This window comes from Tachypleus tridentatus, chromosome 11 (assembly GCF_004210375.1).
Source record: "Tachypleus tridentatus isolate NWPU-2018 chromosome 11, ASM421037v1, whole genome shotgun sequence".
NCBI classification, from domain to species: domain Eukaryota; kingdom Metazoa; phylum Arthropoda; class Merostomata; order Xiphosura; family Limulidae; genus Tachypleus; species Tachypleus tridentatus.
The window spans coordinates 46,445,551-46,548,220 of record NC_134835.1 but is presented as its reverse complement, the minus strand read 5'-3'; the positions used below and the strand labels follow the sequence as shown (position 1 = coordinate 46,548,220).

Sequence of the window (102,670 nt, the reverse complement as noted above, 5' to 3'; positions counted from 1 at the left end):
AAAATCCAGAGAAAAACACATCCTCTGTGAACAGACACACTTTAAAATCCTATGAAACTAAGGATACATCAAACAAAAAACACAAATGCTCAGGATATTGCATCTGAAGGCAGTGTGTTTGTTTTTTTATAGCAAAGCCACATCAGGCTATCTGCTGTGTCCATTGAACGAAATTGAACTAACGATTTTAGCATTGTAAATCCGAATATTTACCACTGTCTCACTGGGAAACGATGGCAGAGAAATAATGGTCGTATGGAGACAGTCAAAAGGAAAAAGAAGGTTTTCACATACTTTGGTCTGTTGCTTGGAATGTTTCAGTAAAAGCCATTAACAATATTTACTATTTTGGCAGTAAAATAAAATTTCACTAGGTAATTTTTATAGAGGTTTTTCTTCCCTTTTGCATGTGAAAAAAATGTTCAAAATATATTTTTGTTCTTTTCGATTTCAAAGTATTACATAATTTTCTTTCATAAAATACATTATTTTCTACAATGTTGGACATGGAATAAAATATTGTTATTTTTATTTCATTTTCAAATTTTTTGTTTCATGAAAAGCAGCAAAATCACAATGTTATTTCGTAAACGAGAATTTCCTCAAAGTACCAACAAGCAGTCACAATGTCATAGAGATGCTACAAAGAAAGTTTGTATTTTAAATTTTGTGGTCTATGAAACATCAAGATGTCATGGAATACATGGTGGCCAATATGATAAGGTATTTTGTAGTTGATGGTAAATATATATATATATAATAAAACCCATTTCCATTTTTATTTTATTTTGTATTAAGGTTATCATTTGCTAATTGACATTGTACAGGCTGACAACTCAGGCGATCGCTCTAATTTTCATGGGCTCAAATCCCCGTCACACCAAACATGCTCTCTCTTGCAGCCGTGGTGGCATTATACGTTTTATGGTAAATCCGACTATTAATTGGTAAAAGAGTAGCCCAAGAGTTGGCAGTGGGTGGTTGTTATCATTTCCTTTCTCTCTAGTTTTTCATTACTAAACTAGGGATGACTAATGCAGATATATCTTGTGTAACTTTGTGTGAAATTAAAATAAAACAAACCTAATTAACAGAATAAGATGTAAACAGATATTAAGACATAACATTCACTGTAAGCTTCTTTTATACTTTAAGAAAAATCTACAAAATTAATATTAATTGCTTTTAGATTAAAAATAATTTATTTTGTTTGCTTTTTAATTTTGCACAAAGCTACACAAGGGCTATCTGCACTAGCCCTCCATAATTTAGCAGTCTAAGACTAAAGGGTAGGTATCTAGTCATCACCAATGCCACAGCTGAAAGAGGGAGCATGTTTGATGCGACAGGGATTCGAATCCCCAACCCATCTGATTACGAGTCGAGTGCCTTAACCACCTGATCATACCAATCCAATTTATTTTGTCCATTGCAGATTAAAAATTAGAAGCGTATAAAAATAGTATTTAAAAGATTTCTTTTCTTCCCAGAAAAATGTAAGGGGTAAACAACAGTTAAAACGATTTTTTCATCACAAATTTTAGGCATGTTTTATAATGTCTTGCCAGCTTTTTGCATTGTTTAAACATGAGAGTTTTAAAGTATTCTACTACATAAACTGGACTGTTTGTGTCACAAAACTAGTCATACATTTTTGTTATTATTTTAGTTTTTTCCTGCTGTCTGGCTTCTGGAGCTGAGTACAAGAAAAAAGAACTATGAATGAAGAGACAGGAGAGAGAAAATGCAAGAGATGCAATACAGAATTGCAGATATCTATCCACTTTTGTACTTAATGATAGCCTCACATTTGATATACTGGAAGTTCTTAGATTTCATGATCAATCAAAAGTTTACATACACTTCTAAGCTGTCAAAAATTAGTTTGTTGAAGTTTTCTACTACTTGTTTGAATAGTCGACCTTTCCAAAAGTTCAAACAGTGACACTTACTCGTATATGCCAGCTTAATGACAAAGAAATGAGAAGAAAAGTATCAAATAAAGATAAATTAAAAGTAGTGTGTGCAGATACGAGGGAAATTTAGGGATGCTTCAAAGTAACTAAAATAAAGCAATCTCAGCTATGTTTTGGACCATATCTTTCTATAAAACTACATATAAAGTAAACAAATTATTTAAAAATTCTTATATTGCTGATGCTTTTTCTTTGCTTGTAATTAAGCACAAAGCTACACAATAGGCTGCATATGCTATGCCTACCACAGGTATCAAAGTTTGGTTTTTAGCTCATAGAGGTGATTACTAAAGCAGGTAGAAAACACAATATTCATTCAAAACATATCTGGGCACAATAAGACTGGAACTGTATAATGATTGTATAATATATAACATATGAGTGTTATCTCTACTTCAGTACGTGGTTTTCTCAAATCTCTGATCATTCCATGGTTGCCATGCCTTAATATCTGCTAAAACTTGTTAGAAAAGTTAACAGCTGCTAAGAAAAATGCTGGAATTTTTTTTTGCTATAAATTAAATTGCTGATGCCAACAACCATTTTTAAAATTGATTAGTATACCATATCTTTTTCAATCACCCTCCAGGTGTTATCTTTATTTTATTTAAACACCAAAGTATATTTTTCAAAAATACACATACGTTTCGCCATTTCAAAATTAAAATATCACTAATACCTTTTCACACACTCTCTTGCCATTGGCTACACTGCACTGGAAACAGGGCCAGATTAAGGGCAACTAATGTCCTAAGCACAGCCCAACAATGGTGCCCTCCTCAGCCCCTCTGTTGCTTAACTGACAAGACATTAAGACTTAATAAATACTGAAAGTGAAATAAAAGTTTCAAAATTTATAGTCCTTCTTCAGTTTTCTTCGAGGCCAGACCCCACAACTACATTAAATAAAACCTTTTTTATTTTATTTAACAGATTGAGCATGGGTCAAAATCAAGCAATGACTGAGGCCTTTTATTTAGAAATGATGAGGTAAATCATTTCTTTGATTACTGACAATTAAAAAATTATTTTCACTCTGAGTTGGCCCGATATGGCCAGGTGGGTTAAGGGGTTCAACTCTTAATCTGGGGGTCGTGGGTTCGAATCCCCGTTGCACTAAACATGCTTGCCCTTTCAGCCGTGGGAGCATTATAATGTGACGGTCAATCCCACTATTCGTTGGTAAATAAGTAGCCCAAGAGCTGGCGGTGAGTAGTGATGACTAGCTGCCTTCGCTCTAGTATTACACTGCTAAATTAGGGATGGCTAGTGCAGATAGCTCTCGTGTAGCTTTGCGTAAAATTCAAAAAACAAACATGATGTTAAAATTTTCACTTTGATGTTCACAAATTCACACTTTGATGTTAACAGTTTCTCACTTTGAACCTAAAACCCTGTAAGCAAATTATTTACTTATACCTTTTATATTTTTTTTAAATTTTAAAAAGTTTTCTTCTAGATTTCTTAATTGCAAGATCTTTGATCAAGTCCTCAAAACTAATTTGGGGTAACAAATCTCCTTCTATACTTATGAGAGACAAGGCATCCAGCCTTTCTTGTCAAACAGTTGTTCTGTTGGGATTTTTAATATGCTTGAGATAGTAAAATGAATGCTCAGCTGTGCAATTTGTGACCATTAATGTTAAAAATATACGTAATGCAATATCAACATTTGGAAACACACACTCAATTTTGTCTTCTGAAATTATTTTATAAAGTTCAGCATGACTGAATCTGGTTTTTACAGTTTTTGTTGCACTGAACTTAAGGCACACATACGAGTGAAACTGCTGAAGCTAAGCAAAGAGATTAGTGTCCAAGTCCTCTTGGTAAGCATCTATTAGCTTTTGGTAACACTGAGAGCACCTTTCAGTTTCAGCAGATGAAGTGACATAATTTAACACATCACTAAGGAAAGAAAATCTGTTTGCTATTTCTTTATACACCTCTCCTCTTCTTCTCATCTTGGTTTCTAGTTTGTCAACAATTGTGTAGAAAGTGGTGATACGAAATTTATCTCTGGCATTCAGATCTACTTCTTTTGCATCCCAGTCATTGAGTACCTTCTTTCTGACACGTTTGCAAGTTTGAGCTGCATAATAATCAACATCTGGTAGTATTTCCTTTGCAACTGCTTCAAATACTTTAAAGTCATCCCTTAAAGTCAGTAGTTGGTCAGTTAATGACCCGTACAGATCTGCACAGGTTTTTATGTTCACATCCTCATTTTGCACATCCTAACTTACTTTATGAAACTTTTGCAAAATTTCACCCCACATTATCAACATAAAAACAAATTCTAGCTCTTGCATTTTATTTGTAGTATTGTCTGCTTTTCTTATAGCGTCTCCCTTTTGTGACTGGTCTTGAACGAGACATTATGAAGCTTCCAAAATCTTAAGGAAAGATTTCAAAATTGCCATAACATGCGCCTCCCATCTGGTATCAGAGAAATATTTTAACACACTTTCATTTTCAAGACAAGCTTTAAGAATTTTCACCAGCTTGTTGAGGCTGGGAAAAATGTATAAACAAATGCATTGTAGAGAAAAAATTAACTGCCACTTGACAGCATTCAACAGCACTTTGGCTTACTAGATTTAGTAAGTTGGCTGCACAGGGCACATATATGACAAACTTATTTTCTTCTAAAATCTTTCGTTGCATCCCCTTATGATGTCCAGACTTGTTAACAGCATTGTCATCAGACTAACTTCTACATTTTGAAAAATTAAGTTTGCAAACTTCCCGTCAGTACTGCAATACCTAGTTTGCCAATTCCTCACTGGTATGGCTTTTCAGTTCCAGAAAAGTAAAAAGCATTCAGTACGCTGCCCATCTTTTAAGTATCGAAATACAACACTTAACTGGTCTATATGTGATAGATCTGGCATCAAGTCAACTGACAAGCTAAAATAACCAGAAGAATTTACTTCATCAACGATGAACGAACGTACCTTCTAAGCCATTGGTTCAATGAGTTTTTCACAGGTGGTTTTAAACAAGTAAGAAGGAATTCCTTTTTCAGAACTTCCGTATTTTGAAATGTGCTCTGCTAGAAATGGATCAAACTGACTTATGAGCTCAAACAGCCCTAAAAAATTCCCATTCTGCAGTGAACCAAATTTTTAATCTGTTCCTCAAAAAGCCAGGCCACGTTCTGCTAACGTATGAATAACAGCTATTACACGCTCCAAGACGTTCCCAGTAATTTCACTCTTCTTTAATTTGTTTTTCCAACTCTTCTTGCAAGCCTAAACCTTGTCTGCAAGTTAAGTATGTTAGCATTGAGTCTCAGAAGTAGCGCTTCTTTCATGATGATCAATTACAATAGTATTTCGCCTGTCATTAAACCCTTCTTGTTCAACAAAATGCGAGGAAAATTTAGGGCAAAGAGTTTACAAACAAAGCAGTAAACTGACCCTTTTGATGGTGAATAAGAAAACCACTCTTTGTTGTATTGCTCACCATTGGCTTTTACCCCAAAGAAAAGTTTTTGCAAAAAGTATCTAATTAGTTTGCCACTTTTGAAAGTCTAGCAAGATTTGCCAAATGGCCCATTGTGGTTTTGACAGACAGTGGGTCCACAAACCATCCAATAAGCCACATCACCAGCAGAGAAATCAAGCCACAACCTTGGATATTTTGCTTTAGTTTATTCATCTTTTGTAGACAAGCATTTTACCATAGTCCAGTAGATTTTCATTTTCATCAATTATTTCAACTTCAGACTATCTTGTAGAGCAACTTGTATCTACAGTAACGCCAGAGATATCAAAAGAATTTACATGCAAAGTGAAATCAGTTGAGCCAGCCTGTGACACCTAAATGTCATTAATGTTCTGACCTTGAAGTGGGCAAAGTTGTATTTTTAGGTGTGGAGCTTCATTCAACTTTAATCTTGTCAGAGTCAGATGCAGTACAAGTGACTTCTGATGGCAGAGATGGGTTTTGATTTTGAAGATCATGTTGTGTCAGTTGAGTGAAAAAAATTAATCAACTTTCCAGTCTTGGCCACTAAATCCAAAGCCTTTTGTTGGTTCTTTTTTGTCAGTTTTCTCTTTTGTGCACCACTTAATTGAGCATGTTTCATCTTGCAGTCTGAAAAATACAGAAACAAAATAATAAAAAAAACGCAAAAGAATGTGGATCTCATGCAGTTATAATGATTAGAAAAACGTTGGTAAGACAATCAAACTTACTAAACTCTAGGTCTAGATTTAGACAAAGATTATGAGAAAGTTATCCTAGGACCAAGGTCCATCAGTACATAAACATGAATTCATATATCCCTTTATTGATTTGCTGCATTCTGATTGGTTGAAAACCATTCGAGACTTGCTTCAATCCGTTTTAGGATAATTAGTTTTCAGTCATTGCAAAAGTTTAATTAAGGTTGTTGCTATGCTAGCTATATGCAAGAAGCAATGTCAATGGAAAAAAGCAAATCAATTGTGAGCCATAAAGAATTCCAAAACAATTTGTGATCAACAACACATATTGTAGCAGCCTATATACACAGCGATCAGTCTGTACTGGTACACATTCATAACATTATCGCCTTTAGATTGCTTCGATCAGTCAGTTGTTTTCCCAGATTTCAGAAATGTAATAGAACACATACTGATCTAAATTTATAGTCGCAAAATAGTTGTATTATACCCGATAGTTTGTAGTCGTTGTCTCTGTGTTTCTGTCTCGGATAATTCGTTCGTCTAATAAAAAATATCGTCAGAGGGCCGGGTCGAGGTATTATAAGATCGGAACAGGATTAAGGAAGAAGAAGAATATAATTGAGATATCTATTTTTGAGTCTAAAAATGGCCTGTTTGACAAAATTTTGTTAGCTATTTCTAAATGGGGATAAATATAAGGGTGCCCGGTCTTAAATGTGATTTGAGTAAGTCTCAGCTTCAGATCTGTTTACATTATTACATAATCACAAGGGAATACATACATGCTAAAATACTTTTATAGGTTACAAATAATCTATGAACGGTGGCATTATTACAGTTGCATTCCTTTCTAAGTTTTTTTTGTTGGTATGATAAATTTAAAAATGTGTACTCACACACAAAGGAGGTTTGTTTTTTTTTAACAGCAAGTTGTTTGAAGCCAAAAAAGTTACGGCTCAGAAAAGCTTCAGTGAGAAACACACTTATAAAATATGACAAAACACACATGAATAATGCAATACCAACGTAAATAAAACTAAAACGAACGAGACAATAACCCAAATATAACGATCGAAAACAGAAACCGAAAAAACATAAAACTAGCCGCATCTCTGTACACAACTGTCAACATTGCCCGGCATGGCCAGGTGGGTAAAGGCATTCGACTCGTAATCTGAGGGTCGCAGGTTCGAATCCTGGTCGCACCAAACATGCTCGCCATTTCAGCTGTGGGGGCATTATAAAGTTATGGTCAATCCCACTATTCGTTGGTAAAAGAGTAGCCCAAGAGTTGGCGGTTGGTGGTGATGACCAGCTGCCTTCCCTCTAGTCTTGCACTGCTAAATTAGGGACGACTAGCGCAGACAGACCTCGTGTAGCTTTGCTCGAAATACAAAAACTGTCACCATTTAGTTTGACTTATGTTTCTGTGGTATTATACTATTATTTTTCTGTAGATGTGACTGAATAAAGCAGTAAAAGGTAAAACAAAACAGTTCCACTGCCTATAGTTTCTTATAAATAGGCACAGCAGAAGGAATGATTGAGAAAAATATTTCATCTTCAAGGTTAGACATCATAACATACGATTATTTTTTACCTGAAGTTTCATCAACATTTTGTACTGCTCTTTACAGTAACGTTTCACAAATCAATGACTTCTTACTTCGACAGCATAGTTTAGTAGTTTCTCGAAATATAAGTCACTCATCGGACGCGGCAGATTAGGACAATTACAAAAAAAAAAAAAAAAAGACTAAAGTTGAATGTTTCAGTAAAAAGAATTAAGGGGATTGTAGCTGGGGACAAAACTCTGTGGTGCTGTAAGCACTTGTTTATTCTACTTAATGGTTAATCCAGGGCTGACCGGAAATGAGATGCTCACAACAGTACACAGAGAAAAAACAATTCCCGGAAAACCGGATGGTCCCCAATGCTGTCACCAAAAACACATGGCTAGCTGGTCAAGGAACTCGACTAATTAAGAGCAATTAAGTAAATATATAGAATTCCTTAAACATTTACATAGTTTTTAAATTTTATTATTACCAGCTGCAATATTAGATGGCCCGGCATGGCCTAGCGCGTAAGGCGTGCGACTCGTAATCCGAGGGTCGCGAGATCAAATCCCCGTCACCCCAAACATGATTGCCCCTTCAGCTGTGAGGGCGTTATAATGTGACGGTCAACCCCACTATTTGTTGGTAAAAAGGTAGCATAAGAGTTAGCGGTAATGACTAGTTATCTTCCCTCTACTCTTACACTGTTAAGTTAGATGGCGAGGGAAGGTAACCAGTCATCACCACCCACCACCAATTTTTAAGAGTACTCTTTTACTAACGAATCGGCGGATTGACCGTTATATTACAAATCCGCACGACTAAAAGGGCCAACGTATTTCGTGTGACGGGGATTCTAACCCGTGACTCTCAGATTACAAGTCGAGCGCCTTAACCACCTGGCCATGACGGATTTTATGAATTTTCTATTGACCTAATATTGCTTGTTTGTTTGTTTTGGAATTTCGCACAAAGCTACTCGAGAGCTATCTGTGCTAGCCGTCCCTAATTTAGCAGTGTAAGACTAGAGGGAAGGCAGCTAGTCATCACCACCCACCGCCAACTCTTGGGCTACTCTTTTACCAACGAATAGTGGGATTGATCGTCACAGTATAACGCCCCCACGGCTGGGATGGCGAGCATGTTTAGCGCGACGCGGGCGCGAACCCGCGACCCTCGGATTACGAGTCGCACGCCTTACGCGCTAGGCCATGCCGGGCCATCTAATATTGCAGCTGGTAATAATAAAATTTAAAAACTATGTAAATGTTTAAGGAATTCTATATATTTACTTAATTGCTCTTAATAATTAAGAATTTCAATTAATTTATTTCCACGGAGATTTATATCACTCAATTTCACCACAAGTATTATGAAATCACATGTAATGAGTTAGTTAATCTAAATATTTTATTAGAAATTTAAAACACATGGTATTAGTATCATTGAGCACGTGGCTTTTCTCTCTCAACGAAGGTATTGAAATGCAACGGATTGTGGGATTACAATGTTGAGATGACGAAAATGGCTGACAAAGATGAAAATGAACCAACAATTGCTCAGGATTTGGTTGTTACAAAATACAAAATGGCAGGAGATATGGTGAACCGTAAGTTTGTGTTTTCATTTCATGTATTATTACTGTAGTTGTTGCTTTCAAAGTTGTATGTTGTATTCTCGTTTTGTTATTAAAGTAGTTAAAATGATAGTATTGATACGTTATCCTTCACTATAGTCTACAATACTCAATATGGTCTATAGCTGCAGTTGGTGTTATTGCTACAGGTCTTTTAGTACTTTTACTAATACTACTGTTACCACTTTTGTTTGTAGGGTGTACTAATAATAATATTAGTAGTATTAACTAGTTGAAATACTCTTTATCTAAACGGAAGTTATGTTAATTCGTAATTAATGAAAAGTTATCTTAAAATGTTAAAAACTGTATCCCTTATGCATAATTGTAAAAGACGCAAAACGCCCATATGGACTCAACAAACCTACGTACAGAATTTAGTGAAGATCTATTAAGAGGAGCCTAGTAGTGGTAAAATTGCAAAATTAAAGACTGAAAATTTGTATGCATCTTCCTATGGACTCCGTGAACTTCCATATCAATTTTGTTGAAGATCCATACACACCCTGTAAAATAATTACATATACGTACAACAAAGAATACTATTATATTTATATAGATGTTATATTGTTGCTATTAGTTTTAGTGCTACTGCTACTACTAGTTGGAATAGGAAGTATAAGCTAAAGATGTAAAGTATTCCAGTTTTAAGAGTTTTGAACTTTCTAACATGTAAAGTTATATCGTTAATGAGAAAAAAAAAGTGTAATTTTTGTTATTCCACTCTGTGACTCAGTGGTTAGTGTGAGCCAGAGTGGAAGTCTTAATATTTACAATACTAAACCTTGGGTTTCAATCCCTGAATTGTTGGTAACTTTATACATAAAGGACTTTTCTTTTAATCAGTAATGTAATATAATGTACTTATAATGTTATACTTCATATGAAATAACAAGTTTTTTTTAAATATTTATTTTAAAATGCAGGTTAAAATAAGTACATATGATTGTTCTTTCCCATTAAAATAATTAAACTAGATGTATTTGATTCCCTACCCAAATTTCAGTAATGGTATAACCTAACCTAACCTATGTACAAGGGATAACCTGGTCTTTCCAAAATATCCCTGTATATTAATTCTTGGAAAATTTAAAAATGTAAACTCTTTACTTTTCTGGAATTCACTGATTCCTCTCTCAAACTCCTGTGAAGTGCTGGCTTCCACTACTTCTAATGAAAGCTCCTTACATAAAGTCAGTCACTAATTATAACCGTTATTTTAATTGAAGTCTAGCCTGCCTTTTCTAAATCCTGAACTTGTGTTCTGTTGTTCTGATGTCCATTATAGTACAAAGGAATCAAGAGGCCTTCATCTTATGAACCTCCTAGGTAATCTTGTAAACTTGAATTAGATATACTCTTTTCTCAAGAGAAAATATACCAAGATGATCTTAACATTTCCTTATAAGATAATCATTCTTTACTCTGAATCATCCTGCTACTAGTAGGCTTTCTATGAACTTTCTAGTTAGTCACTGTCTTACGTAAATAGGGATATCAAATCTGTATGCAGGTTTCTAAATTCTACCAAATGTCAAATGTAAAGGAAGCAAATAGAGGGTAACCTGAATTATGTGTTGCAGATCCATGTTCTTCTTCTAGTACACTCAGCTTCCATGAAAGTTATATTTGAATTAGATAAAAAAATGATTAAGTAATCCCATCTCTAATGTGTACAATGGTGATTGTTAATCTGAAATACAAGTTTTGTGCTTTGGTTAGTCTTCATCTGCAGGTCGAAGTATATGATAGACATAAATGCATCATGTGAGACATGAATTTTATGCTATATTAAATACACAGTCTGTTTCATTCCACTTGATGTCATTTAACCCGATAGAGCTTCTGTGCTTATGCATTGATACATTTTTTCTAGATTTTTGATCTGATAAGTTATTCCTAAAATAAATTTTTAGAACCATTATAGAATAACTACTCATAAATCGAAAATAAATAAGAGACTACTGTAGATGGGGTACATATGATAACAAAGTAAAGGTTAATGTAATTATAATGTTATTAGGCTACTGTTAATGATACTGAGAGTACAAGCATGCTACTGCTGTAACATTGATGTATATAGCATTTACTAAACCATTATTGTTTTATATATATATATATAATTAATCTTTAACATATGTCATTACTCTCTCAATTTTATTTATTTTAATTATGTCTACTTCCAGTGAAATTGTAGAAAAACATGATAAACTACATTTGATAATATAATTTAGATTAGTACACGGTGTATCAGAATAAAGTAAAACATGTTATACAACCATGATATTATTTGCAAAGCTTCTGAATTAATATTTATGCAACATTCATTAAATGTTTATTGTTTAGATATCAATTAGAATAAGTTAGTTGTGATCCAGTGCAGATAATTTTTGTACAAATGAGTGTGCCATTCAGTGTCAAATATTGTCCATCAAATTGTGCAGTTTTATATTTTAAGGTGACATGTATTTCCTGTCATTTTCCAATCATTGGACACAGCACAGATAGTCCATAGTGCAGTTCTGAGCCTTACAATGAAAAAGTAAACAGTTTGAACACTGAATGTGATGGACTACTGTCCATCAACAGCAACAAAAACTTCAGTTTTCCTTCCATCCTGCACATGTTCCAACAACCTTTAAATTTGATATCAAACATTAAAAATGGTACTCCGAGGTATAAAGTATATTTTATAGCGAGTGAAGGGCTTGATATCAAAACCTCCAAGATACTAAAACTTGTTTGTCTCTCGTCACATCCAAGGAGTATTCCTACAGATAGTCCATAGTGCAGTTCTGAGCCTTACAATGAAAAAGTAAACAGTTTGAACACTGAATGTGATGGACTACTGTCCATCAACAGCAACAAAAACTTCAGTTTTCCTTCCATCCTGCACATGTTCCAACAACCTTTAAATTTGATATCAAACATTAAAAATGGTACTCCGAGGTATAAAGTATATTTTATAGCGAGTGAAGGGCTTGATATCAAAACCTCCAAGATACTAAAACTTGTTTGTCTCTCGTCACATCCAAGGAGTATTCCTACTTTGAACTCGAATAACATTCTGGAAGAGTGATCATTAAAAGACCCCACTTCATAACCCACCTCTACCCTTAACACTGGTTATTCGAGCCAATAAAGTGACCAATAAAGACAAATACTTTCTGACCACATTCACATTGACCACTGACTGACCAGTTCGTAATGTCCTCAAGTTCTTACAAAATGGGCTACATCACATCTGTTTTAGAGAGTACTCCACCTAATGCTGTGATTTTGACTGTCCAGACATCAAAACCCATTCATGGTACATCCATGGGCTGTGAAGAATTTTCTGGTGGATGGAGGCCAAATGTGTTGAGAATTTATATTTTTTTGATAAAAAGGTATTTTTTGAGACAAAGCGATTTTCTGCAGAACTGTGATTTTTCCTTATATATAATATGAAAATGAGAATACATTATTCTTTATCCCATAATTCTCTGGACCCCCATAATTGATCCAGGGACTGTAGCCCCATGACTCTCTTTCCTCTTGTCTGACCTGAACACAGTTTCTAAAAATTAATTAACACTATGTAACACAAGTTTTGTTCCTGGATAGTATGTTTTATTTCTTAATTGCTTATGTTGTAAAAGTACAGAAAATGGCCATTATTCCGTTCAAACTTTGCTTTTGTGACCTGAATAATGAAATTTAGAAATTAACCTATTTTCTATGTAGAAACGGGTAAATTTACACATTTTCATTTACATAAGGTCAGAATAAAACAACATATAAATCAAGATTTACATGTATTTATACTAAAGTTATCCAAAAATGAACAAAAATGCTTAGAAGTGAGTAGTTTTTCGACTGTAATGTGAATTTTACGTATCAGCCCCCAAATATAGTCTCCCATCATGTTTTCGTTATATGCTCCTTGGTAGCAGCATTCAAAGTCCAGTATATCTTGGTGGAAGCGCTCACCTTGCTCCTCTGAGTATGCTCCCATGTTCTCCTTGAATTTATCAAGATGAATGTCAAGGATATGGACTTTCAGGGACATCCTGCAGCTCATTTTGCTGTAGTTGTTCACTAGAGCCTCAACCAGTTCCATATAATTTTCAGCCTTGTGATTGCCCAAGAAACCTCGAACCACTGTGACAAAGGTGCCCCAAGCTTTTTTTTTCCTTCCTACTGAGTTTCTTGGGAAATTCTGTGCATTCCAGGATCTTCTTTATATGTGGTTCAATGAAGATATCAGCTTTGACCTTTACCTCGGAGAGCTTAGGGAAGAAGTCTCGAAGGTACTTGAAGGCTGCAGACTCCTTATGAAGAGCCGTGACAAATTGTTTCATAAGACCCAATTTTACGTGCAATGGTGGAACAACACCTTCTGGAGGTCTACTAGTAACTCACACTTCACAATGTGCTTTTCCAACAGCTCAGTCTGTTGTGGCCAGTGCTTCCTATTGTAGTGTGCTGTGGTGTGTCTGCTATCCCAAAGGCAAAGATAACGGGGAAACATGGTAAAGCCTCCTTGGAGATCCATCAGGAATTCCACCATTTTGAAGTCTCCAAGAACCTCCCAGCCATTACTCATTATACTTCAAGGCTTATAGCTGGGTCTTGATGCTGTTGTATTCCTCTTTGAGGTGCACCAAATGAGCCAGATGCAGAGATGGATACTTATTTCCTTTATCCTGGAGCAGCACAGCTTTGAGGCTTCTGGATGAGCTATCAATGAAGAGGTGCCACTTGTTAGGGTTACAGGCAACTCCAGTTGCCTCGCATAGACCGGATGAATTGTGGCAGAAGCAGAGCCCGTCTTGACGAGTGAAGAAGCTTGAAAAATGTCGGTGACGCTTCCTCTGACTTGCGACCTGCACTTGAAGATTCTTGTAAGCTCTACAACATTCTAGAAAGTTCTTGAAAATTCTTTATCATTTACTCAGCACTGAATCTACCTGAAATGTTCTGGAAAAATGGGTAAATTTGAAAATTTCATTACCAAGGTCACAAAAGCAAAGTTTGAAGAGAAAAATAGGTCTTTTCCATTTACTTTAGGCATAAGCAACTGGAAAATAACACTTTCTGCCCAGGAACAAGAAAAAGTGAAAATTTTGTTACATAGTGTAAGTAAATGAATGTTGTCCTAAAACATGATGTTATGTTAACCTGGGCATTACTTATCTTACAGGAAAGTTAAGTGTAATACTGTAAAAAGATTAAAGTAGTATACTGTTCTAACCTATTACACTTATATGAACAGTTAAGGGTACTATAAGGTGTGTTATAACATAACTATAAATTACTGAATCATGATTCTCAAGATATATAATGTCAGTAGGAAATACATCATATTTTGCAAAGTGTTAGAAATAGAGAACAACAGGATGTATTTCACTTTTGTGATATTCTGCAGAAATGGGTTTCTTATCACATCCTATTTGATACATTGACCAATGATGTAAATATTGTAGTGTGTAATGCCAAAATGAAGAACCAGTGGCACCAGGATTCTGGAATAGAACTATGGGTTCTTTGTTATGTTCAATATAATAAATTATTACAGTTAATTGTTGATGTGTTAAATTAATAGAAGGTATCAAGATTTGGTGAACAAGGAGAAATTCATATTGACACTGGAGCTAATTTCAACAGCCAGTTATTCTTTGTATTGTGTAAAGTGTTGGATTCAACACTATATGCAATATAGCTCAGATGTACAGTTCACTGTTTCATTTAGATTGTTTTTTTTTTTCAAAATGAATAAGAGAGATTTGTTAATTCCAATGACACTGACAGGAGTGAGCACATACTATATGTAATGAAACTAAAAGCTACAGTGATAAACTGTAGGCAAAAGCCAAACAAACACATTGATAAGTTAAAACCACATGTTACCAATGGGCCTACATATGTACTAGTTAGATTATAAATGAGGAGTAAAAGATCCAGATTACGTAACAGGTGCAATGTATTGTGATAATTCCAACTCAGCTGATGATGGTGAATGTTCTTCTAAAGCTAACATGGCTACCAAAGAAACAATTAGACACAAAAGTGTCAGTGAAAGAGAGAAAAGACAGGTTTTGATAACTGGCTCAGACATTGACAATTTTATCCTTATCAGTATGGTTAGAACTATCTGTTTGAAAGTTTATGTTGATATGTCTACAGGTGATCATGTTTCTTGATTAGGACAGTTAGTTGATTTGAAAAAAATAAGTGTCAAGCAGTGATGCTGATGCATCATTAGTGATTACTGAGTAGAAAATAGACAATATTCTTGTTTCTCAGAAGGCTGGTATGGATATTAACACTTTTATTGATAAGGAGAGAACAACGTTTTAACCTAGGAAGGTCGAAATGTTGTTCTCTCCTTATCAATTAGTGTTAATACCCATACCAGCCATTCTGAGATACATTTTTATTTCAAGTGGGTTTCTCATTATGAAGAATATTTTTGTTTACCATATGTTCCTTACGGGTTCATAACGTGAACTAACCTTTACATGTTCTTTATGTTGTATAACTGCTTCTCTTCCTCATAGAACTTCACAAAGGATAGATCACAATAGTGGCCATATTTGGTCCTCCTAATCCAGTGAACAATGAGGTACTGATACAGAAAACAATAAATGGTGCTCTCTATAGTCTCAGTACTACTCTAACTCTCAGCAAGTGAGAATGAAGATATAAGGAATGTATTTGTTTATATGGGCATAGTATCAACTCAAGTTAAAAATAAATCATTTACATGTAAGATGACTAACATTGGAAATGTATATTTACTGCCATATATTTGCTCAGTATAGGTAACAAGTGGAAAGGAATATCACATAAAAAAAACAAATAAATTACCGTTAAATATTGCTAGCACAACACATACTTTGACTTCTAATATTTACAGTTTTTGTTTTTCAAGACTGAACAACAGACATGCCTGAATATGGAAATTTCGACAACTGTCTTCTGTCACTTGCAAGAATTCTCATTATCTTTACTATGATATCACTGACATGGCTGGAAAAAGCAACAGTTCTCATGGCATTAGGAATTAAGGTTCTAATGAAAGCGTAACATGGACATTGTAGATCTGAGCATTTTACATGTCTAACAGTTCTTTCACATCATGTCCATGCAATATACTAACTATAGTTGTACTGTTTTGCAGGTTGCAGGAATATTATTGTGATATGGTGCATGTTTATTCTTTAGTACCTTTGTTAGTAGGTCCCAGACAAAGTGAAAAAATTATTTTTATAGTTGTTATCAGGCTGTTACGTGTGTCCTAGTGACTGAAATTCATCGTAGAGACAAAATAAACTGTTGCAGTAAGGTAGGAAGAGGCAAGAGACAATAATCTTCTCTGTTACAGTCATGTTTGTTATGCCTTTCATTCATTAAAATCCTTGCTTGTTTTATTTGAATTTTTGACCAAAGCTACATAAGGGTTATCTGCTCTAGCCATCCATAATTTAGCAGTGATAGACAAGAGGGAAGGCAGCTAGTTATCACCATCCACTGCCAACTCTTGGGCTAATATTTTTCTAACAAAGAGTTGGAATGACCATCACAGTATAACGCCTCCATGGCTAATAGGGTGAACGTGTTTGATGGGATGGGAAATTTGAACCTGCAACCCTCAGATTGCGAGTCATGTGCCCCTAACCACCTGGCCATTAATATCCTTTATTAGACAGATATATTTAAAATAGTACTGCTAACACCATGAGTTTGGGTTTAGAAACACACAATTAGTCACAATCAAGTTTTAAGTGATAGTAGGTTTGGTTCTCTTATGTTATTGAAAGTAGACTGAAAGTGGGTACAATTAGTTTGTTTTGTTTTGTCTTTTACTATATGCATTAGCCATTCCTAATTTAGCAGCAATAGACTAAAGGAAAAGCAGCTAGCCAACACCACCCACTGCTAAATCTTGTATCAATAGTTTACTAATGAACAGTGGGACTTGCCACTATGTTATGATGTCCCCATAGCTCAAAGAGCGAGCATGTTCAGCGACAGAGATTCGAACCTGCGACCCTCAGACTCTACTGAAGATTATAACATAATGTAAGATTTTAATGGCTCTGTTAAAACACTGATAAAGTGAAAAAGTATGAATTCACGTGGGAGTGTTTTTGTACATTGTGACAAGTAATATATAATTTTCCTTTAGGCCACTTGTGATTTACACATCTTTTGTTTTTCCTTTTTCTTTTTTGCTTGTAGTGAAGCACAAAGCTGCACAATAGGCTATCTGTGCTCTACCCACCACAAGAGGTTTGCAAGTTTGCAGACACTTTGCTGTGCCACTGGGAAGTGGGGGAACAAATTCATTGAGAATACAGAGAAAAACAACATATGCACACTCAGTAACTCAGTATTTCCTGGACTTTTCTGAACTAATTACTTTGAAAACAAGAGGGAATACTCAATAGCCATAGCATTTGAAATTCATTTGGGGAGGATTAGAGTAAATTAACCTACAAGATCTTTCTTTCCTTTAATAATAGCTGTACTTTTGTGTATCAGTATTAAAATTGAATTTTTGTTTTTTAATTTTTTGCAATAATTAGACACAAGTTTAATAGCTTTCTTAAAAGAAAAAACTGGAAATGACTTTATTTCAGATATAACTTATTGTGGTATTTAGGTGTACTAGTAACCATAACATAAGAAAAATAACTACAATACTAAAATGAATGGCAGAAAATGTATTTCATGGAGATAAACCAAATCTCTGGTATGATTGAGTTGAGGAAAAGATTGGATAGAGAGTAAACTGACTTGAAGAGTAAAATTTTGATAAGAAAGTGCACAACATGACTTGGAAGTAGTCACTATCACTAGTGGCTGATGCACTGAATACAGGACAGCACTATTCTTTGTCAGTTGGGAGCTCTAGGTAAGACTGAGAGAACAAAGCAATATATTTGTATTAGAGTAATTTCAATCTTTCCAGAGTTTATGTAGATTGGTTGTCACATAAGTTAAAATATAGAGGACATAATCCCCAAGTACTCCTGAACTTCTGCACAGTAATTTTTTCCAAGGAACATATAGTAATAATAATGGGGAATGATGTTACGACTAAACTAGATAAAGCAAGCTATCATCACAAGATGTCACACTTATCTCTTGGTACCAAATGTCACTCAGTGGATTTGAAGGTAAGGGCCACAACAGATGTTTATGTTTCTACTAATCAGATGTCCTAAATGTGTAATGCTCAAGTGTTTATAAAATGACATCTTGATGTAAACCACAGTCAATAGCTCTAAAAGTAAGGAACACTACTTCCTTTCAAACAGCTGATCATACTAACTTCTTGGTCAAGCCATAATTAGTAATTAGGTCATCTCAACATCTGGCCAGTTATCAGCATTAATTATTCATTGCCGATAATGTAAATCTCACAACCGCAAACTTTTTAAGACGTGACTTGGAATATAATAAATCTGGTAGAAGTGATGTGTTAAGTTCAGCCTGAAACATAACTCATTTTTTTCTGTCAGTGTCCAATCATAGAAACTGATTACTGTTCCATGGGATAGGTTATATTCTGTTTTAAATGTTACAAGTTACATTCTACTTTACTTTGTGACTTCCACAGAGCAGAGAAAGTTCCAGATTTTTGTGATTCATTGGTCAGCTACAGAGACTGTGAATACAGTTTTTGAGAATCTTACTTTGTCTTTACAGAAAGTGCAGATTCACTTCTGTCCTGAAGGAATTAAGATTTGCTGTTGAAGTTTTTGTTGTATTTTAATCTTTCAATCTCTTAATTTTGCTGATCTTTTATTGCCTTTGCCTAACCATTAAATACAATTTATTTTACTTTTCAACTAAGTGAAGCATGATACAAAAGCAATTTCTACATATATGGTCAAACATTCTTCTGTTTTTCTTTAATAGTTTTTATATTTGCTTCAGCTACACGGTGAGTCTTATTTCTCTGTTTCCACCACAAAAATCACATTTTCAGTTGCTTTAAGTATTGCTTAATAAGCATTTTGATTTCTGTTTATTTTGAAGTTACTTTCAAATGTTCTTCATGATAAATCCTTAAAGATTGAAACATGCAAAAAGACAACAACTGATTCTCAAAGACATATACCAATTTGGTCAACTGTATGACCCTGCAAGTTATTAGTTGTGATGGTAAAGGCATAGAATTCTATTGTGAATTTCAGGGTATTGTCTTTGGGCTGTCTTGGTTTTGGCTTTGTTAGTTTTCTGAGCCGAAGAAGCGCACTTTAATCTAGGAAATTCTCAAACCTGAAATGAGCTGTGGGTAAACCATGTCTGTTATTATAACTGAAGAAAATTAGATAATATTGTATCAGTATATCTCCTTGCTAACCAATCAAATGTAATGGGGAATTTCAGTCAATGATTTGTTTATTTGTTTAAAGTTCAGCACAAAGCTACACATTGGGTTATGTGTGCTTTGCCTGCAACGAGTATTGAAAACCGGTTTCTAGTGTTATAAATCTGCAAACTGGGAAGCCCAGCTAATGATTGTGGTTTTCATGCACCAACAATACCAAATGTGGAGTGCCTATCAGTAGTGTCTTTAAGTAGGGGGCTCAGCCCCAGATCCCATGGTCTTAATGGAGGCTCATTGATAATTTTATTCTATGAAAAATTACATGGGTTGTGAGGCCCCCACAACTTTAAATTTGCCACTGGCTCACTTGTACTTTAAGCTATCCCAAATCTACTTACATGACTATAGTAGCACATTGTCAGCTATATATACGTGACTGGAATAATTTTAGAAACACAAACCTGCTTGTGATAACAGAAAGTGCCATTGTTTCATGCATGTTGCATGTTTATTGGAACTGCAATGGCAGAGATATGGGTGTGACAGATGTATGACTTTCCACTTTATATAGTGTATTGTATATACATTAAACTTTGCTCTCTCTCTACATTACCTCGTAATCCGAGGATCACGGGTTCAAATTCCTGTCACACCAAACTTGCTCACCATTTCAGCCATTGGGGCATTATGTGTTTTGGTCAATCTCACTATTTGTTGGTAAAAGAGTAGCCCAAGAGTTGGGAGTGATGACTAGTGCCTTCCCTCTAGTCTTACACTGCTAAATTTGGGACAGTGCAAATAGCTCTCGTGTTGCTTTGTGAGAAATTCCAAACAAACCAAACCTCTGCATCACTAACTACCTGGAATTGACAAGAGGTGTGATTGACAACAGACACTTTTGAACAGGCTGAGACAATAATATTGTTTATTGGTAGGCGGGAAAGGGGCTGAAAAGTATGGTCGGCCCATTTTCAACAAAACAAGCCAGTAATGGTAGACATGATTTTTTTTTTTCCTTTTTGTTTCTGCTAATAATAGGTTTATCTTACTGTTTTCTATAATTTGTTAAATTCTGTGAAGCTGCGACACTAGAAAATCCTAATTTTTTACAAGAATTGAAAATTAGGGTTTAGATATCTGTCATTACCATTACTGTGGTAACAGGAAAGACATATCTATGTATGCATTTATACATTATGATGTAATCTGTAACAGAATATAGGTTAGAATTAATGAACTGATGCTAAGTTTGTAGGTAAATACCGGGGTAGATGATTTTTAAAAATTTGTATCAAGTACATACTATCCAAGTATTGGAGAAATACAACTGAAAGCATCAGAAATATTATGAATACTTTTAATTTAAACAAAAATCAAGTATGGTGAATAAGAAACCAACAATATTAAAAACATTAGAAAATATCAGAAAATGTAAAACAAAAAAAATTAGAATGGCTCACATTATACAAATTAAAACGAGAATTTTATTAAATCAACTTGTGAACAGTATCTAATTGTAAACAGGAATTAATACTGGTTCATGAATAGCAAGATCTTGTGCAACCACATTGAAATGAAAATCATTGGTCCCTCATGTAAGTGGTGTAATAAGCTTATACATTGTGTTAGAACTTCACAACAGACAAAAAATTATTAAACTCTAGCCATAATGGTCTTAATTGTAGTCACTTGTTCCATATTTTAGTCCCTGGAATATCACCTCCTTTAGTATGAATTTCTTATCAACATTGATGACAAAATCATTTCATCTTGGCCAGTTGAAAATGTACTGGGAATGAACACCAATCTGTTCAAGGAATTTCATTTTAATGCTTTCTAAATCAATTGAGTGACCAATGTAAAATGATTTTTTCACACTCCTGGTGAATAACACAGCATAATACTTATGTGTCTGCAGAACTGGTTTGAGGCGAGCTTGTGTTTTCTAAACCTTCCATAGAAGGTACTCCTTTTTTCATCAGGTAAGAGGGCCTCAAGATGAAGAATTTCTACATCATAGCCTTCAGCTAATCTTCTTTCAAAAAGATTTACTTGTTGCAATGTCAAATTATTATTGTGGGCATGGATTCTGTTTTTGGGGAATAACAATTACATTTATGACCTGATCCCTTGCAATAACATGACAATGTTCGATGAGGCAATGAACCTGGTTCATTGACTAAAATTTGATGTACTTTCATGGTACCCTTTATAGATTTTGATGGAACCATATTTAAATGTGGCTCAATATCTGCTAGTGCATCATCTGATATCCATTGTTACATTGATATTCCCCTGTAATTTTTCAAGTCATCAATAGTCCAGATGTCCCCTGCACGTTCCACTATCTGATCAGCTGAATTTTTAAGGGCTGCTCCAATACTATCAGCTGGCTCTTTGCAATGGCCACTTCCAAGAAAGTTCCAAATCACACTTTTAAACCCCAAACTGAATGAAATGTTGACCAGGAGGAAGAAATTATATTTGTTTCTGTATTGGCTTGTTGGCCCATCAGAAACAATGTGAACCTTGTTTACACCATTTTCTTTGAGGTCTTCAAGTGGGTTTATACTGACCTGGCTCCATGTCTTGTATCTTTTAGACAGAGTACAGTAACACTTTGTAAAAATCACTGCAACTGAACATGTGTATAATGTTAACTGATGCTTTGATGCTCCAAAATGCATTGACATAATTTCGGTACTCAGCTTACATTCATAATTTTGGCTAAAGTCAATCTGCAATACATTCATCATTTGCTAATCCATTTTTAAGCTTTCTAATCTCATGGTACTGATGAATTAACCTGTACTGGTGTGGCAACATCTCTTGTAATTGAGATTCAAACAGGTTACAAACATTTTTTAACTGAATCATTTAACGATTCTTTGGCATTTATGTTTACTGAAAGACCTCATCTTTGATACTAGTGCATGTTTCAAATTTATTTTGCCACTAGTAGTATTTGATGAGCTCTCTGAATGACTCAATATCTGTACCAGTGACATGTATGTTACTCATACTACCACTGCATTTGGTACATGTTAAATACATACAGGACATATTTGTTCTTCAACAAACAATAGAGTTGATAATATCTTTGACATTTTTGCTCTTTATAACCCCAAGAAGGTTCAGCTTTGAAGCAAGCAATTCACAATTTGTATGCAGTTTGCATACTGTGGTATTTGTCCCTGTTATTTACATTTGGACAAACACCATAAAAGCGACAAAGCCTTGTAAAGGAAGTATCAGAAATGAAAACCTGCAAAATTTCAGCCAGAAATTTCATTCTCAAGTTCTTTAATGTGTCACATAGATATCTCTTCAGTCTCTTCTCTTTTTTTCCGAATAATAGTTTCTTTCTTCCTACAAGCAGGTCTGCTAACATCATTCCTATGATAAAAGCCATTCACTAGTTTTCACACTGCTGTTGGAATTTTGTTGAGCATTCCATCCTCATCCATTTCCAGTGTTCTGTTGATTTCATTCTGTTTATCCTTTGTCTCCTTGAGATGGCCAGGTCTGTTTTAGCTTTCTTCTTTAATCTATATTTATCAAAATGATCTCTTCTTTTTTATAGCCATTGCATTGCCCTTGAGTTTTTGTTGTATTTCATCTTAGAGTGCAAAGTCAAATGTGAGCTGCTTTTGAATATCTTTTATGTTGCCAGATCTAACCATTAATCTTGCATTTTTTGCTGGTAATGGATCTGCATGCTGAACATTTGTGCCACTGGTGTTCAGACCTGTGTTGTCCTTGGGTATATTTGTTTGCTGTTGTAATAATTTCTTGGTTTTTCTTTTCACTTTTTTCAGTTCATTCCTCAAGTTCTTAATTGTTTTTTCCCAGCTCCTGATTTTCCTGTAAGTACGCTTCACCTCTCTTCGTAGCTTCTTTCTTCCCACTACTTTTTGATGAGATGGAAGATGCTCAGAACTTTGAGGATTTTTAAGAGATTTTAGGTCAGAGACTTAAATCTGACTGAGGCTCTGGTTCTACTTGTACAGTTGCCATTGTCTTCTTTTCTCCCGTTTCCATATACACCGTTGAGTGAGCTGTTCTCTTTTACTGAGACTATGTATAGTTTTTATTTTCCTTTGAGCTATCCATTGCTGATACCTGAGATATAATGTTTGAAATTCCTTTAACAGTGATGAAAGAATAATGATTGTACATGTACACACTACAAAACTTGTCAACTCAGCCCAAGTCATATGTCTATAAAAAAGGATAAGAACACAAGTACAGAGAGACCTCATTAATTTATGCTTAAATAATTTATGGATTTCTTCTTATAGTTTTTGCTTCTGATACCAAAACTTTACAAGTAGATTTTTCCATGAAAGCCACCATCTTTGCCAACATGCAGCACCCTGATTGTCGACTGCTTGTATGATTGAAAAGTTCAAGCAAAAATAAAGTTTGTAAGCAATAAAATACCCACAAAGAATTTGTACGGTATAAAACTGTAAAATGTATTTCACATAAAATGCAGTGTTTTGGACCCGTCTTACTGTGAATTAATGAGGTACGACTGTACAATGGTTGATGGTACCAGTTTTAATGATAGGGTATTGGGCAATCTTGGCCAACAGATTTGTCTCAGAACAGTTTAAATCAAACTTACTATGTTGATCATATCGTGTAATCAGGCAAAGAAGCATTATGATTTTTCAGTTTCAGTGAAACCGTGCAAAGGACCAATCAACAATTTTGATTTACTTCTCTCTCTCTTTTGCTAGGTAAACAGCATGTGCTTCGCTATCTTCCTTCCTTCTCGCCTGCATAGCTCTCATAATTTCTGCTTTTGTTTTAGGCATCTTGCATCACTGGAATAGAAAACGCAGCAGAATTTTCACTTTGTTCACCATGTAAACATTATTTGTCGGTGAATAATGAATTAAAGGCCTATTTCACCTCAGCTTATGAGTGGGTTGAAGTATTTTGCAGTAGATAGAAAGAGACAGGAACTTTATGAAGCTTACAAAGCTTTAAATGGATTTAGAGAAATGGAAGAAAGGTAGTTGTTGAGATTTTTTTCTCACCAGACTCAAACATTTCCCCAACCGGACCAAAAGACATGCCAATAGCTGTTGGGGAAACTGACCTGATGAGGTAACATCCTTATACAGGATTTAGAAACCTCTATTTAGGAATACAAAGACAGGCCTGTCCATGTGATATTAACTATAATTAAGAAGAAGAAGTCAAGGTTACCCATTATTGAAATTGATATGATATGCATAAGAATCATAAACATTTAAGTTTGGGGGAATTCAGTATTTAACTTAAGTTTAACATGTCTATACTGTTACCATCTTATCTTTACCATTACCTCACAAAAGTAATGGTAAAGACACCATTAAAGATATATTTAAATAACCTTTTGCCATGAGGCACCTACATTTCTCTTCTGATTGAGGAAATAACAAATGCTCTTTATATATATATATATATATATATATATACAATGCTTTTGTATGTTTTCATACATGTTTTGGCAGTGACGGTAAAGACATTGTATTTATGAGACAACTTTAGTTGAGCAACTTGCCCGACAGATTCTTGTCCACTTCAAAGTCCTGTTTGATTTTGGAGCCAATATGGCTGATTCCTACATCCTGATCTTTCATATGAGCTAAGGTGCTGCCATCTCTGTGGATGTTGGTGATCATTCCTTGGGAAACGTTGTCCATGGTAACAGTAAAGACGCACTCATTTCAGAAATGTGGGCCATGTATTTTTCTTGGATAAATTATCTAACATAAGCTAATCTAGAATTATTAATCCTTTTTCAGAAACCTGAAATAATTTTTTTAATAGTCATATAAAATACACTTTCACCATTTGTGTCATTTGAGATTGTACAACTTTTTTATTGTATTCTCCACTTTTGCTTGAAAAAATGAAAATCTGTTGGGAAAAGATCTGGGGAGTAAGTGGATGAGGCAGAACCTTGATTCCAAATTAGTTCAATTTTTGGAGCATCATCCTTGACAGGTCTTATAATGCCAATTTTGTTGATCATCAATGCAGAACCCACTAATCCAATGTTTACATCTTTCCAGTCACACTCAAGTGGTTGGCAATGCTTGATTTGCTTGTGCCTAGTTTTTTTGCAAGCAGTATGGACATTTTTTGTTGCATTTAAATCCAGTGTTTTATTTGATATGACAAAAGAACTTTAAACAGTTTTTTTCCTTGAGGGAATAAATACGTTTTGCAAATGTAAACTAAAATACAAGGTTTGATCGTAGAGAAGACAGAAAAAAGCATAGACATCATTTAGTCTTAATTGTCACATTTTGTTGAAAGTGGCCCATATAGCCTTCCTATTATTACTTATTCGTGTTTTATCAATGCCAAAAATTATGATGATGTTCTTATGTGATTACTGTAGCTTTCTCTTTAGTGTTATTATTACCAAATACGGCAACTTTTGGTTTTTGAGTCACCAGTTTTGTCATTTCTTCTGAAATATTTTCTGTCCTCATTGTCCTTTTCAGTTTCTTGATTAGGATATTATAGTGGTTCTCCATGCTTTAGTCTGTCCACTTTTTGAACCTTTGAAGCCATGTTTTCTATATAATTTTTCAATTAAGACTTGTTTTCTTCAGTTATTAACTTGTGAACATTGATGTTCAAAAGCATTTGTGCTTCATATTCACAGGACTTTTTACCATTCCATTTATGTTCTGTTTTTTCTCGATAGTTTTTTTTCTTCCTGAAACTTCAGCAGCTAGAGAAAGAGATATATCTTTCTCTTCTGTGTATTCCCTCCCATTTCACATTTATAAGACCAGTTAGATCTAGGTTGTCTTTCATATTCAGCATTTTGGGGTTCATGTTACAGTTTGTTCCATTGAATCCTACTGTGTCACATGACTTACTCCCCTGTCACTTTGATATATTGGATTTATTTGGATCATATTAATTATAACAGGTTTTCACTGAAGAAGTGCATCTAATGCCATTATTTACATGGTTTAGCACTTTCCACCTCAGATGTATTTTGCCTAACACCATGGCTATTCCACCTGCCTCTGTTTGTGTGTGTCAGTGAGTAACTTCTTTTTTTATAATGTATTCTATCATTTCTTTCTTTCTTATCATTATCATTTTGATCCCACTCAGTGGTGAATGTTGTCTGGTCAGGTATGTTTTGTCCAACATTGCACTAGCTATCAGTAGACTAATAAATAAAATACCTGGTAGCAATGAGCACTCTTCAGATGGGGTGTTTCATTAAGACCACCTTTGAGCTTTCTTAGTGGTACAGAATTATTCAGTGCCATAAATAATAATATACATGAACTTTCATGAATAAAGTACAGAAGGATTTTGCCTATCCCTGCTAAACCCTGGATTGAATAAATCAGGGTTGGTTTTTCTTTTCAAAAGAGGGAACATGGTTCACCCATTATACTGTGTCCAGAACATTGTTCCTTGAAACTCCCCAAACATAAATTCTCCCCTCATTTCTACATTACAGAGCAGTGAAGAAGTTTCCAGCCACTCCCAGTTTCCAGTTGCTGAAGTGGTGGAAGGAAGTTGAGCTTGGCTCTTGTTTTTGGTCATGAAAGAGGGTTCTTGAGTCCTTGTAATTACACATACAGACCATTATGTCCTTAGCCACAGTTGAACTTTGTTAATTTCACATCCTCCTCATAATTCTGGGGGCAGGAGGCATTGTCTTTCTTCTAAGGTTGGAGAGTTAGGATTTATGCTTGTAATTTTGAGCAGAAGGATCTCTTTTTTTCTTCTGTTGGAGTAAGGTGTGAAAGGATCCACAGTTTAAAAGTTTAGTTTGTTGTGTTTGTGCTTCTCAGGTTGGGGTGAGGGTTTATCAACTTTTTGTGTTTCTTTTCTTTTCTTTGTTATTGTGGTGACTTCATGTGCAACATTCTGTAACTTTTAGGTTGGGTTCCCTTAATATCATATGTCACACAGTCATATCACATTGTTGTTTCCATGCCTTAGCCACAACACCTTGGATTAGTTTAGGTTCACAGGCCTATAATTCCAACAATGAGAAGTGAAACCTCATCTATGTGGTTGAAGTCTGGATGCATCTTATGGGCATGTGCAACATTTATAGACCAGGTGCATCTGGTATTGTACAAGGAACCAGTCTAGGAATAAATGTCCTTACTTGCATGTTTTCTCATGATGCTTTGCTTTTTACACTGTGGCTGGTTGGCCTTTACCACCTGTATTTTAGATTTTACACTATCTGGATGAATAGCATGCCTGTTAAGTAGTGCAGACCCAATTAGTGTGCTCTTCTGTATTTCAGTTTGCACACCAGTTTTCCTGCACTGCTGGCGTACTTGGAGAGAGATGTACAAGTTTATAAATCACTTGGAACAATACAGTGTGGTATAAACACTGTAGCAAGTAAGGTATAATTCATATCAATTCGTAGATGGGTAAAGAAGAGAAAGTTTTGTTGGGATAAAGCTAAAGTTGAGAGGAGGTAAGTATTATCATAAATACTTGTTTAGAATAAGAAAATGTAAACTTGCACTGAATCTATCAGGGAATTTTGCAAAAGGCTGCTTAAACTTTATGATGAATTATGCTTCTCAGTTTTGTTCCTGCTAAATTAGAAAAGTGTACATCAAGTCCCTTCTGTTTACCATGCTGTTCCTGAACACCTTTAATGTGAAATTTGTGTTATGTATTACTATTTTACAATTGCAGGATCTTTTAAATATTCTGCAAGCTAATATATTGAAGAATCTGGAAACTTGCTCAGATTTTAATTAAATCACATTGCTGTGTCTTCAGGTTTGAAATTTTATTTGTTCTAGTTGTGATTCATTAAGCCAAATGGAGTCACTAGCAGGTGAATCATTCTCTGTTACCTGTGTAATTACCACTTGGAACCATGCCTGTTGTGTACATGGAAGTCTTAACAAGGTGTAATTATAGTGATTGATACCCCCAATTAATAATTACAGGAGCATCTGAAGTTAAGGAATCATTTTATGAAATACAAAAACTGACTCATCCTTATCAGGTTTCATGTTTGAATGTATTTGTCTAGTCAAGATATGTTACTTGAATGTCTACAGTTGTTCTAGACAAAACTTCATCAAACAGAACCAGCTTTTATTCTGCTTCTGTATTCTACTCAAACTTTGCTTGATATATCTTTCATTTTATGTGGTTTTGATTTACCTTTCTGCTAAAGAGCCCAACCTGTAAAGTTCAAATCAAATATGTCAGTGCAAGTATTTTGACATTTAACATTTCAGAGGAAACCCTCAACTGATTTGAGCTGTGTATTTTAAGAAATAAAATGAATTTAAAAAACGTACCTATATCTTTTTACCTCTACACATCCATGAGTTTTGTGGTTTCTATCATAACTGTAACTAAGAAATCTGGATTGTTGTGAAGAATTGGAGCTTGTGTACATTCTTTTGATGCACACGCAAGAAGTCATGAGGGTGGAGAATTCTGGGGGGTGTTGATTCATGCTGTATGTTGTGTTAGGGCACTCAAAACCTAAAGTCACAATTGTTGAAAACATAAAAGTAAACTCAACAAGCAAATAAGTATCTGCATGAAATTTATTTTAATTGTAAAATTTCAGAAATTATGAATCCCAATTGTGTAAGTTCAGTTACAGTTTGCATATTTAGTGTTTCAAGGACAACTGTTTTCCTAAACAAGCATTTAAATTATTACGTAAGAGTGATGTTAAAAATCATTTTAGCTAAAACCTTTTTACTTAGTTATTTATCATTTTATTTAGTCACACCTAATTTTGAGATAATTTAAACCTCATGTCTACCGATAGAATATTTTGATAGGTGGCAAACCAAACCAGTTTACATTATGGTAGCGTAATGATGACACTGAACATATTTATATTTTTCTCACTTTCCATCTTTTTAAGTTTGTGAAATATTCTTGATCAGTATTACTGAAACAGAAATGAAATTTATTAATAAAAACTTCTGAATTAAAATTAAGAAGAGTATATAATTTGTCAATCATATTGTACGTGCTTTATACTGTGTTGACTAGGCCTTTTACCTAACATTAGTAATCTTGAGGCTGGGTGGAATATGAAAGATGTAGTAATGGCTTAGATTCTATTTATATTAGTAAACCACTTAACAACAACTCAATCTCAATGTGTAAAGCAGGCTGAGTTTGTTAAGTGTAATCTTTCATGTAATTTATTCATATCATAATGCATCAGGTTTTAGTGTAAGGATTTTTTAAGACTGTTATTGGTTTGTTAACTTATCATCATATGATAGACTCTGGTTGAGATGTTATTCATATTACCAAATTGCTGGACATCAACTTTTACTGTGTTAACTGGATTGTGTTTGAGAAGTGCAATTCTTTTTATAAATTTTTATATTTGTTACAACACATCCAAATAATGGTAATAACCTTTTTAACATGTATGTGTTTATATAATGTTCAGCCTTAATTAGATTTCTAGATTAAAACTAGAAGTTGTAATGTTGCAAAATAACAATTGTTAACTACATTTCCAATCTTTCATACATATAATACACAAAATATATAAACAAAATATTTGGTTATAATAAGAAAAATCCTTGCACATAAATATATTACAGCTAGCAGTAAGTGACGGTTTCTTTGTTGAAGTAATTTAAGTCAGTTTATGCATCACCATAGCAGATTACTTCTTTTTATTAATAAAGTTATAGAAGAACCAATACATGTTGTCCAAACATCATTTATTGTAACTTTGTGCAAGGCCATATTCACTTGTTTAAAGAATGGTGAATCAGCTTCTTTGAATTCCAGACAGAAAAGCAACTACCATAAAACTAGTTTCCTCATGGTGACGAGAAACCCACTTGAAATAAAAATGTATTTCAGAACAGCTGGTATGGGTATTAACACTTATTGATAAGGAGAGAACAACGTTTTGACTTTCCTAGCATCTTCAGGTTAACCTTTGTTGAAACATTGTTCTCTCCTTATCAGTAAGAGTGTAAATACCCATACCAACCTGTTTTCTGTTGTAACTTAAAGGAACAGTTTATTAATAGCATGAAATCTTGGTATTTTTATTATAGAATGTGTTAAAAAATAAGTTTTTCTCTTGTATGTGTAAAGGTGTTTTAAAGAGACTGATAGAAAAGTGCAAAGATGGAGAAAATGTACTTAGCATATGTGAACTTGGTGACAGTCTGCTATTAGAAGAAACTGGAAAAGTCTTTAAAAAAGAAAAGGAATTAAAAAAAGGTAATTTCAGTGCTTCTATTTTTATGTCTAAAAATCTTTTGTTTTATTTTTAAATTATGCTTCACAGATAAGACCAAAATATTGTTTAAAATAATGTTTATTGTTCTGCTTTTTAATATCAGTTTTAGTAATTTGACTGAGGTCTTAAAAATTCATAACATTTCTGCTACCAGGTTATTTATTGACTTTTGAGTAAAACCAGCAAACTAGTGTCTGCAAGAACTAAAGATTTTAAAAAGCATTTTTGAGCTCAGAAAGACCATTATACAGACATATTAGCATGTTATTTTCACAAATAATAATCATACTTGAGCATTTTTCAGAAATTATCTACTTATGTTTATAAGGGGCATGAAAATGCTTCATCTCCTCCTTCTTATGTTGAAATTGCCTTCCACAATTTCTGAACCCAATCACAGGGAAAGTAATTGTGATAGTCCTTTCTACCTCCTAGATTTGCACTAAGCTTCTCTTTACTTGTTGAGGACACTTTCTCTTCCAAGTCACTTTCTAGATCTCATTTCTCAGGTTTGTTTACTTTCTGTTTTATCCGTGTCTTTTTATTTTTCTTGTTTTTTAGTACCCTGCTCTCGTGCCAAAGGTTATGTAGCTTTTCCTCATTTTTCAAATATGTGTATCCATACTCACAAGTTTCTGGCACAATATTGTGTGTTCATGCATGTGTGCGCGCATGTGCACGCACGCACACACACAACTTGTGCTTCTTGACTCCAGGATTCCTTTCCTATAACTCTTGGCCTTTCCATTCCTGTATGCCATGGAATTACTTTTACTCACTTATAGAGCTGATCCCCTGTCTCCAGTAATTTTCTCTAATGGTCAATTTTTCCATCCTCACCTTTTTACCTACCCATCTCTTTCCTTACTTCTCTTTATCTCTTCTGTGAAGCCTAAAACTTTGATTTTGAAACATTTTCTAGGGATCTGCAGTTGGTACTTTTCAATTACGTGGCCAAAGTTTAGTCAATCATCTGGAGACTTGAGCTGAGGCTATCCATCACCAGTCCTTGTTTTCTTATCTCTTCCAATCTTGGGAATCCATTTTATTTTCTCAGTCCAGTGAACTCTCCATCTCCTTCTTTTCCTGTTTCTTCTCCCTTTGCTTCTTTTCATTGCCTTCCCTCTCTTCAAGTTAGCCGTCACACATTCCACAGACAGCTTACTACTTTGTACCTACTTAGTTCAAGTCTTGGGGGGAGCAAATTTCTGTTTTGATTTGCAAACCCCTGAATGACTCCATTTGAAGCCAAACAGTTACTGTTATTCAATTACTTACTCAAATTATTTTGTTTCTCATCTCTATTTTTCCTCTATTTTCCAAGCCTATGTATCTTCTGTATCTCAAAGTTGTACTATCAGATTTTTTTAACAGGAGAGTCATTGAAAGGATCCTGTGCTCCTCTCCAGTGTTTTATTCTCATTTTTTTTTATTTCCTTTGAAGAGATTGAATACTCATGTCCCATAACCAGTTATCAACCTTTTTTGCAACTACTGTCTTGTGGTTCCTTAGTTCAAGATGAAGATATTTCTTCCACTTCAGTTGGATTTTTCTCCCTGGACAATTCCAGTTGCCTCATCCTCCTGCTATTTTCTTAGATTTGTTCACCAGGATAAGGTATATATGAGTTTCAAGTTTTTCCCTTTAGCATGAGTTGTGTTTTGTACATATTCAACTGAGTCATTGTGACATTTCCTCACCATGTTTACAGTCTTCTCATTTTGATCCACATTACTTCATCTCTGGGAAGGTTAAGCCTGAGAGTCAAAGAGCAGTTAGTAACTTTGACTCTTACCTACTCTGTGCTTTCTGTGAAAGATGTTCTAACTCTTTTTGGGGACTTGCATTTCTGAAATATCTTGTCTATTTAGGTCAAGCTCATCATAGGTATTTTTCAATGGATTTTGAGCAACTCGTGAAATGTTTCTTATAGTCTTCTTTTGTAATGCTGCCAACACCACAGTTGACATTGCAATGGTTCTCTACATTTGGATTTCAATCTCTGCCTCAATGTATCTGTTACAATTTGTAACATATCCCTGGATGGCTTCACAGCTTCATGGGTTTGGTCTTGTATGGAGTGTGCTTTCCACATCAACTTTCTGGAACTCTTGACTACCTGTTTGACATATTCCTATTTCTTGTCACAGCTGGTGGATCGTTTGGTCATGACACACTCTTAACAGTTTTGCTGGTTTTTTTTCTGTCATCAGGATAGGACTCATTTCAAACACTTTTGCTTCTGCATGTTGAACTTTCCAGTTTTATTTCATGTCGAGAGGCTTTGAATTTGATGGTGGATCATCTTTCTCACCTGGACAGGATTGTTCCTACAGGGTGGCCATATCAGTAATAAGTACCTTTGCTGATATTCTCAATACCAGACCTTCCCTTTTCTGATCACTGGTATCCCACCAGGCTGTTTTGGGTGGGGAGGACTTCAGCCAGGACTGGTATAATCTTTTTATGTACATGTACCTTTTTCTTTTCCTTCTCCCATGTCTTGGCTTTTTTTATTAATCCCCTTTTGGGTAACTTTGTCTTTGTTTCCTCTTCTTCATCATCTGGTGCCCAACACCCCTTTTCTATAATCCTTGGCACTTTTACTACAATCTCATATGTCTGTTTTCACCCAGAACTGTTGCCAGTTTGTCTTCAGAGTGGGATTTAACTGGTCTCTTTGCTCATCAGTCACGTCTTTTTTTTTGCTTTGTAGCTCTTCTTTTATTTCATGCATATTTCCCTTCTACTCTTGTCTATTAACAAAAGTGGCATGTTTTTCATCACTGGTTCATCTGACACACTCACCTACTAGGCTGTGTTATTGTTGCCAACTGTTTAGCCTTTTCTACCTGATTTTTCAACTGAGGATGGTCAGTTTTTGTTATAAAAAGCTAGTAAGCAGCCTTTTTGAATCTTGACTTTTTCCCTGTTCAAATTTTACCTTGCACTTATTCATTCTTTCCTTCCTTTTCTAATTCCTTTGCTCAACTGGAACTTTAATGTAGGATCCCTTTTGAAGTATTGACTACTTGTTTATTATACCACCTCTTTCTCAATACTTGTATATTTAGTGTCTTTTTTTTTGTGTGTGTGGTTGTCACAAGTCTGATCTTTATGCATCACATGCCTCATGCTCTTTGTCTCACAGATCTTCCTTGAACCTGTTCCCTGACCACTTGTTTTTTCTTAAGACTTGGGCAGCTTGAGAGGAAGATTGTTGCTCTTTCTCATTTTTCTTCCATTCTTCTTAACCTTCTGTGGTTATTCTGATCCTGATCATCTTTATGTCCAGTTTGAATAGTTGGATGTAACTTGGCACTTGCAGATTTTTTGAGGTTCCCACTGTGATTTATTCTTGTTCTTAGATCTTTCATCTTTTAAACTAACTGGATGTAGTTATAAACTCATCGATATTGTACATTCCTCACTGAATAGGCTGTATCATATCTCATCACACATAATCTGACCTTGCACTTTTGATGATCCGTGGAGTGATACTCCATGTTATGGTGCAGTAAATCATCAGTAAATTGCATGAACCATGTGATTTTTTCCATGTGGTAGCTCATTAGCAAAGTGCATGAACTATGTGGTTTTTCAAAGTGTAATTCATAATTATGCTAGGCTTTACTTTTTTCATTAGGCATTTTAGAACACAAAAATATATTGGGCACTACAAAATAATGTCCCACAACTGTTATAATATAATTGGAACATTATCTTCTATTGTCCAATATATTTTTGTGTTTTAAAATGTTTATTTGGAAGAGACAAACATTTACTGTAATATAATTAGTTTTCCAATTAAACTATAAACTCTTAACTAAACAATAATTGCCACACATCATGCATAAACAGTCTGAGGCAAACTGGCTATATCTGCTGCCATAAAGATAGATAGATAGATAAAAAAAAATATTTCTGTGTTTTAATGAACATGTCCACAAATCAGAATATCTAGTTCAGATAAAATAATTTAAAAAAGTGATAAGATGGGAAAAGTTTCCCTGATAGCTTTAAAAAATGTATTTGTATCTCAGCAAATCAAGAATGTAGGAGCCTCAAATTCCAAAACATACTTACCAACTGTTGACAATATAACTGTACTTTGACATTGGCTTTGCTTATCTAATCTTTGGTGTTTCATTTTTAATTCTCATATACTTTGCATAAATGCTCTTCACAACATCTAATTTGTAAGTTACTCCACCCTCTCCAGTGCACCCTCCATTCTTGTATTGTATATAAGCACCTCACTTAGATAATGTAATCACTTTTTTTCAACCAAGAATTGTACACGGTTTTTTCTGTCAAAGAGTTATGATTCATCCCATTATAGATTATGATTTACGTGTTGTTTCATGCTTTTTCATTGTAATTATAATTTTTAAAAAATCATCAAAGTAGACATGATATTTGCAGGTGTTAATTTCCATGTTACTCTTGACAGCAAGATGGTTAATTTAAGCTTTCCTACTCCTTTGTTATCTAGTATCTCTCTACAGTCAAGGAAGGATTACTTTTTGTAGGGGCTGTCCTTATTTTTATCTGTTGAGAGATGGAGGCATTCATTTGTTCTGGGGTCTTTTTTTCCTAGGCTTCTGAAGTTGCCTTTCTTGTTGATACTAGGGAGAATTTGGATTCTATTTTCTAACACTTTTCTTTACTAAGATTCTTGCAAGTCTAATTTGGATTGTATATTTTTCTTCAGTTAACCATTTGAGATATATATTGTTTTATGGGATAGACAGCCCTTCTACATGTGTTTGCTTGCCTTGATTTTCCATCTCCTGGTGGAAATTTCCTTCTTAGCTGCTGACATGTTTGTAGGACTTTTCTCTCCCCTTAAGTTCTGCCATATACTTATAGGTCCTTTCTAAGTTTCTTGCAGTCAGTGAAGGGGATACATTATCTTTTCACTTCTCTTGTCATCTATTTTTCACCTCAGCAATCGATTGTAAACTGGTAATTTGTTTTGATTTATCAGGCCTGGAAGTGTTATGTGAACCACTTTATCTTCTCTAGTGGTGATTGTCTTTACTGTATATTAATTGGGATCCTTCAGTTTCCCTTGATTTTCCTCATTTTCTGATAGGTGGATTACCGAATATCCATTTGCATATTTTGGTCTCTACAGGTGAGGTATCTGCTGGGTTAAATCTCATCAGATTCAGCACATTTGCCATTTGCTATCTATTTCTTTTATCCACTGGGAGATATTTTATGGGCTGGTATTCTGGTTTTCAGACTTCTCTTACTGCTTTTCTCTTATGTTCTTTATATGCTTGGGAAGCTATTTCTGGAATTATTTCTCTACCTTATGGCCATTTTTAATAACATCCGCTGGATTATAAGGAGTAGGAGGTGATTTTATATAATTTTGTCTATTTTCCAAGGTCCATTATATCTTGCTTTTACTGGATCCAACTTTGTAGTGAGTGTTGCTCAGACAGGTGTGCTCCTCTCATTCCAGTTTCACAGTAGTACCAATTTTCTTATTCTTACTACTGGTTGCAACAGGTGCTCCATAAGACCATATGGGCACCTACCAGATGGTATCACTGTAGTATGGATTCCTACTCATGGACAATCACGAGTAAAGTGAAAGGGGATCCTGTCTGTCCCCACTGATATTCGAGTTAAATAAAATGTGGTCAGTTTGCTTTTAAAAATTTAGGGAATTTTGTTAACTTGTTGCATTGTTTTCAGAACACTGTTCTTCAGGTCTCTCCAAATTGCTGTAACCCACAGATTCTAGTAGTGTAGTTAGAGAGTCCTAACCACACCAAATTTCCAGTCACTTGGGTTGTGGACAAAATTTTTCTCCAGAGCGTTAGTGTGCTCCTCCACTTTTGAGGAAGAGGGGAAAGTTGGAGACTTGGATCCCTGGATGTCAGGAAGCCTACTCATAATTCTTGTTCAGATTTGACACTAGGCAAACAAATTGAGATGTACATGGCCCTTCTCTTTGATCATTGGTGTTTTTTTATGTTATTCATGGAATAAAGTCTATTATCTTCTTGTAATTCTGAAAATGAAGTAGTCCTATGCCTTTAGTTGAGCACAAGTTCCATGTCCTCTACTTAGTTCCAGGAGTAAATGGAATACTCCTTGCTCACTTGGTTGAGAAGTGAGGATGAATGTTCTTAATTCCAGACTTTTGCTTTGGTTGAGTACAGCATATGTGATCTCATTGTTCTAAGCCTGGAATGTTGATTTTTGGACTTTTTTCAGGTAGAGGAGAAAGTTGGCTAACTTCAGTGTTACATACTTTCTCATTGTGATTCTGGTGGCATGAAACACATCACTATAGGGGTACAGGTTGGGATCCAGTCAAAAGCATATCTATCTATGTCATTACATTCCAATAGTCCTAACCACCAACATTGGGTATAGGAATCAAGACAAAGTTGTAGAACTTTGGTTATCTGGTAAGGGCTGGCCTATAATCAACTAGGCTGCAGGTGAAGAGCATAGCATACCTGTTCTGTATGTAGTGTGGTTTCCCTGCTTGTGCACTACTTTTATTTTGCTTTCTGTATGGATCATGCTCTCAAAAGCCCCTCCACTTTCTCGGTGTGGGATTCTAGCTGTATTATCAGCAGATGGAGAATATGTTTTGGACGTTAACATTTTCCTAAACTGAATATGTATTTACAGTAATACTTATCTCTGCTGACAATCTTCTGCCCTACCTCCCCACTAAGAACTGGTGTAAGTCTTGAAAAAAAGTAATTATATTATTTAAGTGAGGTGCTTATATGCAGTACCAAAATAGAGAGTACGTTGATCGAGGTAGAGAAATTTGCAAATTGGATATTGCTCAGAGCTTTCAAGTGGGGATAAATGGCTGGAGCCATACGAGACCAATTCTAACATAAGAAAAACCAATGTCTGAGAATAATTATGTTGTCAGTGGTGGTAAGTGTTAATGGAAATACATTTTTAGTCAAAGGAAATATTAATTTCAATATTCTGGTTTGCAAGTATCTGTACTTTGTATATTTAATTGGTTGGATATTCTTGTAAGTTGTATAGAGAAAATCTAAAAATGAAAATTCAAAGAGGAAATTTGTCATGTGACACAGAAGTGAATATTGAGAATCAATTTCAGTACTTCCTCCTGAAATTAAGAACTTAAACTTTGAATTATAAACTGTTTTGATGCCACGTTTATTAACATACATTGATAATAAAGCTGTTTAACTAAATTTTGAATGTAACTCTCTGAAAGGTTATGACATTTACTTGGCCTGAGCACAAAGAGTTAAATTGTACAGATCCAATGACTTGTGTTAAAAATATTTTTAAAATGACAGTTTTATATGACAATGTATGACAGTTTTCATACATTGATTTAGTTTAAAATGTTATTCATTAGTCAGTCACTCAGTTGAATGCAGGATTATATATTGTATTTTATAAAATGGTATAATACTCAGTTTGGTATATTTTGCTAGCTTTAAGTTCTTTTTTAAAAATTTGAATGAGTGAAGTTGTAATATTTTAATGACCTTAAAATTACTTAAGGGGACTTCCCAAATGTAGTTTTAGGTGTTATAAAAGCTCTTGGGTTTTCAAATCAATTTTAGGTACTAGTTTCTGAGGTAAAAAAAGTTATTGTGCCATTTAAATAACTAGAATTACTTGTGCTATAACACTTACATAACTGTAATTTTGTCTTTCTTTTAAATAGATCTAAGTTTGTCACAAAGTATAAAAAAATAACTTAAGCCATACATGTCTAATAGCCCAAGCTTAATACATTCCAACTATAAACTGAATTTTAAGTTTTCTTGGGTAGCTTGTACTATCTTAGTTTAATTCCATGAATTGTATAGCAGTATTCTCTCTTCCAGGTATTGCTTTTCCAACATGTGTTTCTGTGAACAACTGCATCTGCCATTTCTCACCTCTGAGAAGTGATCCTGATGTCATATTGAAAGATGGAGATGTTGTAAAACTGTATGTATAACACTATTGCTTTTATCTAACTAGATTTTTAATGTTTATTAAAGAATGTTGTGACATGTACAGAAAATGTGCATGGGGCTAGTGCTAAAATTATATTATTTATCCTCAACAGAAAGCCAAGGTTTTAATCTATCAGATGACAGTATTTTACTTTTTTTTTCTGTAGAGAAATTTATATATTTCCCTTTGAGTGAAAACTTTATTTCCCCAGGAAACAAATCAACAAGCTCTTGTCACATAGTGATGAAACTGGAAAAGTTGGGGTAATTATGGGACATTGTCAGCATTTTGTATATGATTATTTAATTAAACAAAACATTATTTAGGGCAGCAATACCGTAATATAAAGAAACCAGGGTAAAGTATCATCTACAATCAAAAAAAAAAAAAAAAGACTTAGGTGAGTACATGATGTTTTTGTCCTTCCTGTGTATTTTTTATTTATTATAATAAAAGAAATTAAAATGCAAAAATTAGAAACTTTTTAGGTTAGGCAAGATTAGGTAAAATAAAGAAAAATAAGATATTTTCATGAGGTATGCTTCTGAGTAGCTTTTGTGTTATGTAATTCTATATAGTAACATGAACTGTACGTTTTATAGTGATTTCCAAACATTATGCCAAAAAAGTCATTTTAAAGGGCAATAAAACAGTAAACCTTAAATATAAAAAGATATATACTGTTACAAGTTTAAAGCTAATTAACCTTAGGTCATGGGTTAAAGAACCTGTTATTGCATTTGTTGACTTATATTCAAAATTTTATTGAACTACTCTTTTATGAACACATCTCCTTAAGCTGTTGGTATCAAGCTGTAGAATGTAATTCAAATTTTTTTATCATACATTAAATATTAAACACACCTAAACATTTATTTTTGTGTTTTCATGTGGTATGTTGAATGCATCACTGGTTCAAATTAGATATCTGTGATGTCAAAATACAAAATGTATAGTTTTGTACAAACTACCAATATTGACATGGTAGGTTATAAAATAAAAATCTTTTAATCTTTTCAAATTTCCGAGCTATCACTGTATTTAGTGAATCAAACACTTAGCTTATGGTCATTTCCCTTCTGCCTTCTTTGATTGTCTTATATTCCTTACTGGAGCTTTATTCTCTTGTCTTTACCTTCTCTTCACCTTCATCTCTTTAGAATTGTTTTCTTCTTATCTCCTATTTGAGCCCTCCACCAGGTTCTGGATAATTTTTCTGGGGTGTCTGTGGTTATTCCTTGTTCCTACTTAGGTCAGGATCTCATCTTTGGCTTTCTCTCTCTCTATACAGATTCTGTGTAGTTGGCATCTATTCAGGTACGACACCCTTTTCTTTCTTGTTCATCTCCTTCAATCCTTTGTACGTGACTTGCATCTTGCTTCTCTCTCATTTGCCATGAGGTATCTGAGGTGTTGCTCTCACCTTGGAGTCTCAAGCAGAAAGTGTTTATCAATTTATTTTCACTTCTTAGCTCACCCGTTGTGTCTATTCCTGCATATTCTTACACGTTCCTTAACTGCACTTTTTTTTTTGTTTTACATTTCTTTCTTCTATGCCTCCTCTCACTACTCTCTTGGTTTGCTTTTGTCTGCCATCCTGATGGTTACATATCTTTGTACACAATCAACTTAATGTAGGGGCTCTTTGTTTTCTTCTTTGTTAATCTATGTAAAAGATCTCACTATGTAGATCAAGTGAGTGAAAACAACATGATTTAAAGAGAATATCTCACACTTAGTTTTTTAACTCTTTTGATTGCCTTTGCTTTGTTGATAAAATCTGATGTTCAATTCTGGTTGTTTTAGTGTTTTTATTTCTCAAAGCATGCAAATTGTATCACTACAAATTCTGTATCTGATGAAGCCCATCTGTATTTCACTAATTTAGTTTGATGGTAAGTTTAATTATTTTTTCAGTGATTTTGAAATGGAAAGCATTTTCCCTTTGAGACTTGGAAATGACATTCATTTGTAATTTGTTTGTTGGTAAGTCTGGTAATGTTCCAAATAGCAACGCTATTGACTTTTCAGTTTTGGAGTCATTTTCTAGTTTGTAAAGCATTTGAATCTGTCTTCTCCACATTGGTTTTGCAGCAGTGGATATCTACTGTGGATATATTTAATGGTTTTTCTAGACCTTTCAGTGCCTTTTCATATCCTAGTTTGTCAGTGTGTTTTTTATGTTAGATCCAAACATGTTTTTGTGGCTACCATTGCAGCTTATACAAAATAAACCCCCTATTACACTTTGCCTTGGTCACTAACCTTGTACTTTACTTAAGGTTTATTTACATGTAAAAATTAAAGTAAGATCTTAACTTAGTGTAATAGCCTTTTAACTTGTATAAACAAACACAAATTGTTTATACTTAAAGTTTATGAGTGTATGAGAACTGCACCTCAGCAGTATTGTATAATAAAACTCCAAAAAATAAGTTTTGTATACAAAGACAACTTTTTGCAATCAATTAAAATTAATTTAGGACTGAATTTTCAATGTTATCCATGTTCAGTGAGTTTGCTGGTTTTTGAATAAAAAATACACAATTTCAAAAGTTATTTTTCTCCTAGTTATAAGACCCATATTTAGTTTTTTGTAGTTTAATTCAAAATAATTTTCACACCATGTATTTTGTAAAATAATCTATTATTGATCACTTATTCTGTTTACTATGATTATCCATTATTTTCTGAAACTTTTGTTATGAAAAGTTTGTAGAAGAAAGAAAGATTAATTGTACGCTGCACATTATGACAGTCTTACCGATGACTCTCTATTGTGTATAGATGCAACTTCCTGGTCTACACTTAAGCAGACCAGAGGCTCAGAAGTCAATTGGGATATGTTAGAAACTTTACAGTTACGTTTGAATGAGACTATTGTGGTTTCAGTCTCTGTGGTCATATTTCTTATGGGAAACAGTCTCTGGTTATGAGATGTAACTGGAAGTTTTTGGCTTAGAAACCTTTGTCAGTTTTAGTTCTTGTTTTTATTCTTGTTAATTGCACCAAGACGTAGGTCTATTTTTTGTTGTAGTGACATTTCAGGTGTGGGGTCGTTCTTTGTAACTATGGCCTTGATATTGAAAATTAGGGTATTGTTATAGATTGGAATGTGATTTTTGGATTGCATAACAGTCTTAAATTCTTAGCATTGTGAATTGTTCCACATTCATTGGAAAACAATGAAGTCTTCTTTCTTTAAAATGTTATTTGAATCTATATATTTAACAAGCTCATTATGTGTAAGTCTATTTTTGAAATAGCTGTGACATGTTCTTGTAGACATAAGCCTATCCAAGTGATATTGAGTGTTGGGAATTTACCATGAATTAAATAAAGAGACTAAACATAGCTCTGTGACTTCTATCTGTGGTGGATGTCACTTCATTCATATAAATCTCCATTTGTACAAAACATGTAAGGTTATATTTATTGTATTTTAATTTTTTATTTAATTTATTCATGAACAAAAAGTTTAACTTTATGTTTTTCAACTACATATGTTGTGTGTTTTATACATTTCAGAGACCTTGGAGCTCATATTGATGGTTTTATTGCTGTTGTGGCTCACACCTTAGTAGTTGGTAGCTGTAAGGTAAGAAATCTGAAGAAAGTTCATTTAGATCAGACGTGGTAAATATTTCCAGATGCAGGAACCAGCCTAAAAAGAGGAACCTGATATGCCTAACATTACTTCACTATTATTTGTACATGGAAATGGGGGCTACATTAGTGCCTCAGTTACCAGCACCTCTGTTATCTACAATCTTCGATTATCTGTTATTGTTTATTTTCCCATATTTTTATAAATAATTGTGCTATTACAATTCTAGACAATAAGTTACATATTTTGGAGAAATCGTCACTCAGAAATTGTTGCAAAAGTTTTAGGTGTTGGACAATATCTAGGGTTTATTTATGTTGAATCTGGCATTTGTTCAAATCATAAATTAGCTGGTTCAAACATAACTTTCCTTCTTTTATTTTTAGCTGTTGAGATAAGAATACAAAATATTGAAAAATTGCACTTAGATTAAACAATGGGCTAACTACTGAAATATAAAAGTGCTTCAATTATCCTATGTTTTTTTTGTTTTTTCCCTCCATGGACTAGTGGGATAATTAAGTCAGCAATGTGTATTTACTTGTTTTCAGGACAATAAGTGAATATTAATGATCTCATGATATCAACAGTCATTTGATAGTGTTACCTGAACAACCTACCTTTGGTATCATTTGAATCTAAACATATCTACTGATTGGTTGAGCTAATAATAATAATAAAAACCAAAAATCGTGGAGCAAAATTACTAATGTGTTGTGTAACTTTAGCACTTCATTCCTGAAAAACCATTAAGTGCTGATTCCACTATTAAGTTCCTAGTGGTATGTCTGCAGACCTGCACTGCTAAAAACCTGGGTTTTGATACCCATGGTGGGCAGAGCACAGATAGCCCATTATGTAGTTTTGTGTTTAATTATGAAACAAACAAACTCCTAGAAATAAAGTTCATTTTAGAACTTATCAGGAAAAAACATTCTCCTGCCAGATCCGGTTAAAGACAATTAGAGGAACATTAAGAGAAGCAGGAGAGAGATAGTGTAGCATGTCTTAGTGTGCATCATCAGGTCCAACAGATGTATTGCCAGACCGATGAAGGGCCATTTTCAGTTCCACCAGTGTAAAGGGACAATTATAGTCAAAGAGACAGTCAGTTCGAAAGGAAAGAGGTGAATGCTCTGCTCGAGTCTTGATGGCCAAGAAAGTGGAGGAACAAGCAGAAGTGCTAGATACCCAGCAGAAGCTTTCAACCTAAAGTATTGGTGATGTTCCGGATATCAGCTACCTCTTGGCCATCAGAGAGTAAGATCGAGATGGGGGGAAAAAATTGTAGTGCCCACTGACCTTTCGAATTGTGTCCCATATGACCTTGGAACTGGTGGTAGAAGATATGCTAGTTGTGAACTTAATCCAAGATTCCTTCTGGCTATGACGTCTTACCCACTTAGCATGTGCATGGATCCATTGGAAAATGATGCGGTTTGATAGTGTGGGATATCTACGGAAAGTATCCCAGGCCCGTTTTTGAGCCTTCCGTGCCAAGTGGCAAGCAGGAGTCCACCACGGACGAGGATATCGTGGAAAACGTGTTGAGGTTTTAGGAATACACTGAACAGCTGCTTGTATAATACAGTCAGTTACCACTGCCACACAGTCATCTATTGATGGCTCATTCACGATGGCAGGTTCAAGTTCTGCGAGAGCAGTAAAAGTGGAACAGTCTGCCTGATCCAGCTTCTTCTGGGGCAAGCGGGTAGGGTGGCATCGACCACAGCCAGTCTCTCTCAAAAGTATAGGAAAATGATCACTGCCTAGTGGATTATTGTCAACCCTCCATGAAAAATGGGAGAATAATGAAGAGTAGCAAACTGAGAAATCAATAACAGTAAAGGACTGACTAGGTACGTGAAAATAAGTGAAAGAACCAGTATTGAAAAGAGAAAGATTGTGATCAGAGAGCATACGCTCTACAGAGTGACCCCTCCTATCAATAAAAGCATTTCCCCAGAAGGGATGATGTCCATTAAAGTCCCCAGAATTAGAAAGGGAGACTGCAACTATTCAACGAGAGCATCAAGGTCTAATTGATCATATGTCTCTCCAGGTGACAGGTAGAGAGAACAAACAGTGATGGTATGTATGACCCAAGGAAACACAGATGGCTACGGCCTCCAAGGGTGTGCTGAGTGACAAAGCCAGGGTGGGCACATGCTGATCAACCAACAGTGCCACCCCTCTATGTACTCGTCCATCACACAGCCTGTCATTTCTGTACAGAGAAAACTGTTGAAAGGTGACTGTATCAGCAGGTTTCAGAAATGTTTCTTGAAAGGAAAGACATACAGGATGGTAGGAAGCAATCAGTGTTTTGATATCATCCAGATTAGAACGTATACCTCAACAGTTACATTGTATCAAGCTGGCCATTTTTAATGAAGGGTAGGCGAGGTGGCTGGAGAACCCTTCTGTTTATGACCATGTCTTTTTTCCTTACTGTCCTTAGTCGGAGGAGGTCTATCGACCTCCCTGGATCCTGCCCTGGGGCGATTGGGCAGGTCTTTGTTGTTGGAAGGGGATTCCAGTGACTGAGGATGCAAATGAATGATTGTTTTGCATCTTGGGGTGGGAGAAAAAATGCCTGTATTTGAAACTGAAGGATGTGGATCTTGAGGTTTGTTAGAATGTACGGGAGAAACAGAGATGGGTGTGGAAGTCAATTCATCAACCTTTTTAACCATGGAGGTCAAAAGGCTTTCTATTTATTTTGAAAATGATTCTCTTGAAGGCACAGAGAGATCTGTCTACACTCCCACTGTAATTGTTGAACAAAGTGCAGCAGCATATGTCCGAGATGGAGTGGTGGACAGCAATTTCCGAGCCTCAGGATAACTAATGTTATGTGTCATTTTCAAACGCTCTACCTCTTTTTTCTCCAACCATTTTGGGCAAAAAAAAAGTAAGAAGGGTGAGAACCATTGCAGTTAACACAATGTGGGTCCGTGTCACACTCATAGGCATCACGGTCCTTGCCACCACAACGAGCACATGTCAGGGAATTACGACATGACGTCTTTGAGTGGCCGAAACTCTGACATTGGAAACATCGGAGAGGGTTTGGAATGTACTGCCATACCCTGCAAATTAGATAACCTGCCTTGATGGTGGCAAGTGCATGTGGTGATGTAAATGTCAAAACAAGGATATTTGTCGGCAGTGTAACTCCATCTTTGCGAGTGGAGATGCGTCTCACTGCAGAAACTCCTTTAATGGAGAGACCAGCGAGAATCTCTGACTTGGAGACGTTCTTCAAATCCCTCTCTACAATAACTCCTCGTGATGAATTCAAGGTAGCATGAGGGTAACCTCAATAGGTATATCCCCAATTGCCTTTGAATTCAAGAGGAGTTCACTGTGTTGGGTTGTGGATATTTCAACCGATGTCTCTAGATCGAAGCTTCTTTATGGACTTTGGAGAGCCAGCAAAACCTGCTAGTCTCCTCTGAATTAAAAAGAGAAACATTTGCCCTGAAGGTTTTTCTGAAAGAGAATGTAGGATGAGAAAATGAGGTACAACTGGTGGTACAGACGTTGAAGATTGCTGATCAGTCTTCAAGACGTGGTCGTTTACCTATTGACTGTTTTTTTTCACTATTTTATTTAAATTTTTTGAAAGAGGATCCATAGGAAAAAAGGAAATTTCGATACCCACTGATCTCATCCACCATGGAGCTCTATGAGGGGACGCACTACAATGTCATGCAAGGACATTGCAGCAACGCCAGAGATTCGTGAGCACTATACCCAAACACAAGCATCAGACACAATGTCCACAACACCCATTGAGAACTTCCAACACTGGTACTTGGTTGACTGTAGCCCAAGTGGACCAGCCAATTGACCCAAAGGCTGCCTGTCTACAGGAATTCAAGGCCAAAGTGGTGTGTTAGGGTTGGACCCCTCAACCACCAGGATCCTCTCCTCCCCTTCATGGATCGCCACGCACGGCAAACATGTGGGTGGATGTTTGGATCGTGGAGGAGGTAAACTGGAAGAACAAAACCTTCCCTGGTAGGTCCCCTCACCACGTACAGGAATCCACACCGAGGGGCCAAACATATTTGACATAGTGGTGGGAAAATGTGGAAATAGATACAGTACGAATACATGTTGGATACGATCGACGGAATATAAACATCATACAACAGTTTTGCTAATTTTAACTTACATAGGATCATAACAGCATTTTTTCATGTTAAATCATTTTGAAGCTACTTCTCAGACACCAAATTAAAAAAAAAGTGTCACAAGTGGAAGAAAAATAAAGGTAAAATCTATAATGTTGAAAAGGTAAATTGTACCTTTGTACAAGAGTCGTTTGTGAAAAAGTAACTCACAAAGAGATATGGATACACAGTTTGTCAGGTTGGACATTTATGTGCAAGTCTTAAATAAAAAACAACCTTTTGGTTTTATTATTGGTATTTTTAAAAAAATCACACAAACTGATGCAGTTTTGTAAACATAACTTTAAATCTTTCATGCAATAACAAGAAAAAATTGTTTAATTTAATATCTTAAATTCAATTTGTTTTTCATCAATGTCTGATTTGTATGAACTCAATGTTATTACTTTTGCACCTGAGAAATGAAAAAACATAGGAAAATTATAATATAATTTCACTTCATTTGCAGCTGTTAAAGAAACCATAAACAACTGCAAGCCCAAATATCTGAAAGCATTTTTGCAATGACATGCAAAATACATGATACATCACAGTACAATGGAACTCTTGCTTATATGGTACTGGAGAAACTTTATGTGATATTCAACCCCTAACTTTGTGAAATTTTTATTCTATGTGCATGTAGATTTGCAATGGGGCTCATAATTTTCCCATTTTGCATCCATTTCCCATCACAGAATTTTATTTTTTCTTCCATTCTCAGGGTCCAAATATGACGTCATGAATATGTCGCATATGAATTTAATGCATTGATGTCACCTATGTAAGTATAACAGTACTGTCTGTTGTATGTCGATGTAAATACTTCGCAGGGTGTTGGTGGATCTTTGCCAAAATTAGTATGAAGGTTCATTACATCCATGGTGAAATGCACACAAATTTTCAATTTTGCAGTTTTTATAAGTTTTTTTGTGTGGGTTTTTCTTACCACTACTTCACTCCTTTTGATGAATTTTCACTAAATTTGGCATGAAAGTTTGTTGGGTTCATGAGGAGGTACATGTAATTTTACAGTTTCATTATTTTTATGACCATTTTCAGTTTTTTAAAAACTATATAAACAGGAGACAACTTTTCATGTCCTACTATAATAATTCATTAATCCTTAGAAGGTGGCCATCATCAATCGATCGATGCTGCTACCTATAACATTTTCCCTGTTTAAGGGTTAATCATGAATTTACATGACTTCTGTCCAGAGTGCAGGTAACACAGCTAGTATTCTTATACATAAGCAGTAGATAAAAATACAAAACAAAATAATGGTTATTATTTTTTCTTTTGTAGTGTTTCTAAATATTTTGAAGCTTTGTTTAAATTTTAATGCAAGTAGTTGAAGCAATTAAACTGTGCACACAAATAATGAAAAATTATTAGACTTGTTCATGATTTTATACTTTCAGAAAGAGATCTGATGTGTATATATTTAAAATATAAGTCATTTTAATGACATTGTACATCTTACCTTCCTCTAAGCCTGGGAAAGATCCCAAGATTCCTTCAAACTACCGTCCAATTGCTTTGACGAGCTGTCTCTGTAAGACTTTAGAGAGGATGGTTAATGCTCGTCTTGTTTGGTTCCTCGAATCAAACACCCTCCTCTGGCCCACCCAGTGTGGGTTCCGACGACAGCACTCCACCATGGACCACCTAATTTGACTTGAAACATCAATCAGAGAAGGCTTACGACACAACATGGAGGTATGGCATTTTCTGAGACCTCCATATATATGGGTTACATGGCCATTTACCCATGTTTATTAAAAAAATTTTAACGGACAGGAGATTCCAAGTTCGTGTGGGTTCAACGCTTTCCTGTTCTTTTCTACAGGAACTTGGGGTCCCTCAGGGCTGTGTTTTGAGTGTCACACTTTTCAGTATAAAGATAAAAGCCATCACTGAACAACTCCCTCTCACTGTTGGGAATGGGATCCATGTTAAAGACTTTCACATCTCGTGTTGGTCGTCGAACATGAGATATATTGAGTGGCAACTACAAACTGCACTCAATCGTGTGCTGAAGTGGACTACGGTGAACAGCTTTAACTTTTCTCTTTCTAAAACCGTTTGCATGCACTTTTGCTGCCAACGGCATATTCATTTTGATCCTGAACTCTGTATCTGTGAAGTTTCATTGCCAGTGGTCCCTGAGACCAAGTTCTTGGGGCTTATCTTTGACTGTAAGCTGACCTTTATACCACACTTAAAGCAGCTGTGGGTCAAATGCACGAGAGCACTGAACATACTCCGTGTCCTCTCTATCACCAGTTGGGTAGTCGATTGATGTTCTGTGTTAAAGATGTATCGTGCTCTTATTCGATTGAAACTCAACTATGGATCAATGGTCTATGGCTCTGGCAGACCTTCGGCCTTAAAGATGCTGGACCCCATTCATCATCAAGGACTTCCATTCTGCACTGGGGCTGTCACCGTTTGGAAATGTCTTTACTACATTCTTCGAAACTTTGTTCCTTATCAAAGAAATCCCACATAGGGATGTATTTTCCTTTCTCAGTGGGCCATACTTTTTCAAAACAGAAGATCTACCATTGCACCTTTTGGCCTTCACATCCAGGCACAATTGGATGAATTGGGTCTGTCCTTGGACAACATTGCAGAATCCACTGGTCAGCTCATCCCACCATGGCTTATTACAGCCCCCAAATGTGACCTTTCTTTCTGTCGTCAGAAAAAAGCAGATACTCCCAATTGGAAGTACCATCTTTTATTTACTGAACAATCATTCTGTTCCAATTTATACAGATGGTTACAAATCAGGTAATTCTGTGTGCTCTCCCATGGTTTGTTGCAGTTCGATGGTTGCACGCAGAATCCCCTCTACTGTTTCTGTGTTCACTGTTGAACTGTATGCCATATCTCTTGACCTGGATCATATTGAAGCTGAGCAGTACTCCAACTGCACTATTTATACTGACTCGCTTAGTCCTCTACTGGCCCTGGAATTGCTTCACGTTGGCTCACACCTTGTTCTCACTGATATTCAAAACCGACTGGCCCATTTCTCATTAATATCTACTTCTATCCAGTTTTTCTGGATACCAGGGCACATTGGTATTTGCAGGAAAGAGCTTGCAGACACGACAGCCTAATCTATCTGCTCTGGCACCATCACCACTGTGCCTATTCCATACATGGACTATGGTCCTGTATTCAAGGCTCAGCTCCGTGACGGCTGGCAGTCCACTTGGAGTGAGCAATGCGACAACAAGCTTTTTCAAATAAAACCCTATATTGGGCTTTGGCCATCTAGCTTCTATGAGGTTTGGAAAGAGGAAGTTGTTTTAACTGGAGTAAGCATTGGTCACAGTTTTTTAACTCATTGTTTTCTTTTATGTGGAACTGTTGCACCAGTGTGTAATTTGTGTAACACTCAAATCACTATAAGCCACATTTTACTTTCTTGCCATCGTTACAACTCTCAACGACGGCACTATTTTAAACATGTTCTGTCCCAGGGTTTGTCTGTAACATTGGACAGTGTTATTGATGATGGTGACACTGTCCACCTTGATAAAGTTTTTAGTTTTTTAATGGCCATTAATCTTTTTAATCTCATTTAAGTGTTGGATATTTATTCATTACACATTTTTAATTGTTGTTCCCTTTTCAGAGTCTCAATCTCTCTAGTTCAATTTGAAATTGGAAAATGGCCAGAACATTAAATAACTTGACATCAGGACTGGAAAGGCCAACTTCAGGTGACTAATGCTGCTGTTTGAACTACCCATTAGTCGTCCTGACGAATTGTTATTACAATTTTGCTGCATGTCTTTTAACACTTTTATTATTTCACCTTTTGATAATGGCTGTTATGACACATAACCTGGAACCAGGACTGGAAAGGCCAACTTCAGGTGACTGACTGTGGTTCTTATACTTACCTGTTAGTCTTCCTGGCAGGTTATGATTGTTATGATCATTACCATTTTGCGAGAGAAAGACCTTTACAACTTCTCTTACTCTGCTTTCTCTCTTAACATTCTAGACTAGGTGTCAACATTGGTTTTATGCTTTTTCTGGTTTTCAATGATGTTTTACCTTAATTTCTTTTTGTGTATTTTACTGCATTTAATTTATTTTTACCTTTTTACTGGACGTTTGGTGCAGATAGCATAGCTGCTTTGTGCCATAAAACACTAAATCAATCAATCAATCAAATATGTTTGGTTCAAGGTTAGTATAATTCTTTGTGCTTGTTAAATAATGTGTAAAAGTATTATAATAGAGTGGAGGAATACAAGACATTCACAATCCCACACTCACCATTTGTAGACATAAAAGTTGTGTGGGATGAACACTTGTAATTCTGGTGCTTGTAGGTATGTTAATGCAGCTTTTATAAGCTTTGAGTAATGTCAGTGTACTCAGCATGTAAAGAGGTAGTCATGATTAATAGGCCCGTTATGGCCAGGTGGGTCAAGGCATTCGACTCGTAATCTGAGGGTGGCAGGTTCGAATCCTAGTCGCATCAAACATGCCATTTTAGCTGTGGGGGGATTATAATGTTATGGTCAATCCCATTATTCCTTGGTAAAAGAGTAGCACAAGAGTTGGCAGTGGGTGGTGATAACTAGCTGCCTTCCATCTAGTCTTACACTGCAACATTAGGGACGGCTAGTGCAGATAACCCTTGCATGAAATTCAAAAACAAAGAAACAAACAGTCATGGTTAATGAAGGGTTGTTGTGAATATAGTTCTTCAGGAAATGTTTTTGAGGCATCAAAATACTTTTTACGATACATATTGTTTTCTTGTGTAATAACGCATTTCTTCTGTAACATTTATAACCACATACATTCTAATGGATAAAATGTCCTAGGTCTTGATTCTGGTTCTTTCTCATACTACATGTGGAGAATATTGAGTACTTACTGCCAGATTCATACACTTCACCCAAGTGTACAAACTTCCACAATGTAGTAGCACTCTGTTTTGCCATTTGCTATGTAGCTATTTAATTTGTCTAAAATGCACCCTCCAAGACCAAGTAATATTTTTGTTTGTTAATACTTGTTAGTTGTGACTTTATTCCATGAAATAAAACTTGTTTTTACAACGACTTGAATCATTGTTGATTGGATGTATATCAGCAATTTTGTGTGATGCACATAAACTTGAATTATTATAAACATACATACAAATGGTACAGGAGAATTTGATCACAGAGATATGTTTAAAAATGCAGTTAATTACCTCAAAGTATAAAGAGAATATTCAAATAAACTTATTTTTTATAATATTTTAAGGATAAAAGAGTACTGGTTATTTTAAGTTTAAAGGTAGCTTTGTGTCCACTGTTTTGCTAACAAATTAAAAAAAGCTGTAAGTGTTTTGTAATTGATGTACAACATGCACCATGTTATTTATCAAGAGAGAAGTAATTTGTTAAAAGTTCTTTTCATCTAGCATCGACTGAAGTAATACAGATTAATTTGATATTCTAATATACAATCAAAGAAAATCCTTTTATGATACCTAGTACATGTTTTTTCCACCAATTTATACAGGAAAATAAGGTGACAGGAAGAAAGGCTGATGTTATATGTGCTGCACACTTTGCTGCAGAAATTGCTCTACGAATGGTAAAGCCAGGGGGCGAGGTGAGTATTGTTTGTGTGTTTTGTGGGTATTGTTTTTTATTATTTTACATAGTACAACTGTTTTGAGAATACTTGTATAATTTTAAACAATCTATGAATATTGTTTCTAAGAATAAGCTTTTTAATGTTTATTTGGAAAAGATTACAGTTTAAGTTAATTCTAAGCTCATGGGTAATTTTTTTGTGTGTATATGTTTCAAGGTTTTTCTGAGTTGCATTCAAAATTTAATTAAGCAACTTTGCTATCAATGTATTAAATAAACTTAGCATTATGATGTGTGTTACGTATTATCTGAATTATAATTCCCTTATTTCAAAATAAACTTTTAAAAAGAAAAAACAACTTTAGTTTTGTTGTTCTTTTACGTATGTGCATTCACAAATCCTAACTTTTGGTCTCTTTTACTTAAGTAATTATTCACATGCAACATATGTGTGTGTCTAGTTAGAAACTAAGATAATTGTATTATTTACATATCCTTCTTTCAAATTCCTTAAGGTCAATTCCCAGAAATAAAGTAATTTTGGGAACACCTGACAGAAGCCATGCCTCTCTTCTGTACTTGAGATTTATAGGATAAGATTTACATAGCTGATGTCTATTTTTATACCTAAAAGAAATAGCTCATTTTAAGAAAGAACTTCCAATTGGTTATTTTTAAATTAATGTTCAATATTCATTTTTGAGTACATCTAATTACTGACAGTGTTTGTTTTTATTGTTTTGTTATTTGTAGCACTTACGGTTATCTATTACATGGATACTTATTAGTCAGATAGAAAGTTAAATTGTATTTATGTTTGTATGTGTTAATTATGTGTTACTTAAGTTTTAAAATTCATATGTGAAGGTTTAATACTTTTTTAAAAGTATAAACGAAATTTTGCTTTGGTTTGAGATCATTCTGGTAATATGTGAATGCAAGAACACTTTGCTAATGATACCATAATATTGCCCATGAGTGCCCATTGAGGTGTGGTTGGATAATAAATTCTAAGGTAGAGAAAAAGGAAATTAAACATTAAAAATAAACTGTTTTTTAAAATGTAAAGATGTGCAAATAAAAATATAAATAAAAAAAAAGAGTATAAGATTATTCATTTAAAGATTGAAAGGTATGTACATTTTCCTGTTTCTTAATTTTAAACACTGCACCAAACATTGACTCTAAACCTGCAGTTAGTACTGTGGCAGAGAAAATAAAAAACAAAATATAAATATTTACATATAAAAACAACTTCTTTTATTTATTATTTATTCCAGAAGTGATAAAAGGTGATGCAAATTATATTTGAAAACTGTAAGACAGAAAAAGTGTTTTTAATCTTAAAAACAAAATCAACTGTTTTGTTTGGATAGTCTGTATTCTGAGGGCAAAAAGTCTTAAGTAAATTCACTAACAAATCTTTAATTGAAAATTTGAATTTTTTTATGTACAAAAGCCCTCGAAATGTCTATTTAATAGTCTGTCTGATGTCAAAAGCTATAGTGTGGCTAATCTCATGGTTACTTTTGTGGTTGTGTTGAGCACAAAGGGGCATATCTCTTAATCATTGAGTTAACATGTTTAAATTTAACACCAGTTTCCTTCCTTCCTTTAAATAAAACTCTTTTCAAAACAAAGATTGAGTTTGTTAGGTTTTATGCCAATCTGACAAGTCAGTTTAACCAGAAAGTTGACAGTTCTGCTTTGTATGAAATACAGTTGAAGAATCATTTTGCTACACATAAATTATTTCACTTACATTATCACTTATAAGACTTGACTGCTTGTTTCTGAAGTAGTTAATGAACAGTACAACTATTTGGATAATAGATTTTTCAGTTTGATTCATTTGTTTGAAAACTTTGATTAGTTAGGTGAACCTATCAACTTAATATTAATTTAGAAGAGTTTGAGCTTTTTTTATTTTGTCCAGATAAAAAAATTAACTCCTAGTGTCAAGGTTTTTGGTAATTGAGTTAGAAAAATGGCAGTCATTTATTTTAATTTTAGATAGCTGATAGTCATATATTATTGAAACAAAAATTTCTGAGCTGTGTAGTACCTTGTTTCTGTTATATCCTCAAATACATCATCAGAAAAGATTTTGAAAATGTGCAGAATGTTACTATTAAGGTTGATATTAACATTCAGTGAAGAAGCACCATGAAATTGTAAAGTACGTGGAGATTGGGATACATTGTTTAGTAATGTTTACTTTATATTGTACCCAAGATCATAATAAGGGGTTGTATTATAATTTTCACGTTCTAAACTGTGTTCTAAGACAGTAGTTTCATTTCCATAGAATCTGTTTTTAATTTCATCCTAATCAGTGTGGATTTCAACATGTTTCACAGGTTACAAGCAAACAAAAATTACTCTTTTAACACTTGACAATATATATTAGTAACTAGATTACTGGTTATGTTATTACGAATAAATCAAATAAAGATCAGCAAAAACAGCATTTCTAATGCTTTAGTGAACACTGATTGTAATGCCTAACATATAAATACATTTGGGCAAGTAATACAAAATACAATAAGAAACGATTTGCTTGAATAAACTTGTACAAATATTTTCTGAAATGAGGAGGTTACCGAATTATCCCAGGCAAATCCTGGAATGGATTAGAATATCGTGACTCATCCTGTTTTAATAATGTATTTGAATGAGCAAATGATGCTGTTGTGGTAATATATTGCTCAGTAATTTGGATTTATTCCTAATTTTTTATGGCAGTTATGAGGTATGTCAAGCCAATCAACCTTATATTTAGTTATTGTAGAAAACATAAGATAAAATATAAAACTCTATGCATACTTTTATGGTTGCAAGTTATTTACCATGATGGCTACAAGGTTTTGTTAAGTAAATAGCCCATTTCAAAAATGGCTTGTTCTTGTAACAATAAAGGTTGGACTAAATTTGCCATTCAATACTTATAGAGTTAGCTTTATCTCTTTCATTCAGGTTTTTATATATGTAATATACATAGATGAAATTAGTGTACAGAAATATTAGTATCATTGTTTTGAAAACATCCCACAATCATAAACAGTGCATCATTTTTCCCATCTCTGCATGTGGATAACAAACTGAAATAGTTTTAAAAAAGAACTTGTAGTTTCAACTACATCAAACTATAAGTTGGTTTTAAGAGAAAGTGATATTTTTATTTTTACACTTCTGTACATGTTGCAGTTACAGTTGCTTTTAATGTGTATTGATAGTTGAAGTATGCTTATTAATTCTTTCTGCTTTTTATAAAATTATTTTAACTATATTAACATTTAAGCTATGCTTTTATTCTGCCATAATATCAGCAATGAAAGACTAGCAGCACTGTGTAAGTTACAGTGGAGGAAGATAGTTTGGCTGGTTTTAAGTGAAAATGCTTTAATTTTATGGTGTAGTTACTAACTTATAATTTTTTCTTATCTGATTTAATCTAGTTTTTTCAAGATAATTGGGGAATTCTTGTTAAATTATTTTTAAGAAATAATTAGTGATATTTTTTAATTTGATTTTTGTTTGTTTGTTTCTGATATGTCAAATTCATTGTAAAATTAGGTAGGAAAATGCAACTGCCAATATGTGAGACTTGCCCTTATGCTTTCTAAAGATAATTTTTGGTTGTAGTTTATGTCGTGTGAAGTTTATTGGAGTTACACCAAAAACTATTCTGAAAAGTAACATTTAAGTCGTGAACTAAAAGATTAAGACCCTGTTAGTATAGTTACTAGTTTTATTGTTTTGCTGGTTTACAAATTAACCATATTTAACAGTAGGTATAATAAAGCATGTATTTACATACAATTTCTTTTCTTCAGAATTTTGCTGTCACAGATGCAATACAAAAGGTAGCTGAATCTTTCAAGTGTAAACCCATTGAAGGTTAGTGTGGAATTACAACATGAAATTAAAAATGTTTCTTGTTTGAGTACATTTTGATACATTACATTAAATTGGAATAAAAATATATTCTCAAGATGGCTGTTGTAGCTATTAGCACTTTAGTTAAAGTACAGAACAACTTTTCGAGCTGTTAACCTGAAGATGATCTAAGATGAATGAAATGTTGTTGTGTGCTTTATTTTAATTAAAGTTTTAATATCCATATTAGCTGTCTTGTGAATACATTTTTACTTCAAGTGGGTTTCTCATCATCACGGATATAAATTGGAATAAGTTTATATAGAGTTATGTAGAAATAATTTATTATATTTGTCTCCCATAAATAATTCAAGAATTTATTAATTATACTGTATATGTGGGAGCCAAAAGCTCGTTGACAATTCTGCATGAGCTAGCCCATTATCTTGACATGGATTAATAACATCAGTCATTCCAGAAATGTTTTGATTAAATGAAAAGAAAGCTTTTGGACCTGTTTTCAAGTTCTATGTTACTGAACCAGACCCATGAACTAACCCAAGACCATGGAACAAACATGAAGAAATTAACTCGTAAATGTAAAGTAAAACAATGTAGCAATGAAACATGCTTGAAATAATCTAGATGTAGTTGTGAATGTGATGGTGTAAGTGTAGTGATTAGGCTAAACTGTTGGTCCAGGTCAGATGAGAGAAGAACTTACCTGAAAGTTTCCCAATTGATTTAACATTCCAGCTGAATAAGAGATTCATTAATTGATTACTGCATTGATAGTGAAATATAAGATAGGCACAATTATATTGTTTTTCACAAATGGGAATTAGAATCGTAGATAAGAAATCATTAGTTTCAATATTTTGTAAGGATAGTGGCACAGTGAAGCACAGTGCATTACGGAATGATTTCATTGGCGATTCTCAAATTAAAAATGTTATTTCTGCAATGAAGACTAATATACAAGAAGGATGGAGTATTGTCCAGTATGGTATCATCTATATAGGTCTCATCCTGTCATATTTTCATTAATATTTATTTTTTCCTCTTAGAACTTGTGCTGATCTTCATTCATTGTGATCTATTAAAATAACCAAAAATCAGTAGTTTCCAGAGTAATTCCACATTCACCATCCCTATTTAGTACTAAAAGATCCTTGGCAGGTGTTAAGTGAGAAATTTCTTATAAATAAATAAAGAAAAGAAAAAAATGCACTTGCATCACACTTATTTTACTGATGTGAAAATTACAAAATATCTTTTTCAAATTTTGCTATTTACACATAGGAATGTGAATTGAGTTTAGTAAGTATAGTTTTAATGTTAACAGTGCTTAATGCTAAAAGAAAGTGAAAAAATTGGAATTAATATTTCTAATAGTAGGGCTGTAAAGTTTGACACAGAGAAACAAGAATTCAGTACTTCCAGAAAATTGATGACACATAACACTTTACTTTTAATTCCATTAAGTCCCAGTTTGAACATGTTTATCTATTTAAATGCTTTATGCATTTTTGAGCAAGACGGTGGCTTTACCAAAAAATAAAACAAATGTGTGTTATTAGCTGGAATGTTTCCAGTTGGCTATTGTATCAAATCAGTTGCATAATTGTGTGTATCATTATTATGAACCATTCTCAAAATAGAATAATGAATTTAGATAATAATATCTTTTTTTATAAAACACAAACCGTCTTTTAATTCTATTTTTACTTTGCTTTCAAGGTATGCCGTCACATCAGTTGAAACAGTTTCAGATTGATGGAGAAAAATCTATAATTCAAAATCCCACTGAAGCACAGAGGTGAGAAATAATCATGATTATACATAGAAGGATACAGATTTCTCTGCTTTTTATGAAACTTCATCTAGTTTAGTACATATCTATCCATGTGTGACTAGGCTTGTGTAAACTGATTGCCCCATTGTTACCAAAACAATGTATGTGTTTATACCCAAAACACGTACAAGTTTTTGGGCATGTGGTATAAACAATAAAAGATTGATTTTTGAAAAATATTTCATAATGTTTTTTGATGCCACTTTAACCCTATCACCATGGGTATCCTTTACTGCAAATGGCAAAAAGATTGTTTTTTTACAAACAGGGGTGTAGATTTTTTGCACACTATTGGGGGGATGATTTTTGCAACCACTTATGTGGACTGTTCAATGTGCAAATTGGTAATCTGTGATTACGTGAACCTGAAAGCTGTAAACATGCAGTAACAGAGTAATCTTATTGCCTTGATACTAGCATGTATACTTAGGCCTACTGACTGATACTTACGAACTATTGCCTAGATCGAAAAGCTTAGAAGCACGCCTCTATTAAAGATGTACATTTTCGGCTACTGAAAAGCCTACATTTAGACCTAATTATGTAATTTGATTGGTAAGAACACGAGAATCACAAGAACAAACACACAATTCAACAGACCAAACTGTAGGGGGGCATGATTGTATGCACCATACCTCCACCTGAAATGAAGGGGGGATGTATACCCCATCCCCACCAGTATCTATGCCCCTGCTTACAAAGTTTTATTAAACTATTTGTTGTTTGTGTTATACCATATTTCAATAGTATACAAGTTTTAAATTCTATAAGAAAAAAAAAAATTTTAAATTCTGAAGATCCTCTGGGGTGATATTTTGTTAAGGTATTTTCTACAGGGTGTTTGGAAAGTCACTGTGCTCTTATATATTTATCAACAGACATAACTGCACAGTGACTTTCCAAACACCTTGTATTTTTATCCATCACCTCTCACTACAAAATCTTCATTGTTCAGTTAAACCATAATTTTTATAGCCTTTAATTTTGTTTATTCACAGAGCTATTAAATAGAAAATCAGACTCTTTTTGCCACACCCTCATGTTGTATCTTCTCTTTCATAATTTGTTGATAGCTCTTTTATGTTTGATTATATATTATCTATAACCAGTGGAAACTCGAGGCTTTCATCTTTCAAATGACATGTGGTGCAATGTTGTGTTCTAGACAGATAAGAATTAATTTCATTCAGAGTACAAGCTTCTTTCCCATTGGAAATTTAACAACTAGCTGAATTTGTAATGGCTCTTGTTGTGTAGTTAGAAAGAAGAAAAATTTTGAGAGTTAAGGGAAACTGTCTGGTTTGCATGTTATTAGTCTCTTTTTTGGTTCATTAATTAATGAAATAAAAAGTATTTAATGCATTACTGCCATTAGTATTAAAAATAGTGTTAAGTGTCATTAACAACTGATAGCAAGACAAAAGAAGATTGGGGACAAGTAATTTGTTTCTTTTTTTTTCTGATGGGCAGTCTTTGGGTGGCCCCCCTTGGGTCAGTCAGATGGTCCACTTGGGCTAGAGTCAACCAAATACCAGTGTTGGAAGTTCTCAACGGGTATTGTGGACATTTTGTCTGATGCTGGTGTTTGGGTATAGTGCTCACAAAACCCTGCCATTGTTGCAGTGTCCTTGCTTGACATTTTAGTGCATCCTTTCGTAGGACTCCATGGTAGGTGGGGTCAGTGGCCACTGAAATTTTCTTTTTTTCCTATGGATCCTGCTCATAAAATTTTAAATAAAATAGTGAAAAAACAGTCAACAGGTAAATGACCGCATCTTGAAGACTGATCAGCAATCTTCAACGTCTGTACCACCAGTTGTACCTCATTTTCTCATCCTACATTCTCTTTCAGTAAAACCTTTAGTGCAAATGTCACCATTTTTTTATTCAGAAGGAACTGGAGGGACTTGCTGGCTCTCCAAATTCAGTAAAGAAGCTTTGATCTGGAAACATATTGGTTGAAACATCCACATCTCAACACAGTGAACTCCTCTTGAATTCAAAGGCAATTGGGAATGTACTTATTGAGGTTACCCCTCATGCTACCTTTAATTCATCACGAGGAGATATTGTTGAGAGGGATTTGAAGAACATCCCTGAGTCAGAGATTCTCGCTGGTTTCTCCACTCAAGGAGTTTCTACAGTGAGGTGCATCTCCACTCGCAAAGATGGAGTTATACTGCCGACAAATATCCTCGTTTTGACATTTACATCACCACATGCACCTACCACCATAAAGGCAGGTTACTTAAATTGCAGGGTATGGCCATATGTTCCAAACCCTCTCTGATGTTTCCAATGTCAGAGGTTCAGCCACTCAAAGACGTCATGTCGTGGTTTCCTGACATGTGCTCTTTGTGGTGGCAAGGACCACAATGCCTATGAGTGTGACACAGACTCACGTTGTGTCAACTGCAATGGTTCTCACCCTTCCTACTTTCATTCTTGCCCTAAATGGTTGGAGGAAAAGGAGGTGCAGCGTTTGAAAACAACTCATAACATTAGTTATCCTGAGGCTCGGATTTGCTGTCCACCACTCCATCTTGGACATATGCTGCTGCACTTCGTTCCACAACTACAGTGGGAGTGCAGACAGATCTCTCTGTGCCTCCAAGAGAATTGTTCTCAAAACAAATGAAAAGCCTTTTGACCTCCATGGTTAAAAAAGTTGATGAATCAACTTCTACACCCATCTCTGTTCCTCCCATACATTCCAACAAACCCCAAGAACCACATCCTTTGGTTCCAAGTACAGGCATTTCTTCAGATACATCTTTTTCTGCCGCCCCAAGGTGCAAAACAATCATTCATTCGCATCCTCAGTCACTGGAATCCCCTTCCAACAACAAAGACCTGCCCAATCGACCCAGGGCAATAAGGACAGTAAGGAAAAAAGCCACCTTGATACAATTGAACTGTCAAGGTTTACTTTCTAATCTGGATGACATCAAAACACTGATTGCTTCCTACCATCCTGTATGTTTTTCCTTACAAGAAACATTTCTGAAACCTGCCAATGCAGTCACCTTTCAGCAGTTTTCTCTGTACATAAATGACAGGCTGTGTGATTGATGAATACATGGAGGGGTGGCACTGTTGGTTGATCAGCATGTGCCCACCCTGTCTTTGTCACTCAGTACACCATTGGAGGCCGTAGCCATCCTTGTTTCCTTGGGTTATACATACCATCACTGTTTGTTCTCTCTACCTGTCACGTGGAGAGACATATGATCAATTAGACCTTGATGCTCTCGTTGAATAGTTGCAGTCTCCCTTTCTAATACTGGGGACTTTAATGGACATCATCATCTCTGGGGAAGTGCTGTTATTGATAGGAGGGGTTGCTCTCTGATCACAACCTTTCTCTTTTCAATACTGGTTCTTCCACTTATTTTCATGCACCTTGTCAGTCCTTTACTGCTATTGGTTTCTTGGTTTGCTCCCCTTCATTATTCTCCCATTTTTCATGGAGGGTTGACAATAATCAACTAGGCAGTGATAATTTTCCTATACTTTTTAGAGAGACTGGTTGTGGTCGATGCCACCCTACCCGAGTGCCCCAGTAGAAGCTGGATCAGGCAGACTGGTCCACTTTCACTGCTCTTGCAGAATTTGATCCTGCCATTGCCTGTCAGCCATCAATAGATGACTGTGTGGCACCAGTAACTGATTGTATTATACAAGCAGCTGCTCGGTGTATTCCTAAAACCTCGACACGTTTTCCACTATATCCTCGTCCATGGCACGGAAGGCTCAAAGACTGGCTTTCCAGCTGGCCCGTGCACATGCTAGGTGGGTAAGACGTCAAAACCAGAAGAAATCTTGGATTAAGTTCACAACTAGCATATCTTCTACCACCAGTTCCAGGATCATATGGGACACAATTCGAACTGGATCTGGCAGGAGAATGTTTTTCCTAATGCCTGGCACCAGGCTGTTATCTTACCTTTCTGTAAGCCTGGGAAAGACCCCAAGATTCCTTCGAACTACCGACCAATTGCTTTGACGAGCTGTCTCTGTAAGACCTTTGAGAGAATGGTTAATGCTCGTCTTGTTTGGTTCCTTGAATCAAACACCCTCCTCTCATCTACCCAGTGTGGGTTTCGAGGACAGCAATCCACCACAGACCACCTAATTCGACTTGAAACATCAACCAGAGAAGCCTTTCTCAAATGACAACATTTTGTATTAATATTCTTTGGCATTGAGAAGGCTTGTGACACCAAATGGAGTTATGGCATTTTGCGAGACCTCCATATGTATAGGGTATGTGGCCATTTACCCATGTTTATTAAAAAATTTTAACGGATAGGAGATTCCAAGTTTGTGTGGGTTCAACATTTTCCTTGTCTTTTCTTCAGGAACTTGGGGTCCCTCAGGGCTGTGTTTTGAGTGTCACACATTTTCAGTACAAAGGTTAATGCCATCACTGAACAACTCACTGTTGCAAACAGGCTCTATGTTGACGACTTTCACATCTCATGTCAGTCGTCAAACGTGAGATATATTGAACGGCAACTACAAACTACCCTCGATCGTGTAATGAAGTGGACCATGGGGAACGGCTTTAATTTCTCTCTCTCTAAAACCGTTTGCATACACTTTTGCCCCCAACGAGGTATTCACCATGATCCTGCACTCCGAATCAGTGAAGTTTCACTGCCAGTGGTCCCTGAGACCAAGTTCATGGGGCTTATCTTTAATGGTAAGCTGACCTTTGTACCACACTTAAAGCAGCTATGAGTCAAATGCACGAGAGCACTGAACATACTCCTTGTCCTCTCTACCACCAGTTGGGGAGTGGATCGATGTTCTGTGTTAAAGATATATCGTGCTCTTATTCGATTGCAACTCGACTATGGATCAATGGTTTATGGCTCTGGCAGACCTTTGGCCTTAAAGATGCTGGACCCCATTCATCATCAAGGACTTCAACTTTGCACTGGGGCTTTACGCACCTCTCCAGTTCAAAGCTTATATGTAGAATCTTCTGAATCTTCTCTGCAACTTCGTCGTTTGCAACTGTCTTTACAATATTCTTCGAAACTTTGTTCCTTGCCAAAGCATCCCACCTGGGGATGTGTTTTCCTTCCTCAGTGGGCCATACTTTTCAAAACAGACAATCTGCCATTGCTCCTTTTGGCCTTCACATCCAGGCACAATTGGATGAATTGGGTCTGTCCTTGGACAACATTGCAGAATCCACTGGTCAGCTCATCCCACCATGGCTTATTACAGCCCCCAAATGTGACCTTTCTTTCAGTCATCGGAAAAAGGCAGATACTCCCGATTGGAAGTACCGTCTTATTTTCTGAACATTTTACGAACAATCATTCCCTTCCAACTGCACTATCTATATTGACTTGCTTAGTTCTATACTGGCCCTGGAATTGCTTCACATTGGCTCACACCCTGTTCTCGCTGATATTCAAAACCGACTGGCCCATTTCTCATTAACATCTACTTCTGTCCAGTTTTTCTGGATACCAGGCCACGTTGGTATTCATGGGAACGAGCTTGCAGACACGGCAGCTAAATCTATCTGCTCTGGCACTATCACCACTGTGCCTATTCCGTACATGGACTATGGTCCTGTATTCAAGGCTTGGTTCCATGCCAGATGGCAGTTGACTTAGAGTGAGCAATGCGAAAACAAACTTTTCCAAATAAAACCCTATATTGGACTGTAGGCCATCTTGCTTCCGTAAGGTTTGGAAGGAGGAAGTTGTTCTAACTAGACTATGCATTGGTCACCAGTTTTTTAACTCATTGTTTTCTTTTATCTGAAACTGATGCACCAATGTATAGTTTGTGTAACACTCAGATCACTATAAGCCACATTTTACTTTCTTGCCATTGTTACGACTCTCAACGACGGCACTATTTTAAACGTGTTCTGTCCCAAGGTTTGTCCTTAACATTAGACAGTGTTATTGGTGACTGTAACACTGTCCACTTTGATAAAGTTTTTAGTTTTATATTGACCATTAATCTTTTTAATGTCATTTAAGTGTTTTATATTTTTTCATTAAACTTTTTTTATTGTGGTTCCCATTTAAGAGTCACAATCTCTCTAGTTCGTTTTGAAATTAGAAAATGGCCATAACATTAAATAAATCGACACCAGGACTGGAAAGGGCAACTTCAGGTGACTAGCGCTGCTGTTTGAATTACCCGTTAGTCATCCTGGTGAGTTATTATTACAATTTTGCTGCATGTCTTTTAACACTTTTATTATTTCACTTTTATGGCTGTAATGACACATAACCTGGAACCAGGGCTGGAAAGACCAACTTCAGGTGACTTACAGTGGTTCTGGTAGTTACCTGTTACTCTTCCTGGTGGGTTATGGTAATTACCATAATGCTATGGAAAGTCTTGTACACCTTCTTTTACTCTGGTTTCTATCTTAACGTTGTAGACTAGATGTCAACATTGGTTTTATGCTATTTATGTTTTTTAATGCTGTTTTGTTTTACCTTCATTTCCTTTTATAAATTTTACTACATTTACTTTTACCTTTTTACTGGACGTTTGGTGCAAATAGCCTAGTTGCTTTGTGCCATAAAATAATTAAGTGTTCAAGATTGAGGTGTCTATCATTGTTATTGTTTATTGCAGCTACTGAAGTAATCAAAATATTACAATCAGACTTGCTTCCCCTGTCTTTGTTATGTGAAAGCTGATTAGTGGAAAGACAACTGGCTGTTTTTGTTGAACTGTTGGCAATATGGAAATCAATTTCCTGACAATAGGACCACTCTACAAACTTTTTTGCTTGTTTGTAGGAACCATGATTTAAATAACTTGTACTTGTCAGTTAGGCACATGTAATTGTTTAAAGGGGTTGTTGATTAATTACTTAAAAATAGTCCTCTAGATTATACATGACTAAGTCACTTGGATATTTCTGTATTGGCTGATATATTGAGTGACGTTTTGTGCCTCATTACCAAATATTTTGCTGACAATGTTCAACTTTTAAAAAATGATTAGAATTATACATACAGTATTGTGATTGTTATTTCTTATTAAAATTGTCTTTCAGACCTAAAAATAAATAAAATTCTTTATAACTACTTCATGATTTTACTTGTAGTAATCATACCGTCTGACGTCTGCTACACGCGGCAGCATCATTAACAACAAATAACATTATTCAGGACTTTTATTGTTTTAAATATTGTTTAAACTCTAGTTTGTGTAATTGTACAAGAAAAAATATAAGTTAAGAAATGTTTCCAGGAATGAAAAAGAATGCTAAAAAATTATTTAAAAAAAATCCCATATCTATGGTTGTATCTAAGTGTTGTAAGCTAACCATTTGTGTCTATTACTGTTCTCTGTAGGAGATCCATTAATTCACTTTCCTTTTAAATAATAAAATACCTTATCCTCTGCATTATTTTTTGATATATGAGGATAAATAATTTATCTGCTATATTCAGTAGTATTTAAACTTTACATATTGCTACTCTGACAGCTGAGCTTCAGGTGTAGATGCTTTTTTTTGTACTTTTTGAGATAATAAAAAGATACAAATGTTAGGCTGTAATAATAAAAACAGTAAATAGAGGGAAAATCACATGTAACACAAAACATGGATAATTCTGTTCTTAATGAATTACAAAATACAAGTCTTTTCTTGAGGATGGGGAGGAATATTCTAAAACAAAATTAAAGATGTATTATTTGTATATGAGAATCCTTAGAATTGTTTGACATCTTTAAATTTGACTACAAAAATTACTCCAAATGCATGCTATAAGGTATAAGTTTTAAAGTATTTTTGAGGTTAGTTATTGAAATAGAATTATTATTTGTACTTAGAATTTGAAATTTGATATATAAGTGTGTGTACTTTGCATCTCAAAAGTGCTCTGGCCTGAATATGTTCAAGCTCTTTTTTTGCAATACTGTGTGCCCAACTGTAGTTGCTTATAATAAATTGTACAACTGCATGAAAAGTAAATATATTGTATAATATGAAAATTAATGTTTCTAATTTTAATACTCTGTTATTAAATTGACTTCTTTTTCTTTAACTAGAAAAGAACATGAGAAGTGTGAGTTTGAATTACATGAGGTTTATGCCATAGATGTAGTCATCAGTACAGGAGAAGGAAAGGTAAAGTATTTTTAGTAAAGTTATCATATAAATTAAGTAATTGTCATTTCCTCAAAAAGTATATGAAATGTGTATATGTATATAATAAGGTTATTACATGAACTTCAAATTGCAATTTAAAAAAAAGTATTTCGAGACTTTTTAAAACTATTGTTTTATTTTTTTTCTGTATTTTATTTTGAACATAGCAGTGCCTTAGTGTTTTATGTATAAGTTGTTTGTTATTTGTAAAACATTTAATATACTACAGGCTTTGCATTTTGTCTTTTAATCAAAATTTAGTTTCAGAGGATGGGATCCATTATTAGAGGTTTATTACTGTGTGAGAGAAATAACTTTTTTCACATGTGTGGACGTGCATTATAGTAAGCTATACGTGATTGGTAAGGTTAATAAAACAGAAATGTGATGGAAAAATTCAATTGTTGGTATAATAAGGAATCCTAGTTAGATTTTCTTTGTGCACCACTAACATCATTTTATCCATCAGCACTTTAGACAAGTAAATCTAGTTATATGATGTCCCTCACGTGGCAGAGTGGTTGATGAAGACAGTTCATCGTAAAATGTTGCAAAAATTAAAATTTAAAAACTCATTTTACAAACCACACACACAGCTTCATCATCAGTATATCTATAAAAATATCAAACTATTTTTTACCCAACTGTGCATTCTTTACTACAAGGTGGAAACTTGATATTCCTAACAAAAATATGCATTTTCAATTAACTAATGCTGCTTCTCTTGTATAAAGGCTGAAACACAATTTCTAAACTTGTCAAAACTGCCAAAAATAAAAATATTATATGAAGTTTTTTTTTCACTGTATTCAGGACATAATTAAACTACATCTAAAAGTTGGCAAAAACAACGGTTTTGATACATGATTGGAAGTAGTTATGGGAAAAACTTTAGTACATATACAAAAGTTGCATGCAATAAGTAGTTACAGATGGATGGTAAATTTGTTATTAATTCAAATAATTGTCAATGTAGAAAAACGTAAGTAGAATTATATATTTACAATTAAAAGCAACATAGTGTTAATATCAGTACTAAATAAATAAGTGTTAAATATGGACTTGCCTTAAAAAGGACTGAACATATGTTCTGGTGTCCCAGGAGTAACAGTAAAGGTATGTTTGGGACTTGTATACCCACATCATCACTCACATTCCTGTAAACTTAAGTTATCCAGTGTTACAAAACATCTGTCCAGTACTTTATTATTTCTAGACTTGACAAGCTTCTATGTTTAATACGATAGCATAATTTTTTTCAGTGTCAGTAGGTTCTCTGATATTTAGTTAAATTTTAAATTTTATCTTTTTTAATTAAATTGGTGTTACTTCAGTCTGTAACATTGACATGAGATATTGTCCTCACCTGTTGTGATAACCCTGCTTCATTTTTTACTTTGTATTTTTCTGCACCAGAACGTATGCATATTTTTTTTAAGGCAAGTCTTTTTTTAATAACTATCAGGTAAGGATTTTAACACTGTATTGCTTTTAATTGTAAATAGATGTTTTATACAAGTGTAATTTTCAAATTGTTTAGAATTGTACATGTGATCCATTTGTATCATGTAGAACACTTTGATTTCCACTGTCATACAGTTTATCAAAGTATAAATGTGGGAAATATTTCTAAATGTCTTATGTTGCTCTCCCAAATCTAGCCACTTGTTTGGTTGCCTGTCTACAAAGAATAATTACATGAGAACTTTGTACAAGCCAGGTTGTGGTTATGAGTGTTCCATAAACCTCTTTATAGTTAAGATATTATTTCAGCACAGGTTTGTATAGTTGGCATCATTGTCTTTCTGGAAGGTGGAATCCTTTTTTATGAGTTATGCTTTTGAGGGTATGGCATGATGGATCAGAATCCATCCATACTTCTAAGTAGAAAAGTGATGACATCACTGGCTGCATTGTGGGAATTTATCATGAGCAGCTGGTAAGCTCATCTTCTCAAAGTCCTCACCAGCTCATAAAAGTTTTCAAACTCTGGTAAGCACAATATATGGTTTGATAAGCATCTTTGTTTGGGTGCACAAACATGCTATAGACTTGGAGGCAGGCATATGATTATTTTTATTTACTGATTTATTTGATGGAAATCTTCTAAGATTGTTAATCTGTTTCTGTATAAAACACAACATTATTTAACTCTTTCTGTCTCATTCATTGTAGCATCACTTCAAAAACACCACAATTTGAAATTTTCATATACTCACTGCCATCTCAGAACTTAGAAGGTGTATATTAATGAAGTTATTGATCCACATTAAGAAATATGTGGCAGTAATGCTAGAGTTAAGTAATTTCAATACAATAAAAACTGAGAAAACCGTGGGACTAGGGATACATCTCACTCATTATTAGCGAATTATGGACAATAATTGTTAGATCGTTAAAACAGTCATTGGTTGAAGAAATTTTTTTTTCTGTATTTACAAAATCTTTTCTTTCACATTTCATCTCATGTACAATATATTTATGAATTTTGTGTGACTTTTCATATTGTTTTCAAACCTAGGGTTTGGTTCATTGCTTATGGTGGTTGTGAAGATTTGTTTCTGGTCTCCTTTAGGGTTTTCCTGCCTTTTACATAGAGGTGTATTGCAAGGTGAAGATCAAAATGGCTTACCTGAGGCCATCAATCAAAATGACCATCAGGACTGACAGTGTGTATCCCATCAGCCTTGTCTTGTTGTCACTTTTGATTCTCTTTGTAACTGAAAATTCCCTTTTAACATACTGCTGTATTTATAGACAGAAAGAGTGCTGTTAGGACTAATTTGCCTAAGTGGAGAATAAGGTGAAACTCTTCACCAAGAAGTTTCTTTAACATGGGAAAAAATAAACTTTTATTTGCAGGGACAGGTTTTGATACATGATGTTTCATGTGTTCATATTCTTGTATCACAGTCTCCTTGGGTGGCTCACTTGAATGTTGGCCTCTCTCCTCTGAATCATGACCACCAGACTTACTGGAAAATAAACATTCAGTGTGGTAAATAATCAGATTCTTAAGCTAGTCTTTGCTATAGTTTGACAAGTTGTTAGATCCTGTTGGCCAGCACTTTGGATCTAAATTTTAGAATAATTATATACTTGCCAACATGTGATTAAAATCTAATTCGCATACCTACTCAAATACAAAATATTTACTCATTTCTATAATTTGATGTACATCTTGTGTATTCATTTGATTTAACTTTTGTAGGGTGGTTATGATCTCATTCATAGTGTCAGCAAAGATTAAATGATCTGACTAGGAAGTAGTTAACTGGTGCATAATTTTTAATGAAAGGTGCTGCATTGTGAGAGAAAATAAAATAAACTGATTTGATCATCCTTAAGTGCCCATTGGTAACAGAAGTTTCATCAGAGTTTGATCTGGAAGCAATATATATAAGGTGACAAACTGTGATTTTCTAGTTTTTCATATAACTCATCAATCTGTGCTTAATAGCAGCCCATCAAATTTTTCGGTCACTGTATTCAACAAATCAGCAGTCTTCATTTCTTGCAAATGTATCAAAGAGTTTGAACAAAAATTGATTATGCTGCTCATTTTGGTTTGAAACTCGGTTACATGCTTCATCCCTTTACATATATCCAAAATAGTCAGTTCTAATTAGTGTGATATACAGTGAATTCCTACAAGATGCTTCATGTTTTTACAGGGAGATTACTATGCTACCATTTGAACCATAGTTGATACTTTCTCCATCTGACCTAAATCCTACAAGCTTTTTCTGCCATGCATTGCTAACATTTACAATCCTAAGCAAAAACTTTTGATGTTCATTATCAGTGAAAACATGACCTTGCACTATTTCTTGCCAGATACAGACATGTCATTTTTTGCAATGCAATATCCTGTTGAGTAAAGCTTTATAAACTTCTCATTTTGCTCACTAGACAAGTAATTTAAGAGAAAATGGAGTTCTTCAGGCCATGTTAAAAACTGCTTTGCAATTAAGTTAAATTAGACTTGATTTTGAATTAGGGTAATGCTACTAGTCCTAAGTGTTTTTTTTTGTATGTTTTACACTATTACTGCTAGGATACTTCATTTTCCTAAAGACATTTGTTTAAACTTAGTGAAATGAAAGTCATTGTAAGCCAATTGGAAAGATGGAATTTATTAATTTGATTTGATTTCCTTGTTTGTCTCTACCTGAGTGGAATGTACTAATATTTGCACCTACTTTTTCATTCAAAATATTGTATTAGGGTTACACTATGTTTCACTTTGGAGAAAGGTACCTTGTGACATTCAGAGTATGATAACTTTTAAGTGCATTGTGAAACTATGCTGTGAGTGTAATCAGGAAATTGCTAGTTTCTTGTGTAATATATGCATGTTGTGTTTTTATTGTCAAATATTTAGAAATTACAGTGAACTCACCTTTACAGATGTTTATGGTTTCCTATGCTTTCTACATTTGTTCACGTTTGAGGTCTTTAACATTTTCTCCATGTTTTTGAAGAGTTCATTGAAGGCATATAACTTACAAGACCCCACAAACAACTGGAAATGGCTATCAGAGAAATTTGACCACTTTCCAAAAATCCACAGAATATATCTCCTAATCTACATTGAATTGCAACTAAGACCACTCATTCTTCCATGAATAGTCAAATTTTCTCTTTTTTTTGAGAAGTGCGTATGTGAACACTTCCTTATTTGGGGGAAGGCATGGGTGAGAATAAGTCTTTGTGGCTATTAATATCAGGTATGGGTTTAGAAAAAGTACTGCAGAGTTTCTATATTTTTTCCTTTGAATCAGTCTCAGAATCACAAAGTTCATTCACATTTTGATTTTTTTCACCAGCCACATTACTTTTCTTTAACCCAGTATGCTCCATTTTTGTTTCATTTTCTCAGAAGAAGGCTTGGGTTACTGAATTACCATGAAGCCAAAATTGTAAGAGCAGCTCACATGTATTAACACTTGAGGAAGTGCAAGTTTTATAACATTTTTGATGAAATTTTTATAAGCTTAGCAAAAGAATTAGCTGTTTTAGCCAATTGTGATTCAGCATTTAACCCAACTTGAAACAATGAACTAGTAGTTTTACCATATCTGTCCACTGTGTTAGCTATGTACTCTGTCTGTTTGGAGGGTGATTGTTTTTCTTTGTGGTAATGGGGTTTCCTTTACCACCATTCTGTGGCCTGTGTAGTATTTCACATTATGCAAATACTTAGTGCATGCATTGTGTTGGTAACACAGATTTGTGTGTTTGCAATGGCAGAAAGATAATTGATAAAACTGCGAGTAAAAAGGTGCCTCTTCTGTTTTTCAGTGCAAATTTAGGACGTTTTGTAGTATTTGGATGATCAATTGATTCTCCATTGTGTCAATATTTTGTGTTATTGTGAAGGACTACATATGTCATTTCCCAGATATTCAGACTGGTACACTACCTAATGGATTTCTGTAGTGCCAAGAATTATGAGGTGCACTGTTTTGATACAGCTGCAGTTTTGTTTGGTCCATTAGTGTATAGCAAAATTCATACCTTGATTTGATGAGAAGCAGCTCCCCACTTGTATTGATTCCCCACCATGCTTCACTGTAGATGTCATACATTGATATGATACCATACTTCTCTCTGTTGTCATTGTTGAATAAACTGTTGTTGATTGTACTGAACAATTATAACTTGTATTCATCTGTAAAAAGCATTCAGCTTTATCTTTGTTTGCTCCACTGTTGTGGTCAAATGCTTATTTTAACCTTTAAACTGCCTTTTCTCAGCAGCTGTTTTCAAACAACTTCACCTCATCTCTGACCACTTTATGCCATTGAGTATCTTACTATTCTCAAGGTAACATTCACACCTTAAGGTTATTGGCCAGATCTACACTTAATTATCTACCTCATACTTATGTATCCTGTGATACCTACCACAAGTTATGGAGAGTCTGGGTTTTCTGTCTCAACCACTTTTATTATCAGAATGTCAGTTTCATGTATTGCATACAAATGCCACTAAAATGTGGAGTCTTGCCACTTCTTTTGTAAAGAGTATTCTAGACTTGTCAAAATTAATTTCTACCTACTTGTCATCAGTATTTTGGTCCTAAAAATTATGATTGAATTCATACTACTACTGGGCATAGTATAACTGCTTGCACTTCATTTCATTTTCACATTATAAAGGAGTGGCATTCTCATAGTATTTGTCTTTTATATATTCTTTCTTAGTAACTGTTTCCACTGTTACTTCTAGTACTGTATTTACACTTGTTCTAATGTAATAATGTCTATAATTCTTTATCTGTAAACAAACCACTATAAAAAAATTTAGTAAAACCACAATTTTTTGTCATTTCTTAGAAATATTCATTACATGTCCTCTCAGTGTGGATGCTTGTATGTAGTGAGGAGACCTCCCAGAGAAAGTTCTGTCTTTTCAGTTTACCTCCTCAGTGACCTAAACTCACCCACATGTTTGCTGTGCAGGGTGATCAATGAAGGCGAGAAGAGGATCCTGGTGGTTGAGGGGTCCAACCCCACTACATCACTTTGACCTTGAATTCACATGAATTGATGGTTTTGGGTCCTCCACCTCCAAGGGTCAGTTGGCTAGTCCTATTGGTCTAGGGTCAGCCGCGTACCAGTTTTGGGCATTTTCAACAGTTTTTTTGTGAATTGTATCTGATGCTAGTGTTTGGGTATACTTCTCACAAAACCCTGATGTTACTGCAGTGTCCTTATTTATCATTGTAGTGCATTCCTTGAATCCATGGTTGACAGGGTCAATGGGCACTGAACCTTTCTCATTGTACTATGGATCTCCCAAATCTCAGTGAAAATGAAATATTAAAAAACAGCTTATTGGTAAATGACCACATCTTGAAGACTTTGAACAACAGCCTCCAAGTCATTTGATATCTGTACCTAATTTTCTTGAACTTCATTCTTTGTTTGACCAAACTTTAGGGTAAAAGTCTCCCTTTTAATCACAAAGGAATAAAGTGGTTTATTGACTCTTCACAGTCTGGCAACATCTTGGTGGAAACACCTATGCTGAAACACACTAAACTCCTCCTCAGTTGTAAGTCCATTGGGGGTATACTCATGATGTACTCTCCATGATACATTGAATTTCTCATGAGGAGTTATTATTGAGAGGGATTTGAAGAAGATCCCTGAGTTCAAGATCCTTGCTGGTTTATTCAGCCAAGGCATTTCATCTGTGCTCCATATCTCCACTTACTAGGACTGAATTACCTTGACATTTACATTATTATATCCACATGCCTTTTTTAAGGCAACTTACCTGATATATAAGGTATAGTCATATGTTTCTAACCCTCTCCAATGTTTCCAGTGTCAGTGGTTCAGACATTCAATGCATAAACAGGTGAAAAACATCTAAAGATATATTATCAACTGAAATTGTTATGAATTAGTAAACCCTGTGCAAGTTAGAAAATTTGCTAAAAAAATTATAATACATTAAATAATTCATTGGTTGCCAAACAAAAGTTTCAAATCTTTCTCATGAGAAGTGAATCAATAAATAATATTGAAAAAATGGATGACAGTCTGTTGTAAACATGTAATAATAAAATTTCTTTACTAAAGTGAAATTTAAATTTACAAATATATCATTTCTGTATTTTTACATTAAAATGAATTATTGAAAAATGTGTTTTAATCTTTTGTTTCTAACAAATTGTACTCACAGGGCCGAGAAATGGACACAAGGACAACAGTGTACAAGAAGACAGATGAAATTTATCAATTAAAGATGAAAGCATCTAGAGGTCAGTACACCTTTATTAAATGTAAGTAATGAAAAAACTATAACCCTAATATGCATCTTTTCATTAAATAAGGGTTCCCAGAATCTCTGTATAACTCGCACCTGTTTTCATTGAAAGCAGTTAATGGGTCTGATCCCCAGTCCATCATACTAGTTTGTGATGATTGATACTAATGTTTTAAACTTCTTTAATACAATAGTCTGCCTGAAATACATCAGGAACTATTGAAGCTACAGTGAACTCAATATTTCTCTTATTGTTTTATCAAAACCTCATAAATTTCCTTTTCTTCAAAATTGTCAGCAAAAGATTTTAGCAAGACACTGAGAAAGCAAACTATTTTAACTTTTTTGCGTTATGAATTGACACTTTTATTCTTCATGTGGGACAGACGCTATATCAGCCATATTTACACCGTGAACAACAATGCTGACTTTTTAGCTTGGATACACAGTTATACCATTATGAAGAAAAGTTTTACACATGACAGTATAGAGATATTAATTAGATAAATATATGAGTCAATGTTTCCAACACTGTATACATTTAATACAAGAGGTATCAAAATATATACATAAATCAGTCCAAACATGATTCAGTAATATTGAAGATGGTGGAATTTAGCTTGCTTTAGGTTGGGAATATTTTTGTTGTATGTTCTGACCTCCTTGAGACTTGTACAACCTATATTTTAATGTATTTCATGTTTGTTTACTCACATTACTTTATCAAGTGTTTTAGGAAAAAAATTAATATTTTTCCAGAGTAATTTTTAAGGTTTCTCATTTTGATGTCAGGAAACATTTAAAGCATGATCTGTATAATATACCTCTGAGACTTTATTTATATAAAAATGGGATGTAATACAATAAATTAAAATTTTGGCAAGTTTTACATAACCTTACATTTTGAGCTTCTAGTTTTCTTTTGTAATATATACACTCAGTGGCTACTTCATTAGGTACATCTGCAAATAACCAAACAGTGAATAATGTGGCTGTGACTCACTATATAAAGCATGTAGACACGGTCAAAAAGTTCAGTTGTTGTTCGACCAAACATTAGAATGGGGAAGATGCAACTTTGACCATGGAATGATTGTTGGTGTCAGGTGTGATGGTTCCAGCATCTCAGAAACTGAGATTTTTATGTACTACAATCTCTAGAGTTTATAGAGAATGGTGCAAAAAGAAAAAAAAACATCCAGTAAGCAGCAGTTATGTGGGTGAAAACACCTTGTTAATGAGAGAGGTCAAAAGAGAATGGTCAGACTCGTTGAAGCTAAGAGAAATGCCACAAATATTAAAATAACCACTCTTTACAACATTGAGTTTCAGAGGGGCATCACTGAATGCACAACACATTGAAAGTTGAAGCAGTTTGGCTACATCAGCAGAAGATCTTACCAGCTTCCACTTCTGTCATCTAAGAACAGGACAACGAGGCTACAGTAGGGATGGGATCACAAAACTGGAAGATGAAAGATTGAAAAAACATTGCCTGTTCTGAAAAAATTTGATTTCTTCTGCAACATGCAGATGGTATGGTCAGAATGTGGCATAACCAGCATGAAGCTGGAATTGAATTATGATATTGAGTCAGTATAGGCGAAAATCCCTAAGGAATGTTTCTAGCACCTTGTTGAATCCACATTGTGAAGAATTCAGGTTGTTCTAGAGGCAGAAGGAGGTCCTATCTAGTAGTAGATAGGTGTACCTAATAAAGTGGCCACTGGGTGTTAGGTAATATTTTAAAATTGTTTACTTTAATTTAGCATTAGGTACAAGCAATAGTTTATTCATTAAGACATCTTTACGTCTTGTTAGATTTATTGAGACTTAAGTGTAGAAGAGAAACACGAGAAGAGTCTCTCAAAAGTATAGCTTTAATTTTTCATTAATTTGTTATTAGTAATCTGAACACAGTGTTAAAATAAAAATTTAGAAATCACTGTAGGCTTACAGTAGTTGGCTGCAATTAGAATAATTCATACTGATTTTTAAAAAAATAATAAAACTTCAGGTTTTTCTAACGAGGCATCTGAAACATGACTTCTGTAATTGTCTTCAAGAAATGTATCTACTGACTGTAGGTGTGTATGGATTTATTTTTTTTTTAGATCAATTAGTTTACCCTTGTATTTTTGGTAGAGGCATTTTATTTTGTTAGTATATTATCTAGGAAGAGAACTCTGTTTAAAAATATTGTATAAACAATAAGTATTTTGGAAATGCAACAGAATATGTAGACAAATAAATTTAATGTTAATAAAAACCCAAGAATGTTTGTACTGATAATTATCTTGAGCAAGTTTTGTTGTGCACAATTCTACTTGGTATCACTCACACATACATGTATGAAAAAATAAAATTCTACAGAAATGTAAACCTTTAGTGATTTAGAAGTTTCTTTGGGTAAATGGGAATGTATTATGTTGGTTTTCTTTTGCAGCATTTTTCAGTGAAGTAGAAAAGAAGTTTGGAAACATGCCTTTCACTTTGAGGTTATTGTCAAGATTTTTTATTTATGCATGTCTAATTTCAAATATAATACTTAAAACATAAGGTAATAGATTTGAAAGTTCATACAAATTATTTAGTTGCTCTGTTGTACTTAAGAAACTTAAAACTTTTTATTGTAGGTTACATTGCTTTAATGGTTGATGATCATTGTTAATGAAATGTTTCTTTTATACACACAAAAAATATGCAACTATCACATACAAAGAATGATTTATTAAATATTTTATTTTCATATATTAATTATAAATGTGAGATATTTTTGTGTGTATGTGCTTGAATATTTGTTATGTTCAGGAGTTTGCAAGGTAAATGTCGAAACGTTTTTCATTTTGTAACTAGTGTTATGTTTACCTTTAAAATTTAGATTCTGTGGTCTGTTCTACACCAAGTGTTTAAGATGGGAATGATTTCTAGCACAAAAATGTATGTTAAGACGGCTGTTATGGTTGTTAGAACTTATATTAAAATAAGTAGAGAACAACGTTTCCACCTTCTTAGGTCATCTTCAGGTTACCAAAGAGAAAGTTTGCAATTGACTGTTGCCAAGCACATGTCTTAGGAACGAGAGTGTAAACATGTAAGGGATTGTAGGTGGTGTTGCACTTAACATACCAATATCTAGATGGCTTTTTTGAAATATTTCTGTTAAATTGAGAAATTAACTAACATACAGTACTAACATGTGGATTACATTTTACTGTTTCATATCAATCTTATTAACATTAGTTCATAAATTAGTAGTTGAATAACATTTTGAAAGGAGTCAAGAAATACAAAAATGTAGCTTTTGACCCATGTCAGTAGGGAAATATAAATGTATTCTTAAAGCAATTGGTATGAATATTGAAACTTTAATTAAAATAATGTACATAACGGTGTTTTGACCTTCTTAGGTCGTCTTTAGGACAACAAAGTTTGTAATTGACCATTGCTGGGTACATATCTTGGCAACAAGACTGAAAAGGGGCACAGAATTGTGAGGGATGTTGCAGTTAGATGTTAGGTTAGTAATTAGAATAGGCGTAAAGGTGTTCCTTTATATTGGTTTAACTATGGTTTTTTGTTTTATAAGTAGGGATTCTTTATTTTTATATATTTGTATCTCTACTTAGTATCTTGGTATTTTTCATGGTTGTGTTGTGTTTATTTGATTTGCAATGTTCAAAAACGTGTGAAGGTGTTTTTTTTTGGTGTTCATTGAAACTAGTTTCCATTTTTCTGCTTGTTTCTCCATTATAAAAGTTGTGGCATTTACACTGTATTTCATAAATAATGTTGGTGTTATTTTTGTCAGTGTAGTTTTTACATAGTATGGACTTTAGTTTTGTACCTGGTTTATGAATAAATTTGATGTATAGTGAAATGTTGTGTTTTGTTATAGTCCAGTATTGGTATTTTTCTGTGGATTTCTGTTTTGAATTGTGTGTCAGTTCTTGCAATATTGAGGTTGAGAAATGTTATTTGGTTAGTGTATGGAGTTAATGTGGTTGAAATAAAAAAAGTGTGCATCCAGCTGTTATATTGACACAATATCTGTACCAGTATAGTGGTGGGTGTAAGACTGAATTGATCACTTGAGATTTGATCTGTATCATGAAAATGTTGGCTAGAACTTGTGGCATGTGATTGCCCAGATTTAAGCCATTTATTTGTAGGTCAGTTTTCAAACTTTTTTTATTAACCTGAAGATGATCTCAGAAGGTCGAAACATTGTTCTTTATGTTAGTTTAAAAGTTTTGTTACCCACACCAGTTTTCTTGAGAATACATTTTCAGTCATTTTCTTGTAATCGGGTAAATATAAGTATTTGGGCCATTTTCGATGCAGACATTAATAGTTTTACATAAAAGATGAAAAACTTGTATTACTCATTGTGATAATGTTAATCGTTAACATATAAAGCTAATGTTATTGTTAGGTTTTTAAAGCTACATTGTTTTATGTGGTTGATTTGAATAGATAATGTGTTATAAGTATATGAAGATGTTTTAGTAAAAGTAAAGGAATTTATTTTTCACTGATTCATTGAATATGTATATCAAATCCAGGTAATATTATTTATAATAATTAAACTATTTGTTTTGCTATTGCACATATACATACTTTTCTGTTCTATCTTTAGGGCCTTGGAAGATGAAAAGAAGGCCAGGATGGGTGTGGTAGAATGTGTTAATCATAAACTAATAGAACCTTTCACAGTTTTATATGAAAAGGAAGGTTTGTTGATTGCTGTATACTATTTTTTTTAAATTTATTGATTGTGGAAATTTAGCATAATCATATTTGTTATTTTTATAAAAGATATTTAAGAATAAAAATCATTATTACAAGGTAACTACATGAACAAAAATGTTGTAATTGTGTCAAAATTTTGAGAAAAAGAATTTCTGGAATTATGTAAGTTGCTCCCTCTCTCTCTCTCTCTCTCTCTCTCTCTCTCTAATCATCTTGTTTGTTTCAACTTTTGAAGTTTTTGCCAGCATATAACCATTTCAACACAGGCATGGTCCCTGTGGTTGACCCTGTAACCCTTTTGTGCTTATTACAGTTTTCATTCGATTACTTTTAAATTAGTAAACACATGTTCACAAAATTTAGTAGATTATCAGTAAACATTTCAAGGCTTCCATATGCAAATTTTCATATGTTTTTTATCAACTCTTGATGTTTGTTTAATCATGTTTTTCTCATCGCTTTTTATTTTTACATGTTGCCAATCTAACATGTAAAGTAGGTTTTATTTTAAGATTAAACGTACTTTTCAGATTTCACATGCAATGTCCCTATAAAGTTCAGATAGTTTTTATCAAGTATTTCTTGAGAAAAAGTTTATATTTTTGTTATTTTCGTAAATGAAGCTCTGTAGGGGTTCATTCGATTTGACCAATCTTTTGATCACCATATCAATAAATTTAGGAAATGAATATTAATTATGCCTTTTTCATTCTACAATGACTATGGAATATAAAACAAAAATGTAAGTGTTTAGACCAAATAGCTTAGATTTATTATTTTAATTATATTCACCTTTATGGCCGGGCATGGCCAGGTGGTTAAGGCACTCAACTCATTATCTGAGGGTCGTGGGTTCAAATCTCTGTCACACAAAACATGCTCACCCTTTCAACCATGGGTGTGTTATAATGTTATGGTCAATCCCACTGTTGATAAAAATTGGCAGTATGTGGTGATGACTAGCTGCCTTCTCTCTAGTTTAGGGATGGCTAGTGCAGATAGCCGTCATGTAGTTTTGCAAAACTTCAAAATAAACCAAACCAGATTAAACTTTAAGCCATGCCTGAATAACAATGCAGAAGTTACAATGACACAGCACATGCACTCGTGTTACCATATCCAATAACATAAAACTGTTATTCGTTTTTACAAAGTGTCCTATCTGGGCTTTGTTTTAGTGGACTAGCATTTGGTAAATTACAGTCATGTTTGAATAATTATAAATATATGTATTATTACTATTTACTAACAAGTTCTTAAACATATTTTTCTTAAAACATAGAACAGTAAATAATGTAGTAAAGCAAACAATTATCTCTTCTTTGTTATTTTATAAAAGATATTTAAGAATAAAAAATCATTATTAGAAGATAATTACATAACAGCAGTTTTTGTGCTGTTTTAAATTTTTGTGTTGCTGCAAGAATTGTATGTAGAGAATGTGAAGGAAAATTATTTGTTTTTGCTTTCAGATATATTTACAGTTAAATAACCAAAAAATTATACATTTCTTCATTTGTACCATAGAATTCCATTATTAACTAGTTAATTACTTAGCTGCTTTTGTTTCCAAACAATAACAAAATCTTGAACTGGCTGAAGACTGTACTTACCAGCACAAAGGTTTGTTTTGAAAAAAATGAAAGAAAACTATTTTCTATGAAAATGGCCAAGAAAAATCACTAAGGGGAAATTTTGAGCTTCCATTGGCTTACTGACATGGCATATTAGAAGTAAATGTATATAAGGGACCATTTCCAGAACTGAAAGAGGTGAGCTAGGACCACTGTGTTTGTTGCACTGCATGAATACAGTGATAGCTCAGCAAATAAAGATCAAAAGATTCTATTTTACGTTCTAGTTTGTCAATATTTATATTTTGAGTTCTTAATTCAAATGGAACTATAGACTTTGTATTTTGGTGTCACAAACATCTAATTTGAACCAGTACTGAGTTTAACATACCATGTGACACACACAAATCAACGTTTAGATGCATTTGTTTGATATTTACTTTTACATTACAAAAAATTTAATAATGTTTAATATGAAGATGTGAATTATTGTGTACAGTTTGAACCCAAACTTAGGGAGATAAGTTCATAGAATAATAGTTCAATAAAACTTTCAGAGCAAGTCAACAAATGCAGTGACATGGCCTATGACCCATTAGCTGTTGAGATAGGGTTAATAATTTATTGTGCTATTAATATGCATATGAATAAGTAAAACAACGAATAGTAAAGGATGTTTCACCAAATTTCTGTGAAAGTATGTTATTTGTTAAAAAATATGTAGTAGTCAGTCAACACAACATGTCGGAGTACAATCATTGAAACCTGCTGGGATGTAGTACAGGAATGTTCAAAGAAGCTACACTTCTGCAGGGATATAAAACTAAGTGTTTACTAAAAAGTGCTGATACAATAAACAATATTCATGATAATTATGCTTTTTACTGGAAAACAAAAGTAATTATCAGGCAAATAAAAACTTTTTAAAGAACTTACAAGTTAGTGTCAAACAAGGTTGATATTTATACAAACTTATGTTGCACCAAAGCTTACATTATGTAACATCAATTCATAAAAGTATTTTTATTTAAGAGTTTTGGATTTTATTGTATCATCTATCTTGCTTATCATATTTTGCACTACTTTATTTATTTAATATTTTTGGTAATATATTTATACAACATTAAATTTCTGAACATTTGATAAATCGTTCACATTACTTCTTTGTCTCTCTCTGAGAGACAAAACATGAAACCTTTGTGCTTCCTTCCTAACAGTTTTGATAAATGGTCCATAAAGGCAAAGTGAAGCAGAATTTTAACCAGACAAGGTGCACAGTTAACCACCAGCAGTGTAAATTAGTGATGACGTTTTTGTTGATATTCGTTGTCAAATTCCATGTGCAATACTGGCACTTTTATGAAGGATCCAAACAGTTACACAAGTCCACGTTTATGAACAGCATGCAGCTAATGTGAGATATAAGTTAACAAGTATCTTTGGTAGATATGCTTCAAACAGTTTACTGATCCATTCACTGTATGCGTGTTTCTACATAACATTGCCTTCTGTTATTGTATGTGTTAATGTTATTATGACGTATAAAACATGCTCTACCTTTCTTCTCACAGGAGAACTGGTGGCCCAGTTTAAATTTACTGTATTACTTATGCCTTCTGGCTCGCACAAAATAACGGGTGAAGCAGTGGATTGGGACATGTATGAAACAGAACATGACATTAAAGATGATACCATCAAGGTAAATTTTTCAGCCACTTATATACAATTATGGGAGAGTATCATTTAATAAAAAAACAAGTCCTTCTCTGACAACAGTTTTAAATTTTTGTGTTGCTGCAAAATTTGTTTTGTGTTAATGAAAAGAACCAGCCAGTTAAACTGTGTATACTGTTAAAAAACAAGCCAATCTCAAAACACTGAGGAGTCTTTTTGTATATTGTTAGCAATGATATTTGGAAATGAGTCACACATAATGTTGCAAAATCCTACTAGTAAGCTAGCAATAGTTAGGTTAAATGGAAAACAAATTTTTGATGTAAGTAGCTTTTTAAGAGTGAAATACAGGTTAATTTTCTTATTTGAAAGTATGTAAATATTTATACTAGTAACATGTTTTTCCATTGTAGTTTACACAAACTACCACATTCATGTGCTTTGCTCCAGTAAACTGAAAATATATTTCAGTATAGATCTACCACATTTGAACACTAATAAACTGTTAGAAAGTGATATAGATTTAATCTGCTGCAGTGATTTTATTGTTAATAAATTTATTTCAATTTATAGCTAAACTTGATAATATTGTATGGATTCTTTTAGTGGTTTATGCAACATTGCTGTTGATATGTAATAGTTTTATATTGACTGTCATTGTTGAGCTACTTGATCATTTGTGTGTAATATGAGTTTTTACAATAAATATTTACAGTTCTTTTACTTTAAAGATTAAAGTTGGTATTCAGGCTATTAAAACATAAGTAACTTTATACTGTATAAAGTCTCCAACATTTTAAAGTATATGTGTGACATTAAAATAACTGTTGTAAAAACAATGACAAATTTCTTATCTGACATAAATTTGTACTTGTAGGCATTACTTAGCAAGTCTGTGGCACCTAAGTCAGGAAAAAAGAAGAAAAAGAAAGCAGAAAAGGCAGTAGCAGAATCAGTGGAAGGCTTAGAAAAAGAAGACCCTAACATTAATACGAAAGGTGAAGACTGAGAGCATTTAAAGGTAAAACTTCAAAATAACTTGAATGCAATGAAGGTTAGTCAACCTTCATCAGTACTCCTGTGGTCAGTATGGGCCCTGACAATAAATATGTTTTCATTGATCAGTTATATTTTTATGTAATTGTCACATTATCGTCCTCTGACACAAAAATTACAAAACTTTCAATGTTTTGCAGTCAAATAATTTTTGTGAATAAAAAGTTGCATGGGGTCCATGAAGACACCAAGTAATATACAGATTTGGAGCTCTGTGTCTTCATCAGGCATTGTGTGCATGCACTTGCAGAGGTTATCCGTTGTGATAAACAGTGATTATGTATTTAGATCTCTCCCAAAGCGAAGTAATATGCACAACTTACTTCAGGGTAATCTGCAGAATCCCCATGTAATGCAGAAAGACATCAAATCTGCCTTTGTAGATCTAGGATTGCTTGACACAAGACTGCATACTGGTCAAGATTTTCCAGCAACAAAACACGATGTCATCTTTGTCAAAGAATCACGGACAGCAATGCCCCTCAAACCTGTACAGCATGTGGAAACCATGTCTGCACTTATCACTCTACACCCAGTGTATAGTGTGATGAGTGTTTGTAAAATGACTGGTAAGAGATATGAGAAACACTTTATGTTCACTCAGAATAAGTTTTGCTTATATGTTGTCCAAAATTTGGCATTAGTTTATCTGTGAAGCAAAGTTTGAAATTGGTCGACCCTCTTGGGTCCGTTGGGACCTCAAGAACATTTTTGTACAATTTGTTGGGTTTTTTTCATTACGTTATTCAAGAAATCTGTTTCTTCCTAGCATATTTTATTACTTTTAATTGTGACATGTCAGTTAGAGAAGAAGTGGCCCTATATTATCGAAATATATGTCAATGACGACAATTTTTGTGTATAAATATGAGAAAATGGATATAAGTAAATTTCATATTTCTTAATAATAAATCACATATTATATACTTATGGTACTCAGTCTTTCATACAGTGTATCTGCACAATGCTATGAGAAGCAAGTAGGCTAACTTTTCAACATCTAAATCATAGCTTCAACATTTTGATCATTAAATATACGAGGGGTCCGTATGGCCCCAGGTGTAAGGTGGATATTTTAACGTGCACTAACAAATGTTAAAACTAATAAATTTAATTTATCTGATTTAGCATTGATATTTGACATTTTTCATCTTTAACAAACAAATGATTTAATTAGGGATACCTGTTCCACAAAGCTTCATTAAATGCCTGTGGTTAACTCAGTCCTTTTTCTTTTCTTAAAATAGTCCTATTCTTTGTTTTCATGTGTAAGAAGTTTCCCACTAATCTAAAGTACTGTAGAATCACATACAATTGTCCTTTTTTTTTTTTTCTTGTAGGTAATGTAGTATTAACAATTTGTTTACTGTCAAGGTTTTTTATTTATCATGTCTTCATGGACTGTTCCTGTGTTAGATATTTAAAATATCAATTCTTTGTAACAATTTTCACCGATGTAGGTATTTTGTTAAAAAAAAATATATATACATTTTTGGCATTTTTGTTTATTTATCACTTAGGAGGAAAAGGGCAAATTTCAATGAAAACTTACTAAACCAGCCGAGGAAGCAAGGATAGCCAGCCTATCATGGTTGGTCATCACATGCAGAAAAAAAAAAAAAAGTGTACAGTACCTGATCTTATCCTTGCTGTGCCCTGTGACATGATGTTGCCTTTGTTCTTTGTATTTTTATACTGACTTTATCAAATTAATGTTTAGAATGTTGATCTTGGTTAATATCATCACACTTGACACAATATGAGAATTTTTTTTACTTCATCTTATAGTTTTTTATCATTATACCTCTTTGTGCAATCTTTTATTTACAGTAGGAAATTTCAAAAGATGTCTTGGTTTGAAAAACATTTAGTGAAAGTAAGTTCTTTCAGTCTTTTGGTTATGGGGAAAAAAGAACAGGTTCTATTTGTGTTTAGTAGTATTTATTTGAAGCCTAAGCTATGAAGGTAATTGTTTAGAAGTCTTAATCTGCAAATGTCCATTCTGTTTTGTAAATAACATGAACATTCAGTGGAGGATTTTTTTTTTTTTTGTGCATGTAATTTAAAACATTTTCTGTCTGTGTGTTATGGTAGTGGTTATCTTTCAAAATTTATTTTATCGGTAAAAATGACTAAGTGTGTAGTTTGAAAGATACTTTTCAGTTAACATTATATAAATGTTCAAGAGTAATTGTAAGCTTTTCATTGTTTTTTATCATTTTAAAACATTTTTACAGTTCACTGTAAAATAATGATTTAAAACTATTATTGATCTTGTGGGAACCCTGATGAAGTGTTTTTATACATGATGTAATTGGCTGAGACTGTGGGTCCATGCTTGTCTTTACTAAATAAAACGCCCTTTTGGAAAAAATGAATGGCATTATAAATTATTTCAAGGATACCATGCACTGAAATTATGTCAGATCAATAATTTTTCTTGTCACAATTATCTTGATATCAGCTGTGGTAACTTTACAAAGAAAAACATTTATTCTGATTCATTTACATTGTTCAGGTAACCAAGAGTAATGTGCAGTGGTGTAATTAAAGAATAATTCAAATATTTAAGGATATTTTATTTTAAAATTAAATCCTTCTTGAGGTTTTATTTTATATTATTGGCAGGTCAATGATATAATTGACCTACATTCATTGTTTGAAAAAATAACTGGATAAGCAAAAAAGAAAAAACAGCATAAATGAAGTAGTAAATTGCTCTGTTATAATGATTTCATAAAGTTAACTTAAATTTATAAAATTTGTCTAATAACCTGACATAAAGCGATTTGAAGGCATACAAACGAGTATTTAACATTTGAAGAACCTTCGCCATTCTTTGTCAAAAGTGACGTGCTAGTTTCTTTACTCGTCAAAATAAACCAGTTTATTGAAAATGAATAAGTCAACATTTGTCCTTCAATTTAATAGTGAATTTTCTTTTCTTTCATTGAAATGTTGGGCTTCTATGAACACTTCTCACCAGTATCACAGCGGTAATTCTGCGGACTTATAACGACAGAAACCCAATTTCTGTAATTATGGTGAGCAAAACACATTACAATCCATAAAGTATTTTTTTCTTAACTACAAACAAACATAATCTATGAACTCTGTTTAGTCGAAATGTATCTCAGGTCGCTTATCATCACCAACGTGATTTTTTTTTTTGCAAATATTGTGTGTTTTAGCCGTGGATGTGTTATAATGTGCGGTCAATCCCACTATTCGTTGGTAAAAGAGTAGGCGGTGGGTTGTGATGACTATCTGCCATCCCTCTAGTCTTACACTGCTAGATTAGTGACGGCTAGCGCAGATAGCCCTCGAGTAGTTGTGCGCGAAATTCAAAAAAAAAAAAAAAATTTTAAATAAAAGAAACAACCATACAACTTATTTGTACCTGCAATGTTGTTGAAAAAGAAACAAAATACAGCGCTAGGTGGCGTAGTCGTCAAGACGCTTCCAATCGAGAGGTTAAAAATCTGACATATGTCTTTTACGTTTCATAAATGTGAAATTATACAAAACGTTCTATTTTATATAAATAACGTGCTAGATAATAAAACGTTCCATTATAAAGTTTGAAAGTTCTTTCGAGTATTTACAAAACGTTTTTCAGACTAATTAAACATTTTATTTTTACACCTTATTTAAAACTACAAAGTGTTGTTACATAAGCCTTACGCAAGACCTTGCTATCTGGATTACCTTCAAAAACCCAGTGCGTTCAAGAAACATGAAACAATCTGAATAACAAGTGGAGAATAACAACTAAATCGCAAGCAATCACGTTTAACAAAAATCTAAAATGACAAAAATTACTCTAGAAAAAGCAAAATTCTAATTCGTAAATACGCCTATTAACTTGAGCAAATACATCACTTTCGACAAAAGATTAACATGAAAAAAACATGCAGTCATAAATCAAAAAACGCATTTCACATTTAATGACTTTAACTAGCAAACACTCACTGCTCACTAAAGACCATAATTCAAATATACAAGTCATAAATCCGTCCGTTAATAGAGTATGGATGTCAAGTCACATATAATATGTCAAATAACACTTCAGAAAATCGAAGTACAACAAAACAAAATGCTAAGAGCAGCATACAGATTACCATCATACACTCCCGTAAACTATATACACCAAATCAGTAACTTACCATCACTTAGAAACAGACTAACAGAAATGTCATACAAATACTATTTAAAAGCAGAACACAGAAACAAACTAACTGCATCACTATGTGAATTAACCAGTGCACCAACCAAATTTATTTCACCATACAACATATTTCAGCAATTACAAATCACACAACAAAGTACATAAAGGATAAACCTTACGTATATAATATGTATTTCTTTTTCAGGTCTCGGGCACAGGACAGGTAAATCTTTCGGTGCCTGTCCTGTGAAAGTGGGTTTTCTCGGGGCACTCCCGTTTCCCCACATCCAATTCTCAGGCATTGAATCTTTAGATCCCAGCCAAGGCAACATTACTGCCCTGCCTTGAAACGGGTCGTCTCGCGTTCATATTTACTTTGGCATCTGCTTTTTGGATTCTGGCCTGGCTGGTCTCTCCGGTGCTGCCTTTGTCTCGCTCATCAGTATTATGACCAACCATACTCCTTCACCTAAAAAGAGTCAAAATAAAAGAAAGGCAAAAACCCCAGGCAAATTTCAATAATTTTTCACGAGAAGGGAGGAAGAGGAGCCACAACGTTCCTGATCACCCCAGTTGGAGAGAGAATTCAGATTTCTCTCTCTCTAAACTAAACCCCTGCCACGTTAGTTTGCGTTTGTGTTTACATAAGCCTTACATGAATAGTACAGAACATTTTCGTTCATTCCTAGCTTTGACACTGAGCAAGTAAGACGTGTATTTTCCCTCCCCTTTACCAGCATGACGTTCTCGTTAACTGGTCCCACTGTGCCAATCTCGCCACCTGTCCCGCCCGTAATCGTCGACGGTCTGCCACCCCACCTCTCGCCTCTTCAAATAGTCACGTTTATCGCGCAGGCTAAACCTGGCGCTACCTTAGACCCATCTAGAACCCGGATCCTTCGCCGGGGAGGTATTCTCCTCCAGCCGTCAACGCCTACGGACTTATCATACTTTTGTGAGCCGTGGAATACTCAAATTAATATCAAATGTTCACCAACTAAGGGCCCATAAACCTTTTCTCTGTTTTCCTGAGAGGAATACACCATTCCATTCAACCGAGTGAAATCAAATGCGCTGTTGAAAGTCAAACAAATTTCTAGATATACGCCGTGCACCGAATCTACTCGAAAGCCTCCAGACAAGCTACCAACTTCATGAAAATAGTAACAACCACTAAACATATTGCCGATACGATTTTACGTAATGGTTGTTACTATCACATCTATCATTTTAGTGCCGAACGTCATCGCCGTCGCTCACTCAATCCGTGGATACCCAAGCAACCAGAATCTGTTTCGCCACCTAACGTATCATCTAATCCGTTCTTCCACCCCACGTCTGTAGTCAAATCGTCTCCTGTCAAACCGCCATCCAATTCTTCACAAACTTTTATCATGAAGAACGACAACCATTCTCAGAAAAGCGACGATACGGCCACTGGTCATGTACAGAACAAGCCTCAGTTTCTCAACAAATTCACTGAGACGTCATCTATTACACTTCGCTCTAAAACGTCTTCCCAGATGCAAACTACACAAGCTACCTATTCGGATAAGTCAACTATAACAGATAAGCATCCTACCATCTGTCAAGCTATTAAAATTAGAATACACAGAAGACATAACTTTTCCCAAACGACTGAGGAATACCCAGAGAATCTACTTGAACAAGTTCTGGAACCCCAACCTGGAGTTTCGTCGTACAGTGCAGTGGACTCACCACTTCTCAATGACTTTCACACGTTAATGATAAGGGTAAAACATTATCGTGACATAGCCCCACTTTTCTCCCTGTGCGACCCTCCATCCTCATGAAGTGAGCTAAACTGGTACTAGCTGGATCATTGGTACCAGCTAGTGAAAGTGGGTTTTCCCGGGGTTCTCCCGTTTCCCCCACATCTAACTTTCGGCATTGGATTTACAGATCCCGGCCGCCCTGATGGACCCTAAATCGGCCCTTGATTTTGTTCGCATATAATCTATGGGTGTCTGGTGTCAGTTTGTCGGTCTTTCGTCTTCCTTGCTTGCTCAGAGTTCGCACCATATTTAAGGATGATCTCGTCCGTCACTTTTTTCGCTTCTCTTTGGGTAACTGCTTCAATATCCTAAAATCACGAGTGGGGCGAAGAGAAAGGCCATCTTTCTGAGCACCCCCGGAGGGGATAGAGAACTTCAAAACGAAATACCTGTCAGTTTTATTGTTGTTATAGAGCATACTTACCTGGCGCTGAGAATGCCATGATCAACAAGGTGGCTTCTCCAGAGCGAGGCTCGCCCATTGCACTCTGGGTGGGTGGAACTATGCCACTATCCCAAACAGGGACAGATGGAGCGTGTAATTTTTGGTAGTGGGGGACTGCGTTCGCGCTATCCCCTGTAGTAAAAATCGAAAAGAAAAATTCAATTTGTTATTAGAGAAATGAAGTTGTATGTAAATAATGAAAAGTGTGTAACTTCACAATGTTGAATCGTTCCTAACTCTCAATACCTCCTTATTGTCTGAAGAGAGATTATAAATAATACGCAACTAAGGTAAACTAAAATTCTACCTTGCTTAAAATGTTCTTTTATACAGTGAAGCTTACTACTGGTATGAGTGTTAAAACCTTTATTAAAATACAGTAGCGAACAATGTTTCGACCTTAGGTCATCTTCAGGTTAACAAAGAGAAAGTTTGTAACTAGGCACATGTCTCAGGAACGAGAGTGTAAACATGTAAGGGATTGTAGGTGGCATTGCAGTTAGGTTATTAATTGGTACAGGTACAAAGATGTTCCTTTATATTGGCTGTAGTTGTTGTATCAGTAGGACTTCTTAGATTTCGCATTTCTTTCCCAACTTGGTATGCTTATGTTGTGTTTGTTTCTGAATTCCTCGCAAAGCTTCACGAGGGCTACCTGCGCGTGTTGTGTTTGTCAGTGTAGTTCTTACATAGTATAGGCTTTAGTTTTCCACTTGGTTTTCAATAAATTTGGTGTTTACTGGAATGTTGTTTTATTAAGATGTTTTACAAATGTTGGTTATCTTTTTCACTGTGGTGTGCAGCAGTGTAAGGTTTTGTAGTTTGTTGTATCCTCGAATTGATTATTGTTTGTTTGTTGTTGATCTAGGTGTGTGCATATAATTTTGTCAATGGTTTGGAAACCAGATTCAAAGAATACAAACACCTTCACATGTTTTTAACACTGCAAATCAAATAAGCACAACATGCTCATAGAAAACGCCCAGATACTAAGTTGGGAAACTAACGCAAAATCAAAGAAGTTCTACTTATGCAACAACTAAAACCAATGTGAAGGAACACCTTTATACATAACTACACTAATGAATAGCCTAACATCAAACTGCAACGCTATGTACGATCCCGTACACGTTTACACTCTCCTTTAATACATGTGCCCAGCAATGGTCATTTACAAACTCTTTCTTTGTTAACCTGAAAACGACCTAAGAACATCGAAACGTTGTTCTCTACTTTATTTTAATAAAAGTTTTTATACCCATACCAGCTTTCTTGAGATACATTTTTACTTCAAGTGTGTTTTTCGTCATCACAAATGATTTTTGGCGTGTTTTTTTCTAGCTACCTCTCCTACGAAATTGCATACATGCAACATGACATGCAAAACAATAATTTTCTGATGAGAAATAAATTGTGAAACAAAAATGTCTACAGTCTTCAGAATGTTTCTTACCTGTTACTAGGATGTCAGAAGCATTAATTTATGCATTGTGTTTTTAGTGACAAAAAAAGGTAACCTCACTGCAATTGGTTTGATTTGAACCATTCTGATACAGCTAATCTCATAAGGTGACATGAATCTTAAAAATTGGTATTCTTTTTCAATAATTTTGCAAGCAATTTTATCAAAAATACATAATATTTATAAACTTTTAAGTTTATTATTTAATTTGTTAATTCATTATTGTTATCTTTTTTTGTTTATGTTTTATTTTGTTTTCCGAAATACGAGTTTTTATTATTGTCGTAACTTTTAGTTCCTACATTATATATTTATGCTAATCGTTTTTGAGAGATATGATGCATTTTTGTTGTTGTTTTACATTCACAGCTTTATTTAAAACTATTGTGGTTGATTTTTCTTGGAGGTAGTTGTATTCTATTTGCGATGGAGGAAATTAATTTGACTGTACTTTGAATAAGAAATATTGTGTTTGATAACAAAGAATAATAGTATTCCTCTTTACTATATACGTATTTAGTTATTAATTATGTTAGACCTTCAGTCTTAGAACCCTAAAAATCAGATTTTGATGCCAGTGGTGGGCAGAGTACAGATAGCCTTTTGTACAGCTCTGTGATTAATTACAAAACAAACAATTTTATATTATGTTACCCTTTTGTAAATGGTATTACTTTTGCAATAGTTCAATTTGTTTTGTTTTTTCAGCAATTCTACTTTTAATGATTATGATAATGTTATTTGTGACTGAGATTTTTATAAGTATATTATTTTTTAATTGTTTGGTTATTTTGGCGTACTCGTTTGTTTCGCTAACTTTTTATCGCCTACATCTTTGGCAATTTGGTTTATGGTTGTCATAATTTGAATTACAACATACTTAGTTATTTACTGCGTTTGCTCTATATCTTGCATTCTGTAATACAGTAGCGTACACAGAATTCGATAGGTCTTGGGCATGTTCATAATAATATACTTAGATTTAAGGGTTTAGATCACGAGCATTCACTTCTGTAATATTCTAGTTTTAAAGATGTATTCTTAAGTTTTGTATGTAGCAAGTACACTAATGCTTCTTTCTGTAAAGATTGTATTTATAGATGAAATTAAATTATTATGTATCACGTTTAACATTTTGAAAACTTATATTCGTCGCATAGTGGGATTTCAAATTTCTTTAACATGCTTTATAATTTAGAAGTTTTATATAATGTCTTCTGATTGCCATTTAATTGCAGGTGTAATTATAGAGTAATTTGCACACAACATTCATGTAACCAGAATACTTTGTCGTTCATTTTACAAGGTTGCAATTTGCCAAATTTCCTATTCACAGGAAGACACTAATTATGTGTAAAATGACGTGGCATTCGGAAATTGAACGGATAATTTACACGCATGTTTATAGGTTCAATGGTGAGGGTGAGATTGATTTTGAAAACTTACGGTAGTAGTAACAATCTATACATCCACTCACCTGATTCCTGACCAACTCCGTGGTCTTTGAAAACATACAGGTTAAATAATAGAAATGCATTGCAGTAACTTGTAGTTGTGAGCACAACCCGCAATATTTTAGTAGTCAAAAACGTCATATTTGTAATGGAATATAGCCGACGTTCAGTTATACAGATATACAGCAATAACGATCAGTCTCAATAAGTTTGTTCCGTATTTTTGAAAATCCCAGCTTCAGATATAAAGTTTGATACATTCTCGTAACTCCAACACAAACCAAAGTGTAATAGTGTTAATAAAATTCGTCACTGCATATAATTGTTAGTGGACGCTTACGGCATTATTACCTTGTGAAAAATTAACGGTTGTGTCAGATCTGGTAGGCCTATGGCCGAAACCTAAAACACGTTTAGGAATGAATGACGTATTTGTACACTAATGTTTATTTTTTCACACAGTAATTATAATTTACAGTGGTTGTTTAGTAGTTATATAAATTTTAACGCCTTATTCTAGTGAATCACAGAGATAAAAAAACATACATGAACCGACATGTACATAAATTTTGCAGGCAACAATTTTTTAAAGTTATTCTTTTATGATTGATATCAGTCACATAATTTTTTTAAAAAAAGTTATACAGGGTGTTCGGAAAGTCACTGTGCACTTATATATTTATTAACAGACATGTTTCAATATAGAATACAGGAGGTAAATATGAGTGACAATCATAAACAATGTTGAAAGTGACCCCCGTTGACATCAATACAGGCCTGGATCCTTCTTATGTTGTTTCTAAACACCGCTATCAGTTGCTGGCTTGAAATAGACTAAATAAAATATGATTACAAAACTGCACAGTGACTTTCCGAACATTTGTACTGTTGATTCAAAGTCCCGACGTTTAGTGTTAAGTGGAATTTTTACTGAAGCCAGGATTTGGGGACTGTAAAAAATGCAAAAGTGATTAAATATACATCCACATAAAGATACCACAATTTCAGTTCGGCTTCAGGAAGAAATGTAACGTGGTCGTGAGCTGACTTCCAGGCAGGCCGAGTGTGATGTTTCGGCCTAACCGTTGGAGTTTCGACTAATATTGCCTGCTGTTACATGAAATATTTATTTAAAGTAAGGATGCAGTGGGCTAATGGAGCACGCAGGTACTAACTGCTTTACAGTTGAAACAAAGAGACTCGAGACTAAGAGTTCCAATAACATGTTTATTTAAGGCAACAATCATTTAATATTTACACAATTTATCTTTTGAACATGATGACTGATGTTTAAGAAATAATAGCATTTTAATACTTACAAAGAGCTCACGCCAGAATTGGCGTTTCTACTAACGGTTTTGCTTTTCAATTTGGCACAAAACTACACGAATGTTATCTGCACTCTACTAACGGTAAGAGACATCTTTTCTCCTTCTCCTTGAACGATCGGAGTGCTTGCAATATTTTTCTCTATTCTGGCGTCTGTTATAGAACCTTTTACACGAGTGGAGAAGTGATTTGTCGCCCTATTCATAATTCAAAGTGCCAGTTCGCTTCCTGTTTATGAATTTCTAAGCTCGTTAGAATACGTCTTCAAATGGTCAAAGTTTCTTTCCTGTTTACGAACTTTTACGTTTGTTAGTTAATCATTCACTGGAAGCAACAGCCCATACTGTACTGTCGGTCCACTATCCAAGGTTCATCATCCAAGTCTCATACCACCTTTTAACCTTGACAGCATCTATTTCTTCCAGTCTAAACACATAGCAGAAGATTATCAGCGGGTTTCTCTGAATCTCTGTTTTAAATCATTCGTCTGTTGTTTATGATAATGTCAGTTCTTTTTAAACAAGATATCATTTGATCATAGAGTGACAACTTTCTCGCTATGTTCTTGTAGTGGTCACTACTTCATAAACATATTTTATTATACTTCATTACTTCCTGTTTATTAAAATAATTATTCGAGGATTCTATGTACCTAGCGATGCCTCAGAAAGAAAAACTTCATATTTCCTTGTTTTTGAATTAAGCACAAAGCTACACAATGGACTATATGTACTCTGTCCCTCACGGTATCGAAACCCGGAGTTTAGGGTTGTAAGTCCGCTGACATTCCCCTGAGCCATTGTGGTGCTAATAATTTCTTCTATCAGAACTATAAAACAGTAGAACTCGAAACACATTGTTTTGAAATGACTTTAGTTAACAGATTGGTTATTTAAAGTTGTCGAGGACTTTCTGATGCAAAGTTTTATTCCGCGATTATAATTGCATGTCAGTAGACGCGCTGACATGGAAGCAATGGAGGCAGCTGCCCGTGGACCTGGAGGAAAGAAATTTGGTTATACAGTAAAACCCACAAAGCATCTTTTAGCTATATCTTCATTTAATCTTAAAAAAGCATAGTTTTTGGCTTTTCTTTCCATATACACTCTTGATTAAAAAATAACTGATATTATAACTTGAGTAATAATTAACAAACACGTTTTACTTTATATATTTAATAAATATCTGTTGTTACTTTATTGATGTTTCAAGCTTATACTGTGAACTAAAAACGGCTGCGTCTATCATTTTGACTTGTTTATGAACTTGTTACTGTTCTAATTTAGGATCTTCTCTTTAATAAGCTCTTAAAATGTTAAAAAAGAGAGAGAAAGGGAGCAAGAGAAGAATGTTTACCCCGAGGACTGTGCTGGCTTTCAAAACTTTTGCATGTGATAAATTAAAGGAAACTATATACGCCAGTAGCTGACATGTGACAAATCAAAACAGTTGTATATTTCAGTATCTGATACGTTACAAAGGAAATTAAGCTGTATAAGTTGGTATGTAACACGTGACAAAGGAAAGAAAGCTGTACAATCTAGTATCTGTATAGGTCAGTATCTCACATGTGATAAATAAAAGAAAGCTGTACAAGTCATTATCTGACACTGGACAAAGGAAATGAAGCTGTAGAAGTTGGTATCTTACACGTGACAATTAAATGTAATTAAAAAACAGGTGTATAACGTTAAGAACTTTATATTTTTTTATTTTAAGCAACTATGGTTTTCTTGCTACATTTTAAAGTTACCATAGAAAGAAAGGAGACGGATAATTTTGATTTATTTTGTATGGTGGTTACGATTTCACATAAAATTAGGAAAGTTAATGTAGCAGATAATATTTGAAGCTTTCTCGAAAAAAAAGTTGGAAATTTATTTCGGATTACGTAAAAAATAAATTTGTTAATTTTCAAATGGAGAAAAGTATTTTAAATATCAGATTGAAATCACTTTACACTAGGAGTAGTGACTACTTGGACTCCATATATTAAAACATTAATTTTTAGTACAAATACTTTATTAGAAATTGTGATCTTTTATGTAGATAAGACTAATAATGTTTATTGAAAGCTAGCCAAGTCCGTGAAGATTCATGAGTCGTTTCGGACGATGTGTTAACGTAGTCGTATTACGGCTTCACCGTACAATATCTCGCAACATCACTAGTAAAATCCACTGTTGTCCAAGTCATTTATAAAATGTTAAATTCGAGTGTGATTTTGCAAAATCATTAACAACACTAGACTAAAATGCTTCTAGAACAGTTTAATATCTAATTCGACGTAAGAGATATATTTTGTTTCTTCTTGGATTACTATGCTCTACGAATTAGGTACTTAATATAAAATACCACGTAACTGTATTGTTTTATCATCTTCACAGCTAAGATTTCTGAATACAATGTTGTTGCACAGTTTCAAAGTTTACATTATCCGTTTGTCATTCTTAGTCTGCCATCATGATCGACACGATGTTGATGTTAGGGCTCTAGGTTTTATTTTTTCATTTTATAATTTATTATTTTGCCTCGTGATAAAAAAATAAAATAAATGCAACTGCTTTAAATGAAGGCACCGGTAAATGTCATTTATAATTTTCTTTTATTTTTTTAAGTGCAACTTCATTTCTCACCTTAGACCTTCTAAAAATTATTGATATTTTAATCATTATTCCCATACAAATATTCACATATTATTTTAAAACTAATAGAATATTAAAACATTAATTTTTTTTTTGTGCATAAGCAAATCATATTCAACGTAATTAGCTATTATTTATGTTACTTAAAATATCATTTGCGATAAATATTCTATCTAATCTCTAAATGAGCGGAAGAAAATTCAAGCGTGAGAATTCTAGATGTGTTGTTTTATAAACTTCAAGTTACGAAAAGCAATTCTTTAGCCTTAAACTGCTTCAGTTATAGAAATGTTTATTTTATATAAAAAAATGTTAACTGACTATAGAAATAGCGGTGCGTAGAAAGAAAAACTGATTGGTGGTGCAAATTAAATATTTTTAAATGAAAGTTATCCTTGTTTTTGATAGCTGAAGATTCATAAACAACTCATAGATTAAAATAACATTTCGACCATGCGCTAAAGTTTGCCATCTAGTGGCAATAAATTAAAATGGCCATTGTTATTTTAAATAAAAACACGCATAAACTAAAATCAGATATTTTATAATTTCTTTTATTACTGTGAAATTTCAACCTTACAAAATGTTTCTAAGTTGTAAAATTTAAGACCATTTTTCAAAGTAATAGCAATTTTTTGTTTTTTTATTACGAACAACAAACACATAGGTAAATTATTTCTAATGGAAATTACAATTTTGTCACATAAATATCAAGTGTGAGGTTATTCTTTAATTTTGATAATCTAAGTACACTTGTGCACAATTTCTTGAGGGAATAAATCGATACCTATTTTTGATTGGATGATGCACATTGAATGGTTATTACACTTCAGCTCAAAAGTGTGCCTATTGATTATTCGACCTTTATAAAATAATGGGAATGTTGACTTTCGCTGGTAACTAGAATGGATAGAAAACAAATCGACTTAATTTTGTCTTGCTGTTTTTGTCTCGTGATTTATTTATATCCATATTCAAAATAATTTTAATGTATGGTACTTAACCTTCAGTATTCCACAAATGTGTCTACAATATAATAGCAAAACAGTTTCAAAAATGTTTACCTCTTATACTTTTGCATGTAGTTTTCAAACTCCCAAACATAAATACTATGTTATTCAAAAAAGAACAACAACAAAAAACAGAATATTATAAAACACTTTAAAAATGTATTTTTAAAGCAAAACCCTGCTAAAATTTGATAAAGTATAGTGTACATGCATGAATAGCAACGCTAAAATGTAGTATTTTTTAACTATCTACAACGCTAAACTAGTATTTTGTTAATATCTACATGATGTATTTATCCATTTATGATATTGTTTTCTTCTCATTTTACTGATTTTTTCACGAAGCTTAGGTCTTGAAAAATTACAAACAATATGTGTTGGTTACTGATAGATACAAAGAAATGCTAAGAGATACAGATAGATAAAAAGAGAAATAAATCAACCATTCTATGGCAGTTAAAACAAAGTGCATCAAAATAAAAAAAAATATTTAAAAATGAGATACCTCAAAAACATTGAAGAAATTTAAGAATAAAACATTCACTTGATATCAACAAGAAAAACTATGAGATATATTTTATCATGCATGATTGAAGACACCAGAAGAAATTAATTGTATATTTTTACACAACAGCATTACTAAGATACAAGCACTGGTTTACCTCTGCATTAAAACGCATTATTTATTGCATCAGTTTGTTAGATAAATATATTGTGGACAATCAATTAGAGAAATAGGTTGAATGGTATCACAATAATTTTGCGTGAATACATTCATATGATTTGAATTTCTGATCAAGATAAACCACAAAGACCACATTGTTAACTATTTTAGAATAGTCACATTAAAACGCCCCCAAGGCTGAAAGGGCAAGCATGTTCGGTGAGATGGAGATTCGAATCGCGACTCTCAGATTATGAGTCGAGTGTCTTAACCACCTGGCCATGCCGGGCTGAAAGGATTGAAAGATTTGCTTTTATATAACGCATGTGTGTGAATATAAATATTCCAGAGCTGGTAGATATTGAGACGCATGCGCTCACGTATATTTTCATTGTGTTTACACACATATAACCTTTTTACCACTATTTAATTATTTAATATCTTTCATCTTTCATTTTTATATTTAATTTTTAGATTGCAGATAACTATATACCTTTCAAACTTCAGAAGTATGGCATTGTTGCCTCCCAAAATTTGATATATTTTAAAGTTTTTTCACCCCACCTTCCCCCACGTAGCTCAGCAGTAAAGAGCTTAAAGTTTCAAAGCAGTTTCAGTACCCGTGGTGTGTTTGGAAAATTGTAATAAGACTTCATATGAATATTCCTTGTGAAACTTCCATTTCTCCAGGAGAAACGAAACAGATTACGTCACATCCAGTCGATAAAAAAACATCTACAAATAATATAGCAGCATTTACCCGACACCTCTATACTGATGGTGATCATGTATTTAAGAATACAGGGGAGAAAAGTGGCGTCACTACTCTGAAAACTGGAAATTTTTTCTACATCATTAGTTCGCCAAAATTCTTTTCAATGCTACAGATGGTTTAAGTCGAAAATCTCCTTTTGTCACATTGTCTGTAGACAAGGCTTTAAATACAATAGTAAAGAATGGAAAACGATTCTCTTCTTGCTATTTATGGGTAGCAGTAGAAAGGGATGTATCATAAGTACATTTTGGTTTAAGGTGCGTCGCATGGTGCGTACGAGATGTTGTTACTTTTAAAAGGGACATGTAATAAACGTTTTAGAGGCAAATTATTCGGACACTCCATTTATAAACACGCTCAGAATAATGATTTAAAATCTACATTGGAAAACAAAGAAATATGGATCACTTATAATTCAAATTGCGAATTATAATCATGTATTTAATATATAAAAAAACACCTACCATTTATTAGCCCAACTCAATAAATGATATAAATCCTTTTGTAAAGCAGCAGCATCCTTTTTGCAATCAGCAACAACCAAGACATTAATATCATCTGCAAATTTAAATACTTATTGACTATTCCTTCACCTATATCATTGATGTAGATCAAAAAGATCAAAGGTCCTAAGAGTGAGCCCTGAAGTACCCCACTTGTGACATTAGTCTAGTTTGACTGAACTCCATTTGTAACAACCCTCTGCTTTTTTTATCCAGCCACTCTTCTACCCAATTTGCTAACTTATTTCCCACATCTTTCGAGACTTTTTTTCACAAGCCTTCTATGTATCACATTGTTAAATGCTTTCGAAAAACTCAAACATACCAAAACTACATTACCATTACCCTCACCTACATAAGCAGTAACATTTTTCTATGTTTGTATTTTATCCTATTTTACGTCTTAAATACCGTACATATGTTTTGAAATCAGAATGTAATGAAAAGAGGCAACTTCAAATTATATGGAATAGGTTTGTTTATATACACAGCAATATGTATATAGTATGGAGTTCATTGTTAACTATAATTGATACCTATTTAGCTCCTATTAATACCCATATTGATGGAGTTAACCAAGTTATTTTCCTCTTAAAAGACACAAATGCACAATTCTGTATTACAGTTAAAATGAGTGAGGTTTGATAAAGTTACTTTTGTGTTTATTTAATTACTTAAGTAATGGCCATACATAGGGGGTAGAATGAATGAAGATAATTTGTCTTGATTAATTATCAAATCGCTGTCTCGTTCTCGCGACGACTTTAACTAAGGTCACTGTGCCCTATATTTTTACATATAAGGACATTGTATACTTGCAGCCACATGACCGCAGATACTTGAGCATTTTTAACAAGAATGTGACACAGAAATTAAACCTCACGCTGTTTCTCAAACATTGACAGCCTTTAAAATTTCCTATAACACGAAATTTAGGTGGAAACTCACATATCCAAAAATCTGCACTGAGCCTGCCATCCACAGGGGAAAGAGCAACAAACTTATAGTGTTAAAATCCCTCAGTTTACTGCTGAGCCACTGAGAGGCTCGGTCTGAATAAAGAATAATTTACATACGTTGAAGGTGTATATGTAAATAAAGGTTTTTGAAGTATTGAGTTTAGAGATTCAGGGCCTCATATATTCAAATTATTTCTTTTTTTAACATTCATTATATTTAAGTTTCTTTATATTCTTTACTTTTGAAACTATCGCAATTTTCGTCCATCGTGTCGACGTTAGTACCTCCTATTTCTAAGTCTTCTACTGGCCATCTGTTTACGTTTTTTTCTCATTTTATACGTGTTAGAATATTAATGTACATCAGAACGTTACAGGTAAAATGTATATACATTTTTAGAAGAATATTATCTCTGACGTTTTACACATCGACAAGTAAAATGTAGCATGAAAAAATAACAATTTAAGGTGCCACAGAATATACAAATAACAATAATGATGATTATGGAACTATGCTTTGATCTAGTTGTTATTAAGACACCTTGTAGAGCAAGTTCCATATGCCAGTTCGTTGTTTGGTTTGGTAAAAATGAGTCAGTTTTCATATATTTATTCTTTTGCAATAATACTTGTACTTTTAAAAATTCAAAATGTGTACAGAAGGCTTTCAAATTTCATTCCCTTGTTAAATGATGCTTCAAAATTAAACGACTTCATTTATGTTTTTTTTGTTTTTTTTCGCTTATCCAGAGATTTTACCCAAAAAAATTAATGTAGTCTTGACCTGTCAATGATGTAAAATAAAACCTCAAGAAGGATTTAATTTAAAAGTACAATTTAAAAATAAAATATCCTTGAATGTTAGCATTCTTCTTTAATTACACCACTGCACATTACTCTTGGTTACCTGAACAATGTAAACAAATCAGAATGTGTTTCTTTGTAAAGTTACCACAGCTGATATCAAAGTAATTATGACAAGAAAAATGGTTGGTCTGACATAATTTCAGTGCATGGTATCCTTGAAATAACTTATAATGCCATTCATTTTTTCCAAAAGGGCGTTTAATTTTGTAAAGACAAAAGTATCTTTCAAACTACACACTTAGTCATTTTTACTGATAAAATAAATTTTGAAAGATAACCACAACCATAACACACCGACAGAAAATGTTTTAAATTATATGCACACAAAAAATATCCTCCACTGAATGTTCATATTATTTACAAAACAGAATGGACATCTGCAGATTTAGACATCTAAACAATTACCTTCATAACTTAGGCTTCAAAAAAAATACTACTAAACACAAATAGAACCTGTTATTTCTTTCCCATAACCAAAAGACTGAAATAACTTACTTTCATTAAATGTTTCTCAAAGCAAGACATCTTTTGAAATTTTCTACTTCAAATAAAAAAATTGCAGAAAGAAGTATTATAATAATAATAATAATAAACACTAATAAGATGAAGAAAAAATATTCTCATATTGTGTCAAGTGTGATGATATTAACCAAGATCAACAAATATAAACATTAATTTGAGAAAGTCAGTGTCAAAATACAAAGAACAAAGGCAACATCATGTCACAGGGTACAGCAAGAATAAGATCAAGTAATGTACACTTTTTTTTTCTGCATGTGATGACCATTCATGATAGGTTGGCTATCCTTGCTTCCTCGGCCGGTTTAGTAAGTCTTCATTAAAATTCGCCCTTTTCCTCCTAAGTAATAAATAAACAAAAATGCCAAAAATGTATTTTTTTTTTTACAAAATACCTACATCGATGAAAATTATTACAAAGAATTGATATTTTAAATATCTAACACAGGAACAGTCCATGAAGACATGATAAATAAAAAACCTTGACAGTAAACAAATTGTTAATACTACATTACCTACAAGGAAAAATAAAAAAGAGGAAGATTGTATGTGATTCTACAGTACTTTAGATTAGTGGGAAACTTCTTACACGTGCAAACAAAGAATAGGACTAAGACTGTGCTAAAAGGCAAACTATTTTAAGAAAAGAAAAAGGACTGAGTTTACCATAGGCATTTAATGAAGCTTTGTGGAACAGGTATCCCTAATTAAATCATTTGTTTGTTAAAGATGAAAAATGTCAAATATCAATGCTAAATCAGATAAATTAAATTTATTAGTTTTAACATTTGTTAGTACACGTTAAAATATCCACCTTACACCTGGGGCCATACGGACCCCTCGTATATTTAATGATCATAATGTTGAAGCTATGATTTAGATGTTGAAAAGTTAGCCTACTGTAGAAACCTTCAACAAATCGCATACAAGCCGTTGTAAGCAAAATGAGGTGTTTTATAACAGATGAAAATCTACGGGCAGTAAAATAAACAGTAATAAAATAAATACTCCCGATGAAAGA

The 102,670-nt window shown here is 34.0% G+C and overlaps 1 protein-coding gene and 1 non-coding gene across 3 annotated transcripts; both read left to right on the top strand.

Annotated features, from left to right (window-relative positions):
* Positions 1–8,260: 8,260 nt before the first annotated feature.
* Positions 8,261–85,427, top strand: LOC143232090 (proliferation-associated protein 2G4-like). Of its 2 annotated transcripts, XM_076467160.1 has the most exons (15): positions 8,261–8,948; positions 9,187–9,319; positions 30,792–30,920; positions 38,803–38,908; positions 42,446–42,515; positions 52,256–52,348; positions 56,169–56,232; positions 57,952–58,030; positions 66,116–66,194; positions 73,914–73,992; positions 76,444–76,495; positions 78,637–78,731; positions 81,895–82,022; positions 82,875–83,018; positions 84,574–85,427. In XM_076467160.1, exons 1-14 carry the CDS (start codon positions 8,922–8,924, stop codon positions 83,004–83,006), a joined length of 1,266 nt encoding a protein of 421 aa, XP_076323275.1. In that variant the 5' UTR covers positions 8,261–8,921; the 3' UTR covers positions 83,007–83,018; positions 84,574–85,427. The 2 variants fall into 2 exon arrangements, with proteins under 2 accessions (XP_076323275.1, XP_076323274.1); XM_076467159.1 differs by lacking the exon at positions 8,261–8,948.
* A 4,006-nt stretch (positions 85,428–89,433) lies between these two features.
* On the top strand, positions 89,434–89,597 carry LOC143232921 (U1 spliceosomal RNA). The gene has a single exon (XR_013017881.1). It is a non-coding gene; the product is annotated as a U1 spliceosomal RNA (small nuclear RNA).
* The last annotated feature ends 13,073 nt before the right edge of the window (positions 89,598–102,670 follow it).

Bases quoted from the DNA above. Each gene is read 5' to 3' on its own strand.
- LOC143232090 (XM_076467160.1), top strand. From the start codon at position 8,922: ATGCCGGGCCATCTAATATTGCAGCTG. The intron at 52,349-56,168 runs GTGAGTATTGTT...TCTTTTCTTCAG, and splicing joins TGGTAAAGCCAGGGGGCGAG to AATTTTGCTGTCACAGATGC. The intron at 66,195-73,913 runs GTAAAGTATTTT...TTGTACTCACAG, and splicing joins TCAGTACAGGAGAAGGAAAG to GGCCGAGAAATGGACACAAG.